The sequence below is a fragment of the Agelaius tricolor genome, unplaced genomic scaffold (genome assembly GCF_023055355.1).
Source record: "Agelaius tricolor isolate 1412-34295 unplaced genomic scaffold, bAgeTri1.0.p SCAF_2, whole genome shotgun sequence".
In the NCBI taxonomy this organism is placed as follows: domain Eukaryota; kingdom Metazoa; phylum Chordata; class Aves; order Passeriformes; family Icteridae; genus Agelaius; species Agelaius tricolor.
In genome coordinates, this window is record NW_027269262.1 from 33,285,084 (window position 1) to 33,406,979 (window position 121,896).

A 121,896-nucleotide genomic window follows, 5' to 3' on the forward strand; every position below is an offset into this window, starting at 1 on the left:
AGGAAAGCAATAGGTAGGGTCATTCTCTTGTGTTAAGAAAACAGAAATAAGTGTTCAACATGACAAGCCTCAGATCTCAGATTCAGCTACCCATGCAAATCTTCACTTATCAGGACCCACATTTCCCCATCAGCTTGGATTCCTCTCTCCTTCTGAACTCAAAACCTATCTGCTAGCCTGAGGTGCCACACAGGGCCTGGGCTTCCACACAAAACAACTCTAAAAAAAGAGCTGTTCCCTAGGCCTGCAATGCTCCTACAGGAGTCTCAGTGAAAGTCAGAGATGGCTGATGAAAGACTGGTGAGAAAAACAAATGGCAACTCCAGTACCAATTACTGGCTTAACAGCAAGTTCTAATGCTGCTGAAATCAGTTAAGATGGCATCACCTTTTAATCTTTATAACAAATGTGAGAAGTTCTCCACTGTTTAATTCAAGTGTTGCAAATTTAATGTGCTATCTGTTGGATAAGACTGTGATTTTCAGAGCTAATCTAGGTCGGTGATGGAGATGATTATCTGTCCAGCATTAATCTTTACATGAACTGGCACATGCTTGAGGAACTGTGCTGCCGGGGTAACTGCTATCAAATCATTCAATGAATACAATATATGCATCTGAATCCTTTTAATATTCTATCCTAGAGTATATAATTTGAAGGATTAAGTCAGTTTAATTGATGCTTAAAATAATAGAATTTTCCAAATTATACTGACTTGGGATGTTGCAAGAATGTCTCAAAAATTAAACCCAGAGTTTGCTGATAAACCAAACAGATAAGATGTTGTGTTAATCAATTACATTAGGATTCCTCCAACTCTCTTTTTACCAGAGCCCAGAGTAGTTTTTGATACTTTGGCATATTTCTACAAAAAGGCCATTACTAAGATCAGTAAGTGACTGAAAAAAGGGCTCAAAGTTGTGACATCACAGTTTTTCAGGGCACAATATCTGGAGACAAAACCCTGTCTTTGTCTGTGGACCTGTGAGCTGACCAAATCACAGAATAAGCTTAGTTGGAAGGGATCCACAAGGATCATCAAGTCCAACTCCTGGCCCTACACAGGACCAGTCCCAAGAAAGGACAAATGAGGAATTTTTCCTTTGGATATGAAATAGGGTAACATTTGATATATTAAATAATTCTCATACTTTTCTCAATCTAACACTTTCTAAATCATGCCCCCTCCACCCCTCAAAAAAGGTGCTGAAGTTTTCTTGTTGAAGTTATTCCTTCTACAACCTGGACTCCAGTTTTTCCTCTCTTATTTTCATAAAAACTTACTGAAGTGTTTTGTCTGACTCTCTTTGTTTAAAAGAGACATGCAAGATACTTTTATTTCATGAAAGTTACAAGCAGGTAAGAAGTTAACAATTAATAGTATGTTTTTCATACTAGTAGTGCCAATTATATGCTGTTTAAGCTTATCATCTAATTGCATGGTAGTGCTGGCTTCAGAGATGGCATGACATTAAGTCAGACTTGTGCTGCATTTCCCAGCAGTGGAATATTCAATTATTTGTTCTGACTCATGTAATTCCCTGTATTCCAAGCTTGTTAATGTCATTACAGGGCTGAAATAAAGTGATTACTCTAAATGAGTATTTATCCGATAGGCAACGCAATTCCTGCCTCCTCCGGCTGACAACAGATGATTGCAAGTATTCTCTTCTACTCCCTCACCTGCACTTCCCCCTCCTTCCCCTGTCAAGGAGGAAACCATAACATGGTGGTGCTCTGTGAAATATTGTCAGATGGCGTAAAATATATATAATAAAATAAAAAGAAGCGCAACCTTCCCCAGCAGAGTTAAAGCTAATGACCACTGCTTCCACTCCCAGTCAGTGATGACAGGTTGAACTAACTGATAATGGCATGCCTGCTGTTGAGCTGGCCACTTATGTTATTTCTCTTGACATGGTTCTGGGGAAGGCCTAATTTTTTTGACATTTGACCATGCAAATTTGAGTCCTGATACATTATTCTGCATTTACATCCTCCCAGTGTTGCTGTTTAAAATGTGCTACAAGCTCCTTGAGCTCAGCTAATAAAGGCCACAGAATGAAAGAAAGTTAAATATGAATGTAAAAGGAGACCTAAATGAAGGGCTAGCTTGTACATCTCAGAGATGACCTTCTGGAAATGAGCAAGTGGAAAATCCTTTTTAAAGCAAATGGTAAGAAGTGTAACACCAATTTTTTTTTTCTTCAAAAAATTTTTAAAGATTCTAAAATATTCACAAAAAGGAAAACATTAAGTTTTACATAGACATTTCTTCGGTCAGCAATTCAGCTGAGTATTTTAAGACTAGGTTCCATTAATGACTCTTAGTAACACACCTTTTCCAAAGAGTCAGAAATTCAGTGCTTCATTAAATATAAGGAAAAATACAGCCTACTCTCTCTTTCTTTTCACTTGCTCTTAAATTTTTCACATTGTTCAAGTCCAAATGTATTACCTGTGAGCAAACCCAACTTTTTTCCATCTTTTATAATTAATTTGTATAAATTTACTGCTTATGAACAGCAGTAGCTTGAAAGCTCTGAAAAAAAACATCTCCTTCAGCTACAAAGAGGGTGCAGATTGCACCTGTGGCTCCCCTGCTAAGGCTTTTACATTGAACCTGAATGCATCAAATGCAGGGAGAGGTCAGCATTGCATGGACCATCCATACTTCTGTAAGTCAGGGAAGTTGTGGTAAAACTTTCAAGCCCAGGTCCTTCTCTGTTACCTTCTCTCTTTCTCGTTGACTGTTTACTACAACAAACCTCACCATGCATAAACCGATATAGAAATTTTTCTGGCTTGCATGTTCTGCCTCACTCTCACATAAGAACACCAGTAATGAGATAGCTGCAAGAAGATTATTCTGCATCCAGACACTGGTGTCTGCCATGCAGTTAGTACGACAAATATACCAGACTTCCCCTAGTCAATCACCCTGGAAAACAATGCATTTCATAAAGAGCACAAATGACAATCTCTAAAGACAAAACAGAAATTTACTCTAAACAAGAAAATTTTAACCACTGTGCAATCTGGACCTCCAATAAACACTAAAGCTACTTACTGTAGCTTGGTTTTGACTATATTCATTTATAGTCACCTTAGTTTCCCTCCACATTTATTTGATTTCATGTTTGCCAATGACTACATACTCTGCAACATTAAATATAAGACATGGTCTTCTGTGATCTCAGTATGTTTCCTCTAGAAAACTTGAAGATGTTAACATTGCACTCTATCTTGTGACAACTACATTACAGTACATCATACTGTTACCAGTTTGGGATATTATGTTATGTTATAAGGAAAGGAAAGTAACACCCAAAGGGCTGGATTTCTTTTATTTTATTTCTTCTATCTGCTGGTATCAAGACTTGGTTTTCAAATTCTTATTTGATACACATTAAATGGGTATTTTAAATCTAGCTCAGACTGTCCAATAGTTGAAAAAGATCTTATCAGTCAGTAACCATGTAAATCTGAAGGCACTCCCTCCAGTTTTCAAAAGAGTTTCTTTTGAAACCAGCAGCAATTTGATCAGTCATCTTGTATTCACACCAAGGTCAAGGAACATGATTTTTTTCATTACCTACTCTAAATAGATGGCTCCTCCAGAAGGCTCAGTCAATTTGCAGATGCACCTGAAATCCTTAGTATTTCTCTCTCTCTCACCTGGTCCACAAGGAATAGCTCCAAGCTAAGGCAGCCATTTAACCTATCTTTTCCCAAGATGAATTTAGAGCCATTTACCATCCTCTTATCCTGTCTCTGTGGCTAACATGGAGAACAGGGAAATACTCTGCCTGTGGAAAAGGAGAGGACTAGCAGGCAACTGCCAAAACCTACATCAAAAGAAGGAATATAGCAGTCCAAATATCTGTCTGTATATGCTTATTTTTACCAGAGAATCCTCGCTTCTCCTGTGATACCTGCTGTGTTTAAAATGTGTTTTCAAGCTACCTGGAATAAGCTAGTTTCTCTTTTTCTTCATCTTTAAGTGGTGGATTTGTAGTGCTGACCAGAATTTGCAGATCATTTAACACAAGAAACCAAATGAAAACTAAACTTGACTACACATTCCCTGTGCAAGACAGTGTTGCAAGTGAAAATCCAGGGAGAATGCTAATGAACAGCCAACAAACTAACTCAGAAATCAATTCAATTTCTACTCAAAAGACACCACCTGAGCAAATATTAGTATCTGTAGTTGGTTAGAAAGTAGCAGTAACAGCACCCAACACCTTAAAAAAATCCTGTAAAAATCTTAAAAAACTCTTCTGTTTCTACATCTGTATAAAATATGTTCTCATCCTGCTACAGCATGAATCATCTTGAAAATCCCCCGCCTCAAGTGCTGGGTCATCCTAGAGCAGCTGAGGCTGCAGGGGAAGCCATGAAAAACAGCTGGCTATGCAATATCTTCTCACCAGTTACCTCACTTAAACTACACAGTTACAATCTAAGACACAATCCAAATTAAACAGTATTTCCCTCTGCAATTCTCTAATTCCACAAGGACTGATACCTGAGATACAGTTTGAACATCCATGCCAGATACTCATGTGACAGCTTTAAAAATGACAGTGTGGGCATGTGAAGTCCCAATTTGCTCTGCAATTTCCCTTTCAAAACTCAACTGACACCTGCAACATTTGCTGGGCAAAAGGGATAACACATTTTAGCACTGCATTTCCCTGGAGGGAGAAAATCATGAACATACCAGAATTCATCACCAGTCTGGTTTTGTAATCCAGTAACACAATAGCCATGAATCCAGTAATACAAAAAATAAAAGATCTGAAGCAAACAGATACTAGTTTTTCAAAGAAATGTGGTGCAGACGGTTTTTAAACACTGCAAAGTGTGTTTCTCTGGGGGAAAGAAATTCCAAAGGCACAGTGGTATGAGTGGAAACCAGAAGAGAGAAAAAGGACACAGGCCAAAACTAGAAACACCTTCAAGATCATGCTTCCTCTCCTTTTACTATTGGAAAAAATTCCACTGAGTGCAAATGCTGCTCAGTAGTTATTTACATAGAAAGGCAGATGTCCATCAACGCAAGATCAAGGCTTTCTAGACCTTTCCTACCCAGGCTGTCTCCATTTCACTTCAAACATTTCTCACCTAAGAACTTGCCAGGGAAATGGACTAAAATAAATGATATGACAATGGAAAGGGATCATATTAAGTCCTTAGAAAAAGTGTAAAAACATGAGAGTGGCTATTTTGTTCCAAATACATAAAGTCTCTTCTCATGGTCAGATTATTACACCTCTCCTACACCAATGAAAGAAGACTTGGAACTTGAAAATTCCTTACAGTTCCAATCTAATTTTTATAGTTTGTAACAGCACTGCATAAATTGCACGGGCTGAGATTAAAATTAGCCTATTTCTACAGCAAATTACTTTAAATATTAGCATTTTCCTATTTATATCTCAGCAAATAGCCCAAATTGTGTAGCCATATTGAATAACAGCTATCTACTACACAGTTTATCAGCTTTTTTCAAGTCAAAGTGACTTAAAAAAAAGCAATGCAAGTATTTGAGTATTAGATACATGTAGGGATGTACTGCCCTCTGCAAATTGAAATTAAACCATCTGGGATTCTGTATTTCAAGAAGGAGTATGTTAATAATATATATACACACAATAGGTTTAGAAACATTCAGCTGTTATCTAAGTACTCACACAACTTGAAGCATACATTTAATTCTTTCCTAAGTTAGGACCATGTTTTATGGAATATCCATTCAGATGTTCCCATTTTAACTGAAAAGTATTTAGCCAGCAGCTGCATCTTTAAAAACACAGCCTGAATTACTGACCAGTTATGAAAACATCACTAAATATCTCAAAATGGAACTTCTAATGCTGAGAATTTAAGGGCTATTACAAGGATTTTAAATAAAGTTACAAAATTCACAGATAAGAGAGCAATAAAGCTCGGTCAAGTTATCAATAATGAAATCAGAATACCAAGTTCAGTTAATGCCTAAAAAGAGATAACTGGTCTATGCAGAGCAAGCAGGTAGATCACTTCCAAAGACCATTACTTCTTAAAATCCCATCTCTTTACAAGATTAATATAGGATTAATATCACTGCAGCTGTATTTTTGTCACTTTAGCTAACCACAAATATTCTGCTTCTACATGACATTACCTTAATGCTAGCTAAGTATAACTTGCCATGCTCTGGGGTTATTTGCTGCTGCAATTTCAGCTTGCACTCATACTTTGTCCCAAGCAATAAATTTAAAAAAAATCCTACGTGACTAAAATAACTTTTTCCAGAGCCATTTTGATCTTGCCTGTCCCGACCTGCTATTTCTGCTATCTTTGCAGTTTCTGTTATTAATATATATATATATATAACCTCGATTAAGCAATAGAGTTAGGCCACAGATTTTCTACTCTATTAGGCCTTGTGCTCTCTCAGTCTGTATGCTCAGCTTACAGAGTGATGTGGATTTTCCATTTTTCAGAGGATATGTAAAGTAGCAGTTAATTAATTTGGAGAGAAGAAGGAACAGCAACATACAATGCCAAACTAACTTTAAAGCATAAAGAAACATTTAGAACCCAGCCTGATCCAGCAGAGAACAAATTAACAGCCAGAAGTTGGGCAGCAAAGACCAGATAACTGACCCGAAAGAGCGAGAATAGATTCACAACAAAGAGGCTACAGTAACAAAAAGTGGAAAGGATACAGCAACACAGAAAAGTGAATAAACTCTCAGAGATTCCTGTTCAAAATACACTCACTGGTTGTCACTTTTAAAAAGAAAAATCTACATCAAAGTAAGACAAAGACCAAGGGCTGCAAGTGCCCTGAAACACAGCTCAGCACTGCAAAAGGACATACTCTCCTGGATTATCCATCAAAAGTTCTGCCCATTTCTCCCTGACCTTGTCCTGGGAAGCCTGGGAAAGGTTGGCCCTGGCAAGTCACACACCGCTTGCTACTTGAATCAATTCATTTACTGCTGCTCATTCACTCTCAGTACCAGCCATAAACACAAATAGGAAGCAGTATGTATTAAAAGCAACATGAAAGGAGATGGAGAGGCAAACTGGAGTGGGAAGTGGAAAAAGAGGAAAGCTTAAACAGTGAAGCATGTGCTCCAGATAATTTCAGGCAACTCAAGAGTAGCTCCATTACCAACACTTCAGACAATCCTGAAGTAGCTTTGTGGTAAAAGGACATCCTGATACAGAAGTCTTAGCAAACCTAAAAAGCACCAGTGCTGTTTCTATGTACAACTTGAATGACTGGACTCCCTAGGAGATGAAGCATGGGAGACAGCACTGTAATACAGAACGTACACAGAGAGAGGGTATTTCAGAGTTTTGTCAAGAAGCAACAGGACCAAACACAGTCTGATCTCAATACATGAGCGTGTATTCTCTTATCAACAGCTGTGTCCAGCTTTCTTGAAGAGCAGCTCTCAGTCACCCTTCCTGTGTGATGATCTGCTAATCTCCTGTGCAGATGCCACATGCCTGATCTACCCCAACTCAAGATTGTTCAACTTGGAGCAGTTTCCACTGGTCCCACAGGAAAAAAGGGATTTGGACATTTCTCCCAGACTACAGAACAGAGGCAGTAGCTTGAACTACTTGCCAAATGCCAAAACCCCATCATAAATGACTACTGTGTGTATGCATGGCAACCTGGATTTACTAGTCAGGTGCAGAGGAGACATTCTGAGCACACGGTGGAAGCTCAGTGAATCCAGAGTGTGTCAGATTTGCTGCATACACAGAGCCTGCATGCTTGGCAAGACCGGCATGTCCTGCTTGTCAGTCACTGCACGTGCCCAGCATTGTGTATCTGGGTGCTGAGCTGCTGGGCAGCTGAAGTCCATTTGCAGGGTGACCATCTGTGCATACAACTGACTTGAGGGTAGCAGTAGGACAGCCCTTTGGAGACAGGGCAAATCTACCTGTGAATCCCACCACATTCCTGATCCAACAGCCCTGCAGCCTGTAGAGAGTAGCAGGTATCATTGCAGGAAACAAAGGGCTTCCCTATTAAGAAAAATAGGGATGGACTATTTGTGAAAGGAAGTGTCAAATTTCTACCCTCTTTCCCTCAGTTTCATGAAACTGCTTGAGTACATGGTGAGTAGATCTCCTTAGTTTTGCCAAGGATATAAAATCTGCAGAAATATTATGTCACTCTCAACCTCACAGTTGAAAATTACAAGGCAACAAGCACAATGGAGATGGTTTAGTCATAAATAGGCTGTCCCAAATGAGTTGGTCCATCTACAGGAGCCAGTGCTATGCAGAGACTGCCCTGAAAAAGGTGTACTTTCATTAATCCAGCAGAGCCTTCTGCATAGACCAATTGTGTCTTTATGGAGCTAATCAGAGCAGAGCACATTAATCCAGACACTCTTCTTATCTTGCCAGCTGCTCCACTGAGATGCAGAACACACTTGTGTCCCCTCAGTCAGCCACAAGACAATCGCATGAATGTCTGCTATGAAAAATTCATTTTTAATACCCACTCTGTAGCTGGCAAGCTATCATTTGTTACCAGTCTCATGGAGTGACTTCAAAAGATGAAGAAAAAGTCCTTGCAAAACAGAGAATCTGGCTGCACATTTAAATATGACAAACACAAAGGTGGATGTATTAACCAGACCTTTTCATGGACACAAAAGCAGAACACGCATCAGGGAAATAAAGCTGGCATCCAGTCTACCCAGTTGATAGCAAGGTTACTACGTGAGTCAGTTCAGATACTTTAACAGGGCATTCACATGAATCAGGAAATAAAAAGAGCTAGGGAACACAAAGTTCCTTCTTACTTGAAACAGCCTCTTAACAAGTGCATCTGGAGTGTGAAAGTGCACCTCTCCTGTTGGGGGGACAAAAATCACGAACTCTTCCTTCATGAAACTGCTGCTGGAATTTGCTCAGAACCGGCCTTCATATTTGATTACACTTCTGGAAAATTATTCTATTTATATACAGTGGGAGAGGTAAAACTCACTTCAGTTTCCATTTGAAAGTTGTCCTGTTAATGTCAGTATTGGCTCTTCTTGTTTCAGAAGTCAGACTCTGAGAATTTCATGGCTTTGCTATAGTGGTCTGTTTAGGAACGGTGATTTAGGAAGGGTATTCTCCAGTTTAGTACTCCCACCAAAACCCACACCACTGCCCCTCTCCTGTGGTGCACTTGAGAGGGGAGTTGGAGGCACAAAAGGCAGAGAATAATGTGCAAAGAACAATTTCCTGGAAACAACAATGAGAAAAGAAAACTAACAGTAACAGCAACGATATTATTAACAAAAGTGTGCAAAAAAGTGATTCATGCCAAAATGCTCACTGTGGAGCCCACAATTCCAACCATGCCACCCTGATGGCAAGAGAGCCTTTCCTTTCAGAAGGCAAGTCCCTTCCCTTGGCCCCCGAAACGAGGTACAGAATAACCTCTAGGTCCTAGCCATGCTCCCTCCTGGCTACTGCAAAATTAACCCTGTCCTGGCCAGAACCAGAACATGCTCATACTGGAGAAAACTGGGGTTTCAAAGTAATAAAACTGTAAAGCACAGCAGCATTTTCTGATATTAAACCTTACACTTAAATATTGGGTTTGAACCTTTTAAAATCTTTGGATGGCGTATGAATTTTGAAAGTTGTCTTTTTTTTTAGTTCTCTCCTTGTAACACTACCTTTTGATAGTTTTGTCAGGATTAGACTGAAGCAATCTTAAGCCTTTTTTTTTCTCCTTTTTACCCAAAAGGACCTGGAATCTGTTCTGGAGCCTCATTTGTTACATCTGGAGCTACCATCAGGCTTTTGATCAGACCAAGCCTTACAGATGGAAAAGTTCTACTTTAAAACCCCTCTCATGTTTGGAGATGTCAATAAAGTTCTTTTAAAGTGTCAGAAGTGATTGCTCCGTTTGTAGTTTTGCTAATACCAATTACAATGGTATTGTCTCCAGTCAGATGAAGGTATAAAGAAACAACTAAATAAGCCCTTCTCATTCCCCTACCCACTCAGACACTAAACTGCACACAAACACCTAGGCACAGAAAGAGATGCACACATACATGCTACTCTGCTTCTTTGGAAGGAATACATTAAAGTATTGGCCCTGTGGAATAATGAAGGAAGTATGTAAATACAGCACTCTATTCTTTCAAGAAAAGCTTTAAAAATGCACATACTCCACTCCCCCTAAATTATGGTAGAAGATGGGTCATAATAGCTAATGTAGTAGGCAAGGAGGGAGAATGGAGCACAATTCCCTAAACTCGATAAAATAAGCAATTACTCTTGTTATCTGAATGGCTCTGTCAGTGGAGAAGTTGTCTGTGTCATAACAGAATCTAACAAAGGCTGTTGCCTTTAAGCATCAAAGGCTTTGGCCTTATTATCTTTCTAAGATGTGCATGTATAATAAGTTTTCCTAACAAATGGTGAGGAAGCATCTCTGGCAAAATATAAAATGGTGATAAACTATGTCCAAATGATTAATTCACAGAAATTCTCCATCACACTGCAGCTACATGTGCCCGTCTCTTCTGTTATGCCCTTGGAGATTTTCATAATAAACGTATGTGCATATTTTTCATGGCCACTGATATTTGAATTGCAACCTGCTCCCATGCAGAACATAAAACACTTCAAACTGCATAATGCTGACTAAATTATAAGTTCTCCAGTGGCCTGAGGTAGCAAGGGCCATAATAATGAGTGTGCTTAAGTGGTTTGTGTAGATTTTTTTCCCCTTTAATTTTAATGCCCTAACTTGCTGCTGCCTTTTCTAAAACTAGGGATTGTCTCATACAATCATAACAACAGGGAAATAGAAACTGCATTATGCTTTGAAAAAACGTGGCATGCAAAGCAGAAGCTCCACTCATCAAGCACAGTGATAGCTGATTCAGCCCTGTTGGTCACATGGATAGAAAATGCTTTAGTGATTTTGTCCATACTTGTAATTATATTTGAGCTGTTCTATGTATAAAGTCATGGATAGAAAGCTGCAACCCTTCCAATCACATTCATATTGCACATGGAAAAAAAAACCAAACAAACAAACAAAAAAAAAACACAACAAAAAAACCACATATGAAGTATCATTTGATTAAAAAGATAATGAAACTAGGTAAATGAAGCCTGCAAAATACTGAGACTTTTACTTACAGTATTTCAATAGGTCAAAGTGGACAGCTGTATGAGCTGTAACACTTAGTGATTTTGCAATGTTTATAATGTTCTAGTATTGGTTATTTTTCTTTGGTTTACACAAAAACCAAATAGATGAAAATGCTTACACTGCAGCAATGCTCACTTCCATGGTAATTGGAAAAATATATATACACCGTGCTAATATCCACAGATGTTTACAGTCAGGCAGATAAAAAAAGCCAGGACACATGTTAACTGCTTCTATCAACTTCCCCCACCTCTAAACAGAGACCAGTTTTGGCCAGCACATTGAGGAGCAAGGAGCTATTGACTTCACAAATCAATGCAAAGGAACACAGGCTCCTCAGAAAATCCTTTTCAAGTGCCCCTCTTTTGTTCCATAATGTTTTGAGAAGTTCATTTCTACATTCCCTGCTCTACAGGATTGAGGTAGATGTTTAAATTCACTTCTTACAGGACTCAGACTGATCCCCATCTGCACCTAACCACTTCACCTAGCCTAAGGTCTGAGGCCTTCTTTGCAGATGACTGCAAACTTATGCGGTTCAAGTCAATATAGCTACACAAATCTTCCTCTGGCAACAGTCAGTGGGCCTCTTACTCTGAAAAGGAAAACATGGAGTAAAATACTTTGGAAACAGTATCTAGCAGTACCTTAAATGGAAAAAGTGAACATGATGGCTTTCTGCCCCACCTCCAAAATTTCTCCAGAATCCAGTGTGGAGCTCCTAGGTCAGCAGCGTGGCCCTGTCAGCATAGCATCATGACATACATCACAGTCAAAATAGCCACAATATACAGAATATCACCATACAATTTCAGAAGGCTTCAAAGCATCTACTCTTTGTAGCTCTTCAATCCAACCTTTTATACCCTCCATCTTACATACCTTACACGTGTGTGCCTTCTGTGCCCTTTGGTGATTGGTCAGCACACCTCAGCACTCCCTGTCCCGTTACCTTCAATGCTGCTCACCTGTCCTGCACAGCTGTAGCCCAGTGGGGATGAGGCTCCACCGCAGCCCCACTCCCAATTAACACAAACTGTGTGCCTACAGCAGTGGCTCTGCCAAATCTCTAGAACAGGTAAGAACTCCTGAAGCAACACTAAGACCTCCCAGGAAGAACTGTCTCACACATTGGACATATTCTCCTTCCATAACAGAGAAATGAATACATTTTTCATGTGGCTGATTAATTCCCCAAAATGATTAATATCATTTTGGATACTGTTCAGCTATTTTATTTACTCGAAGTGAGTCCAAAGTGAAAAATTAAACTACTTCTTAGTTGTCGGAGTACAACCCTACTTGTTGCAGTGTCTTGACCTTCTGCAGCTCTTTTCCTCACTTGCATTTTATATTTTATGATTCAGCGATTGGGTTGCAAATATGAATTAGGTTTATTTATTTATGTATTTGATCTGTCTTCACCCCAAAATGAAAGCATGGTAAATTCACTGAGTAATAGCTTGGCTGAGGTTGGAAGGGACCTCTGGAGGTCACGTGGTTCAACCCCCCTACTCAAGGAGGGCCACCTAAAACTAGCTGCCCATTACCATGTTACCATGACTGTTGAGTACCTGCAAAGATAGAGACTCCCCAACCACCTGGCTCTGTCTTCTTTTCACCTTCCTTTCAAATATTTTATGTGCTGACAAAATTCCGTTAGTGGTCCTCTGCTGGACTCTCCAGTTTTCATCCCAGCTCACTTTCTGTTCAGCCAACCTATACTTCATCACCTTCTGCGTGACAATCTTGTGAGAGCCGAGGTCAAAAGCCTTACTGAAATTGAGGCAGACAATATCCACTACCTCATCTACCACAGCAGTCATTTCATTATAGAAGGTTATCAAGTGGTCAAGCATGACTCCCTGGGGTGATCACTTGTCCTTTATATGCCTGGAAATTGTTTCCAGGATTAGCTGCTCCATCACATGCAAAGGAATTGAGGTGAGGCTGTAATTGGCTAGCAGTTCCTTGGGTCTTCCTTCTTGCCCTTTCTAGAGACAAAATGACACTTGCTTTCCTCCAGTCCTCAGACACTACTACTGACCATGTCATTCAAAGATTATCAAGAGTAGTGTCTCAATGATGACAGTTCCCTCAGATCTGATTGGTGATCCCACTAGAGCTCATGGACTTATATATGTCCACTTTGATTAATTATTTTTTAACCTGAACCTCTTCCATTAAGGGTAAGACTTCTTTGCTCCAGTCTTCCCTCTTGGTCTCTCAGTCCTCAGATTTCTGAAGGTAGGTCTTTCTGAAAAGACTGAGGTGAAGATGGCACACTCAGTGACTCAGTCTCTCCCATAGCTTGTGTCACCAGGGCTCTTGCCCCATTCAGCAGCAAGTATGTATTTTCCCTAGCCTTCTTTTGCTAATTATGTACTGTGAGAAGTCCTCTTGCTACCTTTAACATACCCCACTAAATTCAATTTTAGACAGATTTTAGCTTTCCTAACATAATTTCTGCAGGTTCAGACAGTCTCTCCTTTTTATGTTTGAGTTTTGCCAGGAACTCCTTGTTAACTCATATAATCGTCCTGATATTTTTGCCTGACTTCCTGCTTGTTGTAATAGACTGTTCTTGACCTTGGAGGAGATAATTCTTGAATATCAAACAGCTTTCTTGGGCCCCTTTTCCATTCAGGGCCTTATTCCATGGGAGTCTGCATGAACAGTCTCCCTGCAAGGCCAAAGTGTCCTGATGTCCAGGGTCATGATCCTGACTCTCCTGATATCCAGGGTTATGATCTTGCTTTTTGCCCTACTCTTCTCAGTATTCTGAACTCCACTATCTCATGGCCACTGCAGCCAAGACTGATTTCAATTTTCACATCCTCAACCTTCCTCATTTGTAATTATGAGGTCCAGCAGAACACCTGTCCCCTCTCAATCCTCTATCATTTACATCAGGAAATACTATCCAGCTCCTAAAGCTGAATAAAATGTTTTCTTTGTCATACAAAACCTTGATTATCCCCAGAGGTTTTTCAGAGAAGGTTTGAAAATAAAGGTGTGTTTCAGGAACTCTCATTTACAAAACAGTATGTAAAATAGTCAGGTTTCAGTACCTTTTAATGAGCTTTATTTAGTCCTGCCTTCAAAAGTGGAATATTTATACCACCTTCCCCAGTAAAACAGTGCACCACTTATCTCTTGGGCATTCATATGTGAATCTTGTCAAGATCTACTGCTGAGTTTTCAAGTGTCAGATTTAGGATGAAAGATTTTCAGAGAAGTATCTCACAAACAAACTTTCAAGAGCTGATTGATGTTTGAGACACCTTGCTCTCACTAAGACAATGTAGTTTGTTCAAATTAGTTTACAAGATTTCTCATTTCAGCTCATTAAAAACACAAATGCTGGATGATAATAACTTATGGAGGGTGCTTTTTATGTATCACTTTGGAACTTGCCCTGTGTTTAAATGCTAGCACTCTTAGCATTTATTATGTGAAAAGGGTTGAGTTTAGAAAAGAGAAGGCTTCCACACAGTACTTCAAAAGAGTATTTAAGTCATGTCTTTAACGTTCTACCTATAGAAGATACAGAAGTCTTAGCAAAGACTGTGCATGTTTTAAAATTGCACATTTTCAATCCCATAGAACTACATGTGTTTTGAGCACCTATCTCCTCCAGATAAACTAGATAAATCCTCTTCTAAATCCAAACCTAATGACTGTGATTATTCTTCAGATAAAAGCTCATAATAGAACAGAAACATATTTTTCAAGCAAAATACTACACAAATTGGTTAAATGAAAAGGCTTATTTAACAAGGCCCTGTTTGCATGGGTCAGCCTCCGTGTTAGAGGATTTCCTTCCTGGTAAGAAATAAATTCACCTTTCTTCCCAAAACCATCCTGAATGAAACACTTATCAAGAGCAGGAAACAAGCTGATAACCTGGTGGCCACCTGTCAGTTGGGCACTGGCCCAGTGTTACTGACTTCACAGAGGCTGCAGAAAAAGCTGTAGTAGAAGCCGTAGGCCACAGAAATCGGCTTGTAGTAACTTTCAGGTGTAACTGACATAGGATTAATAGATCAAATTTCCCAGATGGAGTAGTTTACTTATGGTGCAAAATTTTAGGTGTCCCCATCGCGGAACATCATCTCTTTGCAAGCTGAAACAAACTGTAGACACATGTTCCTGTTTCTTAAATTACCCTTGCTCTGATGTCATCCATGACATGATTTTAAGACTGCATAAATAAAATACATGCCTGAATGTTAACCAAGCACTGAGCAGAAACATGAGTATGAACTGGTTCTGCTCGTGACTCTAAGTAAATGTAAGCATTGTAAGACTTAGTTTCTAGCCTCTGTGTAACACCCAGTAAAACCCTTGGCCTGGGTCTGTGAAGAATTACCTAGAGCCAAACGGAAGACACAAAAGATGGGTACTTAAATTAACTCCTTGCACATGCCCAAGTAGTTAGGCATCTCATTCTGCTTGGATTTACAGTAATGCCTCCCACATGCTAGAATTACCCAACAGCTCTCCAATTTTTATCTTAAAGCCAGTCAGACCACTTCTTTATCCCACATCTTCCCACCAACTGAACAAGTGTATTAGCTACAGCTCCTATGGTTCAAGAGATGCCATTGTCACTATAAAATTTTCATATTAGCATAATCAAGCAGTTTCCAGAGCAGTTTGGCCCACCTTAAGGAGCCATTCCTCAAAGACAGGAAAAGGAATAACTGCTGCATACACCAATATTCTATTGTCAGAATTATATAGAGCACTTGCTCTTTATGTTGTTTAATTCAGTTTGGAAACTGCACCCTTCTGATGATGAAGACAGGTCACAGAGCTTTAGAGATGAAAATGAGCACCTTCAATCCCCTTAATTTATAAAGTATTTAAATCTTTGTACTTCTGCAAGAGCTGTCACTTGCATTATTTGTCCTTCTCTCTTTAATGGATAGTTGTAGTTCCCCTACGTTGATCTGAAATCTGACACATTCTTTTCTAATTAAGGACATCTAATGGGAAAGTTACACTTTCCCATGATGCCTACTACAATAAATCCTTCTAATTATTAATGTATCTAGGCAAGTGACATCTCATTATTTGGGTGAGTTCACAAAACCATTTGACAGGGAATAATGATGACTCAACGCCAAAACTAAATTTGGAAGAATTTAAGCAGATCAGAGATTTTTCACTACCATAAATATTTTTGATTCAGATGGTTTAAACTAACAGATACTCAGACTGGAGGGTTCAGAACAGTTATACCTCTTCCCACTGCAATGCAAATGCCGACTGCAATGGAGAACAACACTGGGGTGTTTTGAAGCATACCTGTGAATATGCTGCTTCTGTCACAGTTCCCTTTCTTGATCTTTCTGTACCTTATTTCTACAGAAAATACACAGCATAATGACTGGAGCAGAGAAGGCTCTAGGGCAATTTCAGATAATACTTAAAACTTGATTTGGTATTCACCCACTGGTATAATTTTGTGAGTTCTCCTTTCCTGTGTGCAAACAGGAGAGGGCTTGGATACCGGTGCCTGTTCACTAAGTAGAGTTCACCCACTATTCCATGGAGCTGTCAGAGCATCAGCCTACACTGAGCAATTGCGTTATGTGGGGACAGGCTGCAGAGATGCTCCGAGGGCGGCCTTAGTTGTGCCAGTGCAGGTGGGCTCCTCAGCCGCCCTCTCCCAGCAAACTTGAGGGCTCTGCTCAGGGCACAGCAAAAACAAGGCCTTGCAGTCGCTTCAGGAGCATCTCTCACCACCCAAGCCACGCTGTTTCTGCCGAGGCAGCCACAGTGCCGTGTTCCCAGCCCCCTTCCCGGTCCTTGAGGCACAGCTCAGGGCCGGAGGCCGCACCAGTGCCCTCTACTTCGGAGACCCAGAGCGCTCAAACCGCCCCTGGCGCTGGGGACGAGGCCTTCGCCCCTGCTGGGAAATGCGGGGACGAGGCAAGGCAAAGCGAGCGGGAGAGCCCATTAGCTGCACAGCAGCTCTCTGAGGAAAGTGCCACACCGACGGCAGCCACCCTCCGGCCGTGCGGGCGCAGCTCCCGCCCAGCCCGGGCTCCGTCCCTCACTCCCGAGGTCCGGCGGGCGGCGGCCAACGCCGAGCCGGCAGCGCCCCCTGGCGGGCGGTCGCCGCCATGGCGCCCCTGGCTGCGCGGCCGGGCCGGGCCGTGGCGCTGAGGGGCGGCCCGGGCAATGTCACCTCTCGTCCTCTGGCTGTGATCATTATTATCAGGGTGCTGCAGCGCGCCTCGGCTGAGGGGACTGAATTTCTGGAATTGTCGATAGCAATGAATAATTCAAGGCGCTGCCGCGGAGGCTGAGGAGGCCGAGATAAGGGTACTGAGAGATCAGCGGAGGCTCCAACTTTTTTTAAGTGAAGGGGAGAATGTTAAACTCGATCCCTGGCGCCCGGTCCGCCTGTATGAGGCGGTCCTCGCTCAGCAGTTCGCATCCTGGAATGCTCTGTGCACCCCTCCGGTGCTGGTGGGATGCTGGAGGATGCAGGGTCCAGCAGCTGACCTCAGGTGGCCCAGTGCTCTGGTCCGGCTCAAGGCAGGGTCAGCCGGGAGGTGCGAGCTGTCTGTCCAGGGCTTCATCCCCTCAGGTCTCAAAATCCTGCCGGACTGGGAGCTGCACAGCCCTGTGGACAACCTGCTGCGCTGCTTGGCTGTCTTAGGGGAGAAAAGAATCACTGATCGGCTGTCTCGTTTCAAGGTTGTGGCAATTGACTCCTGTCCTCCCACCGTGCAGCACTGAGAAGAGCCTGACTCCATCTTCTTGACAGCCTCCTTACAGGAACGAGAAGGCTGCTGTCCTCACTAGCTGCATAACTATCAGAGGGTCACATGTAGCCCTCTTTACACCATGCTGAATAAACCCAATTCCCTCAGCCTCTCCTAAAAGGGCGAGAGCTCCAGTGCTCAAGTATTTTAATGCCCTTGCTGGATTCATTCTAGTTTATTCATTGCTTTCCTGCGCTGTGGATCCCCAGATTCACTGGAGTGGGGCCTAATAAATGGTAATCAGAGAGGGATTGTTTCCTCTCATTCTGTGGCAGCTGGCCTTCTTTGCATACAGTCTGTGCTCCTGTCTTATGTCCACCAAGGCCCCAAATCCTTTTCCACAGAGCTGATTCCCATCACTCTGCCTGTATTGTTGCTCAGGGCTCTTCCTTCCCAGGTGAGGGACTTGACATTTGTCTCTGCTGAATTTTGTAAAGTTTCTGCTGGATAAACCACTGAGGTACTATTACTACTATTATCTAAGCTTGACCATCCAACCAGTTTTTTATCTGTCTAGTTATCCACTCATCCAAACTGTGGTATCTCACCTTGGATATAAGAATACTGTGAGACAGGGTGTTAAAAGCTTTGCAAAAGTCAAGGTGCTGCCCTTGCATCCAAAATTCAGACATTTTGTCATAGAAGGCAATCAGATTGGTCAAGCAGTTGGCAACCTTATGCTGACTCTTGCAGCTTTCACCATGAATCTTGGGAAGGAGCATGATCCAAAGCCTGGGGATGGTGGTGCTCCTATCTGGGCACCAACAAAATTGTGAATGTTTTTGTAGTGTTTTTAATCTCTCTTTTCACTTAGAAAATATCAAGAATGTCAAAGAGCAGTCTGCTACTGATGCCAATGTTAATTGTTCTTGGAGCTTTCTGTTGACAGTGTTGGTGGCTGCATAACCAGCTAAGGATGGAACATTACCAGCTGTCAATTGGTGAAGGGAAACTCTGGCAGAAAAGTGATTTATTCATCACACATGTTGTTGTCAAGCAGGAGCAGAACTCAGGATGTACTCCCTTCTGGTCACATTCCCAAATTCACCACATAACTAATGCCAAGAACATAGTTTTCCATTCAAACTTTGAGAAAAATAAATACTTCTTCCATCCAGTGACCTCAGCTTGAGGTTTCATTGCATTATAAATATACATGTCAAACACGCATAACAAAAAAGCAACACAATGGTGAAGTGAATTATCTGGATTGCAACATGCACTTGACTCTGATAATAAGCACTTACAGGGAACATGAGCTCATTGGGGAATGTTAAAAAACCTAGGATGACAGACTGAAAAAAGCAGGTACATGAACAGAGACAGCAAAGCTGGCAAAAATATTTTTGTTGCAAATGGAAAGTAAATATTTATTTTATGTTTTTAGGGGAAATTTCTAGATGTGTGTGGTTTTGTTTTGATTTTAAAAATACTACATTTTAACATAAATATAGCTATACAGCTCTCATTCATGTTTAAAACTTTCTGTGCAATTTTTTTTAACTTTAAAATGCAAAAAGCATAGGACGGTCTTTCCCCTCTTCCCTTCCTGAATCAAGCTTGTTTCACCTAGGAAATCACTGGTCTGTCTTTGCCAGGCGTCTTAAAGGTACAACACAAAGAATCTAGATTTTCTCTCTGTGTTAAGTAAACTAAAAGGAATTTAGTGCAACATGGGGAGCCAGACATAGAAGGTGAAAACAGCATAGTATGGGTTTCCATCCTATCATCAGCTCTGCCTTCTGTATTTGCTAGCTGTTTGGCATGCTCTGCTTGTGAAATGGCTGTGCAAGGCTTCTAATGTTGCATATTGTCTCCAGGAGAGAAATGAGGAGTTTCTCATGCTGTGCTTATGCACAGTTCTTCCAAATTAATTTAAAGTAATCACATGTACATAATAGCTAACATATGAGAAGGCTATTGCTAATTTCCACATAATAAACAGGCTACATCATCGGCTTAGTTTTGTTGATATATCTAAACAAGTGAGGGTTTTCTAGTGTTTTTTAGTGGGTTTTTTTTGTAGTTTTCTTTTGTCCTCCTTGTCCCCTCATCTCTACAAATGAACTGCTCTTTGTGTTGCTTTGACCCAGCAGAAAAGGAAGGTATTATAAAACGAGTCCATTAATAATATTTGCAATATTTATCAAATAGCTACTCATCAGATTAAAATGGCAAGGCCTTCTAAAGTGTTAAAACAATGGCATAATGAATGCCAACAGGGAGGCGAGTCACCAACAAAATTAAAAAGATATTTAAAGCAACACAACAAACATATTCTGCAGCTCCTGTAAGAACATACCTATGGTTTCCTTGCATGTACACCGTGCTTGCACAGAAATTATGCAACCAGACATGGTAGGTGGGATACTTAATTTCTAGATTATTTTAGCCCAGATTCTTTTGCAGTTCCCTGCACTTCAATCCACTGTGGCTTGGATGTGGTAGTTACACAGGTACAAATCAGGCCAGTATTTGGCTCTTTAGTTTCAGTACTTATTTACTGAAAGGTAAAAAGGGACATTTCTTTTTATCACAATGTCTCAGCAAGCATCTTGCCACAAGTAGAAAACAATTATTATGTTTAAGCAGTGCTATCACAAAACCCAGCACATTTAGGAGCTGTCATGGGGCACTGCCTAATCTGAGACCACCACTGTCCTCTAAATTGAGCAAAGAATAGACTCTACTAATGTTAGAAGTCACTATCTTTGTCTGATCATCAAAGCTTACATTTCAGGATACTTGAGAATGTGAATCTCTCCTCCCACAGAGGAAATAAGGCGGAGCTTGGTTGCAAGTAATTATTGCTGTGCAGAAAACAGCACTTGGAGCAATTGGCTTCCCTGGGAGTTGGACCCATGTCTGCTGGCTGGCTGGCTGAATCAAGGACTAGTCAGCATGACTTCACAGTCATCTAGATAAAACACAGGAAACCACCCGGGCCTACACTAAGGAGAGGCATTCTGTTATTGCAGGATTTGCTATCTGTTTCTACATCTAATAGCCTGTTTCCTAACTGTGCACTGACTTGATTTAGTTTTATCGTACTTGGCAGTGTGATGAGTGGCAAGAGTGAAGTTATGTGGGGCTAGGAAATATAGGGTGTGTTGCAGTCTTCCCTATATACTAGGTCCTTTTCCTCAGAGTGTTCAGAGCCTAACAAACTCTCAGCATTTTAAAAGGCCATTGCCCACTTCATCATGATGCTGGATTTGCTTGAATGCTGATAACACAAAAGTGTTGGCAAATTTTAGCAGAAACCTGTTCATTCTCTTTGTCCAAGGAATTAGAAGGAAAACCCCAAAGTTTATGTATCTCTGTGTAAACTGAGAAGCAACACAGCATGCCCAAGAATGGTAACTATGAATGCTGTTGCTGTGCAATGAAAACGATGAGATGCTTGGAACATAGCTGACAAACCACTATGAAATTCACTGTAAGTGGATATCTATAAAGCACCAAAGGACTAACCAGGGTGTGGTATGCATGTCATCCATTGTTTGAGGGGCACATGTAGATGACAAAATATCTTTCCATGGCATTCCAAGAGATGTTGTATGACACAGATAAGTCCATGGGACCTGATGCGGTGCACTCTACAAGTACTGAGGGAGCTGTTTGGTGTCATTGCAAACCTGCTTCAATTATCTTTAAAAGGTTGTGGTGAGTGGCCAAGGTTTCTGCGCAATGTAAGAAAACATGTTATCCCTATCTTTATAAATAACAAGGAAATAGGATTCAGGGAGCTGGACCTTATCAGTCTCACCTTGACTTTGGGGAATGTGATGGAGAAAATAACCCTAAAAATAACTTCCAATTATTTTAAGATGGTGTTTGGGAGTAGTCAGCACAAATTCACAACAGAGGAAATCATGTCTAACGAAATCTGATAGCTTTCTATGAAGAGCATCTCACTGGATGATGGGACACCAATGGACAGGGTCCCAGACAACCAGATCTAGGCGGTCTGCTTCAGGAGGGGGACACTGGACAAGATGTACCCCAAAGGCTTATTCCAGCCTCAGTCATTCTGTCATTGTGTAAAATGTATCTGTGGCATTGCTAAGGACTACAGTTTGTGTGTGTGCTTGACACATACACCAAACAAGCAATTCAAATGCATGATAGGAGACAATACAATGTTTTAGGAGCATCTATAAACTCGAGCTCTCTTTTGTATTCTTTGGCTCAAGCAGCTTGAGAAGTGGATCTCTGCTTACACTTTTAAGAGAATGACACTTTCTGTTTGCTCTAAGTAAAGGTATATAAGCAATAGATTTTGAACTAAGTCTGTGATAAATAGTAAGTGCTTTGGCGACCTGAGCTGCTGTAGTAAGTGAATCCCAGGGCATTCAATATTAATTCTGAGTATTCAAAAGAAAACCTGAAAGAGAGGCAGATCCTGGAAAGAAAACCAGAAATCCCAATCTACTAGTTGTACTTCTATCTCTATCTTTTATTCATTTTGTTTTCCATTTATTAATTCTTCCCATTCTTAGGAAAAATGCCATTCTTAATGGCAGCAGAGAGTGACTTGGAAAAAACATATGGAGAAATCTGTGGAGAACAGTAGAAATCAGGCCTCTTGTGATCATATCTAGCACATTGTTGGTTGCTGTCTGTGCAATGGTTTTGTTCCACAACTCAGAAAAACAGGAAATCTGTGTACTAACTAATTGGAGGCTACCAATTCTGTGGGGTAAAAAATCACATAGGCTTATTAAAAACAAGAACTCACAGCCATGCATCAAGTGTATACATGAACACAGAATATTTTTAGGTTATTTATAAGGAAGTGTCTTGAATGGGCCTGCTTTCCAACACTCACATTAACCTGTTTATCACCTTCAAGAACCCTGCTCCTGTACAGGACTAGCCTGTGCTTCTACTAACAGTTCTGATATCCCACTCATCCAGACAGACCAGACAGACCTATTTTGAACATGCTTACAAATAAAAACTCAAGAGAAGTAAGAGGCCAATTAAAATGCTATAGGTGCAATGCTGGGAATATGGAAATCATACTTAAAATATCTGTTTGCTTTTGTTTTTATGATTGCGTGTTAACTCCATTAAGTTTTAATGCACACTGTAATGCTGTGAATGACAAATGGCAAAAATTGCTTTGAAACCACTCCTTGCTGTGACACTTTAAGGAGGACATTGCATTAACAGTTTATTTCAATAATACAAACTTCTGAGAGACTGGAAATTAAGTGTTCCAAATGAGCTTTAAATATAGCACAAGAAGTTTCAGTTTTAATGGACAAAGCCTGTTCCCACTAAATGTACCCTTGTACTGCCAAGAGGGCTTTGAAATAAAATAAAGTGGCAAGTTTGAGGCTATTAGTGTCAGAATCAGACAAGCCAAGCAATTGTAAATTAAGCCGATCTCAGAATTAAAGAAATCTCTTTGGATGAATTCTTATGTTCCCCTTCACTCTGGAAACCAAAGTTATTCCCTTGAGTAAGTACCTGGCTTCTAAGGCATTTGTTGAAGCATGAGAAATATGATAGATGACTGCTTGAATAATTTCCAGATAACAAAGTATCTTTATTTAAAATAAATTCTTCATTAATGCTCAAAGTACAGAAAAAGAAAATTAAATTCAAAGAAACTTATAAAAGCTTCTTGTAAAATAACAGAACTCCTCAGCAAAATCTTAGGCTAATAACTCCAGATTAGTCAAGCCTATAACACTAGACTGAATCATAACAAAAACTGGTTTTTGTAGGATTTTCTTCTTTGGTAAAACCCAGAAGGTATCACTTTTCATTATGAGGTAAGCAAAGTTTGCCAACAAAGATTTTCATTTAAACTGAAAAGGAGGACACAGAAAATGAACAGTAAACAGGAATAAAAAAAAAGCTTTCACCTTTGAAAGTCTGTGACAAATCAGGACAAGTCAATGAAATTACAGTCCCCATCTCTGAATGGTCTCTTTGTCCAAGTGGCTGCAATGAATAACCTGATCGTAACCCTCATGTAGTGTCATGTCTGGCATCCTTTCTGGGTGCTTTGGATGCCTTACGGCCTGGCAAATGCCAGTGGAGGTCTGAACAACTGAATCAAACTTCTGGTCTCGCCCAGTGAGATACTGGGTTTTGAGGCCCTGGTGATGGTACCCACCAGACCTCCGCTGCCTACAGCAGAGTTTAAAGAGCTGCCCGTGCCAGCCCTGACACACAGACACACAATACAGGACTCTGTCTCAAACTTACCACCTCTCAAAGGCAGAAAAAGCAACCATGAGCTGTCAGGAGCATGGAGAAATGTAAAATCTTTAGTTATATACTGAGAGCACTCAGGTAATTGGAGCTCCAAGATCTTCTTGCCCTTACTTGCAGTACTTGAGTCTTCAGAAAGATAAATATAGTGTCAGAGGCTTCTGATGAATTGTATTTTAACTGCTTAACAAAAATGATATTTACTAAGCAGAAAATTATTTTTACTTGTAATTACTATAACTTTCATTTCAAAACTGCTACAAAATCAAGTTATAAAAATGTATCTTTAAGGATATGCTAGTGTTACTATTCAAAAAAACCCCAGCCAATATCATGTAAATGGTTTTATTCTCAAAAAAATAGTCATCAATATAAAATAATTCAACATTCTTTCTGTTTAAATATTGGTGACAGATTATGCATTTACTCAAATAAAGTGCTGTTTTTACAAATAGGTATTTTGTTTTTACTTTTACTGCTGTTCTAACCTCATAATATTGAGTAGATAAAATATATTTTGGTTATTGAAGAATGCAGCATTACTTCTCCTTTGTATTTCTTCCCATGAAATCATTACATTTTCAATCTAGACTACTTTATCTGTATCCAATCAAAAGAGGCATATTCAGCTTATGTATTTCCCCATGTAGAAGGTGGTCACAATTTGTGGTGTCCTTCTTGCCTTCGTCCATGCTTTTGGTTCCTCTTGACTTGTGCCCATGTTGGTCTCCTGTAGGTTCTTCATCTATGGGCATGAGAGGAATGGAACATCCATCTTCTTGCACGTTCACCCATTCTTCCTGCTCTTCTGACTTTGCTCTTCTTAAATTCAGACCACTGATGCCTTGAACAATTCAACACTTAGGTTGAACTATTGAGGCAATCTCTTTGTTATTTTCTTTGCCTTTCTGTTGGTTTTGTATTTTAAACATGTTACTGCAGCAAATCCTATGTCAGTGTAGTCAGGATTAACTTTTCAAATTTTCATTTGTATGGATTTACTTAGTCAGATGCCAAGGTTCACCATAAAAAATAAAAACCGCTTTTGTTCCAGTAGCTACCTTTTAGAAGAAACGGCTTCTTGTGGTTTTAAAGAGCAGCCAGGAGCTGTAAGAGGGAAAAAAAAAAGAAGTCTGAAAAACTGTAATCAGCAAGACTCACAACTGTAAACAAGAGAGTAATTCCACAACTACTGGAAACAGGCCCACATTTCCCAAAGTACACGTTATACCAGTATCTAACAGTTTGATCCTGTAATTCATTTTACTCATCTTAAGCCATCTCCTTTAAGGAGAAGGTATAAAAAGTCAAACTCATGTGTGAAAAGGTCACCTACTGCCACAAAGTTTCAAGTATCCCTCTTTTCTCAATGTGCACCTTTCCAGTAAGGGATTATCTGAATCCTGTATGATTTTTATATGCAAGTCTGTATTGATTTTGCTCCTATTTTTACTTCTCTCTCTTTAATCTCTAACTTCCTCCACTGGATAATTTCCACTGGATATTTTTGAGTCTGAATCCGAAAATGAAAAGTAAATGCACAAACAATTCTGTATCTGCAGATACATATGTATCTATCAATATATATAATATACTATAGTATGTGAAAAGAAACTGGAGGACCAGAATTTCCACTAACTATAGACTGCATGGCATCATATTCTTTTTTCATCCTAGGTATAGCTACTCTTCATTTAAACTTTTGTCTGGAGAATATTCAGTTTATTCTCCTGCCTTTGCTCATTGCCACTACCAGATGTTTGGATTTTCTCTTTTCTTCCCACCTCTCAGAAGTGTTGTTTAGATGGGGGAGAGCAGTTGGATGCCTGTACTAAAAGACAAGGCTGATCTTTCTCTTTCAGACATTTCAATAAACTTGGCATTAAAAGGCAAACAAACTTAACTGGTAGTCAGCTTTACCTCCAACCAATTTTAATGGGAGTTTTTATAATGAGTTTAAGAAATATCCTAGCAGAAAAAGATTGTGTCCTTCTGAGTACAAACCTTGGATGCTCTCTTGCATTTTTCATGTAATTTTTGTAGAAATGGCAAATTCTGTTGCAAGCCACAAATGGGCAAGGGAACTTCCATGAAGTGTTTCCATTTTTTATCAGAGGATTTACCATGTAACACTTCCTTACACATTTATTATAACTACAATAACTAGCACATAGGATTTTACGTCTACTCTTCTGAAGGAAATTATTTCAGTTGCTTTTCTCCCGCCCCACCCCCTGCTTTTCTTTTTCATATGAATTCACATGACCTTTTTTCAGCTTTTCATTTCTGATTTGGCAAGTTTGTGTTGAAATGCAACTCCGTCTTCTTTGGTGTTGTTTGTTTCAATTAACCTGCTGACCACTGCCAGATCTGTTCAACCTCTTGATTGCACTCAGTTAACAGGAGCATGAATCTTAACACAGCCCCCCAAAATAAACTAAACAATTAGTCCTGGCAACTAGGCATTCAGAAAGTCCAATTTTCTTTTTTACTAGAATCCTCTAAGGTCACCTCAAACCACAAACAGAAACTCTTCCTGGGATAATATTATTTGTTAAATCCCATTCTCTCAGAAAGCTGGACTTCATGCTGCCACTTGCTGTTCCACTGAAGCTGGAATCCAGACAAAGGATCCAGACATTTTGTTCCACAGAGCCTCATGCCTCCATGGGCTGGTTATCTGCTCTAAATGGCAAAGCAGCACAGTAATTTTCTCTTTGCCGGACACATTCACTGGGCTATAAAGAAGCAGTGTCTTCCTAGTAGTTTCTCTTATCATGGCCAGGGTGCATTGTCAATTTTCCAAGATGTAATAGTAGTCAAACCACCAAAGTGTCCAAACCTGCTAAAACGTTCACTCTTGGAATGAATAATTTTATCAGTATTTTCTAAAAATGACCAACTAATTTCTATGAAAAAAAAGAGATGGAGGCAATATTCCCCATGCAAGTACTGTTTGCCTATTCAGAATACATGGTGCTTCCAAACCTAATGGCTTGGAGGTCGAGTAACCTCTGAATCGTTTACACTCCTCTCCCTTATGCAGGTCAGGCAAGGACTGGAGCAAGGAATTCACACAGCCCAACCTAGTGTCCCTGGCATGGGGTGGGGTGGAAGGATTCCATTTCAGAAACCTTTATGTGGGAGTCCAAGACAGCTTAACCTGAAGTACTAGCAAAAAAGAATATGAAACAAATACACAAAGCAAGTAATTGCAAATTTTTAAGGCAGATGTCCTAGAGAAGCAGAAGGACCAGGCAGCTGAACTGCTTTGTAAAGAACACAGGTTGTTGTTCATATTGTCACATAACTGAGAGGTGGTAACAGTGATGGAAATCTTTTTAATGGTTCAACTGGAAATGTAGGGAAACAGAGACCAGTGAATTGGACAGTAATAGCAACCAGATTAGTAAAAACTGTAACAACCTGAAATTTTGTTGGAAACAGTCAAGAAGGGATTTTTGAAGTCTTGCCTCACCAACCTACTAGAATTCCTTGAAGGTGCCAACAGTCTTGTAGATTAAAGAGGTCCATTTGATGCTTGGATTTTGACAAGGCATTTCACAAGGTTCAAGGTCAGCCCTTAAGATAATAAGGAGCCCACAGAGTAAAAATAAAATTTCTTGTGTGGACAAATGATCTGTTAGGGAGGCAGAGGACAGAGGTTTGCAGTAAATAGTGATTTTTTTTTCCATAGTAGAGAGATTCACCACTAGTGTTTCATAGACAACTGCATGAGGATATTCAGGATATGAACAGTATATTCAATATATGATTTTGAAAGGGCACACAGAGTGAAGAGAAAAGCCTTCTTAAGTTATCCATGTAAATAAAAAGATAGGTAAACAGAAGACTTGCAAAAAGACTTCATATAACATCTGTGCCTAAACAATAAGATAGCGACAAAATTTGGTGAAGATAAAGTAATATGAAGATAAGTAATATGAAGATAAGTAATATGAAGTAAGGCAAAGGGAGAAGATGATGCATGTGTGTTTATATAAAATTATAGGTTGTGAGCTCAAACTCAGTAGATCAGCTGAGTTGTAAGAGGTAATTTGAATTAATACCAATTCAGTCTTCAATGACAGCCAACACAGCAAAGTACCAGAAGTAACTAGGAAAGAGCAAGAGAATGGAAAGCAGAGAACACAACTGAAAAACAAACATCTGTCTGTCATGCAAATCCATAATATGCCTACATATTTAATACTGTATGCTAGGCTGGTATCTCCCAGGTCTGAAAAGATAACAGCAGAAAAGGAAAAGAGGTTAGAAAACCTATGGTACAGGGAATGACAAAGCAACCTATAAGCCTTCCCCTCAAAAAAACCATGAATGAAGAAGGACATCACAGTGATCTGTAAAATCATCAGTGGCATGGAGGCAGTGAAGAGGAAACAACTGCTCACTGTATCTTCTGATCCAGTATGATGAAGCAAAAGAAGTCAGGACATGGCAAGTTCACAGCAAATGAAAGCAAGTAGCTCTTCAAATCAGTGTCAGATGAAACTGGATGAAAAAGTTGAACACAATTGTATGGACCTTGGATCTGACTTAGTACAGCTGCTCTTATGCTCTAAAATATTACACCTTCCTGGAAATTACTTCAAGTTCCAGAGACTGCATAAGGATTCCACTGCTACTTTTTACAATAAAAAGCAGCTTACCTGGTGCAGAAACTTCTTTTAGCTACATGTTGTCTTCCTCTTCTCTGTTAGTGCTTCTGTTTCTGTTTCACAGCCAAATCTGTATCATGGAGCTCTCATACACAAAAATCCAAAAGCCAGATCTCTGATGGCAGCCTTCTTGCAGCCTCTTGTCAAAAGCTCAACAGGAGTAACTGTTGCCTCCATTCTTACAAAAGGATGTTCTCCCCAGCTCTGAGCCACCATTCTTGTCCTTTTATGTCTTCAAGACAAGTTGCTTGGAGCTACATTACATCTCTATGCTTCTTTGGTTCTTGAGTAATTCCAGTTCTTTGCACCATGTAATCAAATCCCAAACAGCTTCTGCTCACCTAGTCATACCTACAGAAGAGGCTCTTCATCTCTGGGATGTTACCAAGAGACATCCAGAAGTTCCCACACATGCTGACTATGCTGAGAATGGAAAGTTGCACAATGCATACAGAGACACCTGATAGTGGCTTTCAGCCAAGCAGACTACACAGAATACTGGAAGTGGCCCACATTCACTAACTACCCCAGCAATTCCCAGTTTGCCCCAAGACATTAGTAGGTCAACAGCTAACACCTGCTTTTACATATCTAGTGAAATGCAGCTGGCTGAGATTGGAACAACTGGGACTAGCTCATTATTAAGGTTTCCTAAAGCATATATACCTGAATTATTTAGCATAGCCCCTCAACAAATGAAATTATTTTGTGAGTAGATGAAAGCAGCAAAATAAACAATTGAAGAAGAAGCACTTTTAACACAGTTGAACTTCACAAGGCTATTCAATGGCTTTCGTTGTTTCTACTAAAACATGGATACAGAAGTACATGTGGGAATAGGTTACACCCTATGCTTTAATCTGGAGTAACAGATGAATATCTGCCTTTGTTTCAGGCGGCTGGCAGGACAGAGATTTGCAGTTTTTATATCTGAGAGCAGGAAATGTATGCAATTATTACAGGTCAGCAACACCTTCCTGTATGTTTTGGTTACAGACAGTACATTTTAAAAGGCAGTTTTTCCAGCTTGGCTAGCAGATAACACTGGTGCTTGGAATACATGTATTTCAAAGAAACCATTTATATGATTATAAAGAAACCATTTATATTATTATCTTTTTATAGATAATCATATAAAAATATCACCTATGCAAAATAATTAAATACATACATACATAAATATATAATTAACATAGCTGCCTAAATCATTATGTTAAATTGTAAATCTTGAATTTATTTATTCTACCTGGTCATACTAAAGTGTCTCCTATAAAGAGTATGCTAAAGTTAATTATATATCATACAGGAACACCTCCCACTGATGCTACATATTTACATAAAGACACTATAGACAGTATACTGTATACTCTGGTCTGCTATACTTACATCCATTTTCTGTGTTTAGTAGTGCACAACAAAAATCTTATCCTCATTTCAGATAGCAGCGAAGGGTGCATAAACATCTTACAGATACTTCTACTTTTTATATTGAAATCTTCTCTACAGTCACAGCAAGAGACACACATCATTAGCCAGGAAAGCAGCTAACTGTCTTGTTTGTCACATTCTGTCTTCCAGCCAGTACTAAATAAAATATCCACACATTTGGACATTAGAAAGATTTCTTTCAATAAATGAGTGATTAGACATTGGAATGGGCTGCCAGGGAGATGATGGAGTCACCATCCCTGGAGGTGTTTAAGAAAAGACTGGACTTGGCATTCATTTCCATGGTCTGGTTGGCATGGTATTGTTTGGTCATAGGTTGGACTGTATGATCTCAGAGGTGTTTTCCAACCTAACTGATACTGTGATTCAACCTGCAATACATTTTCTCATTAATTTCAGGTGCTACTTACATTGGGAATGACCTGGTGGCCGTGTGTTACTAACACTACTCTCAAAGGAAGAGTGGAAGTTGTGTATAGTTTCTTGTAAAATCTGTCTCTCTCGACCCTGTAAAAGAACAATAAAATAAAATAAGGTATTCTTAAATTTCTGTTTAAAAAATGAATTTACTAAGAGTACACAACAAATGTGTAAATATATGTGTCTATGTTCAGTATACTATCAGAAATAATAACAAATCCCTACCTTACAGACATACATAGAAAACCTTGCAGTAATCTTTTCCTGAAAGTACCAGACAACAATAGAAACATTTCTATTATTTTCTTCCTATCTTTATGGCATATCTTAGTACAGAACATCATCCACCTCCCCTAATTTTTAGCCTCATCACTACTGTTGATACTGACATAGAGAAAGTGTCTTTATGTTTTGTTTGTCTGAACTCCCACTATCAGAGAGGGAAAGGGCCTCAAATCTAAGAAAGCTGCTGAGAAGCATCAGCAAGCCTAATCAAAGATATGTTCCAGTATAAAATCCCTCTGGCAAGAGCACTGTTTACTGTACACCATTCTTAGCAAATTAGTTCATGTTGACATAAAATTCAAAGGCAATAAAAGTGTAAGAAATGAGAGAAAAGCTATTCACATAATCACAGAGGAATCAAAACCTTTTACGTTAACCAAAGGACACCCTTCCTCTTATACTGCATTTCCTAGCAGCACTAATGCAGCCAGATTGATTCATTTTAGCACTGCTGAAATCAATATTCAGAAACTGCAAAATTGCTCATATTTACAAGTAGCTTGTTCACTGGACTAGGAAAGTTATTGAAAGAGAACAGGAAATGCCACAAAGGAAGACTTTTTACTAGTCAAATACATGAAACACTAAGTTTGGAAAAAATTATTTTAGCTTTTCTAACTAACATCTGTAACTGAATTTCAAAATGTATGTTGTATTAATTTTATAAGAAACTTTGAAATAATTTACTAGGTACAGTACTTTAAAATGTACCTTTCCTGCATTCAGTTCAGAAATAGCTGCCAAAATTTGCTGCCTTGATCCATCCGTTTTAATACCCAACTCTTTCAAATCACCATCAGTAAGTGTGAGGAAAGCTTCCATATCCACCTGCATTTAAAAAAAATAAAAAGAAATAAAAGAAAAAAGGTAAGACAAATTTACCTATGTGAAGATTCATTACTACAGGTTAAAAGTGGTTTCTTGGGTTTTATAATTGCATAGATTTAATGTAAATATTGTGCTAAAAGAATTTTTAATGGATTACCAGCACCAAATGGTACACACTTTGTGAGGCTTCTAATCTGCCGGTAATCATTCAACTAATCATGATAGTACATCTAAAATTTTAATGGATTTTTCTCATCAAGTTCTATTAATACAGAATATATAGTCTCCACAGAGACTATAGTCTTCCTCTGCCTATAGTAGCAGCTACTTGAATAAACCTAAGGTTTCTCTCTTTTATTCACCCTTTCCCCCTAAGTATTTCTGGAACTTAGAATATTGTGTTTTACTTTTCTTGTGTCTTCTAAGGAAAGTCTAAGTTTTGTTCAGGTAACAGCTTTTATTATTACAACATATCCGTAAGGTTGTGATAAGAACAAACATCTGAAACTTTTCATATTGACAGAACCTTTCCACAATAAATATATTAATTTCTACACAATCCTCCGTTGCCTATCATGCAGAGGAACAACAATAACCCAATCTATTGTGATGAAGCTAAATTGTGTAGGCTTGTGCTGAATTTTGATCTCTGTAGCAATGTCAACTTAGTGCATGTCCATTCACGACCCTTTTCTTTGACCAAATAAACACACAGTATTTGTTAACATCTGATCCTGCCTTAAACATTATAATGAATTAATTTTACTTATTTTCAGCAACATTTCCTGTCATTGCATCCTTCAGCAACCTCTCAATGTCACAGCTCTCATCTATCACAATGCCTACGCTCCCCACTTTAATTCTCCTACTGCTTATGCACAGTGGATAAAGAAGATAAAGCAGCTATCTCAGTGACTCACACCCTGCTGCTTTCCTTCTGAAAATGAGGTTCCAGCTGTGATTCCAGGGATGATACAGTATGTCCTATGAACTGCTTAGCCATGTTGGATACAGACATATATAGAAAAAGCAGAGTGTAAGAACAGAGAGAAAAAAAACCCTATGTATAGAAAAGCTGTAGGTTAAGTGTAAAAAGCTCTGCTATTTACATTATTCTGGAGAATGCCACAAATACCACTTGGTCCCTGTTTCAAGGTTCTCTCTGCAACCAGGACTGGTTGTAGAACTTGATTCTGGATCACAAATCTGATGCAACGTCTTACACCCTACTTTCATTAAAACAGTAAAAGATCTTTTCTAAAAGACATACCTCCTGTTCCTCAAATATAGGCTGATATTTCTCAAGTGACAATTTTTTAAGGATGCCAGTCAGCTCATCTGTAATAACAGGAAAAAAAAAGTCAACTCCATAGATTAGAAAATATTGTAATGATCTCAGCATTATAAACTGAATATATATATTTAAGCCTATATTTCCCATAGTCATTTATGGCAAGAAAAAACCAACCCCATTTATTCTCCATCAGAAATCGAAACATTGGCTTACTCTGTTCTCACCTACTTACATATACTGTAATTCCATCTAGTCTTACCTTGCTAGGATAAACACCGTTGTATTGCCCTTTCTACCTCATTAAAAGGATCTTACAAAACCAAACCAGTAAGGGCAACTAAGGCACTTCAATGCCTAAAATGCAGGTGCTTGGCCCCAGATGGCTGATCCAGATTGTGCAGGTTAGACAGCAGAACTCCTCAAGCAGGCAAGGAACTGAAAGGCATATTTCTATGTCATCATCCAGGAAGGCAAAGAGTAGAGCAAGCAACCACACACCTGCTCATTCAAAACACTGATACAGCACAGGTCTTTCTGAACCCTCTTCTCTTTATGTGCCCAAATCCAGACACCTTGAACAAGGACAGCTGAAGTCCAGCTAAGATGAAAGCTGGACAGAATTTACGTTTTACAAGGCCACCTTCCAAGGCTAAGAGCTCTGAATACTGTCTTTCTTCTAAAAGCCTAAGAAAATTAAATGTTGCAGGACCTGACAGTGACTCTTCCCACACATTTAAAATATGATTAGCTAAAGAGCATAAGTGCACTTTCAGAATAACCTGACATTACCTTTGTTAATTACACATTACGTGTCTCAAGTAACGTTTTCTTTTTATTACTTTGCTGTCACAAGTAACTAACTGTTTTTTCCCCTCAAGTACCTAAGTGGTCAGTTAAACTAAGTAGTCAGAGTCCAAATGAAGAACATGAATTATACATTATAAAACAAGACTATATTTAATATTCTGCATATAAACTCACTTTCATTTTAAAGACACTACTAGTCCATTACCAAATATACTTCACTTTCATTTATTTCACTTCTTTGTCTTTTGACTTTCCCTTTTCTTTCATCATCACTAGAAACATGAAAGAGAATCTCTTTCATGAATATTCTAAGCTTCTCCAAAGACATCAAGTACCTTGAAATAAACACACCTCTGTGTACTATTCTGGAAGACTTCTTTACATAGGAGAGTCCACAGACAACTGAAGAGAAAAATTCTACTTAAGTCTTATTTTCTGCTAGGGTTTTGTTGGGTATTTTTTTACTTTAAATTCAACTAACTTGGTATGCCCAACATGATTCGCAAAAGTTGACACGTTCTCAGACTAAAAGCTTTAGTACCCTGACATTAATCCATGGGAAAATGCAATCAGTTTTAAAAATTATCATGGGAACTTCTCTACATTGTTTGATGAAGAATATCATCTTCTCGAAAGAAAAGAGAATTCTCATTGGATGACTCTTAGGTATATTGTTAATGGCCTTTTCTTATAGGTTGTTAGTTACCCTATTCATTTTTCATCATGCTGGCATGATTAGAACTGTAGGCCATGATATGGGAAGAAACTTTCAGGGTGTCTGAACTCTTATTGTCATAAACAACTATAACACCAAACACCTTTCAGACACACAAAGAATGCCTTCAGAGTAGGCCCTTCATGTTTTCTCTTCCTCTATCCCTCTCCAGTTCCTGTACTGTTACTCTAAGGCTGAAAAATCCCTGAAACCTCTCAGTTTTACAACTCTTGTTTAACATGTTTGTCCTGTACTTTACCACTCCATTTGCTCTACACTTACCTTGTCTCCTTACCTCCATGCCAGGAGCAAGCTAAGGTTCTTGGAGCTCTTACTGCTTTTGCCATGTTACTCCTATTTAGCACCTCCTTTCATACTGTTCTATAGTAGTAAGGTAAGATTACCTTTTTCCAAGTTTTCAGAGCCCTCTTTTACTCTCACATGGTTTCGTCTTTCAAAATTCTCTACATCACTGGCTCTCAGAATAGTGCCAAGTTGTTGATGGTCCACCAAATGGTTGCCTAAAAAGAAACAAAGAACACCTCTGAATGCTTCTGCCTACTGCTCCTTCACAGTAACAGTCAATGTAAATCAATTTTCTTACTCATTTAAGTTCAATTGAAAGAAAAGTTAACACTACAGACCTTCTGTACTTACTCTTCTGATTACTGCTTGGCATATCAGCATTTGTACTGCTGCTGCTGAATAGAACATCAGTAAGAGAAGCCCTTGAATTAAAGGAGCACTTAACTACAAAAGCACTTAACTAGAAAAGCTTACAAACACAATGAACTCAGAGCTACTTGGGTTTCTGACAAACAACCTCTGCTATAAGGGAACTCACTCACAGAAGTATCCTGGCATTAGTGCACCTTCACAAAAGCGAGCTTCACTGAGTGAGATGAGAGCAGTTGATGGCTTGGGGAATTTGCTTCTTTATCCAGCAGTGAGCTCTCTTGCTTTTATGCATCTCTAAATCAGCAACACTTATGTTATCAAGATCTCATTATAAAATGGCACTAAACATGAAAGGATTTGCTCCAGAAGTCACTAGAATATGTTACAGCTAAGCCATAAGAAGAGGACAGAAAGAAGGTCAAGTATCACCTGTCTTCAGTGTCAAATGGAATTAGTGTTAATGGACAAAGCTGGCATAAGTGAAAATAAACCAAAATCAATAGAGACAATTTCAGAAAAAACAAAAATAGTACAAAGTGCCTCCATTCCTTATTTAAAAGGTTCTGAGTCATGTTATTTTCTTCACTTTTTTTGAGATATTTACAAGAGAAAACAAAGTTATTGATACCCTGTTTCCAATGCAGTAAATGACTTTAAAAAAGTTGTAATCTAGACCTAAAAGTCTAATTTAAAAGATACTAATCTTACAGGAAAAGTAATAACACCACAATTCTTTCTTAGGACTTTAAGTTAAAAAGAGGTTGTAATAAGGTTATTTTCACGATTCAGAAAAATAAATTCAACTACAGCTCTTAACTTCATGTAGCTATGACTTGCTATGGATGAAAAATATATCTCTGTAGTGATGTGCTTCTCTGCATTTACTAATAAAAAAAATCTAGTGTGGAGAAAGTGCCTTTTGTACCCTCAGCAAAAGGTGGAAAACAGGACTTAAGCCATGAAGGGGGAAAATGTGGCCGCTTAAGAGTGGCCAACCTATATGCTAGCTTTGAGGTGATAGCAGTCTCTCTGTAAATGGAAAGAATCACATGTTTTGGGAGAGAAGAAGGCAGTTAGTGCAGGAGCATCAATCTCACTGTATGAAACACCACAATATATTTTCTAGAAAGAAGGGAGACCTCACTCTCATGAAGATACACACTAGTCCAGGGCAGTTATAGCTTTAAACACACAGTATTCCCAATGAATTAATCTGCAATTGCAGTGAGCTACTCACCATCCTCTGTAATAGTACCACTGCTGGAGCCATTGCTCTTGGCGTGTCTGTGAGAAGAAGAGACAGAAGACTCTGCGTTTTGGACCTTTGGAGATGGGGAAGGTGATGGAGAAGGTGTGAGGGTTGGGGATGTGCTTTTAGATGTAGATGAAGTCCCAGATGGAGGTCTTTTGTTCATCTCCAGTTTTTGCTGCAGTTAATGATACATAATCATTTGAGTTAAAGAATAATCACAAAAATGTTTACTTTTACATGATGCTTCAACATTACTTAAGTTGTGTATCATTTCTGAGAGCACGTAGTCACAACCAGAAGTTTCTGCTTGACATTTCTTAATATAGAAACTTTCTGCTTTCTATATTAAAATAATAGAAGCAATAGTGATTTTATTCCAGATTAAAGTCTCTCTCCTCAAAATTATAAAGAAAATACATTTATTAATGCTGTAATTTTGTAACAAGAAAATTATTTCTTGTGAAGAAATACTGCCCACAAGCACTACAATTTTTCTTTTTCTGAAAGGACTATCTTGGTTTAAGTATAGGTGGCACTTATGCACCACACAGTCTCTCACTCACCTCCCCACCTACCTTGGAATGTGCAGAAGCAGAAGTAAAACTGGCATTAGAAATAAAAACAGTTTAATAGCAGAAACAAAGTAAATTACTTTGACTTGAAAATAGGGATTTTCATTCATAGATTTAAGTCTCAATTAAAGATTTTCAACACATATGAGATGCTAATTTAAAGTAGCACTTCATGCTGGATTAACCAGAAACATGTAGCAAGCACAAATTCAATTCTGAGTGCATTAAACCCCTTGCTGAACTGGAATGGAAGTTTCCAGCCAAACCTCAAATTTATTATTACCTAACAGGACTCAAGTGATTTATTAATAAATTAGCAAATATTTAATATATTTGTAGCCATGGAAAACAGGAAAATACATGAGTTAAAAATGGGTAGTAGAATATATATATTTGTACACATATCAACAGACTTTCCCAAAAACCATCAATGCACCTCATTTCCTAAATTCTTTGATCTACATAAACATTTTGATGTCTGCACTGTATGACCCAAAAAGAAAGTGATTTTTTACTGGATTCCTGAATTCAGAGTTTAAATACTATTTGTCACTCAGGCTACTACAACAAACTGATAAAAAAATTGATCCAGGTAACAATGCAAGAAATGAGAATGACAGTGGTTCTTGTCTTTACAATTTTGCTTCTGTGCTGTGGCATAAATGGAACATTTCTAGTTAATGAAAAAGATGCAGATTTAAAAGATAAAACTCATTTGAGTGGTAACATTCTTCAATTACTCTACCCTATGTCAGAATGTAATACTTACTTAGCCCTGCACTGAATTGACTGGAAGTAATGTAGTATGATACAAACTTGAGAGCTCCTTGAAGAGCATCATGAACTCATTTCAACTTTCTGTCCCAAATTTCCATCTAAATTGTTATTGGTCATTTGTGTTGCAGAATGGTCATCCCTCCCTGGCACACTGTCTGCATTTATTTAAATTACATCATCCTGTAACATGTTATTCATTTTTTTCTTTTCTTTAAAGCTTGCACCATCTCACCCCTCATGGGGAAGTTTTGCAAAATTGATCTGTGTAATATTACTGCATTTTTAGATCAGCTATTTCCAAGTTTAGACAGCATGATCCTAATGAGAGAACACAAGCCATTCCTCAATGGATACAGACATTACATTTCCACCGTTTACATTGCTGATTACAATAACACACTGCTAGCCTTAGCAGCCAGTGTGGATCTATATTTGACTGCATTCTCCCACCAGGAATCTCCAAAAATCACCTCAGTTGTGTGATACATTAATATCTATAGTGAGATCTACACTATGACATGTTTTGTTACTGGTGGATAGAAGGAAACTTGTCCAGACATCTAAATCAAGAGCACTGAAAAAGCTGTTGGCTTTCCAAAACAGTGGCATAAATGTTGTTTAAAAATCTTTTCAACAGTACAAAGAACAGCCTTTCCAGAAGATGATCTGCAGCACATTACACTTCACTACTCTTTTATCCCCTAATGTATCCCACTGTGAGTGGAAACAGTAGATAAACTTCTTAGTGGCAGCATTGTTGCAACAAAAGGTCACAGAATCTGCAGCCCAAAGCTCACAGGCACAGGTATTATCTCTTGGTGGGATGATCAATATAACTGGAGAAAAATTAGACTTTTGGGGGGCACACAAGGAGCTCTTTGGAAATTATTTCCAAGTTAAAAACAAGCTGAGAGGACATGCTGAGAGTTTAATTAAAACATACTGGCCAGACCACCTCTGAAAGAAAAAGCATTTGGTAGCTGCTCTGCAGACAAGACTTTAATGAGGGAAGAGGATGATAAAGGGGTTTTGTCTACAGGAAAAAGAGATGGATCATTTATAACTCAGGGAGCAATTACAAAGGATAGAAAGGGAGGAAAGACTACCATATGCCAAAAAATTGGTATAAATCCTCAGACTCTGGTGGTCCAGCTGAGTTAGAAATTTTAGCTCCCAATCTCATCTTTTAAAAGCAACCAGTAGCTCCTCCAGAATCAGGTCTGACGTATCAGAGACAAGGTGACTATTCATGGAAACTGTTTCAGCACTGGTAGTTGCACCTTTTCTTTTTCTGATTTTTGTCATCCAGAAATTTCCATGTAATTTCTGAACAACTTTGCAATTTCATTTATCATTTTTATGTACGGATTAAATATAAATATCGTGTACTGTTGCTATATGAGACATCACAGAATGAGACTGCAAAAGTATTAATTTTATACTCTGGTCATTTTTGTTTACTCAAGTAAAATTTGAAGAATCTCATTGAAAGATGCAAACAAAGCAAAACAAAACAAGCTGTTTGGAGATTACATAAGCAAAAGTTGTAGAAATCTTGCTCACATATTCTAACATTTCCAGAATATCAGGCATTTAGAACATAAACCCCAAATTTTGTGTTTTCCTTCTCTTGCTCTCTGAAATGCAATGTTTCTCTATGAAAATAAACCCATCAATTTCTCAATAGTGTGTCACATCTTCTGTTATGATGCTGCTTTCTAGTTTGTGTCTCTGCAGATATTGAAGATTTAAAATCTTAACCATCAAAAATGTACAAAGCAGTTAAGAACTTCAAATATGTGCGCAAAAATGTGCAGGTCGTGAGAGCAAAGCTATTCCAGGGAATTGATAGGTGAGTCAGCACAGACAGTATGGCCTCAGGAGCAAAATCTGACTTTGGTGATGACCTACTGTTTAAAAATAACACCAGTGGAGCAGACTGGTAATGTGCATATTGCTGTGGTCACCATATGGTACAAATGTGTCACCTGTGTGTGGTCACCTGGTACAAATTATGTCATACTCTGCATTCAGGTTGAGCCTTTGAAGGGAAAATAGCTGGAGAGACCGACTATACCACTTCAGGGTAAAATCCAGGAATAACTAACATAAAACACTATATCTGGTCCATAGAAAGAAATAATGAGAAACCGTAATAGTGCAGATCAACCCAAACATCAAGCACTACATTGTTTTTTAACAGAGTGAAATTAATAATAAAGTAAAATCATGTTTTATTATTAGGTTTCATCTTCTGTGGACTTGCACTTAAAAGTAAGGTTTGTTGAGCTGAAAAGCTTCCACTAACATAACAAGTGTCCATTCTTTTTTGTCTGTGCAATGTTGTGCACCAGACACCCATGACTGAGATATGAGCTATCTGGAGTGCAAAATTTTATATTTCCCATTACCTTTACAACATTTCCATTGCCAACAATCTGAGCACACTGCAAATCCGACACAGTAGATGAAGGAGTTGACTGGACTGGACTGTGCTGCTGGCTAGGTTTCTGTTCAGGTAAGCCTGCTGCTTTTCTTCTTTGGGCTGCAATCTGAGACAAAACATTATCTGCGCTGCCACCTAGAACAAAAAATAGAATAAACCCAGTAAAGGAAATCATAATTTTGAAATGTTTGTTAACTCTCAAACATTCACTTTCATTTAAAAACTGACTGGATGAAGGATGAGACAATTGCAAGATCTCTCCAGCAGCTTCCAGAATAAAGAACAGAAATCAGTAGCAGAAGAGGGAAGCCAGCCCTGTCTATACACACACAGAGCTGACTTTCATACCTTTGGACAGTTTTCATAAGCCACTTCACCATATTGTCTTCAACTACTAGGTACAATGCGTGCAGCTTTGGTTTTAATTGAAAACTGTTCTTTATTTCAAACAAAAAGTAAGCAACAGGCATAGGAGTCATCTCCATGACGTGCATGGTGCAATGAACCAGCATCCACCTGATCCACCACGGATGAATCCAGTAAAATCTGCCTGAGATGGGCTGACCACTGAGAGTTCTGTAACATACATGAGGCTCTTCTTCCCTTATGTAGGTATTTGAAATCCAATCCTGTGTCCACTAAATTTACAGAAGTTTTGCTTCTACAATGGTAGGAGCACTCAGAAAAGGTTTAGTATCTTCTACCATCATCACAAACACTAATTTTTTAACTGAATCAGATAGAACTTACTTTCTTATTAAAAATGGTACCTGATCTGTTATGCAGTTCTCCTCCATGCCTGTTAATTCCTGCAATGTTATTAGATCCACCAGAAGAATGGGGAGAATGGTTGAAGTTATTGGAATTTGAAGGAGATGCTGGTCTTCTTGCAAATGTTGGCAATTTGACTGGTCTAGTAACTTTGCTAACAGATGTCTGGAAAACAAAATGAAAAATAACTTGGTCTTTCTTGATTGAGAAAAATAAAGAGCAAACTTCAACTGCTATTTTCTTTATCCCAAGTTCTGAAACTTGCACTGAAGAACAAAGGGGATATCAGAAAGAATCTTATTCTACATATACATATATACTGAATATATACCTATATAAATATATATATACTGAATACATTTATTCAATGGAATAAATTACATCACATTAAGCCATTAATTCTTCTTAATCTTTGACCAACAAAAATGAGCATAATATATGATGCACCTGAGATATGATATACACAGTAGGGAAGAAAAAAAAACTATAACGTGAAATTTCTTTCCTGCAGAATCCTGGCTTTGTCTCTCCCATCTTACAAAACAGCTACCACCTTCCCATCCATCATATATTTGTTTCTTACTAACTAAGCTGCAAGAAGTGATATAGACTTTCTCTCCACCAGCTGCATTTCTATATTCCCTGCAATATAAATAGCCAGCTGCACCACTTTATTGAGTTGTATTAAGTGAGGCACTACTGATCCAGCTATACACTACCCAAATCCTCAACCACATTCTCCTTAATTTCTTTTGCTTTTACACAATTAGCCACTGCCAGCCACTTGCAATATGACCTTTTGCAGCTCAGCTTTTTCACATTTCTTATTCTGTTGCTCAAATCACTTCTTCCATCTCTGACTTAATTTTTCTCTCCTTCCTATACCTTCAGCAAGACCCTTCATTCCTCACAGAAGGACTGATGGCTAGTCCTCTCCTACTCTCCCTGTTCCTCACATTATACACATGCCAGTTATCCAGCTATGTTATTACAACCATCTTTTTTGGGATGATAAACACATACCTTCCTGTTATGTCACTTTCCTTATTCTGCCTTATTCCACCTAAATCACCTCTACTGGTATTAGGCTAGCTATAAAAAAGGAAAGAGGAAAAAAATTCCTCCTAAATGTCTTCATTGTTCCATGTCTAGAACTGACATTGAAACACCGGTCCAGTTCTGGACTGGTCTTCTCTACATCTAGTTATTACAGTCTACAGTTAGGGGAGGAGGCACTTCTCCTTTTTCTCCAGCTATGAAAGAGAAGTCTGTCAAGGTTGTTTTATTTCCTATCTCAAGATTTCCTATCTCAAACCACCTATTTTTCTCTTGGTTTGCATTTTGACTGAAAACATTTAGAATCAGGCAAGCTCCTTCTATAAAAAAACAGAAACAATCAAGACTTTTTCCAGTTTTACAGTACTTCCAATTTAAAGGTGTGTGCCTTCAAGTCCACTTGATGACTACTTGCTACAATTTTATCTATTGCTAATCTTTCAGAATATTATCTGTATATTGGTCTTACTGATATTTCTTCCCTCCTGCTCGGTTACTAAAAATTGAGCAATTTTTACTCTTTTCTACTGTCCCTGGTCTTTTTTTCAAATCAGGGCAGTTTCTACCACACTGTTGGTGGTTCTGGTTAACAGCAAAAAAAAACCAAAAAAACCAACCATAAAAACCAAACCCCCCCAAAAAAACAAACAAACAAAAAAACCCAAACAAAATCAAAAACCCCCCAAAACCAAACCAAAGTTGTTGCACTTCCTACAGAACTTTTGTTTCATTATGCTCCTTCCATACAGATGGGCACTCTTCCTAAGCAGCACTGCTTAAATGGACAAGCCATTGCTGAAACAGTGGATTAAAAGAAATTTCTAATCAGAAACAGAGTGGCTCGCCAGTCAACAAGGCCAAGGCATAACACAGTATTTTCATACACATTTAGTTTGCTTACTATATCAGAATTCCCACTGCTGTTAAAATCATGCTTGACTGCTCTCTGTGGCCAGGCAGTTCTCATCTGTTCAGCTTTGCCATCCTTGCTGAGTCGGGTTCGGTCAGAATTCCAAAGCTCAAAGCTTGAGGGTGGTAAGAAAGGTGGTATCACTGCTTTCAGCTTATCACTGGGCAGCCTGGTAAATGGAGCACTACTCCTCAGCTGACAAAGGGGAACAAAGAAGAGGGTGGGGGAAGAGTCACTTCTTAAGAAAGTTTACTGGGACCTGGTGATGTAGCTTCAAAATATTAAGTTAAGCAAAAAGATGAAAACTCATTTAAAAAGAACAGAAATGAGACAGAAAAGTACTATTTGAGAAGTACAACACATAATAACAATAGAGAAATCAATGAACATCATGGCACCCCTCAGTATTAGGCTTATTCATTTGATGTAATGAATATAGCTCATTAAGTGGCAGAAAAATGTCTCTTCCTTCACTGGGCTAATGATTGCTCAAGTTGACTTTCACAAGAATAACTATGAATTTCCAAAGAAATAAAAATGTAGTCCTGAATACAGGATGACTGTAAACAGTGAGCAACTGCATGTTCCTGCTGTATGTGTACTGCAGAAAGAGACAAAAACACCTCAACTGATTTTGCTCCCTGGAGTTCTGTCAGTCAGTCATATCAAAAGTTTTTACAAAAGAACTCGAACTTCTTACAAAAGAACATAAAGATAATAACCAGCCGAATTTAATGACATCACCAGGGAGTAAGCTGCAGGGGAATATAAAGCTACAGCATAACAAAAGAAGAAACAGAGTAACACAAATACACCTCCCAAACTAAATATTTCATGGTTGCCTCTACTAGCAATTTCACATCTCCATTGTACCATGTTCCATCCATGTTTTCCTCACTTCATACTACTTGTCAGCAACTAAGCAGCTGCTCCATCTATTTTACTATTTCATTGCTGATCAAGCAAAGGTATGGGTAATTCTTGAAAGAGGTCAGTACAGCTTCCATATCACACTACTTTTAGTACTTTCTAGTCTAAGAACTACTGGTACATCAAAGCCAATCAGTTCATGTCTAGTGACTACAAACAAGCTCTTTTTCTAGAAGTGACTTGGACAGGAGGCAAAAAACTGTAAAAATTATGGAAGCTACATGACCCTCTGAATTAGACTGAAACACCAAAAACACTGTAACATACCATAGTTTTCAATAATTCATCGTCCTTTTCTCCTTTCACAGTGTTTGCACCTGAAAAATACATAAATTATGTTTTGTTGTTTAAATGTTTCTACTTCTGTTTCTAAGGCTAGCTCATTGTTTTTAAACAATCAACAGCTTAACCCTCAGTACACACATAGTATGAGGATTTCCAGTGACACTCTCATGCACCTCAGCTAAAGTTAAGCCAAGTCTTACTTTGCATTGCAGACAGTGGGGGATTTTTATGGAAGATATTAACACTTTTCAGTGACCGGTCTTAATTTATTGGTGTTTACTAAAGAACAGTAACATGGTTAGATTAGTATTTTCCTGCTTAAATGCTACTGCATTCAGCATAATCAACAATGAGTACAAAAATCTCTCTTTCTATAGACTACAAATACATTACATTTTTTCACTTATATTAAGCTAAAGCAGAACTAAACCAATAAATCAGAAATAATATCATCCTGACCACCCCACAAGAACTCATTTCCCACAAGACAACTCTGCTTTTACCACTAGCTTTGTTATTTGTGTTCCAAGCTGCAGCAGCATCAAGGTTTCCAGACATGTCTGTATCACTCTGTGAGGCTACTTTTATAGTGGAATTTAATGATGGTTCAGTCTCATCCGGAAAAGGCACAAACTGATTAGAAGGAAATCCATGGCGCAATGTCTGAGTCAACTTCAGCTTGCGGAATCGATTGGACATCCTGCTCCACCAGGACTAGATTGAAAAGAAGACACAACAATTTAATTCCAACTAAAAGGAAAAAGGAAAAGAGATGTATAATTAAGCAATCCTTACAGAAGCAATAATTTCACCAAGGAGTTTTTGAAATAAGCTAAAAAGCAATGTTAAAGTGGTTCGCAGTTACCAACAGAATCCTTCAGTGTAATTTGCATGTGAAATAATTATCTCTTCCCTTATTTTTCACCTGGAAAATATTTTAAAATGTTTTTCAACAGTATCTGGAAGGCCAAAGTAGATAGAAATATTAGGGCAATTTGAATAGGGAATTTTTGCAGCTACATAGAAAATACTTAATTTTCCCATTAACTTCCAATTTCACCATCAATTTTTACTCCCTCTGGAATCAAGGAATGGCATCTCTATTTTACGCTTTTTAGAGGTGTGCATATGAGTTTATGTTATCTGCATCAAAGCTTCTCGCCAAGATTTTCAAAACCAGTGACAAACTGTAAGAGTTCTGATAGTATTTCTGTCAAACTAAAGATCCACAATCCATACAGTGCTGCTATATAGATAATTTAACCAGACTGGGAAGACTATAAACTGAAAAAGAGAAGGCAAGGAAACAGCAGCTGTGAAAACAACTTAAACCTTAGGACTATGTACCTATAACCTCCATCCATACACATATCACATATATGGAAATTGTTATGCAAAAGGACTTTGCTCAAAATAAAATTTATTCAAATATTCACATTTTTACAGACAGTGCAAGTTGCTTCAAATCTTCAGTAAGATAATTTCTAGACTATACAGAACCTATGCCATTTGTACCAAAAATTATGTAGCTTCTAGGTAAATCAGATTGTAAGTACCTTCTGATTATTTATTAAGTTTCTCCTTCTCTTTCTGGAACACTTTTTTAAAAAACTAATGTTAAAGTAACAACATTTCAACAGGGTAGCTTTAAGTGATAGCAAATCCATATAACAACCATCATATTCTTCTCTCTTCTTGGCATTTAATATTTTTCAACTACTCACTGATACATGTCTTTGCAACTTTTTTATACTTATCTTCTACATATTAATCCTTGTAGCAGAAGACCATTAAAAATATTTTAGATCTGCACAGAGCATTAGTAATGTATAGAGTTCTCAGACCTCTGTCTCTCTTTCGTGTCACAACTAATAAAGATTTCCATTACTTTCAGCAACAAAGATCTGATGAAAAAAGGCAAGAGAGACAAATAGCTCTGAGAAAGCAGTAAAACCCACAGATCAGCATTTATTCACTTTCCAAAAGGAACTGGAAGTTCATCTAGTTTTAACATAGACTACAATGAGTTTACAAAAGAGAGTGCTTGCACTTCTTGGTTTTGGTCACTGAAGCTACCTTGCTTTTTGTAAGAAAGATCAGTTCTAATTGCCCATCATCTCTGTTACTCCTACCCACAGTGCTTCTGCTCCCCAAATATACACTCACACCACAAACTACCCCAAAACAGAGTAAATACAGCCACTATGTTACCAGACAAAAACCACTGCTCTCTGGCAAGAAAGTAATGGCACTGGAGAGGTTCACCTTGTCTTCTGGTGTTCACAGTATGATGGTCTGATCGCTGGAGTTTTTAGTTTGCTGTTGTAGGAGTTTGCAGCCTCTCCATATATCCCTACCACATCACACATGTACAGAAGCTGTAATAAAGGGTTTTAAATAGACTGAGGAATTCAAGTAACAAAAATTCATTCCTGGTTAAAAATAGTGTCTATAAAAAGGCTGAAATCTAGCAGCAGTGGGAGAAGGCAATAGTATCAAAGAACTAGAAAAATGGTGTTTCCATTTTAGAAATACCTTACACATTTGTAAAAATGCTAGGAATAAAAGATTAAGGGGGAGAACTGGAAATCTCTGCCCTCAAACAATTTTAATCTAGAGAAGAAACTGAATGTGGTAATTCACACTGCTCTAATACTGACATTGAGAGTGTAATTCACTGAAGAAGAACCGGCAAGAAGAAAAAAAAAAGGAAATAAAATTTTTGCATATGGAAAAGGGATAACTTTGGTATTGAGGCTGTTGGGAGGAAAGGGTTAAAATCAAATAAGAGGAGGGAAGGGTTCCTGCTCAAAGTGACCTTTCAGCTGGGAATTCAAAAAATGTAGGTGTGGAAAACTCCATTTATTATGCCTAGTGTCATTTATCCTCTGCCTGACTGGAGAAGTAGAATTTCTGGGTAGAGGTAACACACTCTCACAGCCACACCTGAAGCCCTTACTTATAGGATGAATTTAGCCTACTGGAGCCTGGGTCCCTGTGTGTCTCTGGCACCCAGCCTTGTGGTTCAGGTAACAAAATAAATCTTCTCCTTGCATTTCAGCTGTGGCTTGATGGTTGCCTTGGTTACCCACCCGTGTTGATTCACACAGAGGCCACAAAATGGTAAGAAACAAAGCAGTTAACAGTTCTCGTGTGATAGAGGTGAAGAATGAGATCGTGAATATCCACTATGTTATCAGCAAGTAAAGGAACAGGGGCCAATATTGCACACAAATTAAAAATAAGAGAAACACATCGCAAAATAAAAAGTCTACTAGTTAATGACAAAAGTGCTCAAAGAAAAGGTGAGACTGAAAAGCATTTATTTTTTTAAACTTCATAAGCAGCCTACCTGTGATGAGGTATTTTAGTATGAGTACCATTAACAGGAGGAAGACAGGAATATATGTGCATTTGCTTAACAGAGTAAGAGTATTTAAATGAGCTTACACAAATTAGAACTAGACAATATTGATTAAAATTACCCCAGATCAATTATAGGCAACATGACCTCTGAATAAATATTGATTATCTTCACTAAAAAGTATGGAAGAAGTTACAGAAATCAGGCAAAAGGCAAATATATGATCACTGAAAAGGGAAAATCTGAAAATTTACTGATCAAAATGCTTACCATGAAAAAGCATAACTGAAAAAACTTCATATGTCATCACAGCTCATAAGACACAGCCAGCAGAGATTTGTTGAAAATAAACTCTACCAAATGAATCTCTTTTTGACAGAATAACCAGTCAAGTGAGCAGAAGGGATGAAAAGCTGGAATGCAGCTTGACTTTATTAAAGCTTTTATTGCTATTTCATGTAGCATTCATCAAACAATTGAGAAAAATAGGGTTCAAGTAAAATTAATAAAGGGAAAAGACCACAGCCAAAAAATGAGACAAATTGTAAATTATTTGATCTCAAATTGGGAGATCATATTTGTGCAATAGGTTTGGGAATGCTCACTAACAACTGCAACAATGAAACACAACATATTTTTCTGTAGTCTAAGGAAGACATCCATCTAGACAGTTTTGTAAGCACCTCTAACACTCTAAATTTAAACACTGCCAAACTGACATTTTTCAGTGGAGGTTCAAGCTGGCATGCAAGAAGAAATCAAGTGTACTAATGTAGGAAAAAAAGCAAGGAAATAAGCAAGTGTACATAAGAAAAAAAATCAATCACAACATAGCAGAAACTCTGTATAGATGCACAGTGTTACTGCTGCAAAAAAAAAAGTGAATTTCACTGGTAACAGGAAACACATCTGTGATGGAGTTTTTGTATGCCACTAAGTGATACTGTGACCCTGGTCAGAATCTCACCACTCATTTTAGAATCCTCATCTTGACAGATAACATACAAACTAGAAATAGTCAGAAGTTTAGGAATCAAAACATAAAAACAAGGAAATCTGCATTAATCAATTTTGTTTAGACTAGAAAAAAAAGATTGAATATGATAGTTCTCTAAGTATTTATACAGTTCTTACAAAAATGAAGGTGACCACTGAACAAGACTCAATCAATTTAATGGGCAACAAAAGAAAAAATGCAGGCTGAGAAAAATTCTGACCCAAAAAAGCACCAAGCAGTGCAACTGGGTGCTGATGGAGAAACCATGGGATCAGGGGATCTTCTTCACCACAGTGAAAGAAAAGCGAACTGAATATCTGTCAAAGATGCTCTTGGTACATTTATTTTGTCTCCTGATGCTAAGGCAAGTGAGCCTCATGAATTCCCTCTCACTCTCACATTTCCATGATCCTGCAGACCCCACACTCAGTCATTCGCACTGATCTAGACAAAAAAATGCTGTACTGGTCAAATTGCCATAAATATCTTTTGTTTACAGTTCCAGCTCACCACAGAGCAGTTGTCCACACAGAAACACGGTTGCTACAAATCCCAGGAGAGGTCCCCTCACCAGAGCCCTCTCTTGACATGATGGCCCAAAGAGACATGACTGTTATGACATTGCCCTCCAGCCACAAAATCTGAAAATACCATTTTTACCCTTTTGGAGTATTTGTAAGAAGAGTAAGACAGGTAAGATACTCATGGTCAGACAGGCTGATTAGTAAAGCATTAAGAAGCGAGGGAAGAATGGATAACATAAGCTTATGGGTTGTATTTTTAATAGAACTATACAGAATACAATTTCTGCTGAAAAAAGAAGTTTGATAATGACTAGTAAGCACTGTAATACTCTAGCTTTGAGGCCAAATACTTAAATATTCCAGAATATTAAATTTGTGTCAATAATTGTGTCTATCCTTCCCCTATCCTTATCACTGGCAAATAGTTAGGTTTTTTTTTTTCACCTAACAATCTTTTATGACCCTAATTCAAGCCTTTGTGTCATAACACTGTAAGGGTTGCAATCCAATCCATTGTTGATCTGTATTCCATAGAGCCAAAATCTATTCTGACAATTTCCCATCTAAGTAAAATAGCTCTGTTTAAATTGACAATGAAGTTGTATCATATTGAATGATAGTATAATCATATGAAAACAATGTTCCTTCATAGTTAAAATGACAAAACAGATTTGAGCTGAAGCAGAACTTTAAATGGTCTTTAAAATTCATGTCAAAAATAGCCTGGAAATTAATATACTTTTTTCAAGATTATGGTAATATTTATACTTAAGGGATGACATCATGGACTCCAGAAAATTCAGAGGTACACTACACATACACCATAATTAAAGATTATTCACTAAATAAACTGATGCCCCAAAACAGGCAACAACAATGGCAACAACAACAAAACTAACACTTCTTCCTTCTCTTTTGCAGTCAATGAAAGTTGGAATATCTTTGTTTAGTTGGCATGCACTTATTCTGACTCCATGTTGTTTCCCATCAGTTTTGAGTTAAGGATACAGCATACCAGATGACATGTAAGCTTGAAGTGCACACTCCTCCACAACTCTTCATATTAAAATCTCTGCTATGATATTTTTAATTTTCAATGTCAATAGCCTGCTACCATTTATGGCTATGAAGAAGTCTACCCTCTGTCCAGATTTAAAAGCAAGATCATAATGGAAATTGAGTTCCAAACTTATGATCATGGTACCTTCCACTTAATCATGAGATCTATTTGTGGGCACTGAAATGCTTCAATGCAAATGCTTCAATGCCTTGCTACCTGATGAAGTTGAATACGTGCTACACTCCACAAAACCAGAACACACTGTCAACAAGAAATTCAGAAATAACACACAACTCCCCAGCAAACCCAGTTACATATTAGATCCAAAATGCTTCTTAGCAATTGTTTTTTCTGATTATACATTACAGGAATTAATGAGTTTTTATCAAGAATGAATATATTTACCTTTAGGCCTCCTTTGTCATCTGGCAAGATTGGGACATTTAAGGATTGCCTACTTCTGGAACGAGGCAGAGATGATCTGTTGTTCACTTTGTTCTTGTCTTTATCTACTTGCATGCATGCTGATGCCAGTAACCTTACAAGCTCTGTATCTAAAAGGAAGCAAATTAAGATAATGTTTGGCCTGTTTTGCTTTCCCAAATTACAACCAATACACTGACATTTTCCCTGTAACTCACATATAAGTAGCAACTGATCTACCTCTCACACACAAAACAGATGGACCCCCAAAACTTTCTTTCTTGACCTATTTTCCCATGTCTTCTCCCCACAATTTGGGCTGCAGTCATAGCATCTCTCTAAAGGTATTTATCAATATAAATAAGCATGCTACTCAGCTGGAATCAGTCACGTGTGACCAAGTGAACTGCCCACTCTCACACTTTGTACAAGTTAAGAACAATATTGAGACGCTCCCTTTTCTCACCTGGCACAGAAGAGAGTAGAGAAAAATGAATATTCTTTCTTCAAGCATAGGTTGCAGAAAAGAAGTTCGAAAGTAAATCCCAAAGAAAAAGAAGATGTTCAGCCTGGACAATGAAGGGACTGAAAAAAATGGTAAGAAAAAAGATGGACAAAAAAGAAGTAAGAAAAAAAGTAAGAGGATGAAAAAAGAACAAGCATGACAGGAGACAGGAAAGCAAAAAAAAAAAAAATTCTGTAAATCTGCATTTTGTACAGGAGCCAGGTAGGATTTTCAGAAAGGCAGAGAGAACTGAACAAGAGAGAAAGAAGTAGTGAGACAAACTATTCTGTCACAGAAGTTAGTTCTAAAATAATTCTCTGTATTTACTGTCTAGAATGTTGTACTATTAGTGATCTACCTTTACCATAGAAAACAATCTGCTAGTAACCATGACCACCATAAGGTGTAAATTCAGAGACCTCATCTGCAGTAATGGGTTTTGGCTTCAGATAAATCAATTCAGGTACCAAGGAAGGTTAACAGTAACAAATTATATATGTAAAACAAACTGCAACAAAAACTAAATGTGTTTCATTCAAGCCTCCCCAAAGCATGCTGTCTTGTCCTACAGCACTCCCACACAAACAACCGGAACCCTGAGGTGTGATTTATTCTCAGCCTGTACAGAACTAGCTGGAGGTTCAGTCAGGAGTTCCCTAGTTCTGTTCCTACTGTGCTCTCTCTGTCCTGTCCCTTGGCTACTCTTTGTCAAGGGGCAATTTCTAGCTCCAGCTCATAGCTCTGTGTTAATGACACTTCAGAATACCAGCGCCTCCACAATCAAATGCCACACAGCTGGCTCTGGTGACACAAACAGCACAGTTTTCAAGCATCTTCAGAACCAAAAGCAAGAGGAATGCACAAAATCTGTTATCCCATAAACGTACACACTCATCTAACCAATTAACTCAAACCCCACCACTTTCAGACAGTGTCCTTTCTTGCTCCAGTCCGGCCTAGACATGAGAGGATACTTGCTAGCAACTGCAATGGATTTTCTGGATTGGAAGGAATGTATATTTGTTTATATTGTACATTTCTCCACAGCATTTTGAAATAGCATACCTGGATCATTCAGCAGCATTATCAGGTCAAACGCTGTGTATCCATTTTTCGCACGAAGGTTAACATCAGCTCCTTGATTTAACAAGTACTTAACAACATTTTTGTTTCTTTAAGGGAAGAAAAAAAGGCATTGATCACATTAAAGAACAAGTAAATGAAGAAAGAAGCTCCCAATATTCCATTTGCATATATATATATATTATAACATTGTTCCTGAATCAGAGATCAGTTTTACACATTCTACAGATAACTTAGTGTAAAATTTGTTCACAAGCTCTTCAAAAGCTCCCACAAATCCTTTGTCAGTCACGTTTTTACTCAGTATGACTTACATTAATCAACATGCAGAAAGTTAGTCTTAAAAGCACCATTTGAATATCATTAAAAGCACCATTTGAATATCAGCTTCCTAAGCTGATCCTTTGGAAGTGACTGCAATATGTTGCTAAACACCTTTCCAATGAAAGCCATTAATGCCTAGGGCAGAAAAGCAGATGGAACAACAAAGGACATTTCAGTAGTCATCACATGCCATCATTAATACTTCAATGCAACCTCTTTTTCACAACTTGCACAGTAAGAAATTGCATACAGAAAAGCCAAATTGACTGAAGATAACTGATAAACTTCAAACAGTACTTCACCTAATTACAGCTATAAATTTTATAATTGAGAGGGCACATTATCACTTCCCTGAGGTGTTTAAAATGCAAAAACAATCAGCATTAAATGTCAACCAACACAAACACCTCCAACAAAAGCTCCTCAAAGCTAGCTGCATAAAAGACACTCACCATCCTGCTCTATTAGCCCCTCTCCCCTCTGATACACCTGAGTAAATAAGCAGGACTAGCCTTGTGAGTTAAAAAAAATACTTCAATTCAACCTATGAAATAACTGAACAGAAAACAAAGCTAGGGAAAATATAATTAATATTAAAACTCTTTAACAGTGACTGACCTTGTATAAAATCAAACTCTGACATGCATCGGCAACACAGAAAAAACATTCTCAAGCACCAACAGGTAACTGCAAATTCTAATAATGAAGCTGAAAAATGGATCTCAACATCTCCACTTCAGAGCATCATTTCTTATTCAGATTACATGTCCACTCCTGAAATCACTCCACACAAAATCAACCTGAAATGGAGGATGACTGTTACTCCTCTCTTCTAACAAAAATTCTGCTTATCCTCACCACAGCTCCTCTGCGTATTTCCTATTACTTTCCTACTCTTCTTTAGAACTATCATCCCTCCATCCTGCTCTCCAGTCCTGCACCTTGTGAGCACACAGAGACACCACTTTTTAGTGCCTCTGGCTCAGAGAGACCCGGCCCGCTCCCTCCTTCAAACCCTTCACACTACTGGTGGTCCTGAGAAAGGGTTAGCTGAGGTTCTGTGGAGCTCAAAGATTTCCAGATGTTATGAAAATTTTCAACTCTCCAAGCTAAGAAAAAGACTCAGATGCAAAGTATAGAATTATGAATATTATGCACGTGAGGTATTCCACCCACACTGGGGCAGTGCGAACGGGGCTTTACACAAACGGCTCTTGTGTATTTCAAGTGTACCACCTCCACGTGTACTATGATTGCTCATCATAGTAAACTTAGCACAGCAATTGTACTTCTGCAGCCTTCATGCTGCTCTTCTATTGATCCAGATGTCCCTGGAGTCAGTCTTGCTGTCATTACTTACCTATGACACCATACAACACTGAGAGGGTTTCATAGCTGGCTGTGATGCTGGGATTATCTTGGGTGACTAGGGACATCTTTTATCCTTCATGGATAGCTCTAAGTTCCCAAGAAGTCACACCCTTATTTCCAGGACTGGGATGTCCTTCTGGTCTTTTCACTGAGCCAGTGTCCTTTAGACAGCTTTACTTAAGCATGAACAATACCAAACACTCCTAAAATTCCACTACCTCAAATATTAAGCATATTAACAAAATTAACTTACAAAGTTTCAAACTTACAAAGTTGACTGATATATTAGGGAAAGGACTTTTCATAATGCCATCCTCCAGTAAACTGAACAGCCAGTATCTAAACACATGCAGGACTAACTTTTGTATGTGCTTCCACAAACAAGCACCCGAGTACCAGCAAGGGGACATGCTAGCAGCCCTGCCCATCACTTTGTGCTGGCTGCTCCTATTCCAGCTGTGTACTGTGTGACTGATGCTAAGTGAAACAGCTGCACCAGAAAATCTGATCTTAGTGCACTTCTGTCACTACGATCAATAAAGGTCCCAAGAACTACTTCAGAAAAGTTTCACAAGGCAATGACAACTTGACCTCCTATTTTTCCTCTTTGTTGCATTTACACAGTCCAAGGAGATCTGCTGACTAAAAAAAAAATCTGGTGCAGAATACCTGCCTTTATACAATTAATGCACTACCACTTAAGAGAACCTTCACCTTGCTGCGGGCCTTATCTACAAAAAAGAAAAGTTCACCTTCCTGAACTGAATATCCTGTATTTAAACAGTGTTAAGTATATGATAGATATCACATATGAAGTACCAGCCAGGGCAATTTCTGAGGTCTGACTCCTAAGCAGCTACTTAGATTTACAAAGGAGCTTTACAGAAAATGACAATTATTTTGGCTGCATTTCCAAAAACTCGATGAAAACTAAAGGCTGAACAGAAGAACACAGAAATGGTTTTACGACTGGAAAATGTGGTACATGGAAAGCTGATTGCCTTGAAGTTTCATAACTTCATGTAAGACTTACAACCCTGGCAGGAAGGGTGATAGAATCTTTCACAATACTGAAAAACATCAAAGGATGGAAGCTGAAGTGTGCACCAAGGCTCCTGGGGACTGCCTGGAGCACTGTGTTCCCAGTACTTACTGAGCTTGCTTCAGGCTCCCAAATGCTTTACTCATTCTAAAATCCAAACATCACAGAATCACAGAATAACCGGAGTTAGAAGGGACCCACAAGGACTGCTGAATCCAAGACTGCTGAATCCCTGCACAGCATCATCCCCAAGGGACACACCATGTCTCTGAGTGCTTTGTTCCAACACTCCTTGAACTCTGTCAGGCCAAGTGCTGTGACCACTTCCCTTGGGAGATCTTTCCAGTGCCCAACCACTCTCTAAGCTAAGAACTTTTTTCTAATATCCAACCTAAACCTTGCCTTGAGACTTCTGGCCATTCCCTCGGGTCCTGTCACTGATCACCACAGAGAAGATGTCAGTGCCTGTCCCTCCTCTTTCCCCCATGAGGAAGTATGAGGAAGTTGTAGATGGCAATGAGTTTTCCTCTCAGACTCCTCTCCTCCAGGCTGACCAGGCCAAGTGACCTCAGTCACTCCTCACACAGCTTCCCCTCAAGGCCCTCCACCATCCATGTTGGCCTCCAGTGGACATTCTCTAATAGTTTAATGTCTTTCTCATACTATGGTGATCAAAACATGATTCAGATCTGCTCCAAAAAGCTGAGGGCAGTGCAAGAGTCATGAGAAACTGAGGTCATGAGTCTCTTAATTTCTTTTAAGACCTTTCTGCTTCTAGAGTCAGTATCACAGAGGATTTTTTCTATTGGAACATAAGAAAAATTAAACTTCTTACTGCTAGACACAAAGAAAGCACATATCTTACCCATGGTACGTGGCCTGCATTAGTGCTGTCCAGCCATGAACATTATCCTGCTTATCAATATCAGCCTTTTTCTCAACAAGGAACTGAACAAGGGGCAGCTGTCCAGTTACAGCTGCAATCATTAAAGGAGATGCACCATCAACAGTGGTAACATTAACCTGACTCAGATCTTCATCAATGATCTCTTTAACCAGCTGAAAGTTTCCTGTAAAACAGTGATAAAACATAACCTAAATGTTAATTAGTACATATTTCCAGCCAACATAAAATTGCATGAGGCACTGTATTTTCCTCATTTTCTCTACCTGTACACTTATGGCACAATCCCATTACAATAATTATTTTCTAAAATGAACGACTAAGGAAGGTTGTATAAACTGCAGTACATCCTGCAAGTGAAGACACAAATAGGGAATATTTCTATTAAATTGCCATAAGATGATGTCCTGCAAAGAAAATTAATGATGCTCAGGCACCATGATTTTTCTTTCAAAGATCCCTGTTCCATTTCCACAGGCTGCAATCACAGAATCAACGATTTTAGAATCAAAGTAGCTGGGTATAAAGGCACTCTAAAAGGTGGTGGAGATCATTCCTTGCCTTAAACAGGTAGAATAATGCCCTGTCTCACACTGACCAGTAAGTTCCTCTTACAAAGATAGTTCAGTGATTCTAAAAACCTTTACTGATGGAATTCCACAACCTCAAAGGAGTTTACTCCAGCACTCAACTTTCTTATATTCCTAATGATTTTTTTTTCTGCCTCCAGTATTCGAACTACGCCTCCAATACAAAACTTCCCTACTCCTTGCTGAAGAGTAAAGTCATTTGTTGTCATTAGTCAGCTTTACAGTTCCTTAAAATCTATTCTAATTTTCAAGTTTCCACATAAAGAAGCTGGTAGTCACTTGAGTTCTTGTCTAGATTACAAAAAGCAGTATGAAATATGTTACTGAATGTATTTGAACAAGGTTGAGGGTTTTTTCCTAAATCTTGAAGTAGGGCTGCTTTTAAAAAATGTATGAGGTAGTCAGGACTGTCTTAAACAGAGAGCTTAAGCACACCTACATCCTGTATTTTTTTTGATGTCCTATGGCAGGCAAAAGCAGGGAAGAAGAGAAGGAAAAAAAAATCTCTGTGACTGTGTGTACTACCACAGGAATAGGGGCAAGAACAAGCAAATCATCAACTGCCATGCAAATGGAAAAATTTTCACCTTTAAAAAAACCCTTCAGATGGTAAACTGCTTCATAACATAGGCTGCTTTCAACTCAGTCACAGAAATGAACATTTGCCTTGGAAAGTCATTCAGAATCCCAGACAAACCCTGCAGCCACTTGAATGCACTCACTGAAACTCACACCCACCCACCAATGCCACTCAGCTAATTTCTTGGAACAGGACTACTTTTTGTACGTTCCAGTTTGGTAAAAGACAGTGGGTGGCTTTTTTAACACAGACCCAGAGCAGACTTTGTTAAACAGAAACCCTGGAACCTACAGAGACACCAGAATTTACTTTGGATCCTGGACACTCCTTAATCTAATGAGTTGCTTTTTTAACAGTGCTGCCATCCATAGCCAAATAAAAAAAAGCCAAAACACAATGTGCTGACCAGTATTCATTTGGCCCCTCCTATGCTACTTCTTCTGACCCAGCACTAACATCTGTAAATCTCAAAAATCACAGGGGTACAAGAAGGGCACATGATCACTCTAAAAATCTAACAGACTTGAGGCTTTCCCAGGAAGATGTTTTGGTAGCTCACATGTGAAGAGCAGGAACAGAAAAATCATGTTTTCCACACTAGCAAACAGACATGCTCTGAAGTTAGAAAAACTCGACAGGGTGGAAGAATCATGACAGTACTTACCCATTTTCAAAGCATGAAAGACATCAGGTTGCCTCTTTTCTGCATCTGAAAGAAATATAAACATTTATATTAGCAATCAAAAAAATAGCAAAAATCTCTAGTAGAATTTTTATACAAAAAAACTATTAAAAATTTAAAGTATTATAAAACACATGTTTAGGCATATACTTAATAAGAACAAAGAAAGTATTGACAAGTTCTGTATTACCTTTGGGAAGAATGAATCACCTGTATAGTTCTTTGAGCAGAACTAAAGCTAGAAACTATAATAAGGCACCAGCACAGGCTTTTCAATTTCCATTCTCCATCAGGAAACTGTATTTGGAAACCCTTTTTTTCCTGCCTGGAAGTCTAAAATATCCACTAAAGAATTACAGTATGGCTTTGTGGTCTGGCAAAATCGCCTGTACAACAGTGAACACTCAAATTGTATGGGATTATTTTGAAAGGTGACTCAAAAGGAGTTTTACAAGCTGCTCCAGTTTTATTTCCTCTTGAGTATTTCCAGGTTAATTTGTAAAGGTCACAAAAATAATAGTGTCAATTTAACTATGCGGCTTGTTACTTGTGAATTAATATTCTTCAGCTCCCAGATAATCATCCCCATAATAAGAACTGTAATTATTACAAATTGTAATATTTTGAGTGAAGAATCATTCTTTTTACATGGCTTAACAGTACTTCAAAAATTCTGACACTATATAAGATGAGGAAAAAATAGTGACATATTTTTCACCTTCCACTCATGCCAGAAAATACCGTCCTCTATCTTCGAAATTATTATGAACAAATTATTACCACAGAATCCATGGGGTAACAAAATTTTATGGAAAACAAGGAGACACTGAGAGACTTCGTGAGCCCAATTCTGGCATTTTTATGAAACACAGAAAAGGTTTATGTTCACAGCTTTACTCCAAAGGAAGTCACCTTAATATGATGAACAAAAGCAATTGCTGAAAAGCCCAAAATACTGCAAGAAACTCTTATTTTAAGACCAGGAAAGAGAGTGATGGGTCCTACATTTTCTCCTGATTCAGAAACTGTTCTTATAGAAGGAACTGTGTGTATGAGCTCACCACTGTAAAACAGATTTCAAAAGACTAGTTTAGGAAAGGACCAGGCTCCATTCTTGTCATGTGAAAACCCTGGAGGAGAGCCAGCTTCAGGGAGCAGGAGACCATAAGATGATGTCAGAAGGAAAGACTGAGATCTGGGTAAGCCTAAGTAAGGACAGGGACAGAAGGCAGGTAACACTCAAGCCACTCCAGGTAGTAAATCTGCTGCTTAGAACAGCTGTGGGAAGAGAGCTGCTTTCTCCTAGGAGGCAATTCACCCTATCTATGGCAATGGATCAGAAGAAAAGTTCCTTTTTTCCTGTCTTCCAGACAACAAAAATGATCTTTCTTCTTCACAGGATATTCAAGACTCCAGCACTAGGAGGAGACTTGAAGTATGATCAAAAACCAATGCAGAAATTTGTGTGGAAGAATAATGTTTTTACCCCCCTCTCTGCCCAAATGAGTTACTAGCCTCCTGATGATGGAAATTCCCCCTCAGCAGAGGTGACAAACATCAATCTGCTTTAAAGCAAGTCCAGTCTTCTCACTTAAACAGAATCCTTCAATACTTTAAGTTGAGGCCAACTCTGCCTGAACATACACCCTGTACACGCAAACTCATGGACACTCGTGAATTCTATGGATCTCTGATCCTGTGTCCTGTAAGCAACAGGATGTCTGTTCCTCAAGGTCATGAGCAAACATCTACAATCAATCAGTCCTGCCTGGCAGCATGGCTGGATGAAAGCTCTAGAGTTCCAACTTAACCTATAAGTCAATATCTGAGTTCACACCTTCTCTACAGCAGAAACAGATGTCTGATTTTTGTTCTTACTTCTTCAAGTACAAGGGAAGCTTGACCTGCAGAAATGACACCAAATGCAGACAACAGTTTTGGACATGTCCATATGGCAGTGGAAAATGATCTTTCTAGAGCTAGCCACATCCTTATCTTTTATAGCAAACAGTACAAAGCTGGAAAATCCAGCTCTTCCAAACCCTCTTGTTAAGCACTTCCCAGTGCTGGCTTGCATAAATATCTTGAAAAGTGTCCCCAAAACAGCCACATACAGACAGGAATCTTATCCTGCTAACATGGAAAAAATTTGCTGAAGTTGGGCACTTGTACCTCAGCTGAAGTAGGTGTGCCTACTCCAACATTTTCAAAATCCAGCTGCAAATTACAAAGAACATCATGCCCATACAAAGTAAGCTCCTCAATTCCTAAAGAGAAACAAAAAAATAATTCCATACCTGCCTGAGGCCTAATAGTTGTGAAAGATTCCAAATAGTCCTTCATGTCTTTGTGTTTGAAGCCAACAGAGATTTCAAAAGGTGTTTTATGTAGCACATTCAAGTGATCAGGGTTGGCACCTTTCTCCATGAGCTGCTGTGCCAAGCTCACCTTTCCACTAACGGCTGCCAGCATTAAAGGGCTCCAGCCCATTGTCTTTATAGTGTAGTTACAATCAGCTCCCCAGTCTAGCAACAGATGCACCACTGCCTCATGTCCGTGCTGAGCAGCTGCCATCAGTGGAGTGATATCGGGAAGATCATCTCTGCTGCTGTTAAGTACATTTGTGCTAAAATGGTCGTAATTGTCCACAAAAGCTCCAGATTCCAGCAACAATTTCACCATGCTGACATGACCGCCTCTGGAGGCCATTGTGAGGACACTGGCTCCTAACTTGTTCTGTGCATTGAGATCAGCACCATTCTCCAGCAAGATGTGGGCCACGCTTAGATGTCCAAACCTTGGAAGAAAGAGACACAAGGGAGAATTAACACCTTGGACTGCAAAAAACCAACATACTCCGAACCTAGAAAACTTCATTACCAAATTTGCCAATTGACTAATACATACACTGTGAGGGACCATACAAGCATCTCTGATTGTGACAATGGGCACCTTGCTGGAGGAGACCACTCATCAGCTGAGGACTGTAAACTAAACCATTCCACATGCACCAGTGACTGTGCTCATAAAGCAGGCACCTATTGAAGAGGGTGGTCTGCTCAAAGCAGCAAAGTGCCAGCCTCATTTTCTGCCACAGGGCACCAACTCATAACTTCCATAAACCAGTGTCACTTTCATCCTCTTATTTCCACAGATGTATCACATTAAAAGATCAAAGCCAGTTTGTTTCCAGAGATCTTTATTAAGTACTGCCATTACTACTGAACAACTGGAGTAAAAACTGCAGAGTCAGTGCTAACTAAGGAAGAAAAAGACCATTATAAAAGACTGACTCTCCAGTTGATAAATCTGCAGTATCCCTTGTTTTCTAGTTGTGAACCATCAATGAACTCCCACAATGTAAGAAGACTTAGGGAATACAGATGTGTCCATGAAGCTCAGAGAAGAACACGGTGAGTGGCCATCACTGCTGTAAAGTTAGCTGAACTTCCCTCAACACCAAGGGGACCAGAGAGGATCTTTAAGAGAAATGGTTTACCAGCAGTGGGACAACTGGCCATGTGAATGGCCTTCCCTAAAACAATCAATGGAAATTATTCTGCTCCTCAGTCACACACACCAGCATGGGGGGAAGCATCAACACGGTTCAGCCCAACACCGAGCACCAAAATGAAATGAAAATAAATTTTTAAAAAGTAAGGTGCTTGAGTTGGCTTCCAGCCAGGTACTCCTTCCTGATAACTAGGGATACCCAGTGAGTAAGTTGACAAAAACAGGCAGACAGAACAACCACAAACTCACTAAGCTAGAATGCAAAGAGTAAATTTATTTGTTACCTCATGAACCTGGGGATCCCCAAAGCAACACACAGGGAGAGATACAGAAGTGGAGAAGCAGGCACCATTACCAGTTCATGCTAAAGGACCAATGGCCTGCAGTTCACACAAGACTTATCAAGAATTATTCCTGGCTGCAAGGTCACTTAAGTGATTTAAAATCCTCTTCAACAGTCTTTAGGTTTTTAACCCATTCCTTCCAACACTCAGCACTGTGATGATGAGCATACAGGGACTGGTAATGGGTGTGCCATAGTGTCTTGTGATTCGACTGTCTGTAGCAGTTTCTAGGTCAGGCTTGTGCTATGATTTCAAGAGACTGCTATATTACAAGGCTAAATTAAAACCCTGTGTAATATTAAGTATCTGCCAATAATGAAATATGGCACCAAACCCTCCTTGTGTGAAATATCTACAAGAACTTGGTCAGAATACTGAACTCTGACACCAGCTTTACCAGAAACCTAGCTTTGATATCACTTGACTATCAGAGGCTCTGCTAGTTTGTCAGTAAGCAAAAGGCAATCAGACAAGCCACACCCCCAACCAGCCAGTTATCAGTGAGAAAATGGCAACCCCATATTTTAATAAATATAATACCTTGACAAGATGTGTGCGTCGTGCTCTTGTTGCAGGCATCATGCACTACTGCATGCTCATGCACGTTGTGCTTAGCATAGCCCAACTCTGACCCTGAAGGCAACTTTTGTACATTACAGCAAAGCAAACCTTTGTCGAGGAAACCACAGAGAATGCTACTAACCACTTAAAGCAACCACAGCCTCAAAGTCCTTTGTTTCCTCCAGAGAGTATACATTTGCAGGAGGAAGCCTCTGGAGCTTGTGTACTCCCTAAATCTATCCTGTACCCTTCACTGCATCACCTCAATAGAGCCTGCAACCCCTGCACACAGTAATTTTATGCTTATTTGCAACCTCCTGTCCAACTGCAATAGAGCTAATCACAGCCAGAAAATGAAACAGCTACATAAGTCTGAAGCTTACCTTTGTACCAACACTGGGCTTCCTTTCTGGTTATCCATTAAAAAGAAAAGAGAAAAATGCTCTTCTACTTTATGCTTTTCGACAATGTATACAGTACTTTTCAAACGTCAGCCAGTAATTTCTTGAAATCAGTGAGAGGGTTTTAGTCATCAGACTTTATTGTTTTTAGGGAATGAGTGTATGGTTTTCATTAAGAGGAAAAAAAAATCTGTTTCTGCAACGTTTTTTCTTTTTTTTAAAACCTTCATAAAATACCCAAATTGTTGAACCTTGTCTTCCTTGTTCTTACTGGGAAACCAGCTGTGTGACTCATTCTTTGGGAACTTTCTATGGCTATTAATTGAAAAGAGAAATGTTGACTTTGAAACAGATTATTTTTTTCCAAGTATTTTAAAGTTATGAAATTTTAAAAAAAGGCAACCAACAAAAAACCAAACAAATACAAGCAAACAAACAAAACCTCCCCCCTCTAAAAAAAAAACAGAAAACAAAACAAAACACCACTAGAATGACAAAAACCATTTATTCTCCTGATTAAGCATTTAGTTATTATAGGACAGCAATGCCCTCCAACTGTTCAAAACACACCTGTGAGCCCAAGGTGTGCTTGTAGGAATAAAGACAAGCACCAACCCCAGCATCAGCAACACGGGAACCTCCCATGGCCCAGCAGTGGGTTACGCAAAGGACAGCATCACTGATGCAGAAAACAAGCATTTTGTCATTAAAAACCCTCAGCAATGATTTTCCCTATCCTCCAGCAAGCCATCAAGGCAAACATGGGCAAACTAAGGGAAATTAATTGTTTCAGTTCGCTTCAGTATGTTTTACATCAGACGTAGTTTTCAACAAGTATGACACACACAGATGAAAAAAAAAAAAAAAACAAAAAAACTCCATGCAAATTAAGTAAGGCTACGTGCATATACCTATTGTCACAGAGGAGAGCAGTGTTTCGTGTTCACGTTAGCTCCAATTTTGCGCTGGCTAAACCAAGGAATAGCATGCAGTGCTTCAAATACCACATTCTTAACATAGGAAGTTTCTAATGCCCCAGGATAACACTTCGCCAATTCTACACCGGACAGCCCCTCCTCACCCCCACCCAGGGACGGGAACAGGCGACCATTCCGATCCCCCCAGGACAACTCAGGGCTCCGCTGGCACCAACCCACCGCGGCCCTCAACATGGCGCCCGCCCTCTCTCCCACGCTGGCTCGCCCGGAGCTCCCCGGCGCCCTCCCTCGGCCCGGGGACCGCGGTTCGGAGAGCGAGGGAGCCGAGTGGCCGCGGCAGCCCGGGGGCGGGGAAGGCAGAGCCCCAGCGGCCCTCCCTCCCTTCCCCGCCCCGGGACTGCCGCCGACTAGGCCGACGCTCCGCGGCGGGGCGGGATGGCGGTGGGAGACCCGCACCTCGGCCCTGATCCCTCCCTCTCCCCCTCTCCCGTACCTGGCCGCTTGCATGAGGGGGCTCCATCCGTAGTGGTTCCTGCTCTGCACCGAGGCGCCCTTCCGCAGCAGGAACCGCACCAGCTGCTCGTGCCCCCCCGCCGCGGCGAACTGCAGCCCCGTGTTGCCGGCCTCGTCCGTGCAGTCCACGGGCACGGCGGGGCTCGGCGGGGACGACGCTTCGCCGCGGGGCTCCGCCGCCGTCTCCTCGGGGCCGCACGACAAGGAGGAGGGGGCCGCGGGGTCGCCGCCGCCGGCGGGCAGCCCCAAGAGGCGTCGGGCGGTCTCGCAGTCGCCCTGCTCGCAGGCGCGGAGGAATAGCTGGACCTGGGGGGGCACCCCGCTCTCCCCCATGGGCAGCGCTGCCGGGCCCCGAGCGGCTCGGCCGCCCGCGACCGCCCCTCCGCCGCCGGGAAGGCAGCGGGGAGGAGGGGACTCGGCCGGCAGGAGGAGGCCGGCCCAGGGCGGCCGCAGCGCCCCGGCCGCTCTCGCACGGCGTGAAGGGGGAGCCGGGCTGGGCCGCTCTCCTCGGAGCCGGCGAGGGTTATCCCAGCCTGGGCCGGGGGTCTCGGCGCTTCTCCTGCCCCGCTGGCAGCCCCAGTGGTGTCCCCCCGCCTCGCCCAGCCAGCGCCTGTGTCCTCACGGCTCCTGCCCCCTTCGCCAGGGATTTCTGCGCTCTGGGCTGCAGCCGTTCCGCGCCGTTACTGGCTGCCGCGCAATTAAATGTCCCCGCATTACGTGTCTTTCTGGCCGGGGTCATGGCAGCACGCCTTCGCTGTGGGGCTTATTTTCACCTGACACAACAATCCCTTTTTCTTGCTTCACAACGCGACTTCCTACAGCCTGGCGCGGTCCCTCTGTCAGCCTCGCTCCGTGTACCTGATACTCCAGCCTTTACTTGCACCGTCCTACTTTGTGTCTCCTTTAGCTCCAAAGCAGTCTCTCTCTTCAATGAGATACAGGATTCGAAGTTCAGTCTTTTCCCCTAGAAACACCCATTTCCCATCTCCTGACAGTGCTGATTAGTCTTTCAGTTTAAAATCTTTGTGCATGACTGTGAATTTCTTGTGTGTCTTCCCTTCGGTTTCAGCCCCCCAGGAAATCCTGAAATCTTTTCTAGGTTAAACTGATTTTACAACATCTAAAGCAAAGCAAAAAGAAAAGAAAAATCTTGAACTTCGTAACTCAATGATATCGTGTTGTGTCCCTATCTATAAAATCAGTGACTTCAATGGCAGGACAGGGCACTTGTTATAGGGTGGAGGGTTTGGGGATGAGAAGACTAGGAAAACTTAAAAGGAGTATAAAATTATCAAATGCCACTAAAATGTAGCAATCCCCTGGTTTTAGGCAGTGCCATTCTTATCTTCCAAGTTATACAGCTTTTTGGCTCTGATGCACTGGCAAATCCAGATTGCCAGATCATCATGGCAAAGGGCCAAATTATTACACTTCGAGAAAGTCTACAGCAAACAAGAGTCCTGGCTGTGGTTATGGACACTTTCCCTTTGGGAAAGTACCATTCATGGCAAAAAAAAAAAGAATCATATTTATCATTACAGAAATAATAGAACAATTTCCTGGACAGGGCACGTATTCAGGGATACTTCTTTAATTATAGATAGCATGTAGAATATTTAAGTATGTGTCGCCTACATTTATGTTCAATAATTTTCTTAAGCATAAAGAAGCTTACAGTGGCCATCAGCAGAGTGAAGATGCATGGCTAGGGAGAATTTTGGTCCAGCCAAAACAGCCTACAGCCATCCTTAAATTATAACAGTGTGAGAAGCTTGCTGTTGTCAATAAAGCTGGATGGTGCAAATCACTCTTTGTAAGATTTCAGAGCCTGGAAGAAGGGAATGGCAAGAGAGATTAACGCAATACATTATTCATGATTGAAGAAAATTGGGTCATACTTACCGTATCAAAGTGCATGCTCGGATATTGTCAAATTAATGACAGGATCACTCCAGTTTATCTTTGAGATAAGCTACTCAACATGGTGATCCTACAAATTTATGTTATGTAGCTGATAGTTATGCTATCAATTTCTACTAATGGTTTGAAACTCCAGACAAAAATATCATGAATGGAATGAGAAGCCTATCAGCAAAAGATGCAACACTTATTTTAAGAAGTTTACAAGACATAGGAAATATTTGATGGGGTTTAAAAAATGAGAGGGAAAATTATTTGTTCTGAATTCTGCTGCTGTCATCTGATGGTCATCATCTTCAGTTGGCATCCTCAGCATTTATGCTGGTATGATCACTCAGGGATTTCTGTCACTGACTGATGACCAAGGCAAGGAAAAATAATCAAATTTCTTCTGAAATGAATAAACTGCTATGGAATATTCTCCTGGATGATGCAGTACCAAGCTCTTTGGAAAATACTTGGACTTGATTTCTTCACCAGTGAAAGATCAACCTAAGCCTTTCAAACAGTTCATTAGGATAAGATAATGGAGAAAGCTTAGGTTGGAAAATAATATGGGACAAAATAAAACAAAGATTCTCAAGTGCAGACTGTGTGTTAGTTGTTCAGAAGATTTGTCCAAACTGCATCTTTGTCCAGTCAGTGAAAAATGCATTGCTTTTGATAAGAAATTCATTTACATCAGTTCTGTGCTAATTTGTATAAGTCAATGTTAGATTGCTCCAAGGTTAAAATAATTTTAAATGACAGAAAAAACCCTAATAAATGAAGAAATTACTTTCAAATAAAGATGAGAAAAGTGCAAGGAACAGAACAGGCCCACCAAAAAGGGCAGAACAGATAAGGCAGGAGTACACATGTCAGGAATCAACATCTGTGAAACTTCTCTAACATAAGTCTCCACTGCTGATGATCTCAAAACACCAGCAACACCACCAAGGAGATACAAGTTTTATTGATGCTACTCATCATATAATGTGAAATGAAAGAGATAAATTACTTAGAGTCATTGTTCTTCAAGACTCAGAGCTAAGCATTTGTCAAACAAAGCCTAGGAAACCATTAGAGCATGTAATGTACCCATAGAACTAGTAAAGTAAGTATAATATGGCAAGTGTGCAATGATGTAGAACCACAAATTGGCCAGGTAACAAAAAATTCTGTTGCTCTTACAGCAGTAATAGGATGTAATATATTTGGACATATACCATGACACATGAGCAAATCTCTACCTGATACGTAATTCAGGATCATGTAATATGGAAAACTGTAAAAATGCCATCATAATCAAAAGCCTCTCAGAAATGTAGAAATGCAAGTAGACAAGCAATCTGTTCCAAAGAAATCTATGAAACTAGAAGTAGCTGACTCACTCATAATCTGCATTATCAAAGTGTGAGGATGGTGGCATCTCAAATCCCCAAGTATGATGGCTTTTTTCATGGCAATTTAAGAGGTAAAAGATTATTTCCTACTGTAAAATCTTACTGATGTGAATCACAAGAAAGTCATACTTCTGAGAAAAAGAAAACTGAAACTTTTAGTATGTCTTTTGTGTGAAAACACTTATCCCTGCCTTAATGAAAAGGAAGACACATATATTAGAAATACCATCACAGAAAAGGAAATGCTTCCCCAGTATCACTGTACTTATGTATGTTAACTGTGTTCCTTTCAGGCATAGAAACAGAAACAACCTTGATAAAATTACTAAAAACCAAATGGTAACAAGTAGCTACAGTGTAGGGTGACATAGATTAATTTCACAACATAATATCTGCTTGACTTCTTGGTTCAGAATTTTAATCGTGGTCTTCTCTTTGTCTACTGTGACGAGCTGCTATACCTTTATGAGGAATTTACTTCATTTATTTGTTTCAGAGTATGCCATAATTTTGACAAACTTTCAAAAAATATTTGCCACTCAGTATTTTAATTCATTGTGTCCACATGAGACTGTATGAAAAATCAGTCAGGTTTCCAACATATATCTTCATTAACGTGTCACATCATACCATAGCTTGTGAGCAGAACTGCAGTTTTGTTCCAATACTTTCTGACAGCTAAGCTTCCTGGCCTAGGTTTCCTTTATGTTCCTTTTCTCTTCCACTGCCTGCAGTTCATGCTTGCTATTTAGCGTAAGAGAAAAATTATATCCAATCAATGCATACCTACAGCAAGCAAATATATTGATTGATGGCTTTGACATGCATGTTCTGTCTCTGTCTGTCCATCCTGGCTTGTATGTGACCTTTTGAGCAGGCATTTTGTATGTGTATTTTATCTATGGGTGCACATACACATGTGCACATACACGTTCTACAGAGATCTGCAAACTGGTGCAGCTGAGGTCTTGCCCAAGTAGTCCACTGAATGCTGCCTCATTTTATTGACTTGTCACTAGGAGAATTTCACAGCATTCATCAGCCTAGAAGGCTGATGAATAGAAGATTATGATAGAAGATCCCTGGAATAGGCGACAGTTTCTATCTCAGTCATCTAGTCTGTGGTTTTATTCTGTTTTATTTTTAGGGTTCTTCCTCTCAATTCCTTGATCTTTCTGCCTCTGCACTATACACCCAGCTTCCTTCTTGACCTGAAGCCTACGCTGTGAAACAGGGTTCCTGCTGAAGCACTGAGGACCCTTTGGCCCTGGGAAAGCAGGGTGCAGCTCATTTCATGTTTTGCATGCACTGTGCAGCTGTCTCAAATAAAGAGACTTTCAATCCAAACACATTTATTAAAAAAAAAATCCTTGGCACTGGTAGTACAATAGGCGGAATAATAATATTTTTAAAATATTTGTGCTAATAAAGGAGAGAAAGAGCAGCCAATGTGAGAACTGGGGGGGTCCTGCAGGACAGTGCACAGTTTTTGTGCACAGTTTTTATGCACAGTTAAAATAATGGTGAACAATGACCCCATAGGTCCAATGCTATCTCCAGGGAGTATGTTTTATAGCTTGGATGATTCTTCCTCTCCTTAAGCAAATTTCCTATCTATGTCCAAAGTATTCATACATGATGTTTCCTATCATATTCTTCTGATTTTTTTTCTTTAGAATATGTAAGCTTTGGCATTTTCTAGAACTAGGAACTTTATTCTGAAATATATTATTTGATACTTTATTTTTAGTCTGAAAGTGTGAATTTGGGAAGCTGTTTAACTTATTGAAAATGCAGTCTTCCCACTCTATTTCCATTTTAGATTTTTGCTTTTTACACACAAAAGAAAAAAAAAAGGAAAGGTTTCTATGAGGTGAATTTTAAATATTTGGCAAAATTTAATAGCTCTGTTTTTTCTGTAATGTATACATCATCACTAAAAATAAGAATACCTTTTAATAACTATACAGCTGTTTAATAGTTCATATTATCTTACCTCTTTTGGTATTCCCTATATGTAAACCTGGTCCTTCAATAAGCTCATGTATTTTAGGTGAACTAAATATTACCTGCATTTCAAGCATATTTCAGAGAGCAAGAGATACACCCTTAATTTAGCTATTACATTCACTATTATGTGAATTCTTGTGGACAATTGCATATTGTTGTGGTTAGTCCTTTTCTCTTAGTGCTTTTTGAAAGGTTTAATTAATATTTTGAATACTCTCTGAGGTGAAGAAAAAATTTTCTGTTTTTAAAAATAAACTTTTCAAAGCCATTGCTTATTCTACTGATCTGTTTTAATTTGGACAACTAAGGACACAATAGATATCTCTAGATAGGTAATTAGAGTTTTTATATGACTTGTTTGGTTACTCTACTTATCTTTGGTTGAAACTCCTGAAGAAATTGAAATTATCACTCACTAAACACTAAGAAATCAAAACAAATTATTTTAACTTCCATTGTTATTCAACATGAAAGAAACAAGAGAACTGCTTAAAAGGAACTCTTCCATGAAAATTTTGCTGCAAGTTTTATGGCTAGCAGTAAACTCATTCATTTGCCTTGTTGATTGAAGATTTTTTTTTTCCCTGCTGGGGCTTATTTGTATGTTCAGAGAGAATTTTTACACCTTAACTATTTCAGCTCAGAGTGTTCAGTCTTCCCATCACATTTGCATCCCAAAAAATGTTTGAAAAGGTTTGACAAAACATGTTTTACCTTCATATTCTTTATATCTTGTACAAACTTCTTTGTGAATGCAAATAATTGATTCTTTATGATTTTTACATTAGCCTAATTACTGTACTTTCTCTTAATGAATTTCCTCTGGTTTATGTGTTTGGATGTCATCCCCAGGGAACTACTGTTTACTAGCAATACTTCAATCCCCACTGCAGTGGTCATCACAGAAAGTCTTCACCCATGACTTTGCCATAAGAGCATTATTACTGCTGAGAGCAGTTCTGTAATTTTTGGTTCTCTGTTTCCCAATTTATGTTTCAGAACTTGTTTTAGTCATGTGATCATGTTCTTGTGCTTCTTCCATATTGCTCTAATACTTAAAATACTCATATAAAATACAGATTCTTATAATATTTAAGAACCTCTGTAGCAAAACTCTCTGGGTTTTTTTCTTGGGATTTTTTTTTGTATTTTTTTTTTTTCTCACTCTTCTTAGTTAACTCTTAGTCCTACATTTTGCTCTTCCCAATCTCCTCAGTAACTTCTTTTGGGAGTCCAGGAGGATCTCTTCTCCTTTGATTCATACCAGGAATAGGCTTCCTTCATTCAGAAAGATGGCAAGCAAGGAGGCAAAGCAAACACTGGGCATGCAATAACTGGTGCCAGCTGACTCTTCAGACCCAAAGTTTGCTAGACATGACATTCTTCATATGCAATGTAAATTCTCATGTCCAACATATTGATATTTAGTAGTTCTCTACAAAGCATATTGAAACTAGATTTGTGCCTATATAATTTCCTGTGATAGCTAGCTGTATAGCTGAATAAGAAATAATCCATCCATACACACACTCATGGCAAATCCACCTAGATTACTTGATTTATACTAGCTTGCCAGAATCAGAATCTGTCACTGATTTTCAGCATCCTTCTGTCCAGAGCATGGCCCCCACAGTAGTTGAGTCTGCATTTGTTGTCACATACAATATTTATGATCATGTAAAATCAGAAAGAGCTCATAGCTGTATGCTCTGACCCTGAAAATGATGAATTTTTTTCCGTTCCTTAGTGTTAGTTTCACTCACTCCTCAGTAGTGCTGGTGAGCACCGCCCAGTGCTGTGTACTGGGCTGAAGTTCTCTCTTTGGGCATGACCGAACTCCTCTGCTGGGCTGATCTTGACAGGCCTCCAACAGCAGAGGATGCTGCAGTGAACGTGGAAACTGCATGGAGCAAATTACCCCTCAAAACCAGTTCCAGTTCCCTACTGCGAATGAGAAACTGTATCCAGTTACGTTACATTTATGTTAAAGTATTTCAAACACAAAATCAGGAACTCGCGTAATCTCACGGTCTCCAGATCACAAGTTTAGGCAGACGGGGCTTCATACTGTTATGAGCTGAAGTAAAACAAGCAGTATGGATATGTTGTTGAGTATGAAGCAAATCTGAAAGCTCTAACTAGTGCTACTGTTGGTTTTTTTCCCCATGATTCTGTCAAGCCATAGAATGGACTGCCTAATATGTGTACAATAAACTTGGGATTTTCACTTGTATTTTGGATTTCTCTCAATGAGGCCACATTGGTTGACTTTTTTCAACCAAGAACACTCCTTTCTTCAGCAAAAAAGCTTGTCATTAATGCCTATAGTTTCTTAGCCTGCGTTCTGCTCTTCTTCTGAAGCACGTGCTATCCTACAGGCAGCAGAATGGATGAAGCCTGGTTTCTTATCAATTTGCTCCCTTTGACCCCTAAGCTCTTCCTACCTCCTCTGTGGGAAATAACCTCCCTTGCTGTCCTGCAGCTCTGAAAATTTCTGTCCATAGACAGCAAGTCTTGGGGCTACCTCAATTACTTCCAGAGGCCAAAGCAGCTTGCTGTGGCCCTGACAGCTCAGTGCCAGCAGATCTTTCCCTTGCTGGGGAAATGGCATATCCACCACGCAGCTAACCAGCGCTTATGAAGGTCCCTCAAGCTTCCATGCGACCAGATCACCTTTCCCTTGAAGGGTGACAGCAAAAGGAACATGCCTCCCTCCTCCCCGCATCCCAGTTCTGTGTGATCCGACCGAACCGGGATGGCTTCCACTCCCTCCTTGCCCCGGGATGGGTCAGCACCAGCGCTGGTTCCACCGGCTATGTCCCCAGGGTGACCGCGGAGCAGGCTGGAGCCGTGTGCCTTCCCTGGGATGCCGGAACCCTCGGGGGCCAAGCAGCCTTCCGACCACCAGGAAACCGAGGGACATCGTTCCCGGGGAGGCGGCTGGAGGGCGGCAGTGGCGCAGCACGCCCGGGGGACAAGCGGGGCGGGTTCCCTGTCCCGGGGTACCGCTCCCCGCCCCGCGGCAGCGCCCGAGCCCGGCTCTTCCGCGCCGCGCCCCTCCGGGCTGGCCGGCGGCGGGGCGGGGAGGAGGGAGGAGCCGGCGGCGGAGGAGCCGTGCGGGCTTCCTGGCGGGGCAGCGCTGCCGGCGGGCGGGTGTCGCGGCGTGGGCAGGTCCTGAGAACTTCGCCGAGTCTGCCCGGGGCGGAGGCGCGCCCGTGTCCGTGAGACGGCAGCCACCGCTCGCTCGGCATGGCCGGCCGCCTCGGCCGCGGGCTGTGCTGGGGCAAGCGGGGCCGGGGCTGCCGGAGCGAGGGCGCGCTGCTCGCCCTGGGGCTGCTGGCCGCCCTCGGCTTCCTCGTGTGGCGGCACGGCTCGCCGCCCCTCCACGCCGCCCGCCGCGCCCCGCCGCAGCCGCCGTCCCCCGACTCCGAGCTGCTGCGGCGGCCGGTGTACGACAAGCCGGCCCTGGACCCGGGGGCGCTGGGGGAGCTGGGCCGGGCGGTGAGGCTGGAGCTGAGCCCGGCCGAGAAGCGCCGCCAGGAGGAGAGCATCCGCCGGCACCAGATCAACATCTACCTGAGCGACCGCATCTCGCTGCACCGCCGCCTGCCCGAGCGCTGGCATCCGCTGTGAGTACCGCCGAGGGCAGGCGGGGCCGGGGCAGGGGAGCCGTGCCTGCCGCTGCTGCTGCGGCTCAGACAGCCGCTCCGGCAAACTGGACTGTCTGCTGGCAGCGGTCAGCGCGGGGTAGTCGTGTCTCTCTCAAGTACCTCTCGCTCAGGAGCGTGGAGGCTTTTGGAAACTTTCCCATCACAAACGCTCTTGGATCACAGCGTTCGCTCTCGGAGTTAAGTCGATTGGTGACTTTGCCAGGCTGCCGCACCTACACAGGGCAGTACGAAGTCGCGTGTTGGTGGTATGGGTACAGGTTGTTTCCCCACGTAGCCCTGGTAGCGTGTTTTCAGTCCTCAAGCTACGCTGCTCTGCCGTGTTTCTCCCGCTGCTGTCCCCTCCTACTGCTGCTGTCCCCTGGGTCAGTCACCATGGGCAGCAGCATACTTTTTCAGTCACTCCCAGCTTTACAAATGTTATGCTTCCCAGATTTCAGCTGTGCATTGTATTCAAATGTCTTAAGACGCACAGTTAAAGGAGATTGTTTTATCAGCAGTTTTACCAGAACTGAGCTAGAAATGGTGCTCACAAATGTGGGTAGCAGTATTCTAAAGTGGGACTGTTCTTGATCCGGGATGTATGATTGCTGGGACAAGGTGCATTTACTAATTACATGTATAGTTATTACACCAGCGGCAGATAATGGCACAGGCGATTGTAAACAAAGGGTTAGATAATGTTCGATGAGGTGGCTCACGTTTACAGGCAATGGCTCAATGCAGCTGTGAAGCCAGCGTGGCACAACAGGTCTGACTGTTGGGCCCTTGCGCAAATACTCAGGGTGGCACCGTCTTGGGCTCTCCTGTGAGTGAGCTGCTGGCTGGTGAGAGGAAGGGCCAGCCATTTAGGGGGTTGTGCTAGCTGTCACAGGGGCTGGGATGGAGCCACGGCTGCTACTGACTCCTCACTTTGTTTCACTTGAGCTTGGCTTCAGCTGGTTTGTTTAGTTATAACAGATTTGTAGGATATGGTAGCAAAAAGCTGTGGAAAAAGCAGGGCTCTGGCACTCCCGTGCATTCACTTCACACCCGTGTGTCCTGCCCAATGTTTCACCAACTCTAATTGTAAGTGCTGAATCTAAAGCATGAATCTTAGAATGGCTTTCAAAAAGTTGCAGTGCAAATGCAAAGCCTTTTCATCATAAGTTTAAGCCCGACACTAGGCTTGTTTTACTCAGTTATTATTCCCCTCTTATCAGCAGTCTTTAGACTATAGGTCAAAAAGGACCATTTAAATTTCATTTCCGTGGGAAGAATTAAATCATTTCAATGAGTTATTTTGGACTTCTGCCATTTCTCTATGACAGGGTGTTAGAAGAAATGGAAAGTCACAGTTGTTGAATAGGAGACATTATAGATGGGTGTGGGTGACTATTCTAGAAATGAAAATAATTTAAATAGATTTTGCTACAACAGCAGACCCTTTTTGATTTGAATATATGGATGCTGAAATGACAAATTATATCCAAACCAAAAGAATCACAGAAGCATCAGTGACATAATCTCAGAGATAATTGCCTTCTGAAGCTGGGGCTGTATTGTACTGTTGGCAAGTGCTTCATGCCTTTGTGCACACTTAAATCTAAATTGTGGCAAAAATGTCACAGAGCATCTCTCCAACTCCCACAGCAAATATAAAAAACTTTCCCAAAGCAAATTTTGCAATGAAGTGTTAACTCCTTCTCTCAAGAAGGAAGACCATGTAAGAGAATGAAGTAAAAAAACCCCCATAATTATAAAAAAAAATGAAGAACTTCTCACCAAGTCCACAGCCATAGAAAATGCATTGCACCTAGTTCCAAGATTAGAGGTTATGCAGTTCAAAATCTCAAGTCTAGGGGAATTATTTTATTTTTTATTTTAAGATGGGTAATGCTTGACTATTTATGACCTTTAATGAACATTTTGTTAATGGGTGAGGCTACAGTGATGGGAAATAAGTAGTAATGGTAGATGGCAACTAGACTTCAGTGGTCCACCAAAATCATGCAAAGGCTAAATTTTAGATGTGATCAGTGAGACAGCTTTGATACCAGAAGACCAGAACGTGACAAATGCACCGTTTCTTTAGTGGAGTCCCTGAAGAGAACCAGAGAACTGTGTGCTGGCAATCCTTGGATCTTTTCCAGGCATGTTATCTACAAACTGTGGTAAGGGAAAGAATTAGTAACAGATGGGAGGGTGTGATCTATTGAGAAAGTCAACAAGGCTTTTGTCAAGGATGACGTGTCTTACAAATCTATATGAGTTCTTTGAAGGTCGTAATTATATGGATAAAGAAGTGTGTTGTTACTTGAAGAGTTCCTTAAACAACTGTGAAATAAAGTGGAATTTCCTTGCATTTATAAATAACTGAGTAGAAGCTGTGAAGCAGTTTTTTTTTTTTTTGCGGGTTTTTTTTTGGTGGGGTTTTTTTCAGTTTTTTTTTTGTTTTGTTAGCTTTGGTTTTTATTTTAAGGAGCAAAGATAAAGTCCCACAGAAATCTGTGTTGGACTCAATGCAGTTCAACTTACAGCATGCCTTTCATAAAGAAGTGACTAATTTACAGGTCTTCAGCCTGAAAGACAGGGGACCTTCTGGAAGTGTATCTCCTGCAGGATTCCTGCAATACATGGTTGATGCATGAAAATGGATAAAACAAATTCTGCCACCTCCCTGTTCCAAAAATCCATTTCCTGTAAAGCATAGTCCATCCTCTAGAAAATTTAAATCGAGTATTAGGAGTTATTGACAGATACTATACTTGGAGACTCTGTTCTGGGCTATGGGCTTTTGGTCTGTTTCAGCATATTCTTGTTTGTGTGGAGGCAATCTGGAAATTTTAGATACTAAAAAAATGGGTGAATAAAAAGGAAACACAACATTACCACCACCTGGATGCCCCAACGCTCCTTTTGATGTTAATGTCCTCCCACACTGATCAATGAACCCACTCTCTATGTGTGAATTGGTGAAAACACTTGAATCCAATGAAAACTAGAGTTTGGCTAGTAAGATAGAGAGTATCTGAGCCAATAAGATAGAGAGTATCTGAGCCAATAAGCTGTTAAATGTGATATGCAAAATGATTGCACAAGGTGTTGCTGTGTCAGAAACTTGAGCCAAAAATCTTTTCCTACTGCTGCACGTTGTACATCCTGGACCTGCCATGGGAACACAAGTGTGGCAGGTATTTGCTAATATCTATGTCAGGTAATACTGTACAGGAAGAGAAGAATAATTTGGCTGAGATTACTCTCTCAAATAATGTATTGATTGATGATATTTGACTATGAATCCAAGAGGTTTCCAATATAGATGTTTCTCCTACTAATATATTCCTCACAGTGAAAATATTCAGAAAGTTGTTATTCCTTCTTGTTCCCACCACCGTAACTTGCTTTTTGTGATGACTGATTCTGTTTGTATTGACCCATAGACCCAAAGAACTTGACAACTACCATTGTTTCCTTTAGACAATTTCTGCTTCCTTTAACTGTCTGAACTTGACATCAGCAACTGAAAATGTGTTTCATCACACAGGATTTTTTTAGTTTTATTGAAAGTATACATATAAACAAATAAACATTATGTATAAATAATCTAGAAAAATGTCCATTTGGAAGAATCTTATGGATAAGAAGGTAAGTTACTAAATGATGATACAGTTTGTACAAGGCTAGAAGTGAAATAAGCCATAGGGTCAGAGAAGGATGGAGGTTGGAAGGGAACTTTGGAGTGTCTAGTCCAACTTTGAAGCCTCCAAGGATGGAGATTCAACAACATTTGAACACCTCTTTAAATGCAACATCACTGCCACAGTGATTAATTTTTATTTTTGTCCCCCGATTGTAAGGTTGTCTGCATGGCTCAGCTTGTCTTCCCAACATCTACCCTTCATTTCTTGAGTTTGTACTCATAAAGGGAGCAACAACTATAGGAGGTTTAAAACCAGCGAGTGTCTTCTGTCAGACTTTGACTTACTGAGGGCCCTGTTGGGGCTGATGCTCTGTAAGTGGGTGTGATGAGCTTGGGGCCATGGGTTTGGCTGCTGCTGCTCTGCCTTCCTCTCCCTGCAACAACATGTCAGCATTGTGTCCCATGGGGCTTCTCCTTGTGTGCTTGTACAGAACTGTAGGGCTAGGCAGACAACTGATACGTTCTCTTAGCCTTTTACAGCTTATTACAATGTGTAAGAATTACATTTCCAGTTTTTCTACTTGGGTACTTTTAGATTAAGGGCTATTTTCAAGCATTGTTTCAGATTTTAGGCATTCTACTTTTTCTTACTGTACTACAGTAGGGATGCATTGCTCACTTATTTTGGGGATAGTTTCTGTAAGAGCACACAAGTTGCCTTTCAGCTGACTCTTGGTACAAAAGGAGCAAGTCAGGACTAGGCACTTTTGTGCTGACTCGGCATTTCATGTTTTCTCTTTCATGGTAGAAGCCTGATTCAGCCCTTGAGACTCGTTTTACTTGTGGTCACAAGGAAATGGATTTTTAATTCTTTCCTGTCTTTCCTAAGTAGCCACAAAAGCCCCCAAAATATTGAATGTGGTCTGCATAGTATTTTTCAGCTATTTAAAAAAGTTTGAGAGGTTTGTTCTTCAATTCTAGTTAATCTTTTGTGTTTTGGAGAGATTCTTTGTATGATTTTTTTTTATAGGTGTGATTTTATGTATAAGTGTCTGTCCATATATCTTTAAGTGTTTTTGTATAGATGGCTAGATATACACAAATGCTCAAATTCCTCTGCCACCATCATTTATGCCTATAATTTTATTTATTTTGGGGGAATATTATGTTTGACTTTAGCATAACAATCTTGTGCTGTGATTGTTTTGTCTTTCAATACTGTTTTTCCTGTTTGTTCCCATATTTGAATTCGATTCTCCCAAAGTCTCTCTTCTATGATTTGTTTTGTTTTCTGGGCTGTAAATAGTAAATTATACCAGGATGTTTGTCTGATAGTGTCTTGCTAGCAAGTTCCAAGAATAAGCCTTGATACTAGGTTTGGGTTCCTTTTCTACTCCAAAAATCACAGCTATTCCTGACAGGAGTTTTAACCTGACCCTGTTCTGGGAAAAGGCACAGCAGCTGAGTGTTTCCTTCCTCAGCTTACAGTGAAAGACTGACTTCACCCGGGAGCTTCTCTTTCGTCTCTTACCTAAAGGTGAAATAACTGCAGTGATTTTTTAATTTTTTTTTTTTTTTTTTTTTTTTTTTTTTTTGTGCTATAGGAAATACAACCCTTTGAAGAAGTGAGCTGCAGCAGCTTGACCTTTCTGGCACATCCTTTCCCTCTAAACCATCACCTGATGGTGCACCTTGTGCCCAGAGCTGACTTTGGCACGGGTGTTCCCATGCTGTGTGTCTGATCAGGGGACACAGCACACGACTTCTAGCAAGATAAGGCTTTGCATTAAACACTTAAGAGTGTGTTTGGTATAGTAGTTTTGGAACACTGTGGTCACCTGTTTGGTGTTAGGATTTTTTGGTTTGATTTCTGAGCTTTTTGGAAATATGTAATTGGATACGAGTAACTATATTAATTATAATACCTTTTAGTCATTACTTTAGTGTTAGTTGGCAGGATTTCTTTCATCTATAAACAGGCTTTAGACCTTCAAAGCTATGTTTCTCTAGGACATTTCAGTCTTTCCTCAGACAGTAAGTGGGGTAAAAATAATTCTTCACTATAGTTGTTCTTTTTGGGTTTTTGTATGTTTGTTTTGGGTTTTTTGTGGTTTTTGTTTGTTTGTTTTTCTTTTTTTTTTAATAAAAAGGCTTACATTTTATAGCAGTACAAAATGAAGCAATGCTTCCATTATTGCTTTGATATTTAGGATATTTTGCTACTTTTGTTTCCTGTCATCTGTAAAAATGTGTCACTTTTCATTGTCATTATGCTTTTAACAACCCCCAGCAGATATTTTCCAGAAGAGCTCACATGATTATTTTTCACCATTTTCCTTTCCAGCTTCTGGTAAACTTCCTCAACTTCCTTTGACATCAAGATTATTGCTTGGTTTCAGCTGATTTAATTTTTAAATTGAAAAAGTTCCCAGATCAGTGATTGATAGTAAGCAAAAAAGCTGATTTTTAAAAAAAAATTCAAAAGCTGCTTTCATTTAAACAATTGTCTATAAGGATCAGGTGCATCCACACCTTATTTGTAGTGATGAATACAATAGCTTCTTTCAGTTATGGCTTTGCAAAATATTTTTTCTTGTTGTGAATCAAGTTACTCACACTAAAGTAAGTTTTTGAATGTAGGTGTAGGAAATAGTATGTCTCTGTGGAAAGGTTAAGTGTATCTCACTCACTATCTTGGAAGAAAAGTGAAAACATTTGAGCAAAATGCAACCACTGTTTCAGCTCAGCAAAATAAAATAAAAATCAAGTGGGTTTCCCCACTGTCACATGCAGGATTTCCTTCTCATCTGCACATCCAGAATGTGGGTCAGTTAGGAAATTCTGTAGTATTTCTCTAACAATTTGGAATTAGGAGGCTCTATGGATTTCCTAAATTTGTGGATTTTAGGATACAGACTTAGTAAATTCTCTTACTTAGTCTTTCTAGATATTTATTTCTTAATATATTTTTGATCTGTCTTAAAGAGATTTGCTTTCTGTTCCACCTCCTTCACAACCCCCAACTTCTTAACAAATATTTTCTTCTGTTTCAGACTTCGTGTCTTTTTTCCTTGCTTCTCGCAATGTCTGTGCACAAGGCAGCACAGCCCATTATTATCTGAAATCTTAACACAGCTTTTGGCAGTCAATCTTGTCAGTACCTTCTTGTCATTGGGAGAATCATTCTGTAGAACATTAAATAACCTGAAAAACTGTTTCACAATCAAACCAGCTTCTGTTTCCAGAGACTTGATCATATCACAGTGTTGTGGCCTGTAAAGGGGTGCTTTCTCTAACGTGGTTTGTTTCAGCAGATATAATTTAGGGAGCTTTTAGCCAGCCTGCTGGGCTGGGACAAGCAGTGGGGAAGTGTAGGCCAGCATCTTGAACTCACCTGCTTAACTGTTCCTGCCTTGCCCCAAATAATCTGTCCATTCTGGCAGTTATCAGCACCTTGCTGCTGGGTGCTTTGCTACTCACACCAAGACCCACCTTCTGTAAACTCTCAATGCCTTTTTCTGCAATAGTTGAACACGTGGCTTGTGTAGGTGTGTAAAACCAGGTGGAGCCTCTCCATGCCCAGATAAACCTTTTTTAATTAAAAAAAAAAAGAAAAAGAAAATCCCTGAACTGGCAGTTGGATCAAGGTAGTCTTATGTGACAAAATAAATTTGGCATGGAAAGTTGGGTAGTGTTTGGGGGGGATAAGAATAATGTTTATCATATCCTTTAATTCCACCGGAGATGTTGCGCTTTTGTATCCCAGGCTTTGGGAGGTGTTGCTTTTGGCTCGTGTGCTGCATTTTATCCATAGGTTACTCTCCCACACAGAGGGGTGAGGGGTGGATGTTCATCTATATATTCAGACTGGAGTAAGGGACACGGCCTTGGTAACTGTGAGGTGGCTTAGAAACCAGTGCTGCCACCTCTATCATGCTGCAGGACTTGGGGTGCTTGTGGATGGATGTGCAGAACTCCAAGCTGCAGCTTGGGCAAAAGTAGAAAAGGGGATAGAAGATCCCAGTGCTGCTGTGTCCTGTGCCATGCCTTTGGGAAAGTGAGAGAAGGAGGTGCTTTCTCTTGGGTGAAGGTACTTGGCAGATTCCAATGCCCACATTGCTGCCTCTGCAATTTATGGAGTGGGAGTGAAGATGGTGAAACTAGATTGAGATGCCCATGGATGCTGCCATTCATCCCCATCAGCCTCATTTACTTGCAGCCTATGAAATGCCACTTTTGAGCACACCTCTTACTGAAGGAGCAGTTTAAGTCGGTGTTTTAGCTGTTCAAATTAGGAAGAGGAAAGGAGGCTGTGTGGTGGTCAGCATGTCTATGGCCCATCACAACAAGCCCAGCCAACCTGGTTCCTAGCCCACCATGTGAAAGCCAGCCTGAGGTAGAACCCTGGCAGTGTTTTCCAGGTGACAATGGGATGTCACATACTGTAGTCACATAAATCAAGTTAAATAAATCAGCTTCAGCAGTGACACGTGCTGTTTTGCACTTCTTGAGAGAAGCTGTGCAATCCTGAACTTGCCTGGGGCATTCAGACTGAAACTTCAAAATCGAAACTTACGGAGTATACCTTCTGAAAGCACTAAATAATTGATGAGCAGTTTGTGTTCTTGACAAATTTTTGAAAACTCAGAGAACATTTCAAATTTTTTGGTTAAAATATAAGTAACTGTGCATATAGAAGATCAGATTTGGAGATTGAAAATCTGTTTTCCCTTTCCGTATCATTGTCACAGTTGTGGTGAAAGTCTCAAGTAAGAGCATGTCAGCAACCATTCCTAATTAACTCATGGCAGTGCGCCCAGTGTGCACACATTCATGCTCTCTCCTTGTGTATAGATACACATCTCTTAGAGAAACAGCTCTTTACAAAGAAATAAATTGAGTGATTACATTAATTGACACAAATGTTCTTGAAAACAACCCATTTAATTTTGTTTAGGCATTTCCTGAGTGATGTCTCCTTGGTTTCTAATAAATAACCTATTGTAAAACTTGCTAACAGAAGACTGTGTAGTGTAGTAGACTCCAAGGTTAATTTATTAAACTTGTCAGCTGTTTACTCTTGGTGAGACTGTGATTTAAAAATGCTGTGTAAAAAAGGCAAAACCAAAACCCCACAGGAATTTGGATGTGTGAGGATGCACTTTTATGTGTTTGGCTTCAGTGTGCATTTTTTGGACTTAGATGTTTGAGTAGAAGCTGTAGTGAAACATAGAGAAAGGGCAGTACATAGTGAACATGGTTTTGTGTCCAGGTACATACCAGCATTATTTTCTCTTTCTTCCCATTGAGAGATTTAAAGATTTATGGATGAACACATTAAGAATTCTAAAATATAGATGTTGTCTTAGTGTAAATTGCTAAGAAATGCCAGAAGACAAAGCTTTTGTTTGTTTTATGCCTGTGTTATGCCACAGTGATCAAGTAGGAGGGTCCCTGGAGCACCCACCCAGTGTGGCAGAAAGTGCCTCAGGGAAATGAAGGATGATGCAGAAGCAGGATGAAGCTGAAGCATCGTAGTGTCCCCATCTGCTCCTTGGAAGATGGCTGGGGCAGTCCTGGCCATGTTTTGTCTGTCACTCTATTGTGCACAAGGCTGAAATATTGGTCTCCTTGAGCCAGGTAAGCTCTTGGAGATCTATTTCACACCCAAGATAGCTGAGCTACCTTAGAAAGCGTAAAATCAGTAGGATGGCTTCTGTGGTAGTGTTGGAAACAAAAAAGTTTTAATAAAAGGCAAAATAACCAAACTCTTTAGAGAGAAAAACTGAGCCAGGTGCAAGAGGTTCTTGCTCCTGGTAAAACACCTCACAAAAGTGATTACTTTCTTTGTTCTCTTCTTTTTCTAATTAGTTGCTCAGGCGTGATTTTTTGGCTTCTGTCCAATTGGCTATCCTTTAGTTTGAGGTGAAGTCCCCCAGGTCCTATGAGGTGCCTTTTTTGCTAATTGAGGAAAGAAACTTCTGGGCTTTTTTCCTTTTTAAGGAGACAAAGGATAGTTTTGTCACTCCGTCAACAGGGGGCACATTCCTACACGAGGCTTCTGCTTGTGCATTTTCCAGTGAATCTGCAGAGAACAGGAGTGACCAGAGGGCAGAGACTGAGCAGGTGTCACTCCTTTGTATTGCCATACCTGTTGTGGCTTATTCATTATATACCAGTGTTTGTCAGTGAAATCTGAGTCTGTTTAAAAGTGTATGCCTTTATTTTGTTGCCTCTAGAAAAGCCTCTTGGATGTGTTGGCAACAGGTTTTTCCTCAGTGACTGATCCTGGTATCTGATAACTGTTACCAAAATCAGGTTGACTAGAGATATGTGTACTTCTCTGAAGAAAATGAACCCACTCAATGTGCACAACATGCCATTTTTAATTTAGGTAATTGTTTATTTTAAAACACGAATTACAAAATTATTACAAAACAGTAAAGTTCCTGTGATTGAATAAGATAAGGAGAATTGTGAAAGAATGTTGGACTTCAAATGCATCTGCATTTATTTTCCATGTTTGGAAATGTCACGCTTACTGGCAACTAATTTCCTTCTGTCTGTGTTATGTTTTTACCAACCATTTGGTAGTTATGATGACTAGGTTCAAAGTGATGTATCACAGCTAGTGGAAGGGACCACATTTCACTTTATTCACAGAAAAGTTAAGGAATGTTCCATAATCAAGCCTTACTCGCTGAGGTCTCTTGGGCTGTGCTGGATCAATGGCTTAAGGAGGGTGAGGCGAGTTGCCTTCTGGATCTGTCTTTATGGACCTGCAGAACCCAGATGATCAGCTCAAAGGTAGTTTTTAGGATGAATAATGTGAGATGCAATGAATACTGTCTTAACATGATCCTCTCTATTGGAAAGGACAGTGTTATGGGTTTGAGGGTGGCACTAAAGAGTGTCCTACTCAGAAGCTGAAAGCAGGTTGCAGTATAGTATGCATAAATAGATGTTCCCAGTGTGTGCAAAAACGTATTTTGGGACTGCTGTCACCAGTTGCTGTCATTTTAACAGCATACTGTAATTGATATGCATTTGTTTTTCTGAATAATCCAAAAGTAGGAGTGAAATGATTCAGTTGGAAAGTAGGAGCTGGGATACTTGGCTGACACATGGATAATAAAAGTACATCTTGAAGTTTGCAAGTGTGAATTCAGAAGATGGGCTGCTGAGGCGCTTCTGTGGTAAACAGGAGTTGAGGAATGGAAAAGATGAGTTATGACCACTAGGCTTTCAATCAGGTTTTGTACTTGTAGTGGGTTTTTTGAAATTTTTATATCTTGTGAAGTGGTAATGTTTAGTGTCCATAGGCATGCCACTTAATTGTTATTCAGCAACACTGCCAAGCATTTCCATTTCAGGGATTCATTAGCTTTTTAAAGATTTTCTTCTGCTATAATTTTTCCAGGGTTTAAATGCTTTGGGTTTGTAATCTCCCGAATGGGATTAATTTTTAAGGCTTAGTGAAACTCTTTCGTTACAGAAAGATAAGGAAAAGTGTGCTTCACTTTAGCAACACTGAGACTGCTAACAGTTGAGATCTTCTAACAATTTAGCAAGAAATATGTCTTGGAAATAATATCTGAGATAAACATGCAAATCTGCGCAGAAGTTGAACAATATGGGTGGGGTTTTTTTGTTTTGTTTTATTTTGTTTTGTTTTTGTTTTTTTTTTTTTAATAAGGACTTCAGGGTACTGCTCAGGTCAGGGTGGCATGCTGGCCAGTGGCCAGCAGCCTGCAGTGCTACCATGGTGGGTCACTTCTCTTCACTCCTGTGCTGCCTTCCACCACGGAGCTGGTAAATTAAACCCATTTTTTAGCGCTGGCCTCTTTCTTGACTTTGGAAACCTAAGAAACGTGTGTTCTGGTATGTCTTGTAGTAGGCTGACCTTTTTCTGCAGTGTGGGGTGCGTTCAAGGAAGGAGGCAGCAATGCACAGTGAATCACAAACAGTGTGGGGATTGCCTTGCTCTGTGCCAAATTATGTTTTCCATCTCCAGCATGTAATGTCAGGCAAATCCATTGAAGTCTTTAATCTATAATTAGACTTATAAGCTTCTTTAGACCTTTTGGGTTTCCTTTCTTTAAATGGAATACAGCATTTTTCCCCCATGAATCTTCCTGACATATTTTTCAAAGATTGCTTTCCTGGTGTTTTTTATTTTTTTAAATTTATTTATATTTTCCTTCAGCTTTCTAAACTGAGTATGTAGAGCTCCTATTTCCATCAAGAAATGAACTCAAAATTACCTGGTACAAGTGACTGATGTATATGGATTTTTTTTTTCCTGGCAGTACTGAGCAGAAATGTTTTTCAGCAGGCTAAATTAAATATGTATTTCTAAAATTGGATTCATACAGTGGGTTTTTCTGCATTACAATTAAAGAAGTTAATTAAAATGTCACTTGTCACTCCTTTTTATGTGTCAATACATGAATGTCTGGCTAAATAAATCAATTCTGTCACCAGGTGTTGATGTGAGACAGTTCCTCTGTGAAAGCCCCTCAAGATAAGTTACTGCCTGGAGGGACAAGCATTCTTGTACTTCACTATATCAATGTGTGTGTTTATGTGTACTACCTATGTATATATGTCTGTATGCACACGTGTTGTCACAGGGCGTTCCTGTCATGTTTGAGAAGCAGCCTTTGGGTGCCTCCTTTGCCTGAGTGTCATTTGTCCTGTTGCTTCCTCATTTTCATATATTTATTACAGAACTACTCTACAGAGTTATTGTTTCCTTCATAAGAATTTTAATATTAGGCATAATCAGATTCAGATTTTTTTTTCTTTCTGTACAACTGATTTTAATAGATACTGCCTAATCTCCAAAGAAAGCTATAAGCCTTTTTTAATTGCAGACACAGCAGACATAAATAGTTTGTTAAAATATTCTCAATGTGCTATAGGTAAGCAGTTTGCATCTAATTAAATTTTCTTCGTGTTTTGGGGAATTTTTGTGCCCCTAAATTGACCTAAAGTATTTTCCTGTTGCATTTTCTACTGATCAGTTTTAATTTCCCTTTTCAGCTCCCCATAGCACATGTTCTGGAGGACTCGCTGCTGTTTTGCTACCTGCCTTGGTATCTGTTGTGATTTAGCAGTCTACAGAAGTTGAAGTCTGTCCTTCTGCCCCTTTTATTGCCCTTGGTGACTGCAGGCAATAAAAGCTGCCAATATGGAATGCTCTGAGCAAAGAGGAGAAATTGTAGAAGATGCCATCGTTATTTTAAAATTCTTCTAAACCAGGGGATTCTTTTAAGAATTTATACATTTGGCTCAGCTATAACTTTCTTGGCATCCTTATGTTCATTTAGGGAAGTTCATATATATATTTATAGGAAATACATTCTGGAGCTTAATCCAAAGGTTTGCAAACTTTCTGGCTCTCCATAGAGCGAAAACCATGCATTTCTATATCTGTTTTACGTTTCCGTGGATTTCACTATTAGATTTTGCCAGTTGTGTGGTCTCTCCAAATTCTGCTTCAGTGTGCATACATTTCAGTTTTGTTGCTGGTTGTTTGGTTTGGGTTTTTTTTCCCTCTTTATATGTTGCTGTTCCTTCACAGTCGTATTTTTACTGTCTAGCACTTGTTCTATTTTCCAAAGCAACAGTTATCGCTAGTTTATGTTACTGTTTTTACTCCACTTAGGTTTTGCATTTCTTTTTTTTTTTTCTTTTAATCTGAGGCATATTTTGTTCATTACTTGTTCTTCTATTTGAAATTGTGCGAAGACAGCTACTGCAGCTACACCAGCCCAGAATACCTCCTATTATTTGTCTTTTTAGACATTTTGATAGTTTGCAGAATTTTATTCATAATGCTTCTGTGGAAATGGAACCTCTGTAAAAGCAACTTCCTAATGTCTTCTCATACAATTTTCCATACACATGCATTTCTTTTAAGATTCATTCTGTGTTCTTGCTTGCAGTTCGTAACTAGCATGCAAATGGATTTGAGAATTGTTTCCTGAAAATTAAGAAATGCTTTTGCACTTCTATTAAATGTTATCTCCCCCACCCTTTACAGATGCAGAGAGAAGAAATATGATTATTATAGCCTGCCAAAAACCTCAGTTGTGATAGCTTTTTATAACGAGGCTTGGTCAACGCTTCTGCGAACCGTTCACAGTGTTCTTGAGACATCTCCGGATATACTTTTGGAAGAAATTATCCTTGTAGATGATTACAGTGACAAAGGTAGGAAGAACAAGTCTAAATAGTATTGATTGTTGATGGGCTCTTTTGGTCAGCCAGTTCATAGGAGAAAGAGTTATGCTGTTCAGGTCACATAACACAAAACTGTATGACAAAGACCTCTCACCGAAAAACAGTTTTTCTTGTAGTGTGCCAGAGAAAAATTTGGCTTATGTACCAAATTTAGTTTGGAATGGGGAAGCACATTTGCTGTGCAGTAACACGAGTGCTTGTGTATATGGATAGACTCCAGTCTGAACAGAGCACTTTGGGTTTTCTGAATTGAGCAAGTTTCGATTGCACCAATGCTCCCCTGGTGTCTCATATAATGACAGTGACCTAGTTCTTTGGTCTTGTTTGAACAATAGGACATAAAGGAAATGCTGGCATTTTCCACCACACATGAATTGTGTTAAGAATAAAACTTTTATACAGAAAGTCTTAAGTAACATTTGAGAAGCTCTTATTGATCTGGGGATGTATTACAGAGGTAAATGTGAAGTGTTCAATTGCTTAAAAGTAACTGTGATTTGTGTCCAAATCCAGGTTTTGTGCTTTTTCATGTCCTTTCTAAACATGTATAGCCGAATCTGAGTTCAAAGTACCACAATCTTTAGAGCCCTACTATCAGTAAAATGCTAGTGAGGAGAGAGCTTCCTATAGAAAGACATAAACAAATAATTTCAGAGTGTATTATTCCCTCTTTTTTTGGCTTGTTACAGAACATTTAAAGGAGAATTTGGAAAACTACGTGGCTGGCCTGCGCAAGGTGCGTCTTATCCGTGCAAATAAGAGGGAGGGGCTGGTCCGAGCCCGGCTGCTGGGGGCGTCTGTGGCGAAAGGAGACATCCTAACATTCCTGGACTGCCACTGTGAATGCCATGAGGGCTGGCTGGAGCCACTGCTGGCAAGGTGAGCTTATGCTCTGGGCTGGTTTTCTCTCCCGTTGGAGAAGAAGGGGTGAGACAGTTTGGCCCACTTCTGCAGTGGAAAAATGACTCATGGTTCACCAAAGGTTACTGCAGTCTGGTCCCTGAGGCACTGCCAGTGTTTGGTGTTTGTCTCCTGGCTGTGGGGGAGCAAATGCAAAAGGAAGTTTGAAAGATCATGGCGTGGTGGGTGGGGGTTTTTTGCTTGTTTGTTTTTGTTTGTTTGTTTTATTTGTTTTCCCTGAGGACCAAGCTGCCTCTTCAGGCAATGGAAAAATTTGGTTTTCAAGAAGATGAGTCCTCACCTTCAGCTTTGGAACTACATTGGTAAAGAAGTCTATTTCTGTCAGCCTGGATGAGCAGAATGTCTGGAAAGGTGTGTGCCCTGCAAGGCAGTGTTTGCATAAAACAAGTCAATAAACTCCATCGTCTTAGTCCTGAGCAAATCCACCTTTCCAGACTGGTTCTGACATAAAGCATCATGGTGTAGGATAGGGAGGAGTAAATGTTATGTCAACACTAACTCTTATTTGGAAATCATCTGTCCTGGGACACTTTACTTTATGCCTATGTGGTCTCTTGTTAATTCTGCAGATCCGTCAGGCTGTTCAGAAAACTTTGGTTAATTAAAAACAAGCAAACAAACAACAAAAAAACCAAGGAACCTTCCCAAAACTCTAACAAAAAATCCCTAGAAACCAGAACACCAGCCTTCCATTTCGGCTGAGAATATTTATTATATTCTTGAAGACTCACCCATGTGTAGCCAGCAGCCATACATCAACTTTTCCTGCTATGGGTTCAGCCACTGGCACCTCACCACAGCACCTGCTGCTCCTGAATCACATTACAAGGCTCTGTTGGTTTTGCCCCTTTTGCCAACAGCTCATGGCTTTACCTGCTTGGATGCCATTAGCAGATAATGATAGATACAGGACCTGAATCAAACCTCCAAAATACTGTATGTAGAAAACCAACTTTATTTAAAACATAATTAAAAAAAAAATCTTTACCAGGCCTGTGTTTTGATTTGGATCCTGTTAAGATTCCCACAAGGTACTGCAGAGTAACAGAAAAGGACCAGGAAAAACAGCCTGAATACAAACTGGAGAGAGACTTCCAAAAGCACAAAGTGCCTTGATGTGTGCGAATCTTCCTGATTTGGAGTGGGACTTGTGTTCCCAAATTCCCCACGTCCCTTTGAAATTGTATCTATAATACAATTTCAGTTTTTTGTTTTCTTAAAATTGTCATACGTACCTTGTTTCTAAATTTCACACCGAGTGTATTCCAGATAACTGGGGGGTAGCTATGATAGCTTGAAGAAAGGAAAAGGGATAAACCTCAAATCATGGGCATAGGTTTAACAACTGTCGCCTAAAAAAGTGTATGATGGGGGAAAGATCTGTGATTTCTTCGCTTCTTTAGCGCACCACTAGATGGCAATCTTGAGGAAGGATTGGGATTTTTTTAAATGCAATCGTCACCACCTGTAAAAAGTTAGCCCTCTCTTGGAATTCCTGCCGTTCTTGCTGCAGATGCAGACATGCATCTCTAAGGCGTTTTTCTGCGGCATATCCGATTCAATGTATGGCAGCAATACCACAGTGTTAGCATTTTGCAGTGCAAACATAGTTGTATTTGTAAGCTGCCTGTGCATTGTACCATCTAGTTAATTCTTAACTTACAGAAAAGATGATGGCTTTTCACTTACTTCGTTCCTTTCATAATTGATATCATATGCCAGCTACCTACTTTTTACTTATTTTCCTACTTGTTACAGGAGGAGAAAAATATTTTTACTTTTTATTGTTGTTTTTTTCCTTCTCCTCTACGTGTGGATATAATTTTCATTGCTTTGTACAATGAGGATTCCTACAAAGTTTTATGCAAGTGAGACAAGAGATAACAATATTTGTATAAGCCCTTTTGTGTGCTCTACCAAACAAGGTCTCAATGGGAGATCATAAAGAAGAAAACAGCTGTTTCACATATTCCCTCCAGCAACAAGAGGCCATTTCACACTTCGGGCAGTCTTTCTCAGCTCAGACAATACTACTTTGGAATTGCTGCTGTTCTCTGCTGCATTTAACCATCACAAGCTACTTTAATTTCACAGTGTAAGCCATCGGTCAGTCTACAGATTTTTAGCCTAACAATCCCATGAGGAATGAGCTCCCTTTGGATGACAGATGTACTGCATCTCTTTCTTGTTTGAAAATGTAATGCGTTCAGTTTTCCTTCACCTCTGAAACATGTAAATACAAGATGCAAGGCTAAAGTGCATATCTGCATCTCTAAGTGAAACAAGTGACTGCATGTCACTGAACTATCAGGGCATGTCTAACACTAGAACGGAGAAGATGCTAAACAGTGATTTAAAAGAAAGATCTTGGCTTGAGCTTGTGTGCTTGATGTTGCTCCTAGTACTGAGGGAGGCCATTCTAGAAGGTGAGGAGAAGGCTAATAATCCCACTGCTTCCTGTAAGGATGAATCCTTTTGGAAAGGAATCCTGAAAATCCTGCATGATATTGAGAAATGGGAGGAAGGGGTTTATCTCCTTGTAGAAGTAAACCTGCAAGAAATGTCATCAGCTCTGATGTATTCGTAGTATGATAAAGATCTTGACTATCTTTAGATCACCATTGGTATTAGGAATGTCATTCTGCAGTGCTATCTTGTTTCTCCTTTTCATCTCCTATGTTGCCAAGGTTTCTTGAGGCCTCCTTCAGTTATGTTTCATTGTTGGAGGTCTAATTCCCATGTTGCAGGTTTGGTTTTTTCTAAGCTCAGGGCTTCTTTTTGAGTTGCTGTTACAGTACTCACTGCAACATTTGCAGATGATCACAGTTACAAGAACAGCCATGACTTCCAAGGGCCAAGAGTCTGGCTGGTTTATTATTCATCACTGCGAAAGTATGCAATCAAACTGCTCTCTTAAATAGCTACGTGTACAAAAGAAAATGAACATTTTTTTTCCTTGATAAAGTGGTGCTGGCTATGGCAGCCAAGACAGATGCTGAATGTGTTATCTCAAGCCATCTGGCGTATCTTGCTTCCACCATCCAGGAAGGTTGATGCTTGCCAGCGGAGTCCATCCTGATACATCCTCCTGATGTAGGAAAAGGGGGGTTATTCTTGTATTTATTGTATCATCATTTCCTTGTTATTACAGCATGAATTGAAAAGGAGCAAAACTTCATGTTTGGTATTGTAAGCATTCTTTGTTCTTGTCAGTTCTATTTTTTTTTTATTTATTTTTAGAGATGTTTCTAATGGAAGTCACCCTTTTGTTTTAAAACCTTACCAGGATTGCTGAAGAAGAAACAGCTGTTGTCTGCCCTGTTATTGATGTTATTGACTGGAACACATTTGAGTACTTGGGAAATGCTGGTGAGCCACAGATTGGTGGATTTGACTGGCGCCTGGTCTTCACTTGGCACAGTACCCCTGAAAGAGAACAAAAACGGAGGAAGTCCAAGACTGATGTGATCAGGTTAATTTTTATGCATCCTAGAAACTGTGAATGTATTTTTGATTTCACCTGAAAATGCCAGGTGCTGAAAGATATTTGGGAAGTGAATATATTACAAAAATGGATGTATTTTGTTTAGTTCCCCATTTTTTTTTCTAAAATAATTCCTGTTTACCATGTTCCTGGAAAAAATAGTGCTCTAAAATATGAAAATCCTGTTTCATCTTCCATATGGAAAACTTATTGCAAAGTAGTCTCTTGACTCCTCTAGAGAAAGTCTTACAGATGGTTACCAGCACATGGAAAGAGTGTAACTGATTAACTAATACTGGAGGATGTCCTCTGTGCAAAGCAAAGAGCTCTGTGTTGTAAAAAAAATGTATCATAGGCAATGATGAAAAGGGAAAAAAATCACCAACCAGTGAGAAGGTAAAAGCAGTTTTGAAGATTTTTTTTCTGTGCTGTGTGGTTCACTGTGCTATTTTCAAAGGTGAGCCATTTTGCCAGCTCTTTACTGGGGTGAAACAATACAGCTCTATCCACCATGGTTTCTGTGAAGGACTAACTCACAGAGCTCAGGCTGATGTCTTCATTATGGGTTTTAGTTTTGTCTTATTTTAAGACAGGATGCCATCAGTTGGTATTACTTGTCACTCAACATTGTATATTTAGGAGAGGTAAGATAATAGAACAAACAAGGCATCTGGAAAATGGGAATGGTAGACAAGATCCTGATAGCTGAGGGTCTGCCATGTTCAACCTAGCCCCATCTGCTATGGAAGTTTCTGTATTTCAGCAGTTTATTGAAGTAAATTAACCTGTTTGGCATTTTTAATACCATAATTTTGTTAGTACTTTTATCTATTATTGTAGAGACCACAAAAAATGGAATTATTATTTTTTCTCACTCTTTTCTAAGTTGCTTATCATGATATTAATACCCAGTATTTCACAAATATTAATGTACTTATCCTCAACAGAACGAACTTTTTTTTAAATGGGAAAAGTGAGGTAGTAATTGAGTCTTTCTCAGCATGTATTAATCCATGTTGTCCTTAAAACAAAAAAATCCAAATAGAATGAATATTTTTAAAACATTTAGATCAAATATGATGCTTTTTTTTCTTCATGATAAGAAGAATTGTCTTTGACATGACAAGAGGAAAATGATGAGGGATAAAGTTTCAGGGTAGCCTGAGGACTGTGAGCTCGACAAGTGTCTGGAGAAAGCAGCAGTGCTGGGAGTGGTGTCACCAACAGCTTGGTTTGGAGGGATCTGGAGGGAGACAGAAGGACTTGACTGGTTATGGAGTTTATTTTTCCTTCTGTCTTGTCTCATCTCATTCCATTCTTTGAAACAACATATGACAGTGAGACAGTGTTGCTTCAAAAAGATAGCTGGTAAAATTAGTTTTGACAGATTAAGAGTAATTGATCATTCATCTCGCTTTTGTTGATATTTACCTCAGCAGCAATTTAGTAAAATTCACACAATGCCAGATGAACTTAGTTCTAATCACCATTATATACTTGGCACTTTAAAGAAAGTCATCCTAAGACTGTAAATAATAGGGAACAACATTGAACAAATACAAATTTATGTATATGTGCACACTCTACCATAATGGAAGTACATCCCTTAAGTGTGCTGTCACTGTGGGCCTTGTGATCTTCAATCATGTCCTTTGAAGGACATGAGGACCCAGTCCAATGAGGACCCAGCCATGACTCCTGATTTTTATTTTTTTTCCCCAAACTTAGTAAAAAATTTAGGAACAGACGGATGGGTAGATTTTCTTAGAAAGAAAATAAATCTCTTTAGGGGCCATATTTACTTAATAATTTAAGTCTGAGAGTTTTTTCAATTGATATTAGTGGGATCAAGAATGTTGGTTTTAATTACTAAAGCACAAGTATTTTTTTAATTATTGCTTAAGTAAAATAGATAGGGATACAGCACGTAGAATTTCAGAGCCGACTAATACAGTTCTGCCACAAAGAAGTTAATGTTCTCTTATGTGAAGAGGCTCTTCATTTGCACACAGACACTGCAATTGGAAAAATTTATTTTAACACAATATATTTACATTCTGGTGTTGTTTTAGGTACAGTTTTTTAGTACAAAATTAAATTCAAATGGCCTCATAATAATTGATAAATTTCTGACTGTTACTTTGTATCCAGAAAAGACTGAGAAAATAGAAAATAGAAATATATTGTATTTTCTTTATCTGTTACATTGGTTTAATATTATTTCTTTTTATACAGTTCAGAGTTACTATTCTCTTTCATAGGTCTCCAACCATGGCAGGTGGATTATTTTCTGTGAGCAAGAAGTACTTTGATTATCTTGGTTCCTATGACACAGGAATGGAAGTCTGGGGAGGAGAGAACCTTGAATTCTCATTTAGGGTAGGTGGCTTAATTGAAAGTTTCTTTTCCTCAGAATACAACAAATTCCTGCTTCTTTCTTCATGCCCTTTTACTTAATGAGGTAGCTGTAATGTAAGCAAGTGCTAAGAAGGGAGTCTTTTGGAAGTGTCTTGTTCTTGCACTTCAGGATCACTGTACTTTTCTTCCAAATAGCCATTTTAAAGCAATTTTTAAATACATGTCTTTGTTTTGAGCTCTAGTATAAAATGTAAAAAGGGCTGTGATACTAGTGGGTGAAGTTTACATCCTGAAGCTTGAAGAAGGTCATGGGGAAGATTTGCGGTGCTTTGATGTGACTCAGAGTTCTTGCTCTGGTTGATGGAGCAAGCAGTTCCCAGTGGGGCAGGAGAAGGCAGCCCCTGTACTAATTTTAAGGCTTTCTTCTGTTTCACCTCAGAAAAAGTTTGTACAAAGTTTATAAAAGGTGGAAGATCTCCAGTAACTGTAGAATTGTGCCCACAGGAGGCATGACGAAGTGCTCAGGTGTGAGACAGATAGCTGAAATGGAAAGGATTTACAGCAGGAAAAGAGAGGAGACACAGGACAGTCCAGACTGATCAGCAAAGCAGAGTTCTCCTGTGCTCAGCTGTTACCAGTGCTGATTACTGCTGAGCACTGGCTGCCTATGGTTTACCCCAAATCACACTTAGCTCATTGAAGCCATCCAGTGGTGACATAAGAGGGATGCCTCTTTTGGCTTTCATGGAGTTCACAGCTTATTATCTTGAATTACGCTTGTCTGTTCTGCCCATCATCTGTTATTTTTGATGGTCATGTTTGCATTTCTCTGAGTCATTGACTCATGGTTCAGGAGGATTTTTGGATTTTTTACCAGGTGACAACAGATTTCAAGGTTAAATAGCATTTTAATGTTACAAAACCACTTTCTTGAGAAAGGAGACATCAGCACACTGTCTCTCTGGATGTCTGTGTGTTAACCAGAGAAGCATAGAGTCTTCCTGGCTGCTGTTACGATTTCCTGCTGCCCGTAGTGCAGAAATCATAGAAAAAAAGGTATAAAAATAAGGAACAAAAATTATTAGGAATAACAAGCACAGGCCTAGAGTTGATATGGTTTCTCTCTGGAGGGAGACTTCTCAGCTGGAAACGCTCTTCGATCTGAGTTCATGACTACCTCCTTTTTCATCTAGGGAACAGTTTCTGGCACATAAGCCCAAACACAGCCTACTCAGTAGTCTTGGTCTAGTTCAGCAGACCTCCACCTGAAGGGAGAAGCAGTTGACCCACCTCCATCAGCCTGTGACCTTCTGAAGCAGGAGTCTCTGGGCCCAGTGTACCCAGAACTTCAACTCCTTGAAGAAAATCTCTAATATGGCACATTTGGCATGCAGTTCTTGGCTTTCTGCACTTCGTGTCTTGCTTTTGGGGAGACCAAGGCTTGCATGCAGCATGACCCTTCCTTTTGGCTCAGAGTGCCCCAGTACCAGTTGCTGCTTTAGACCCACCCTTCCATTGCCCTTGACCTCTATGAAGCTCTGGCAGCCAGTCTCATTTTGTCTATCACTGGTTCCCCTGAGCCAGGACTCCGTGGGGAGCAGCAGCATGTACGAGCAGTGCCTTTACTCCTTCAGCATGCAGGACAGAGGTCTCCTTATGGGATAGAGGAAGACTCAGAGGTGGCCTAGCACACAGGAGAAGCACAAAGGGAGCAGCAGAGTCCCCAGGAGAGAGCGCACAAGCACTGTGCAAGGGTCTAAGCCAGCATGTAGGTGCAGGTGGTTCAGGCGACTCCTGGGAGACAAATGATTTAACAGGACAGCCTGTGCAATGGCCAACAAATATGCCTGGCCAATTTTCCTAGTGCAGATTGCCAGTAGCATCTGGGTATTTGTACGCAACATGCTTTGCTCTGTTTGATTTGGAGCCCTTGTACTTGTGCTCTGTGTGGAGAGGATTTTTGTGGAACAGAGCAGAGTGCTACGATGCTGTTTAACTGTGTTCTTTTGGCTGCCTGCAGTGTTCCAAGAGGTCGGAAGGGATAAATCATTGTTAGTGTTGTTGTCCTTGTGTTTTCTAAACCTGTCAGACCTGAAAATTAGGAGCAGAACTACTCAAAACCGCTGTAAATTAATTTATTATTGCTCTCATCTCTGAAAACACCACTCTCTCCCAATGACATGAAAAGACTTGTCCTCAAGCCTCCTCTTTCTTGCACTTCGATTATTCTGAGCTGAAGAAATTCTCTATGGTTTTGAGAGGTGCAACAAGGACAAAGCTTTCACTAAAAGCACAATGACTAAGAGAGATGGAGGCTACGTGCTGAATGCAGAATCGAGTCAATGTACCTTGGTTTTGGATTGCTTAATGCTATTTGGCTGGATAAGATTTCACTTCATGGGCATAATGGGCATTGAAACTCCTCTTTCTGAGGGATTCAAAACATGCTCTTTCATCTTCTCCCTCTTGTACTCAGAGCAAAGGGAACCTGGTGACAGCTTCTATCCCTTCTCTGCTCTTGGTGCCACAAGTGGCGCTGCAATGTAAGTTTGTTTCTGGACCAAGGCCTAATATGTCTGTGGTCTGTCCTTCAGCCTACCATGTGCAAAAAGGCCTTTCTTCTCAGAAGTGTTACTGCCCATGAGCCTGGGTGATACAACTCAGAACACCTGGGGTCTTCTCTCTTCCAGTATTTTTGTATTGTTTCTTTTTGTCTGGATCTGGAACTCTGTCTTGTGTTGAGAGCAGCTAGGGTGAGTGTGTCTGGGGTGCCTCTCCACCCACCCAGCTCCCAGCAGATTGTGTATGAGCACCACACTGGGGGCTTAGCCACAAGTTGTCAAGAAAACATTGCAGCAGAGAGAGAGCAGCAGAAACACAGGGTTTTCCACATTATGCCCTTTTTTAGGATGTAGCATCCTTTCTATTTTTTTTATTTCTTCCAGATAGTCTTAAAATGTTAGAATGAGCTGGAAGAGCTTTTATTCTTTAGTATTCATTGACCCAGCACAAGGTCAATTGTCCAGAGACCCTGGCAGGGACAGCAATCCCAAGGTGAGATTTTGAACATTTTCTGTAGGTTTTCATAATGCCACCATCTGTCTCTGAAAACAAAAGAAAATATGCCGATAGTCTGCATGCATCAAGATGAAAGTGAAAGTGAAAAAAGGAATGTCACCTTGTTTTCTTATTGAAGTGGAGGAAAAATGTGTGCTTTTATGATGAGAGCTGTGAGTTACCCAGACCTAGTAAAGAAACAGATCTACATGTACGTGAGCTTGCAAAATATGCATGAAACCTTATGTGTTTTTCTGTTAAGAAGGTTGAACTAGTTTTATGGAGAATCTTCTGCAGAACCACTTACTTAGCATTTAGTAATCAACTTTAGTTTCTCTATTAAATTCCTTGCTTTATTTTATGTCTGTTCATTTGTACCTGATTTTATATAGAGGTCATAATTTTTCCATTAAAATGAAAGTGAATAAACCTTTTGAGGAATTGTTTAGCTGAAGTATATTCAATTTTCTTTTGTAATAGGATGACAAGATAATTTTTGTACTGTTTTTATGAAATACTTAGAATTTAATGAGCATTGCTTAGCAACCTACAGTTATTTTTTAGAGAGCTTTAATTATTAAAAATTCAGCTGTTACGGAATTCTCTTTTTGGCATCAATTTAACAGAGGTATGGTCAGTTTGTTTCATTCCTTTGAAATCAGACTTTATCATGGATGAGCTGAGGCATGTGCTTCCTTCTTAACTACATTTTTATTTCAGTAGTCTTTATCATCTGTTCCTAATATCTTTTTTAAAAGTAGGTGAATTAATAAATCTTATGTGGAATGTAACACTGGAAATTTTTAAACTAATAACCTTATGGCTCTTAATATTTGCTGAAAAATCTTGAATGGTAAATTGCAGCTTTAAAAAATAATCTTGAACATAGAAATAATAATTATGAAAAATGTTTTTTTGAAATTGATCTCAAAAAAGGATATTGTAAAGTGAAAGTGGATAGCTGGTTTCATAGCAGCTTTCAAAATGGTAGTAAAGTAACTTACCTAAGAAAATATGCAAATTGTTTGAAAGATTAGTACAGAATTCTAGATTTACTGTATAATTCTTTAATCATCTTTGTTCAAATGACAAATATGCCACTTCCCTGAAAAGAAGCAAAAAAGAGGAGAGAAACCTCACATGGAAAAAGAAGAAATTAAAATTTTAAATCCAGGAAGTAATAATTATCCAGTAGTCCCTATAGATGTTTAATGAATTACCTCTATCTTTAAAGAAACTCTCTGTTTTAAAAGTAAACATATGTATTAGAGTGCTTACACTTTGGTAATTAAATACAGCATTGTGCCATGAAGAAAGTATGATGTTGTTATCCAAAACCAAATCAATGGAGATGACACTCATTGATTTCCAAATTTAGAAATTTTAGAGAAATTCTAAGTAACTTTTAAAAAATCCCCTAAAAGTTAGCAGTCTAAAACCAAGTCCTATCTTGTGTGAGCTGAAAGACTTTATCTTTTTAGATCACTAAAACTCCCAGAGAGAGAGTTGGGAAAAGTCTCACCACTGATCTTTGGCACTCTTAGCAGCAGAGCTTTTATTTGCTACCTTATATCTTTCACTCCTGCTGTATTTATTTGAATAGCATATAATTAAAAATGTATGTCTTATACAAGAAAGTTATCAGGGAGCAAACCTCTACCCCTTAGACCTATCCCAGCTAATTTCCTTTGTCTTCCATTTACAAAGGAATGATGAGCTGCCACTTATGCATTGTTGAATACATGAGGAGAATTCTAAATCTTTTATGGGAAGTCCATCAGAGCCATTGGTGACAGCCTCAGCCTCAAGTTAGTTCAAGTACAGCAACATCTCCGGCCTTCCTCCTATCTGGCAAAATTTCAGAAACCTTGTTTCAGGCACCCTTCAGAAACCGGGCATCTGCCATGGTGTGGTCACACACAATATTGAATAGGAAATGCATAGTTCTGCTTTCCTTTCAAGTAATCAAACTTGAGATCAGAATGGGTGATGGGAAAGTGGCTGTGTAGATGAACTGCCAAAAGTCTTTGGTTTTCAAAGGAGAAGAATGTAATTACAAAAATGTGTACATAGTGCTGAGGCTAATGGATCCACTTGATGGTTGTTTCTGGACTTTATCTCATGGGCTGTACATTTCCCAACCTGGGGAGCCAGAGAAGCAGGAGTCTGAGCACCTGGGCAGAGTGATGGTTTGCAGGGATCTGCCAATTCCACATTTGGGTGCAAGTACTTTCTTGGCATCAAGCAGGAATATTGGTTTAAATGGAGGAGGTTGTTTTGTTGTTGTTGGTTGGACCATCATAAGTTATAGAAGTACTTTGCTTTTTCTTTTCATGTGTTGGGTCTGGGGTACATTTCCCAGCTTTCCAATGGAAAAGGTTAGTGAGATTTTATCACCAGGCACCTATACCTCCCTTCTAGATTGGTGAATGTACAAACGGGAAGCTTACCTTTGTCAAGTTGGCTTTCCAGTAGAATATATAGATGGTATATAGATCTATAGATTTCTGGTAAGAATTAGTTATCAGTTACTGGTTTCTTTCTGAGATAGCTATTTACATACTTAATTTGGAAAAGAAACATGCTTCTTTTGTCTTTTAATTTTTTATTTTTTTTAACAATGCCTGCATGACTTGTATGGTAGATCACATCTTATCATGAGGAAATAAAACTAAGAAAGGAATATTGCACTCCAGATAAAACCAGAGAGTGATTATCTCCTTGTGAACTCAGAGCAAATTACTAAGAGCAACAAGGATGTAATTTTATCCAGTTTAGTCATCAAATGAGACACAAAATTATTGTATGTGTTACTTGTAGTATGGTGTGGTATTCTTGAGACGGTGTTGCTCTTACACAGGCTTATTGTTACTATATCCTTGAGCTTGCAAAAGACAAAATTAATGATACACACTGTCAATTCTTTGTTCAGATATGGCAGTGTGGAGGAAGTCTTGAGATCCATCCTTGCTCCCATGTAGGTCATGTTTTCCCCAAACAAGCTCCGTACTCACGGGCCAAAGCTCTGGCAAACAGTGTGCGTGCAGCTGAAGTGTGGATGGATGAATATAAACAACTTTATTACCACCGAAACCCACACGCTCGCCTGGTGAGTTCAACTCTATTGTTCCTGGAATTTCAGAATTTGTTTTCAACCTACTAACTATTGACTAAGCTAATATTTAACATGAAGTGCTTTCTATGTTTATTTCTTATTCCTTCTGAAAGTTTTTCCCAGACATAGAATAAGTGTATAATTTTTAATTCTTTGGAAAAAAAATAAAATTCTGTAAGAGTACAAGGTGGCCCAATCTATGTCAATAATAAGTGAATAAATGAAAGAATAATATGAAGTGGGGTCATCAAAGCAAGAAGGAGTTGTTTTGCCTAAAATGTGCACTTCTGTGAAATGGCTGATCCAGGACACTCAATAAGAATTCCACACTTAATGAATGCAAATCAACAAGTTTCAGTGGACAGTAGACCTTCAGGTAAACAGCATGTTAATAATATTTAGCAAAATTACCTGTCTTGTGATAATTGTAAAACTTCGGACTGATGTAAACGAAAATAGATTTTTCTGTTTGATTTACTGCTGCACCATGTTCAGTTAAAAAAAACCCAAAACACCAACAAGTAGAAACCAAAATCAATATTGAAATGATTAAATTAATCAAAATCAGTCATTGCAACTCAGATGAAAATGTTCCTAATAAAATGTTTCAAGTATCAGTTTTGTCAGTTTTGAGGTTCTTTAAAGTTGAAATTTTTATTTTCCTTGAAATGAAAATACAAGATCATTGGTTGCAAAATTTTTCAGGAAATTATTACTGTGAAATCTGAATATGTCAAAACAGTAAAGCAGTGTGCAAATTCATAACTTGGACGTATTTATTGTTAGGGGCCTGAAGGCTGGAAAACAGTAACACTGGAGTGTTCTCTCAGTGTCTAGAAATGAATTAAATGAACCTTTGTCACCAGGTCTGAAATTCAGGCTCAGAGAAATCATTGCCTGCTGTTGCTTGTTTCTGGAGGTGCCTGGTCTCCCCAGCATGATCTCTTTGCATGAAAAGTTTTCTAAACACTGCCTTTTTGGTTTTGTGCCTGGGATGGGCTGCTGGGCATCAGTCTCTGGCTGCACTGGATCAGACCTGAGGGACCAGTGTGGGGCACAGGGAGGCCCCCACTCATTTGAGTGGCCAACCCCAATAGATGCAGCGGGGGAAAACTGCCCTTGAAAACATGAGGCTTTTAAAAAATATGCTGGAGGATGCTGGAGAAGATGAATTTGGTTAGCTTTCATCTTGTGTTTGTTTGGATTAAATTGAGTAATTAGATCATTATAGTCCACACATTTGTAATAATTGGTTTACTTTAATGTCATAAAAGCCATTTAGGTTTTATTATCGGAGTCTGACTTGGAGAGAAATATGGGATTCGCCCATAGGCAACGCCAGGCTGATTTCAGCTTGTCATACACAAAAAGAGCAATAAATGCTGACAATTTTTCTTGTAAAGTGCTGGGCATCTTATGTCTGTAATGACAGAGCTTTAACTTTAAAGGATATTTGTGTTAGTACTGAAAGTTTCATGTATTGGCTTATTGTAAAATAGTGGAAATAAGCTGAAACTCATGCGGGTTATTTTTCCACATATCAAAGCTGCTGCCAATGAACTTTGGTTTCCATAATGCTCTGTGCACCACTTGTTGCAGCAGTTGAGCTCAGACCTTTTTACTTCATCAAACTCAAATATTCAGTTCTGTAGCATACAGGAAAATGATTGATGTTATGGCTGCAAAAATTGGTTCCATGAAGTTTCACTTCAAGATTAATGTTCAGACCTCAGAGCTAATATGTCACGATGTTTGTTTATTCAAACAGGCATCTCTGTTTTACATTTGCTTTGTGTTTTCAGTGGTATTTCCACAGCTCTGAGAAATGCAAATACATTTGTGGTTTGATGAAAGACTGTGTCAAGTGACCTGTAAAAATCTGGGGGCTGCAAATGCTCTCTCATGCCTGACTATCTGAAATCCCTAGTCAGTATGAAGATAGGGTTTTGAAGACAGACATAAAAAGACATGGACTCTGCTCCAATCCATAGACAGGGAAAAGTCTGCAATGAAAGCTTTTCTCTGGAGGTTTAAGATTTCATACTCCTCAGCCCCCAAAATGGTGAAGTTCAAAGGATGCATTAGCAGATTTCACAAATTTCAAAACTTAAGTGTAGAACTGTACAGGTAATTTGCAAATGGATAGTGTTATAATTTAAAGTCCTAAAGATTCATTCACTGCTTTGGAGATTTTCAATTATCTTTCTAAAGGAAATCTCATTTTCCAGTACGCCTTCTCAGTCTCCAGCAATCTGTATTCAAGGGCTTCCTCACTTGCAGATTCAGGGAGTTTTCTTAGACAAACTGTCTTCTAGAATATTTTAAAGTTCTACTTGCACAGTTCCAATTATTTTTTGTCAGCATTTAACAAATGTAAGGATAATGAAATCAAATCCAGCACCCAAACATGGTGATTTTTCCTGGCTAGAAGTCCTACTCATCACTGTAGCATACGGTTCCTAATAATGTATACAGATAATTTAAAAGAGAGCATCTGTTCTGGATTTTTTTAAAATTTTTTTCCTTCTTTCCTTTCTTTTTTTTTTTTCCCTTTCAGGAACCATATGGAGATGTGACAGAAAGGAGACTTCTACGAGAGAAGCTGAAATGTAAGGATTTCAAATGGTTTTTGGAGAACGTGTATCCAGAACTTCACGTACCCGAGGACAGACCAGGCTTCTTTGGAATGGTACGTGGCTGCTGAGAAGGGAGCCTGCTTGCAGCTCTCTGAGCTCTCCTACTAAGTCAGTGTGAAGGTGTTTTTGTGCCTAAACCAGTTTGGGATTTGGTAGAATTCAGTTAAAACTGGTAGGCTTTAAAATGTGGTATTTATCAGAATATTTAAGGGAATGCTGTTTATGAAGGAGTTCTGTGACAGAGTAGGAGAACAGGTAATGTTGCTGTGGATTACTCCTTCTAAGTGACATCTTGGGACTGTTAAAGGCAGGAAAAGAGATTTTTATTTCTCGAAACATTGTGTAACAAAAAGATAACAGTAAAGTGTTTTATTTTACTTGCTGAATTGAAAAGAAAAGGAGTGTGCTTTGAAACATATGTTCATACATTTTATCTGATGAAAACTATGATGCTCTGGTGATGGGAAAGAGAGCTGGTGCTAAGCGTTTCCAGATCATAGGGGATTCTGTATATTAAACCAACATGTTAATTTTTAATCTGGAGGTCACTTTAGACCAACAAAGGCTCAGGCAATAGGTTCAATCAGAATCCTCTTCTCTTTTAAGAGCTGACAGCTCTTTATGCTTTTTGCAGCTTACAAAGAAATATAAACTATAGCTCTGTGTATATTACATTACTATAATCTCATCTGGAAGGGATGAAGGCAGAGATGATGCAGCAAGTAGCTGTTTCCTCTGAAAAGATCACCAGATACCAGCTGCATGTTAGGAACACAAAACTGCACTTTTCCACCAGGCAAAGATGTATCAAATACCTTCCTAATTACTAAATGCCACATTGACTTAAAAGTACTTTTGCTGGTAACTCAAAAACTCAATCCAGCTAAGCTGCATTCCCACACTGCAGCAACACATCCAGCCCTTGTCTTCCTGCCATCTGCCCTTCCCCAAGTTACTCAGCCTCTGCTGAATCTCCTTCAGGAAAGGGAAAAAAATCTGATCTCTGTGGACATACAAAACATTCAGGAACAAAGTCTCCCCACAGTCTGCCCTAATAGCTTTGTAACTTGTTGAATGAAAAAGATGCTAATGTGGAAATGCTGTGGGTTCCCCTGGGGAAAACTCCTCCTCTGGGGAGCTGTGGGAGTTCCCCCAGGGAGGGCAGCAGTTGTCAGAAAAGCCCTTAGGAGCCTCTGAGAGAATTGCCAGCCCCCTCCATTTGTCTTGGAGCTTGCAGGAGAGGTGGTATCCCTGTGATCACTGGCATGAAAGGTGCTGCCCACCATTATCCAGTACCTTGAACAAATCCTGGTACAACAGTGGTTCTGTTTTTGCTCTTTTGTTCTGGATTGCCACTGGCAAGTTCTGAGCCAGTTGAAGCAGTAAGGTATAAAAAGACTTAACTTCCAGGAGCATTTCAGGAATTTTATCCATCCTTCCACCTCCATCCTTCTCCCTCCAAGAGAAAGGGTTAGACTGGTGCCAGTGATAGTGAAGAGAAGGGATTTGTGCAGTTTCTTTTATGATTTAATTGTCATCTTCAGGCAAGGAGTTGACAGTACCTAGAAATAATAACTCTTGTTCAGAGCTGCTTGATGTATCTAGAGTGTAATTTAGGTGTGCTCTATATATTTCTCTAAAAACAATTCATAAATGCTGTCATCTCGTTGTGAGCATAATGAGAATACGCCATTTTTGGGGGGGAGGAAGAATTTAGAATGTGATGGAAATATGGTTGTACTCTGAGAAATTGGGAGTGCAGAAACGACACCTACTGATTCAGCTGATTTGTGGATATTGAGTCCCATCTGCTAGCTTCAATGAATCATTGATCTTGTTCTTTACTCCCGCCTTAGCTGTGTAGGGCTTTTCTGCTTCACAAAAATACTGTATTTAAAAGTGTCAGCTTTGATAACAGCTCAACTTAGTGTGAGGTTATTTAATTGTTCAAGGAATATACGAGGGAATATGGAGATTTTTACCTCCCTTAAAAATCTTTTTACTTTTGAACTGAAGTTAAAAATATTTCTAAGATTACCTATAAGTCAGCCATGTGTTATTCAGACGGAGTCAAGAATTAATGAGCAGCATTCAGTGCTGTGCACTGGCAAGCAGCTTCTTATGCTACATTTTTTTTCTTGATACATAGATAAAAATATCCATACTACCTACCCTTGATTATCTAAAATGCTAACTGCCTCAAACTTTACTTAAACATACAGAATTATGAACCTTTTTGCCTGAGATATGATTGCATTCCTGCAAACTGCCTGGCACCTATAAAAGAGATAAATATCTTCTTGCTGCTCCTTGGGCTTCATGCAGCTTTGGAACTTCGTGGGACATGAACCTTCTGCCTTGAATAATTTCTTTGAGGGGGCAGGAGGAAGTGATGCTGGTAGATACTCAGTGGGTTAAAATAATATGTCAGCACTTCTGGAAAGGCTAATAATACCTTTTAGGCTCTTGTGTAGCACACTGATGTGTCTTTTTCTGGCACAGCCTCTGATTTGGCCATCCTTGAGCATGCAGAGTACCTACGAGTAGGTAGGTGTGAAATTGTAACAAGACTTGAGCCCCAGCTCTGCACAGATTGCCCACCTGGACAGCAGAGACTGGGTCAGCTTACAAATCCTAACTACCATGGGAAGGGATGGTGTGGGAGTGTGTAGGAAGAGCTCTGAGCCAGCTGGTGTGTTCAGTATTGGTGTGGTGACATCTCTGCAATGTGCAGCTGGATGGAGATAGAGGAGCTGGGCAGCTCTGTGATCTTTTCATGTTGTGGGTGACTGTGGAAAGGCATGGCTGCAAAGCAAGGGAGTAGTCAGGGCTCTTCTCTCTTCTGAGGTATGTATTAAGAATGGCTGGCATTGAGATGCATATCCAAAGATAAAGATTAGGGTCAGTCAGTGAATTTGGCTTTAAGTTTGGCATCAAGATTGCTTTTAAAAAGCAGTGGTGACACAAAAATTAGGATTTTACTCTAATTTTCTGTAAGTTTGATCACTTGGTGGTGAGACCATACTGTGTTCTGATGATAAGTTTTTCTTTGTTCTCAGTTTCTAGCTGATATTTCCTTCAGCTGAATGTAAAGCAACAAACCTGATAGATGTCTTGTGCTGGGACTTTCTATCTGGTCTCTCTTTCTGCCTTCTATCAGTAAAGGCATCTGTTACTGACTGAGTCAGTTGGGAAATCAAAAACTTGAATTTTTCTTTTGACAGGTCCTTCCCTATTTTTCTCCAAGACCATTTCATCTTCATTTTCAAGTGCTCAGTCATAATTTTCTTTTAATTTAGGTATAATCTTAAAAAAAATGGAAGATTTTAAACTATGCCTTTAAAACTATGAAGAATTTTGTTTTGCTGCAACATGAAAGAGAATTTAAAATTATTTAAATTATCTAAAGAGCACATGATATATGTGGACAGATTTGCAGAAGAACAGAGCTATGTGGTTTAAATTACATAATCAAAGATATTGCATGACTCGTGCTTCAAGTTCTCAGAGGTATCGGGGTCCCTTCTCTAAGGTATATCTCTAAAACTTCATTATAATCCAATTTGTAGAGCTGCCACTTGAGGTTGAATTGGTAGCCAAGATTAAGACTGACTAGACCTGGAGACCTTATGGTCATCACAGAAAAATATGCACTACTTGGTTGGCTCTGAAAAGCCTCTGAAAGCTAGGCAGAGGCTTTTTAAAAGGAATTTTTGGAAGAAATTCAAGTGTTTGGTAGTGAACACACCATTGCTTGAGCTGCATGCTTATAGGTTTTTGAGCTTCCCAGGGAGATTTGGGCTTGCTGGGGTGAGCCAATGAATCCAACAGCAGTGTGTCATCTTCCTTCAGAGGATTTAGTCATCAGTCTTGTATGCCCTTTTCAGCATTGCCCTTAAGAAGTTAACAGGTGATATGAAAATAGCATTTACTCAGTAGAATAATTTCCTGTGACTGCTTGGATTACCTTTGAGGTAAAAGCTGATGTTTGATCAGTACTAGTGAAGCTGTCTGGCTTGCTGCAAATTCATATTTTACTGCATCCCACAGTATCATCTGTCCATATCACTAATAGATCAGCTCCACTGCCACTGGCAGAATAAAGAGGATTCTGATCTATTTTGTGAATGTAGAGAAAGGTTGGCAGGGCTCCATCGGCTGTACTTATCAACTAATGTAATGAAGCTTTAATGTCAAAAATCTCTTGTTGATGGCTTGTTTGCAATGGACTTTATCAAACTAAGACTTATTCATAGAATGCCAGCTGTATTGTGTAGTCATATGCAAGTGTCCAGATATTAGGAAACAATAGATTGAAATATCTCCTAGCAGTAAGGGTTAAGGTCTATGGTGAATATCTTGGTGTTTATTACCTATCTCAGCCTCCAAACAGTGGTAACTAAATGGCACATAGAGTGGCACCTTTAGTTTCAATAACAATGTTTCACTAAGAAGCAAATGCTGTAAAAAACCACAGCCAATAGTCCTGCATGGGTACGTGGTTTTAGATCTGAACAATGTGTTTTAATGGCAAGGTGATCAACATTTTTTCTTGCTTCTGTTTCTCTAATGCAGCATTGTGCAAAAGAACTAAGGTAAGTCACAGAGAAAATTTTGTTCTTGTTGCATGAGTTGTTTATGGTGGATGTGGGAATAAACATAGCTTCAGAAATGAGTGGGTGATCTCTGTTTTGATAGAGCTCTTGCACTCTTGTACATAAAAGATACTTAAACTGTATATTTTCATTTAGCAAGAGAAAAATATTTCACAAATTCTCTCATACTTTTTTTCTGCCTTGGAACAGAGGGCAAGTGTGTATCTTTGTTTTTTGGTTTTTTTTTAATAAATGGTGCTGCAGTCAGATTTTCAAATTTCTCTATGTTATTTCAGATCAGGTAATTTAATAGCTTAGAATATACTATTCCCACTAATTAGGTCTTGAATACCTATTGGGCTTCCTGATGAAATGTGGGCATATCTACCAATGTCTGACAAAATAAAAGAATCAGGTGAACAACATGGACCATGTACGTGTAGGAAAATGTCAGCATGTATCACAAGCTGACATTTGATTTATGCATGAAAGCAAAAAAAGGAGAGAACATACATGGTAACACCCTAGAATACAGCCTCATTTCCAAACCATCTGACATGAAGCTTAAGTTTAGTAAGCTTTTACATATCTTTTTGCTGTGTGTATTTGGGCATTGAGTAACATGCATACAAGAGTTACTGTAGTTCTGGTTGTGCACAGCATTTTCAAACAGATTATTTAAAACTTCCCAAAAGGGAGCTCACACTTGAGCATGTGCCAGGGGCTGATGGCAAAGAGCACTGTGAAGTCATTGGGCTGCCTGGAAGGGCACCATGGATAAAGACTTTGCTGCCCTTGGAGCCAGTAGACAGTCAGGCAGAGTCACAGGTTATTAAACCTACTAATGGGAGACCCTCTGGTCCTGAAGACAGCTGCTGACAACAGTTGTACAGATAAAATTACCATTTTAAGTGGTTATGACTTTTAGGTTGATATTTCCTGATGTAGAATGTAGAAACATGAGAAGCTTATTGCTTGGTTTATGTAGTTCCATGGCAGTGTTAAAAATAGTCTATGTAAGACACTTCTCTTTCCTGTTTTTCTAAGTGTAATTCTTGGCTCCCATTAGGAAAGTAAACAAAATATTTTCTTTTGGCTGTTCAAGGAGGGTTGCAGTGGTCTAATGCGGGAGTGAGCACAAGGCAGTGGAAAGATGTTGGGTAGCAGTAAAAGTAGAAGTTGGCAAAGCAAACATATGTAGAACACAAGTATTTAATTTTCCAGCTTGTGTGGTTTGCTCTGTGGTGGGTTTAGGCCCCGCAGGGTTTGTCTTGTTTGTTTAGTTCTAGCCGCCTGCAATCCCTATGTGTCCACTCATTTTCCACATTAAGAACCCAGGATACGATTATCATGACTAGGGAAGAACAGTGAAATTACACCTTGCTGAACTAACTCTTCTGAGATTTACTCTGCCTTTTCTTTTTGTCTGTGATATAATTACACTCAGTAACAGGGGCATTCAGCTTCTTGTTTACCAAACCTATTCTGCTCTGTGTGTTTTCAAATTTGGTTATGTGGCTTATACCAGGAATCAGTGGCTATGTGATTGTTTACCTTATTTTCAGTTACTTTTGCCTCCTGAATACTTAAATGCAAATCTTTGTTAACTAGCCTGTTGTTTTTAAAATTAGCTAACTTAATATTTTAAAATTTTATGTAGAAGTTATGCACTCTTCTGTCAGAGATCAGCAACATGAGTAAAGAGCATTTAATATCACACCATAATAATATCTCTTTTCAAAGATATATTTTGCCCACTTTCAAAATTTCTGATCCTAAAATCTGTCTGCTTGTTCTGCCTCAAGAGGGTACTGGAGTCCTTTTGAGAACAAATCCTCCTAACATTTCCCATTTGACAAACTGAGAAAAGTATGTAGTCATCTTTTCATAAGAAAATTGAACAAGTAGATCCTGGGGGAAAAAGGCATGGCAGACTCTTTTGTTCTGCATGAGTTGCTGGCTTGTTGGGTTTCAACACACTTTTTCATAGTTTCTACCCACTTCCTTTGCAAATACATTGGAACACAGTGTCATTCCTAGGGGAAGCCATCATGTCTGGCTGCTTGAGTGCTCAAAACCAAGATGATCCAGTTTTATTTCATATTAGTCTGAGAGATGTTACCATTGCATCCCTTTGATCTATTCCCGTTGCTTTGCACTAGCTTTGGGATAGATCTCAGAGCCCACCAGGATGAGTGTAGAGTGACTACAGAATATGTTCCTTACTTTAGACTAATATTTTAAAATGTTCTTTTGTTTTGATTAGCTGAAGAATAGAGGAATGGAAAACTTCTGCTTTGATTATAACCCTACAAATGAACATCAAGTAACTGGACAGAGGGTCATACTCTACCCATGCCATGGCATGGGACAAAATCAGGTAAGAATAATGTTTTATTTTTATTTTGACTAACATTCATGGTTGTAATGTAAGGAAGTATGGTAAAGTCATTGCAGTAGAGTTGAGAGAATTTGTTGCCACAGTAAGGTGATCTTAGTTTGAGTTTTGATTCTTGCACTAAATACTTTTTATTTTGATGTATCTTCAGGTCAGATTTTCTTCATTCTGAGGATGTGTCTACCCAGCCCAGGGAACTCATGCGTACCTTTTTTATGCCTTTCCACAGAGCTCATTAGCAGGGGTTAATGGCACATCAGTGCAGTTATAGTGCTGGTAGGCCAGTGTTCACTCATCTCCAAAACCCCTCTGAGATTTTGTCTGGCCCTGCCTCTAAAGCCCTTAATAACATTGGAAACCTCACCTAGTTCCACCTGGGTCGGTCATCATGTCTCTTCTTTGTGGTGCTTGTCTAACTACCCAAGAGGTTTTAGACCACATCTTCTCCTGTCCTTCTACAGAAACGTCCTCCTTTCTTGGGCTCCACAGTCCAGGAGACCAGGGGCTCTCTTTAAGGCTGTCATTCTTGCTGTCTTGTTTTTAACTTCTGAAGATGAAAATGCTGTTTTCTTTCTCCATGTTGACTGAACCAGTGTGCAGCAGCTGTTGGTTTTGATACCTATAAGCCTCTCTGCATAATGCCATGGTAAAAGTGTTGTGGGGCACTGTGTGAATGGCTAGAATGGCTGGTTTTGCATAGTTTTGAGTGACCACCTTCCAGAAATGAAGCTTAATGTTTGATGTGGGGAATGTACTTGCCTGTCTATCTTGATTTTTGGCTTCTAATCCAGATTAGAGTAAACACAGTACTTGAGATATGGTCTCATCAGTTCTGAGTACCAAAGGTCTTGTGAGACCTCTTGTACATAACCCTGTGACAGCTTGGGTGGCTTGACTGTTTAGGTCCTTTTTTAGTGAAATTAATCCAAACATTCAGTTAGGATTGTTTGGAAAAAGGAAAAAAGGTAAAACAAAGTCTGGAAAGAAACCAGAGATGTGACAGTTAAGCAGAGTATCTTCTATCGTTCTGAACTCTACTTAAAAAAAAACAAACATAAAAGCTCAAGGAGTGTAAAACAAATCTGTATTGGGGAGAAAGCTTCTAATATGAATTGCACTTTACATGAGAAAGGGGAAAGAAAAAGCAATGTACCTCAGATCTTAAGAGGAAATAGATTTGTTGCTGATAGCAAGTTTATTGCCTGAAGTGTTATAACTATTATTTAGTATTTATTAGCTCATGTCTGGTTTATGTCTTAGGTTTCATAATATTTCTGTCCTTAAGGCCAAGGTGCAGGCGAAGGCAGGGGGAGAATCTTGTACCATAAAAGCCAAAGGATCTCAATACTGACAGATGTCACCTGTGTGAAAGTTTACTCCACACCAGGGGAGTAAACCTCACCCTGTTTACCCCCTCAGTTCAAATTCTTGCGGAAGTTAAGAATACTTATATAGATCTATAGAGAAGTTAATAATCAGATAACCCAGTCAAGTCACTTTCTTGTAAGTGACTTGATAGCTTTTGTAGATTAAGAAGCATTTAATGTAGAGGATTACATGCTAACATGCCAAAGGTATTTATAGATATATTTTTCCTTGTATTGCAGATTACAGAGAGGAGAGGGGTTGCTTTTTTTTTTTTTTTTGCATTTCTCTGAGCAAAGAGAGTTAGCTTAAATTTGATCTCTTTCCCCAAGAAAGAATAAAGAAATAAGATAAAAGGTGAAAGCAAAAGAGAAGTACAATTCAGAGACGAATTGTCATGTTTTTACAGTTATCCTTTGTTTAGCTAGCACTAAGATTAACTGAATTTACTGCAAGATATCACATCTCTGGGTATTAATGCTCTTCCATCTCTGCTGATGGTGCATCCGTGTACCTGCGGTGGCAGGCGCCGGGCTGGAAGCAGCGACACTCTGGGAACTGTGCAAACCGCTCCCTCTGCTGGCATCCGAGCAGGAGGAGGAAGGAAAAGTGGAGAAACCACCTGACTGCAATGTAAACCAATAAAGGAAAATATGAGATGACTCAAGAGAACTGCAGAGCCTGAGGAGGGAAGGCCAAACACAGGAAATGGGTAAAACAAGATTAGTGAAATGGGTAAAAAGGCATGGGAGGGCTGGCAGGAGCCAGGGAGAAAGGGCCAAGGTGACAAAGGCAGTGGTAGTTTGTGACAGAGGTTGAGCAACAGGTGATGAGCAGGGCATGTGTGACACAGGGAAGAGTAGGACAGGGAGTAAACCAAGCAGAGTCATTGGAGAACCTTTTAGTAGAAAGGGGCAGAGTGACTGAATGTGGGAGCTGAGATACCAGCTGGCAAATGGGGGCATGAGTAGGGGTGATAGTTGCAAGAGAACAAGTGGACAGCAGGAAGAGTTGTGTGTGGGAGAACAGAGGAAGACTAAAATAAGACAAAATGTAGAAACACAAGTGAGGTGGGAAATGAAGTTGGGGTTGCTGGACTTGCAGCTCCCTTTTCTGGCTCACAAAAGCTGTGAAACCTACCAGCAGGACATTTCTCTTCATTTCTTTCCCATCCCACCACCTTCTTGACAACCTGAAAAGGTAGCAGGCTGTTCCTTGTGGTGTGAATCCTTTGGCAGGTGACACTGTCACAATCAAAACAGTCAAGTCTTCCACATTTATGTCCATTGCTATCTGCTGATGAAATGATTGTAGCAAGGTTTGGTCATCCTCTAGTATCAACAACGACAGAGTCTCAGAGATGTTTACTGACAATAGGCAGCCCTTAACTTCTCTTTGGCCCCCTGGAAGAGAATCCACCATCCTAATCCCAAACTCTTCCAGCCTTTTTTTCTGTGAGTTTGTTCTCATCACTCCACTCTTTATCTAAATAGAGTTTTAGCAGCAAGCCCTTATTCCAAGCTTTGCTCCTATTCCCTGTCCCACACCACAGGCAGGTGGCTGTTTATGTAGGGGACAACTTCAAAACTCTTTTCACTGGCAACAAGTCTCCACTTGGTGACCTCTGAATATCTGTGTGCACTGTGCCAAGAGGAGAGAGCACTGTGCTCTTGGTTATTTATAAGGTCCAGCACCTGCTCCTGTTTTACATCTCAGTGAATAAAATCACTCTCAGAAAACTAAAGTTCGTGGTAGTTTGTTTCTGTTCCTTCTTGAATCCACGGTCTAATTGAGAGGGTTTCTTTTACTCCTCTTGTGTGAGTGTAAGAAAACTAACTGGAGGGTTTTTTTTAAATTAGCATTATCCTTATCACATGAAAGTGAGGATAACACTGCAGTGTTAAGAGCTGAGTGTATATGGAAGAGAGGAAGGAAATACACAGAACACTGGCTACTGATTGCTTGTACCTCAGGCTGCTTATGTTGTGGGAGTATGTGCCCCACAGAGGAGAATGAAAGGCTTTGAAACTCAACACCAGTTAAAGCCCTTTGCCCTTCTGGGTATGGCTGGGAAGCAGTACAGAGGGAACCACTGTATGATGGCAAGAAATCAGCCTGATGTGATAAGAGGATGGGAACACAATGACTGACAGTGTTCTTCCCAGAATTCCCATTTGGAGCTGATACATTTGACATTAACAGTGAGAGGCAAACAAAGAAGTTAGCAAAGCCCTTGGGTTTTCAGCAAAAAAGAGTATCAGACCTGGTAACCTCTCTGCTGGTTCTACCCATCAAATGCAAACTTTTCCCTGCATACAAAACAACAGTAGCCAGGCACAGAGAAGGATGAGAGTGTGTTTCAGGGTCCAGTGAGGTAGCCAAAATCTGCTGCTGGCCCCAGTACCAGAGAGACACTGATGCAACTGAGACATATCCTGTAGATTGTCCAGAAGCCAGACACACCGGGTAAAAGGCCTCATCAAGTTTGCCAATAGCACTTAAGGGATTCTACTGATTCTCAGAAGGAAAGAAATGCAGTAAGGCTACTAGTTACTGGGCCATGGATCAGTTTGAAAATGCCTCCTTTCTGCTGACAGAATGGAAGAAAAGAGAACTAAAAAATGCTTTACCTTTTGAGGAGGAAGATATTTATTTCCTGTATTACTAGAGCTTGGAAAAGCCCAAAGCCTGAAGTATTTATTCAGTTTGAAGTGTAGGGTAATAAACTGATTATGTTCATTGGACAACAAGGCAGGAGTGCTTGGTTGTTAGTACTATAACCCCATTCCTTAAAGCTATCCAGAAATTAACCATTTTACTTGCTCTTCTTTGGAATCTGGTGCAAGTCCTTGAGAGACCATTCAGGAAAGATATCAGTAGTAAGAAGTGCTCTGATCTAGAAGCTGCTCCATTTATTCTTGGCACATCTGGTACAGTCAGCAGCTTGCAAGCTTTCACTTATAATACAAATTGCTAAAGAGTTATTATATCTAATACATCCCCTAACGAGCAAGGCTCTAAATATGGCTTTCTGAAAGTGGCAGCTGTAAAAAGTGTCCATCCACACACAACTGAGCAGAACTGAGGCTTTTTCTTTATTCACAAGCCATAGGATTAAAATGCATGTCTCTGTAGCTCACTGTCGTGCCCAAAGTAGCGGGTTTTCCATGTGTCAATCCCAGGTACTGAACCTGGGAATAAAGCCTAAAGGCCAGGGAGTAGCTGCTGCCTGTTAGGGTAAATAATAATAACAGGACCAATATTCACACAATTTACTTTTGTTGATGAGATTTTTTGTTTTTTGCATATGGAAAATGTAAAAATAGTGCAACCTACATTGTAGGAACAGATCTTAGTAATAGGTTTCAAGGGAAAATCATGGTCTCTGGGGTCTTATGTCAGCAGGGAGACTTCAAACCTGATGTTGCTTTCTCAGAAACACTCATGAGACTCCACAGGGTGATGCAGTGCGCAGCATTGGTCAGTGTATGGGTGTGACAGCCACCTTGACAGAGAAATTCCTGATTGTGATAATAGGAGGGGCAGATTTCATGAAACAACTATAATCAGTTTAGTCCAGATCAGAGTTTTTACACTTGGAAATGGACGGCTGAAGATTTTGTAATAGCACAGTCCTGTTTATACTGAAACTCCACTTCCAACTCCTCATCAAGGTTATTAGCCCTGGTGGTTGTTAAGGATGTCTTTGTGGTAAGTTCAAGTATGTACATTTCTGAATTAGTACAGCCCCCTTCACAAAGCCTTACAGTCTCCAGAAGGGAAATAAAACAAAAGAGGATTCCTTCTCTCCCTCATCCTTTTATTGGTCTCTGCTAATGCAGCTGTACTATGGGTAATAAGCAATTTTCTGATGTTTATACAACTCTCCTCTACTTTATTGAGTATAATTTAAATCAGATCTAAACACACATCCGTGCACTATAGTCATCTAAATTTTTTATAAGCTTGCTAAATACAAACAACTCTCCAACTCTGCCACTCTTTAATAAAGTCCAAAAGTTGGCAAATGTTCATGATAAGTATAAAATTTTAAGGAAGTCTTCAACCATAACTGCTACAGAAGCCAGGAGTTTCAGAGCATGTTCATAACATTTCTGTAGAATATCGTGCAACAAGTAAAGACAGTAAATTGTCTTTAAGGAAGTTTTTTCATGTTTAAAAGCAGCTGTACCTGTTTTGCTTCAAATAATATCTTAAAACTTTATAGAACAAAATGCTTATCATCATGCATCCCTAGTACTGGAAATGAACCTGGACCAAACTGCATTTTAACTATGCAGTGAGCAACTCCTTAGTTAAAAGTAATATTACTTTGTGATGACTGAATTAAGAAGGCATAATGTCAGGTCAGAAACTGTTTTCCGTCCAATTTTTAAGGGGGGCCTAGAATGTGAAAGTTAAATATTGCAGTTGAATTTTGGAAATTCTTTAATGCTGGAATGCCTGTTTTCCAGGACATTTAAGTGCTACAAGAATAAAGCAGTGCTGTGATGAGATTGATTTTCTGTAAAATAGTAAGCAGTAGAAGTTAAGGACTCTTGAATATTTCTGGCAAAATTTCCCTTCACAGCAGCAACTTTTATTCATGAACCTAATTATAGCCTCTTAGTACATGCTTCTTTCTAAACACTCTCTGTGTACATATGAAATGACTGCTGTCCTTTGTTTCTTCTCTTGGGTTTGTAGTTTTTTGAGTACACATCCCACAATGAAATACGTTACAACACACGACAGCCGGAAGTCTGTGCAGCTGTTGATTCAGGGACTGACTACTTGACGATGTACTTGTGTCAAGAAAATGCCCACAGTGTTCCTGAAAACCAGAAGTTTATTTTCAGAGAGGTAAGTGTGCCTGCTTGGGTTTGGGTTTGCTCTTTTTTGTGAGTGGGTGGAAGGAGAATTGTTGAATTTTTAAAATTTTTATCTTACTGCATACACATCGTGCTACAACACTGGCACAGGTCTCTGGGAGAAATGGGCTATCTTGGCTTTTAACATCTGAACACAGAAACAGGGTAGTGGGCAAAGAGTATTCCTGTCATAAAGAACAGGAAGATTAGAGGAAGGAAAGCAGAAAGCACCCTTGTTAACATCAAGGAGGTTGGGAACATTCTCTCTGTCATGTCGCCCCTACTGTCTTCTCCTGAGATTGAGGTGCTTCAATATAACCCTTCCCCAGCCAGTCATATGGCTGGCCTACTTCTCTCTTTTCACTGACTTATTTCCCAATATTTATATTACCATTTTTCCCCAATACTTCACACATCACCATTACTTTGTGTTCTTTCCTGTTTTTAAGCAGCTGCCTCTACATGCTATTAGAAAAGTTTGTGTTTAGTAGTTTTGAATCCATAAAGAAGCCCCTGGATGCCTGAGAGAAAATAAGCTGGATGAAAAATGATGGCCTTGGTCAGGTTCTGGAGTGTTGTTATTTGGCTAATGGAAAAGGTCACATAATATATCAAAATGGTATATTTACATAATGTGTCTGCATAATGCATTGAATCCCTACAGGCTCCATGGCTGACAAATGTCACACTTCGATACTACCAGCAGTGATAGGTAGCAGTGTAAACTCTAAAAAAATAAGATGGAAGTTACTGTCTGTTCCCTAAATCTAGTCCAGACTGAAGCTCATAGTGATATTACTAAATAAAAATGTTTAAAAGGTTGACTTTATAAATTATGTTTCATTTTTAATGTCATCTTTTAACAAAATTGCTCAGTCATCTTGCATGAATCCCTAAGACGACGTATATTGAAGGATCTTCAGTCACTTCAAGAAGTAATCAAGACAACTGAACTTTTCAAATTGAGAAAATGAAAAAATTGAAAAAAATTATGGAATGCATCTGTTTCCACTGTAACCCTAACCATTAATTTCATCATCTGAGACTTTAGGAATTACTTTAAATGTTCTTTCTCATGATCACTTTGTGTGTGTGTGATTTGAATGTACTGCGCTGCTCCAATTCCTTTTCTGCTGCTGCACTAAATCAAAAGCACCAGTCTCCACCTTTCAAGGCGAGTGATGGGTGAGGTGTCAGCACCACATTTCTTTTGCTTTGTGCATAGTAGTGTCAGACAGCTGTCCTTATGGATGGAGCATAATCAAAGATTTGAACAGCCTTCCCAGCAGCTTGGCAAGAATTGAGTTCTTGCGGACACTGAGTCAAAAATGAGTGAGATGGATACTGATTAATCCACTCTAAAATTTGAATTATTGTGATGGAAGCAAGAAAGTAATTCTGGAGCTGAATCTGTCAGCAAGTCTGTGAGCAAGCACACGCTGCTGGGCATCAGGAGCTGTGGCTCAGGATGCAATTAAGTGCAACATTCTTGATGAGGGAAGGAGCAGACTTCCACAGGAGTCAGGGCTATGGACAGAAACAAGGCATTGGCATTTTTCTTTCAAAGCTGCCTGGGGCCTTGGGAATGCCTGCGTGTAGGAGTGGCACCCAGGCCAAGAGGATGGCCTTAGAGTAGTGCAGTCCTCCACAGCTGCTACGCTGCCCTTTTGCAGCTTGCTGTCATAGCTGACAGCTCTCCTGGATTGGAAGGAAAGACTTGATCTGGAGATAAACATAAAGAAAGGGCCTGAGATCTCAAAATGTGTTCTTTAGGGAATTTGACTGTGGAGACCTGTCAGACCTTACACTTCTGAGGCAGCTTTCCTTTCAGCAAAGCAAGTGAACTCCACACACATCTGCAGGAAAGGGGCACACTTAGATATTTTTACTTTTTCCATTTTTTCCATCAAAAATATACCCTATGAAGAGACAGGAAATTTTTTTGCTAAAATATTTCCAACATTTATGTTTAATGAGCAATATTTACCTTTTACTTACAAGATGTGCAATAAATTGATACATTTGGGAGTAATGCTTGTGCTTGGCTTAGTTCTTTTCTGCCATATTCTGGTCCAGTTACAAAAGGCAATGAAAGCAAATGTTAGCACATCTTTTACAGGCTGAGAGGCCACTTCATGAGTTACTCTAAAGCAATGTTGATTTCAGTTTATGTAAGTTTAAAAGCAGGATCTTTTGATAAAGTTTCAGACGTCCTCAAGTTAGGCTTTACTGCACAACCCCATTGGAAGGGTATGTGGGATATTTATTTGTTGCGAATTATTCCTGTTACTTTACAACACAGTGTTATGTCTGCAATTTTTGAGACCTGAAAAGCTGACTTTATTTCTGTCTTTTGTAGGATGGTACCTTGTTTCACCCACAAACCCAGATGTGCTTACAAGCCGAGGCAAACGCTTACAATGGGAACCCAGCACCATTGTTACGACCTTGTACCAACTCGGACTATCAAAAATGGTTCTTCAAAGAAAGAAGTTGATCCAGATGTTGTCTAGTATATAGCTGAATACAAAAAAAAAAAAACGCTTTTTCTAGTCAGCAGTTAGTCAGCCTTTTGAAAAGCTCATAAGTGATATATTTTTGTATGGAAAGAACTGTAATTAGTTGACAAGCCTTGGATCTCGTTTCCTGGAGCTTTAGAAGGCACTAAGTATTGAGAGCTTCATAAAGTGCCACCGAATCTGCTCCTTTTTATTTGGCAGCTACATATCTGCTTCTGAAGTGTCTTAGGTTCTTTTCATAAGTGACATTTTTTTAATCTACTGTGTGGAAGTAAGGCAGTCAAAAAAATTGCACTAATGTTAATCTGCCAATAACTTAAAATGTTTATTTTTCTACTAAAACATTCTCAAGTTGGGTTTTTTACAGATAGTAGTTAATAATTGTTCTTGTCTTTTAAATACCAAGAAGGTAAATGTAGGCTATATTCTGCTCTAAGTGACTACCAGAAAGCCCTCACTGAAGACAGTGTGGATTTACACAAAGGCAGATTATGACTGCATGATTTTGCACAAATAACAATCTAGTTGCATACAAATTGCACATGCTTGACAATACTATACCTTAACTTATCTGACAATTTTAGATGTTCATGGCACTTGAAAAGTTTCTAATCATGCTTAAGATGGTTTGGGAGTAAAATGGGGATTTTCTCATCTTTCTTAAAGGTAGAAGGCAGCAATATTTAAAGGTGATGCTTTGGGAAAACCTATTTAGATTCATATGGGCCCAGCTGATGTGGCCGTGTCCTAGAACCAACCGTGTCCACAACCAACTTTAACGTTATGTGGATTTTCAATGTGCATAAAACTTTCAAGATAAGACCTATCAACAATTCTCTTGTAAAAATTTGAAAATTACAGTTAGAGAAAATGAGTCTTTACATTTAAGTGTTTAAATGATTAATGGAAAAACGATTATATTTTTAAAACAGTTTTGCAACTGATTTCTGTGAAATTCAGCTAATATTAATACAAAAATTATTGTCTTTGAGGTATAACTTGCATTTTGTCTGGGAGCCTCCTTTTAGATGAGTTGACCCTGCATGTGGTCCTGTTGAAAACAGGGGGTGTAATCTGCAGCAGTACAGGATGGTTTGTGCCCTGGTGTGTGGGATTTGCCTTGCCCAGTCAGACAAGGAGTATGTCTGGCCATCGACCATCAGCATTACCATGTTGATTAGAAGGGTTTCAGCTCATAAGAAGAGTCTCTTTCCCTGTCAGATGAAGGAATGCTTATGTGTAGAAGGATGAAAAAATGTCAACCTTTCCCCCCCACCCCCAGAACTCTGGGCATCTGTTTTGATTAGTTTGGTATGTGTTTTGTTATTTGCTTTTGTTCATGTTTTCTATAAAAAATGTACAGCCTTTCCTTTGAATTCCCATAAGCTCATGCCATTTTGGCATACCTATTTATATGATTGGGGTGTGGGGGGAGGGTTTCTGCTTTTAGGAGATACATGTATACATGTTCTTCCAAGGTCTTTCTTACCCATGTAGATACAAGGTTTTTGTGAGCACCTTTGAAATTTTGTCTCTGTAGGCTAGACTGATGAAACTGATGTTAGAATTAATAAAATATTTTGCGATTCAGTAGAGTGGGAAATGTCTTATCCACTGCTTTTTTTTTTTTGTGGTCAGTGGTTTTCATTTCATCATTTTGCTGATCTCTTAGGCCCAGATCCCTACAGCACTTGGGAGAAGACAACTTCATTTTATGGTGCCTCAAGTTCTGTTTCCTGAAGTCAGTAGTGCTTCTGTTCACCTGGTAGCAGCAGTGGTTTATACTTTTGGAGCCACAAATCAAAAGTGAGTGGCTGCATGGGAGAACAGCAAGGATTTTTATTAATTTCTGCTTTGCCTTCTTGACTGCTGATTGAACAATGTTAGTAGCTGATAGAAGCCCAGCTACTAGAATCACAGCCAAAGCTCTCACTGACCTCCATTCTCAGTGAGGTTTTCTTACTCTTGGGATTTCAAGATTTCATCATCAGATGGTGGTATGAAAGTGAAACTTAGTAAGTGGAAATTATTTCCTATACATCTTTTCACTTTTCCCTTGTTTAGAGGGAAGTATTGATGTTTTTGGCTTCCTGCAGCTAAGATGTTTTCACATATGCCAGCAAACCTGCCAGCCTGGCTTGCATATTTGCTAGACAAACACACTTGAGTTCAAAAGCAAACACCGAACATTAGCAATGCCACCAGCTTGCTCCCTCTGTGTTGGCCTTCTAGTCCCTCCACTTACCATTTTTTATTCCTTGACAGCCTTTTCTTCTTCTCAACTCACTGGAGTTGAGAAGAATTAATGCCTGGCTTCAGGTTTGGAGGGTGAAGGACTCCATCAAGCATCTGAGTCATGAAGCACATCTTCAGACTTCCTTTAACATCTCCAGACTTCCTTTTGCAGGAGGTCAGGGTTACCTGCTGAGGAATGGACTGTGGGCTTTGGACTTCTCCTGAGCAGAAATGGGGCTGGATGTCTCATAGAAATGGAAGAACTGGAGGATTTCAGTCACAAATTAATGCTTATTTCTTAGTCTTTCTATTAATGTATTTATGTATTTTTTAAGAAAGCCATCCAGACTACAGTCAGGTACCTAATTATCATATTTATTTGAAATTATCAGGTAATGATTTTGACTTTTTTTTCATTTGCTCACTCACCAATTTACTTTCATTTAAAAATTATGGGTCTTCAACATGGGCTAAAACTTACTGGATTTTCACTTCAACAGAAGACAGTACATGAACCTTCCTTCTAAGAAATAAACCACTAAAACCTCTGTGTATGTGGCCTTGTCTGAACCATTATGTTGGGGGATTGATAGAGCTTGCACAAACACCTGGGAACAACAGTCATCATCGTATATGCATCAGTCAACATGAATTGGAAATAGTATTTCTTGCTGGCTCTGCTGAAAACAGAGACTCAAAAGTGTGTTCAATTTTTGTTATATTTATAGGAAGTGGTAAGATGCACTGCAAGGGGAAATTCATGTTGGTTGGTAATATCAGGACTGATGAGATTGTGCTCCTATTTCCTATTTATGAAAACATGGGCACCTACACAGTGATACTGCTTGCTAATTTAAAATCTGATGCTCTTTTAAATTAATTTGCCTTTCTTAAGGCCTTTAGATCAGAGATTAACTCGAAGTTAGCTGAGCTTTGTCCTGATACCCTGATAGAAAGACAGCAATCAAGGTGTCTGGAGAGACTGTAGGGTTAGGATCATGCAGTTGTGTGTATGCCCTTGCAAATGTGCAGGGTTTTTTGGCAGTGTTTGAGAATGCTGTATGCTCTTGTAACAAATATGGAACTTTGGTCCACGAAGTTAGCTGAGGTAGGTGTGAAAGCCCTCGGGAGGGAGGGAAAAGATGGATAGGAGAGCTCCCCCCTGTTCTGTTGAGGCGCAACAGCAATGGCTGAGTTCAAATTACAGCACTGCAGTATTCCTACATTTCTCATTTGTAGAGGAAAAACATTTATGCATGCACATGCAGTACTAAAATTACTGTGCCTAGATTACCATTTTGGGGCTTTTTTAATCCACTGTTCACTGAGATTTTTATGAATAGACAAAGCCTGATTAGACCAGTCCCAGTCAGCACTGACAGGAATTGCATGGCTCCAGGATTTGCAAGGGT

General features: G+C 39.5%; 2 protein-coding genes across 10 annotated transcripts; one reads left to right on the forward strand and one right to left on the reverse strand.

The window, feature by feature from the left end:
- Positions 1 to 24,535: 24,535 nt before the first annotated feature.
- On the reverse strand, positions 24,536 to 64,960 carry ANKS6 (ankyrin repeat and sterile alpha motif domain containing 6). Of its 8 annotated transcripts, none has more exons than XR_011683957.1 (19): positions 64,058 to 64,960; positions 63,197 to 63,305; positions 62,609 to 62,634; positions 60,105 to 60,604; positions 57,790 to 57,834; positions 55,917 to 56,121; positions 52,297 to 52,403; positions 50,709 to 50,857; positions 44,862 to 45,072; positions 44,341 to 44,390; positions 43,135 to 43,338; positions 41,177 to 41,342; positions 40,372 to 40,541; positions 36,597 to 36,786; positions 35,086 to 35,202; positions 33,136 to 33,203; positions 31,749 to 31,865; positions 28,875 to 30,839; positions 24,536 to 25,311 (listed from the first exon to the last, which is right to left on the reverse strand). XR_011683957.1 is itself a non-coding variant. In XM_071455553.1 (19 exons), exons 1-19 carry the CDS (start codon positions 64,408 to 64,410, stop codon positions 29,302 to 29,304), a joined length of 2,889 nt encoding a protein of 962 aa, XP_071311654.1. In that variant the 5' UTR covers positions 64,411 to 64,960; the 3' UTR covers positions 24,536 to 29,301. The 8 variants fall into 8 exon arrangements, 7 of the variants coding, with proteins under 7 accessions (XP_071311654.1, XP_071311646.1, XP_071311669.1 ...); XM_071455553.1 differs by having other exon boundaries at positions 24,536 to 29,306; positions 30,743 to 30,839; XM_071455545.1 differs by having other exon boundaries at positions 30,743 to 30,839; positions 64,058 to 64,959.
- A 7,543-nt stretch (positions 64,961 to 72,503) lies between these two features.
- On the forward strand, positions 72,504 to 121,038 carry GALNT12 (polypeptide N-acetylgalactosaminyltransferase 12). 2 transcript variants are annotated; one of them, XR_011683988.1, is made up of 11 exons: positions 72,504 to 73,021; positions 86,731 to 86,900; positions 87,620 to 87,809; positions 91,138 to 91,323; positions 93,597 to 93,714; positions 99,683 to 99,859; positions 102,423 to 102,554; positions 109,363 to 109,476; positions 115,567 to 115,722; positions 118,090 to 119,560; positions 119,922 to 121,038. XR_011683988.1 is itself a non-coding variant. In XM_071455598.1 (10 exons), exons 1-10 carry the CDS (start codon positions 72,642 to 72,644, stop codon positions 118,225 to 118,227), a joined length of 1,761 nt encoding a protein of 586 aa, XP_071311699.1. In that variant the 5' UTR covers positions 72,504 to 72,641; the 3' UTR covers positions 118,228 to 119,844. The 2 variants fall into 2 exon arrangements, 1 of the variants encoding a protein (XP_071311699.1); XM_071455598.1 differs by lacking the exon at positions 119,922 to 121,038 and having other exon boundaries at positions 118,090 to 119,844.
- The last annotated feature ends 858 nt before the right edge of the window (positions 121,039 to 121,896 follow it).

Bases quoted from the DNA above. Each gene is read 5' to 3' on its own strand.
- ANKS6 (XM_071455545.1), bottom strand. From the start codon at position 64,410: ATGGGGGAGAGCGGGGTGCCCCCCCAGGTCCAGCTATTCCTCCGCGCC. The intron at 56,122-57,789 runs GTAAGTACTGTC...ACTGTTTTACAG, and splicing joins CTTTCATGCTTTGAAAATGG to GAAACTTTCAGCTGGTTAAA. The intron at 35,203-36,596 runs GTGAGTAGCTCA...GTTTCTTTTTAG, and splicing joins TGGTACTATTACAGAGGATG to GCAACCATTTGGTGGACCAT.
- GALNT12 (XM_071455598.1), top strand. From the start codon at position 72,642: ATGGCCGGCCGCCTCGGCCGCGGGCTGTGCTGGGGCAAGCGGGGCCGG. The intron at 102,555-109,362 runs GTACGTGGCTGC...TGTTTTGATTAG, and splicing joins GACCAGGCTTCTTTGGAATG to CTGAAGAATAGAGGAATGGA. The intron at 109,477-115,566 runs GTAAGAATAATG...TTGGGTTTGTAG, and splicing joins ATGGCATGGGACAAAATCAG to TTTTTTGAGTACACATCCCA.